This window comes from Cervus elaphus, chromosome 22 (assembly GCF_910594005.1).
Source record: "Cervus elaphus chromosome 22, mCerEla1.1, whole genome shotgun sequence".
NCBI classification, from domain to species: domain Eukaryota; kingdom Metazoa; phylum Chordata; class Mammalia; order Artiodactyla; family Cervidae; genus Cervus; species Cervus elaphus.
In genome coordinates, this window is record NC_057836.1 from 488,812 (window position 1) to 591,945 (window position 103,134).

The window sequence follows — 103,134 nt, forward strand, 5'->3', positions numbered from 1 at the left end:
CACCACCACGGAAGTCCAAAATTTTTCTTTTTTTTAAATAAAGGAAAAAGAAATCAAAATTCCCAGTCTCTACGTCAGGTGGAGAAAAGCCTCAGCAGTGTCCGTCTGCATTCTTCCTCTCAGAACACTTGCTGCCACTGAAGGCCTGGGGTACTGTTTCCCCCACAGCCCCCGGGCAGGGTGTTCTCTGGCCTCAGAGCGCATCCTGGGGGCTCATTTCACCCCATGGCTCCGGACTGGGGCAGAGACCCCTGTGATCCTACAGCCCCTGCGTGGCGCAGCTCCTGGCACTTGTGGTCTTTAACTGTCCATGTGCTGCTCCCCCAGGGGAAATCCACAGGCTTCCCCCACTGGTGCTCAGTGCAGGGCCACTTCTGGGGATGACAGGCTGGCCACGTGAGCACTGCTTGGCCATGGAAACAAACAAGAAGCAGACCAGGGAACCGCAGGAGGCGGGAGCGCTGGTGATGGTGGAGGAATGCTTTGGAGAGTTCTGCATGGGGCAGGAAAAGCCAGGGCGGCCTCTGGCTGCGTAGACGCGTCTAGTGAGGTTTTGCTTGAGTGTCTTAAGGTGGGAAAGACTGAGTTTGATCCTGATGGTGAGGATCCTACAGAGGGAAAGATGAGGCTGGGGCACCAAAAGCAAACAGCCCGAGGTGGGAAGAGGGCAGGAGGAGCAGAACTTCTGTGTAACTGTGGCGGGGCGGGGGGAGGCCGGGGAGGGGAGGGCCAGACTTGGGGTGACGCAGGTCTGTTTTCTCTGTGAAGGAGGCCAGCGGGGTCATCTCTGAGACACTGGAGGGGGCACCAGAGGTTTGAGGAAACTGCAGAGCGAAGAGCGCTGGCCAGACATCGGCTGGCTGGGCGGTGGGGAGAGCAGCCACGCACAGCTGGGGCCGCGGCGTCGCTCTGGTGTCACTCCGCACCAGCTGGTGGTACGGGCCTGGAGGAGGCAGGTGGGCAGGACTGTGCATGGCTGGGGTTTGCCAGCTGGGTACAGTGAAAACAGTCGGGGAGGCGGGGGCGACGGTGTCGGCAGGGTGACAGGCATTGGAGCCATGCTAGGTGGGGGTGAAAGGACAGAAAGGGAGCCAAGGGGCCCAAGGACTGGAGGCGAGCCTGCTGCGGGTGGGGAGGTGCAGACCCTCAGGAGGGGAGGAAGAACCCTGAGGGGGACAGGGGCAGGGTGCTAGCAAGAAACCTGAGCAGGGGTATCATGGTCCAGAAGTGACCCTAACCCTACCCTTGACCCTAAAGTGCCTCTGAGAGGGCTCAGGGAGTGAGCTCCTTCCAAACAGGGCATGAGGGTGGGGGAATACGGGGGGCAGGGTCCCCACCATCTCTGCAGGAGAGCCCGTCCTGGGCTCAGGCGCCAGGCCAGAGGGCTTGTCGGGGACACCGCCTGCCCATGCATGAGCTCAGTGGCGTGGCAGTGTGGTGGCCAGGACCTTTTGGGGTAGAAGTGAGAAAAACCAACTCCAGACAGCTGGGGCAGAAAGGAGGGGTCTCATCCCAGTACTCAACAGAAGCAGAAGAGGCTCTGACGGGGCCTGTGCCCGGGGCAGGGGTGGGGGGGCCCGGTGGTCCTCTCCTTCAGCCCTCTCTGGGTTGGGTTCTCGGGGCTCCCGCTTGCGAGCGGGGAGCAGGACCATCAGTAGTCTGCTCCTTCACAGCTTCTCAAAGCGCCACACTCATCCAGAAAAGAGCTCCCCGTCCCAGCGTGTCAGCGGCAGCCCCGAGGCTCCCCGCACCGCGTGTCGCCTCTCCTAGCCCCAGACTCTGAGTCCCTCCTGCCCATCCATGTGCCATGCGGGGCCCGAAGGTGGGCGGCACTGCCGGGACCCTCAGCGGGTCAGCCTGCTCCCTGCTCTTCACGGCAGGGTGTGCGGCGCGCTGTTTTGAAGATACGTATGTTAAGCGTTTCGCCTCACTGAGACCGGGCTCCCGAGTGGGGCCAGAGAGGGCAGGCCTGAGTGGGCCCCCTCCCTTGCCAGGCTGGCGGCCCCCGGGACGTCCCAGGGCCCCTCCCAGTCCCGGAGGCCCGTGCGCAGGGCCGCGCCTTCCAGTCTTCCTCCTTGCTGACAGCGCGGGCGGGGAGACCCTGGGAGCCGCGCGAACCCGAGACTGAGAGCTCCCGGGGCAGGGCCAGAGTCCCCCCGCCCTGCGAGGGCGCCGCGGCCGCGGGGCACGCTCCCACCCCAGCCGCGCCGGCCTGCGACTCGGAGCCGCCGCGGCTGTCACCACCTGGGGGCGGGGAGACGCGTAGCCCCGCCCCTGGAGCGCGGCCCAATGAGGGCACGCCGCTCCAGACCCCGCCCACCGGGGGGGCGGGGCGAGGGCGCGCAGGCGCGCGGCGCGGCCGGGCGGGCCGGCGGGCTGGGAAGATGGCGGCGCGAAACCTGGCGGCCGCCGCGGACCTACCCCGGAGCGTCCGGGGTGCGCGGGTCGGGGCCGGGACCGGGCCATGAGCGCGCCGCCCTCGCGTGCCCGAGCCGCGGAGCCCGCCCGCGCCCCTCGCCATGGCGCGGCTCGCGGACTACTTCGTCCTGGTGGCATTCGGGCCGCACCCGCGCGGTGAGTGCCGGCGCGCGGCCGCGGGCTGAGAGCCGGGGGCCAGGAAGGGGCGGCGGGGCGGCCCCGGGCCCGCCGGGCACTCTCTGCGCCGGGCCCGCCGCCCGGGGTCGGGGGTCACGGGGGCCGGCCTCCCCGACGTGGGCCGCGCGGCGTGACGGGGCGGGCCGAGCTCGCCGGCCGCCGTCAGGGCAGAAGCGGCCCGGCCGCGCCTCGGCGTCGCCGGGAGGCGGGAGGGCCCGGGGCGGCTCGGCCTGCGCCTCCCAGCCGGGTGGGACGGGCTCCCTCCGCGGGGGCCGACCGCCGGGCGGCCCTGCCTCCAGGGACACGGGCCGCCTAGTCAACTGCAAGCCCCTTCTCTGACCCCCGGGGCCTCTGGCCTGGAGCCTGTGGCCCCTGTGGCCCCTGTGCCGCGTCTCAGGCCCGGGAGGCTGGGGGGCGTGCAGACAGGGTTGGGGCTGAGGGGCTGCTTCTTGAAGAGGCGGCGTTTGAGCCTGAATTCGGAGGACTTCGGGAGGAACCGTGGGGAGGACAGAGGAGTGTTCTGGCAGAGGGCCTGCCCACCTCATACCTGCCCGCCAAGCCCCGGGTGGGAGCTCGGCCTGGTGACTGGTGCCCATGGCCGGGGGGGGGGGGGGGGGGGTCTGTGTCTGGGGTCACCACCTGTGTCTGAGAGCCCTTCAGTCCAGGGGGTAGGAGAAAGCCTGACGCTGACATCAGCACCGGCCCGTGGAGACGTCGCGTTGGGGAGTGCACTGTGTGCCAGGCCCTGCATTGGCCTTTGTGTGCATGAGCGAGTCTCCTCTTCCCAGCAGCCCACGAGGCTTCCCTGTGGTGGCCCCCATCTGTGCACTGGGGCAGAGAGGTTGAGTGCATGGTCTGAGCCGCTACAGAGGGAGTGGGACTCGCATTCAAGCTAACTCAGAGCCTCACTGTGGGCTCGGGCCCCAACTACAGGAGGGCAGGCATGGCTTTGGGGGTGCTGGGGACGGCTGTGTGGTCAGATTGGGGCTGAGCTTTGAGCCCGAGGGTGGGGTCAGGACCCCCAGTGTGCCCTGCTTATTGACATGCCGGCTGCCGCTGTCACCCTCCCTGCCTTGCGTCTCACTGAGCCTGTGCCTGCTGGGCCCCTCACCCTCCTCGGTGCCCTTTGGCACAGCACTCACTCCTCCACCTGTCCTGTCCGCTGGCACCCTCGGTCCTGAGCACGTCTCTCCCTTCAGGGAGGGCGCTCTTCTGGGCAGGATCAGGTGTCCTCGCCCAGCAGCCTGCACGTGGCAGGCTGTCAGTGTTGTACAGGCCCAGCAGGAGAGCCGTCTTCTTTAGGACACGTTGGGTTGGGGCAGCGAGAAGGCCGTGCGCCTGCAGCACGGGGTGCACAGAGTCTGGGGCGGCCGGGCTGGCTGAGGTGCGGCCGTAGCATGGGGGCCCCAGGACTGCATAAGCAGTGTGGGCTTGGGGGCTGAGGGCGCTGCGGGCCGTGTGGGGAGGTCTGAGGAGGCAGAAGCTGGGGGCGGCATGCTGATGGTGGCGGCAGCTGGAGTGAACGTCGGGGGGAGGAGAGGCGGCCTCAGTGGGCTCCACGACAAGCTGGCTGGAGCCACGCGGGCGGTGGGCACCCGCGGGGTATGTGGCCTCTGAGCACGACAGGGGAGAAGGCTGGTGCCACAGTGCCTGTTACCCTGAATGACAGGAAGGAGTGAGTCTCAGGATGTCCCCTGCAGTAGGGCTGGGGGCTGTGGAAGCCCCTAACCACTATCTTCCGGGATTGGAGCTGGTCAGCTGCTGGCCGGCCACCTCGCCTCAGGGCCTGCTTTGGCAGGACTGGTCCATCCTGTGAGGAACAAGCCCACGGCTGAAGCAGAGGAGCACGGCCTGAGGCTCCTGCCTTGCCTCTTGATGCCTCTGTGACCTCGGGCCAGTCTTTCGGCCTCTGCGCCTCAGTCTCCTCTTCTGGTGACGGGATGAGTCACAGAGGCCTCCCTGCCGGCCGCCGTGAGCACGAGATGGGCATGCACCCGTGACGCGTTCACACAGGAAGCTCCGGGAAGTGACGGGTGTGTTGTTAACGCTGGGCCGCACATGTGTGGACACTCGAGGTGGTGGGTGCCTTTGCTGGAGGTAGAGGACTCCTGCCTGCTGGCAGGCCTCGGACTCGAGGCCAGGGTCCCGGGGCCTTTGGGTTCAGTGGAGAGGGTAGGCGTGGTGGGTGTCTTGTCTCTGGCTGGCATCTGGACATCTTCCTTGCCTGAGGGAGCATCCTGGTTTTGTGGGACTACCTGGCAGAGGGCTGTAGGTAGCAGGGCAGGGAGGGGCTGGGTTGGGACCCTTCCATTCATCTCAGAGGTTGCAGGCTCCTCTGCTGAGTTGGGGGTGCTCCTCACTGAAGCCCTGGGTTTAGCACATTTTACACCCTGGCCCAGCTCTGGGTACGTCATGGCCAGAGAGCGCCCCCCACCCATGCCCATTTCCTGGCCAGGGTGGTCTCATCTGAGGAGAGGGCTCGCCCGCCCTGGCCTCACTTCTGACCGTGCTGAGCCGGTCACCTCTCCCCACCCATGGCCCTGCCCCATTCTGGAGCAGGTCGGAGCTGTTTGGGCTGGCCGGGGCTGGGAGCCCGAAGGGTCCAAGGCCTTGGATCAGAGCCAGGCTTGTCTGATCGGGAGGTTGGAGAGGCTGCAGCCCCTCTGCCTAGTCCTGTGCTCTGGCCTCGGGGGTGGGGGCATGGGGTGGGGGGGCCCTTGTTGAGGTCTGGGGGTGGAGCAGTGGGAGGGTGCTGTCCTTCCGATGGCTGGGCTGGTCTCCGGGCGTGGGTGCTGAGTCGGGGGCCAAGCGGGCTGCCCGCCTCCCGCTGCCTCTGCCCCCAGCACTTGCCGGCCTGGGCTGGCCCGGGCACCGGAGCCTGGCACTGGTGACGGCGTTGCTGGGGATGACAGACGCGCGCTCTGTGCTCCCCCCGCGGGGCTGACTGTGCGGAGAGTGGCTTGCTGCAGGAGGAAGCTGTCGAGCCAACTGCGTCTCAGGGGGCCTCTGCGCCCTTCCTCCAGGCCCCTAGAGGCTGGCCCTGTGAAGCCCCGCCGTGCTGGCTGGGTTAGTCCTATCACTGGCAGGGTGGGGTGGGGGGGTCCTCCCTCCTGTCCACCTGACGTGGGGCAGTTATGATGGGGCAGGGACTCAGCTGCTGGAGGTCCCCTCCATGGCCTCAGGAGCTGGGGTTGGTGGGGGTGCTGGGCGATGTGGCAGACATCCCCCTCCCCCCCCCCCCACCCAATGCAGGCCTGCAGCCTTGGTTGCAGCTGGGCCCCTGTTGGTATGCAGAGTGGAGGTGTGGCCTGGGGTCTCGGAGAAGGGGGAGGGAGTCAGGAGAGGTCCACAGTGTGCCCTGGTGTGAGTGGGGCTCTGGAAGCTGCCCGCACGTCCCCCCAGGAGCCTGTGGGGTGGGAGGGGCTGGGCGTGGAGGAGCGGTCGGTCGGTAGGTCGGAGGCTGGTTAGCCCGAGGGCTGCGGGCGCAGGTGCACAGGATGTCGCTTCCTGCTGGGGGAGCGCGTGTCTGGCCGGCAGGTGCCCCAGGGACCCCAGCAGGCGGTGGTGGGGGTGGGAGGTTCCTGGGGTCCCGCTGCAGCCCCCGTGCGTGGGCAGGGTTCGGAGAGCTGGCTTGAAGAGGTGATGCTCTTTGGGCTGAGGCCTGAGGACTGGGTTTGGGGCTGGTGGGGGTCTGCTCACTGCCTCGCCAGCGCCCCAGCCCCTGCTGCCCCTCACCTCTGTCGGTGGAGGGGAGGGCTCCGGGTCCAGGAATCCTGCTCTTTGGAGGCAGCGCCTGCTCTGGGAGTTGACGCTCGGCATGATGGGTGGGCCATGGAGGGGGCGGTGGCCCGTTCCTCTGCCTGCCTCCTGTGGGGAGGCCGTGCGGAGCAGCCCTCTGCAGTCCACCTGCCCCGGCTCTGGGTGGGTGCTGGGGGCAGAGGCTGCCGTCCTCAGCCGCGCACCCCTTCCTCCTCCCTCTGCCTGCTGCCTCGTGGCAAGAACTGGGTAAGCCCTGGGTGCGGTTTGGGGCTGCACGCAAGCTGGCCTGGGGGCGTGGACGGGGAGGAGCTTCGCGCAGGGTGCGCGAGCCTGGGCTTGTTGAGGGCGGCCCTCGGGGGGCCTGCAGGGCCCAGGGTGTGTGGGGGTGGGGGGGTGTGGCAGCAGCAGACACCTGTCCTCCCTACCCTGGCTTGTCTGCCACCTCGTTTGGTGTCAGTGGGGGGAGGGGAGGGCAGCAGGAAGCTGAGGTTTTGAGTCAGAGTCACAGCCCTTCCCCGTCCCCAGCCGGCAGCCGCCTACCTGCTGCTGGCCTTCTTCCTGGAGGGTGGTAGGCTGGAGACTGCAGCCCCGCTCGCCTGCTCGCTGGGGTCTGCCTGCCAGCGTCCTTGGGTCCAGGCCCCAGCTCTGTCTGAGGCTCCTGCGTCCGTTCAGGTTCGGGCCGGCTGGACGTGGGACGCATCTCGCAGGCCGCAGGGGCCCCGCGCTTCGGCTGTCCCGCCCCCCTCTGCCCCTGCTCCTCTGCGGGAGGCTGGTCTGAGCAGAGGGCGGGACCTGCTGGAGTGTGGGATGTGAAGGTGGAGGGGTTTTGTCTTTCCTGCTTGAGCTGCCACCTTGCTGGGTCAGAGACTCCTGTTCATCCTCCTCGAGTTCTGTGAGGGAAGTGGTTCCCCGACTGGGCCCTCATCAGGCCTCCAGATTTGGCTCCGTGGAGGGTGGGCAGGAGGGAGGGGTCTCCAGCTGGCCCTGCCCGTGTGGGCTGGACTGGAAACAGTGACTTGGGCGTGGAGGGGGTCTCTGGGGAACACATGGGAGCGAGGAGGCTGGGAGTGCGGGGACATGCCCTTCCCCTGGTCCACAGGGCCCAGGGCTGCACACAGCCACGTGGTGTGTGCGTGGTGGCCTATGTGGGCAGGGGCAGAGCTGTGCCCAGCAGCTTCAGGGCTCAGGAGAGCCTTCCTGTCCTTCCTGCCAGCCCCACCCCTCTCTGGCCTTTTTCTGGGACCTTTGCTGGTCCTGTCTGCCTCTGAGGCAGCAGGAACACGCAGCAGTCGGGGGCCATAGGCACGGGTGGTCCTTCCCCGGCACCCACACCAGTGTGAGACCTTTGTCGGGCTGGCGGGTGAGGGGAGGCAGGGCCGTGGGCCGAGGGCCTGAGTCGGGGGCTGGCCGGGGGGTCGGGAACAGCTCTCCCCTTCTGGAGCTGGCTCTCTGGGGGTGGGGGGCTGGGGGGCTCTGACTGGTGGGGCGGGTGTGGGGGGCGGGACCTGGAGCCAGGGGCTGGGGGGCTCTGACTGGGGGGGGCGGGTGTGGGGGGGCGGGACCTGGGGCTGAGGGGGGCTCTGACTGGTGGAGCGGGTGTGGGGGGCGGGACCTGGAGCCAGGGGCTGGGGGGGCGGGTGTGGGGGCGGGACCTGGGGCTGAGGGGCTGGGGGGCTCTGACTGGTGGGGCGGGTGTGGGGGGCGGGACCTGGGGCTGAGGGGCTGGGGGGCTCTGACGGGGGGGGGCGGGTGTGGGGGGCAGGACCTGGGGCTGAGGGGGGCTCTGACTGGTGGGGCGGGTGTGGGGGGCGGGACCTGGGGCCAGGGGCTGGGGGGCTCTGACGGGGGGGGGGGGCGGGTGTGGGGGCAGGACCTGGGGCTGAGGGGGGGCTCTGACGGGGGGGGGGCGGGTGTGGGGGGCGGGACCTGGGGCCAGGGGCTGGGGGGGCTCTGACTGGGGGGGGGCGGGTGTGGGGGGCGGGACCTGGAGCCAGGGGCTGGGGGGGCGGGTGTGGGGGCGGGACCTGGGGCTGAGGGGGGCTCTGACTGGTGGGGCGGGGTGTGGGGGGCGGGACCTGGGGCTGGGGGGGCTCTGACTGGTGGAGCGGGTGTGGGGGCGGGACCTGGGGCTGAGGGGGGCTCTGACTGGTGGGGCGGGTGTGGGGGCGGGACCTGGGGCTGGGGGGGGCTCTGACTGGTGGGGCGGGTGTGGGGGCGGGACCTGGGGCTGAGGGGCGTGTTGAGCCCCCCTCGCTGCTGTCCCTTGGGCCACGGCGCTTGAGCTCTTTTTTTTTTCCTTTTTCTTTTTTTGAGGCTCTCATAGTTTTACTTTTTAAAATTTCCAGGTCATTAAAAATTTTTTATTGGATTATAGTTAGTATATAATGTTGCATTAAGTTTGTGCTGTGGAGGAAAGTGAATTAACTATTCATGTATCCATTGTGACTCAGACGGTAAGGAATCCGCCTGCAGTGCAGGAGACCCCGGTTCAATCCCTGGGTCGGGAAGATCCCCCGGAGAAGGGAAAGGCAGTCACTCCAGTGTTCCTGCCTGGAGAATCCCAGGGACAGAAGAGCCTGACGGGCTACAGTCCATGGGGTCGCAAAGATTGGACAGGACTGAGCGAGTAACACTGGGACAGTTCTACAGGTTCTGTCCCCGGGAAGGTCACTGCAGAGCACCGAGTGGTTCCCTGCAGCAGGTCCCACCAGCTCTCTGTTTCTGCGTAGCGGTGAGAATGTGTCAGTCCCAGGCTCCCAGTGTGTCCATCCGTCCTTCCCCCGGCGGCCATCAGCTTGTTTTCTGCTTTCTGGGCAGGGGACCCACCCCAACCCACAGCCGGGCTCCTCTCCATGCCCCTGGTGGCCCTGGGCTCCAGGGCCCGGCAGTGTCTCCTCATGCGATCGTCTTTAGGGAAACCGTAGGTCTGGGAGCAGGGGCTGGTCTGGTGCTAGGTGAGGGCAGGTGGCTGAGAAGTCTCCGCTTGCACCCTCGAGGCTCCTGTCGCGTGGGGTTGTGGGGCTCGGGCGGTGTCCTGACCCCGACTCCTGTCTTCAGGGAGTGGGGAAGGCCAGGGCCAGATCCTGCAGCGCTTCCCGGAGAAGGACTGGGAGGACAACCCATTCCCCCAGGGCATCGAGCTGGTGAGTGGGGCGCCCCGGGGTCTGGAGCTGAGGGCTGGGGGTGCCAAGGCGGCGGGGCAGACGCGGAGGGCCCCCACAGTGCCCGGCCCTGCTGGGAACAGGGCGATGTCGCTGCCCTGGAGGGCGGGGAGCCCCCATCACGTCCCTCCTTCATGATGGGGGCCTGTCTCACGTCCCAGGGTCCTTGCCCACACGGAGCAGCCGGGGACTCTTCCTTCCTCCTGTGGGCAGGGTGCTGAGCTCCGGGAGGCAAGGCACTCGGGTTGCAGAGCCCGCTGCTCCCTGGTGCTGGGCCTGGCCTGAGGCCCCTCAAGGGCTGGGGGCCCAGGGTGCTGCCCGCTGACCCGCCCTCCCTCCCAGTTCTGCCAGCCCAGTGGGTGGCAGCTGTGTCCTGAGCGGAACCCCCCCACCTTCTTCGTCGCTGTCCTCACTGACATCAACTCCGAGCGGCACTACTGCGCCTGCCTGACCTTCTGGGAGCCTGTGGAGCCCACGCAGGTCAGCCCGCGGGCCAGCCCCTGGCTGCGGACGCCCCCCGCCGCGCGTGTCTCTCCTTGTCTGTGTCTGCTCCTGGTGCCCCCACCCCGCGGAGGCTGTACTTCCCAGCAGGCCAGGCCCATCTGCGTCACCTGGACCCCTGCCCCCTCCCCACTGGGCCTGGGGACGCGCCTGGACCCCGGCAGACAGCTTCTGTCCGCAGGAAGGGCCGTGTGCCCGGGACGCCGCTGCGCGGGAAGAGGAGGCCGATGAGGGGGGCTCGGGGGCACTGTCGCCCTCCGCACCCGGCCCACCTGACCAGCTGTTTGCTCCAAAGACGCTGGTGTTGGTGTCACGACTGGACCACGTGGAGGTGTTCAGGGTGAGGCGGGCAGCTGGCTCCCCAGGTCGGCCGTGGGGTGCTCTCGCTGGCTGGACCGTCATCCCCAGCCTGTGATCCTTGCAGAACAGCCTTGGCCTCATCTACACCATCCATGTAGAGGGTCTGAACGTGGGCCTGGAGAACGTGGTCGGGAACCTGCTGACGTGCCTCATCCCCCTGGCCGGGGGCTCACAGGTGGGTTGGGGGGCAGGCAGCCTCAGGCCCTCGTCGTGTCCGAGGCCACGGGGTGGGGCCTGAGGCCCTCAGGATCCTGCTTGGTGGAACGCCCCGCCTCGGACGCCCTCTGTCTCAGCGCCCCTGGCAGCCACCACCTCCCGTGGCCCTGCCTGCCTCGTATCCCGGCTCACGCCCAGCTCTCCACCCGCACCTGTGTGTCCTCTGCCTGCACGCTCCTCGGGCCTGCCTGTGTCTGGCTGTCGGCGTCAGCCGGTCTGTGCCCCCAGTCTGTGCCCCCCGCGTGTGGGCGTGTCTAACCGTGTCTCTCTGCCTGTGTCTGGCTGTCGGCGTCGGCCGGTCTGTGCCCCCTGCGTGTGGGCGTGTCTAACCGTGTCTCTCTGCCTGTCCTGTGCAGCTGGACTCTGGTGAGGATGGAGTGGTACGGATTCTTTGTTTCTTCTGCCCACTTAGGCCCCATCCTCACCCCCAGGTCAGAGGCCCAAAGTTTTCTCTGGAGCTCTGCTTGGGCCGGCAGAAGCCGGGCTTGGCCTTTGCCCCCGCCCATCCCTGCTGGTCCCACCTGGGGGTCTGTCTGCCTCCCAGGCCCTCCTGAGGCTATGGAGCCCGGGTCTGACCCAGGTCTGGTTGGAGCAGCTGAGCCCTGGCCCCTCTCTCTGCAGAGAACCATCTCTTTGGGCGCCGGGGACCGGCAGGTCATTCAGACCCCGCTCACCGACTCACTGCCCATCAGCCGCTGCAGCGTGGCCCTGCTGTTCCGCCAGCTGGGTGAGTCTGGCCCCCCGTGAGCCCCCCAACCCCCCCGCAGGGCGCTGCCTCTGCCCGCCTGGCCGGTGCTGAGGCTGCACTGCACGCCAGGCCGCTGAGCCTGTCTCCCCCTCAGGCATCACCAACGTGCTGTCCCTGTTCTGCGCGGCGCTCACCGAGCACAAGGTGCTCTTCCTATCCCGGAGCTACCAGCGCCTCTCCGACGCCTGCCGGGGACTCCTGGCGCTGCTGTTCCCTCTCAGATACAGGTGCCTCCCTTGGCGCTGCCCGCGGCCCTTCTGCCCGCCCGAGCCCTTGCGGGGCGGCCGCACTGAACCCTGGCCTGTTGCAGCTTCACCTACGTGCCCATCCTGCCGGCGCAGCTGCTGGAGGTGCTCAGCACGCCCACGCCCTTCATCATCGGGGTCAACGCCGCCTTCCAGGCAGAGGCCCAGGAGCTGGTGAGGCCTCCTCGGGGACTGCCTTGCTCCGGGCTGGGCCGACCCCGGGCCCTGCCGAGCGGTCCCTGGTCCCTGACCGCTTGCTCCCTTTGCTGCACAGCTGGACGTGATTGTTGCTGATCTGGATGGCGGGACGGTGACTGTCCCCGAGTGTGTGCACATTCCACCCCTGCCTGAGCCACTGCAGAGTCAGACACACAGCATCCTGAGCATGGTGAGACGGGATTGGGGCCGCATGGTGGGCAGAGGGGCCCGGGGCCTGGGGCTGGTGTGCAGCCGACCCTGGTCCTTGCTGCCTCCACAGGTCCTGGATCCAGAGCTGGAGCTGGCCGACCTTGCCTTCCCTCCACCTACGATGTCCATTTCCTCCCTGAAGATGCAGGTGGGCGTCACTGCAGCTCTGGGGGGCCCCCAGCCACTGAGTCCTGGAGGATGCACGTGGCGTGTGTGTGGGGGTGGTGGGCAGGGTGGCGGGCGGGCACTCACCGCGCGTGTGTCCCAGGACAAGGAGCTGCGTGCCGTCTTCCTGAGGCTCTTTGCTCAACTCCTGCAAGGCTACCGCTGGTGTCTGCACATGGTCCGCATCCACCCGGAGCCCGTCATCCGCTTTCATAAGGTGGGCGCCAGGCGGGGCGCGGGTGGGCAGAGAGGGGTGCCCGAGGGCTGACTTCTTTGTGCACCCCAGGCAGCTTTCCTGGGCCAGCGCGGGCTCGTGGAGGATGATTTCCTGATGAAGGTGCTGGAGGGCATGGCCTTCGCAGGCTTCGTGTCAGAGCGCGGGGTCCCCTACCGCCCTACAGACCTGTTTGATGAGGTGCACCCCCACCCCAGCTGGGAGGAGCCCCCCCCCCACCCCTATCCTGCTCCAGCCAGCCCTCCTGACTCTGCCCCGCCCCCAGCTGGTGGCCCATGAAGTCGCTCGGATGCGGGCAGACGAGAACCACCCCCAGCGAGTTCTGCGTCATGTCAAGGAACTGGCCGAGCAGCTCTACAAGAATGTAAGACAGGCGGCGCGAACCGCGGGCTGGTCTGGTGAGGCCATCATGCTGCCCCAGCGGGGCCGCTCACCCAGCCTGCCCGACCCCCCAGGAGAACCCGTACCCTGCTGTGGCTATGCACAAAGTGCAGCGGCCCGGCGAGGCCAGCCACCTGCGGCGGGCACCCCGGCCCTTCCCCCGGCTGGACGAGAGCATGGTGCAGTGGATCGTGGATCAGGCCGCGGCCAAGATGCAGGGCGCGCCCCCCGCTGTGAAGGCCGAGAAGAGGACCACTGTGCCCTCGGGGCCGCCCATGAGTGCGTAGCTGGGGGTGGGGGGCGGGGTATTGTGGCTGAGAGTGGGCGTGAGGTCAGAGGCGAGCGTGTTGTCTGCTCCCCAGCGGCCATTGTGGAGCGGAGTGGCGGGCTGCATGGTAACAGTGCGCGCCGGCTGGAGGTGGTCCGGAACTGCATCTCCTATGTGTTTGAGGGGAAGATGCTGGAGGCCAAGAAGGTGAGGGGGTGCCGGGCGCTCTGTGTGGCTGCTCTGGGCCGGGACAGCGTCTCTCAGAGGGCCTCTGGCAGGAGCCAGGCCCGCGAGAGGGCGGGCGGACGCCAGGCCTGGGTCCCCCTCCCTCCAGCTCAGAGCAGCTGGACGCGGCCTGCAGTAGGATTTCCTCCAGCGTTTAGGTATCAGAACGTCCTGAGGGTTTTAGTGGTTTTTCTTTCTCTCTCACAGAAAATAGTGCAGACCTATACACTTCTGTGTTTTTTGTTTTTTTTTAAAACACTGGGTTCCTGGTCATTTCAAAGAGAATGGCAGTAACAGAAGTCTCAGTGCAGCCCTTCTGAGCCCGCGGTGCTGAGCCGGCTGCTGGCACCTGTGTTCTGGGCGCAGGGCCTGGCCGGCCACGGGGCCGCCTCCCTCCGAGCACCTCGGCACACTGGCCATGTCGTGAGCAGCGTGTGGGCAGGGCTGGCTACACTGGAGTGCCCGTCTCTCTTGGGCAGTGAAGCGCCGTGTCTGGTGCAGACCGGACCTGAGTGGCTTCCAGCCACCTCTGAGCGGAGAGCCCGCGCTCTGGCCCCCACCTCCGGGCCGGGCCTTCCCCGTGCCTCCCTCCAGGCTCTCAGGGTATGGCTGGGGTCTCCACAGGCTGGAGCCCTCATTCCTGTGGTTCTGTCCGCAGCTGCTCCCAGCTGTGCTGAGGGCCCTGAAGGGGCGCGCGGCCCGCCGCTGCCTTGCCCAGGAGCTGCACCTGCATGTGCAGCAGAACCGGGCCGTCCTGGACCACCAGCAGTTCGACTTTGTGGTCCGCATGATGAACTGCTGCCTGCAGGTGAGGCCGGGCCTCACACTGTTGGCGAGAGGATGTCGCAGGGTGGGGGTGGGCAGGGCTTCCCCAGCCAGCCCGTGAGGGTGCCTCTTCTGGCAGTGTGACAACTGGGAGACCCTGGTCTGCTGGTGCGGGTGGCCTAGGAGAGTCCACGCGCAGAGGTCTGCTGCCCTCACCCTCCGAGCAGCCCCGGGAACGGGTGCAGACAGTTCAGGGACTGCGGGAGGTGCCGCTCTTGGCGGCGGTGCCAGTGGGGGCGCGCTGGGCAGGGCTCCGACACCCCGGCCTGCTGCAGGACTGCACCTCCTTGGATGAGCACGGCATCGCGGCTGCCCTGCTGCCCCTGGTCACTGCCTTCTGCCGGGTGAGTGCGGGGGCGGCCAGGGCCTTCCCCCGCCCACTCTGGCTGCCCCGCTGACTCCCACTTGCCTCTGCAGAAGCTGAGTCCAGGGGTGACGCAGTTTGCATACAGCTGCGTGCAGGAGCATGTGGTGTGGAGCACACCGCAGTTCTGGGAGGCCATGTTCTACGGGGACGTGCAAACCCACATCCGGGCCCTCTACCTGGAGCCTGCCGAGGACCAGGACCCCTTCTCGGTGTGTGGGGGCTCCCTGGGCCGGGGGGTGGGCAGGCCTGGCTCTCGCTCACCTGTGCCCCTGCGGCAGGTAGGGGAGGCGCCCCTGCAGGGGGACGAGCGCTCTGCCCTGGACGTGGCCTCTGAGCAGAGGCGACTGTGGCCCACGCTGAGCCGAGAGAAGCAGCAGGAGCTGGTGCAGAAGGAGGAGAGCACCGTCTTCAGCCAGGCCATCCACTACGCCAACCGCATGAGCTACCTGCTCCTGCCCCTGGACAGCAGCAAGAGTCGCCTGCTCCGGGAGCGTGCGGGGCTGGGCGAGCTGGAGAGCGCCAGCAACAGCCTCGTCACCAACAGGTGGGGCCTGGCCCGGGGCGGGGATGGGCGGCGGGGGCCTCAGGCCGGGCCGGCGCCCACTGTGCCCTCCCCGGCCAGCATGGCGGGCAGCGTGGCGGAGAGCTACGACACGGAGAGCGGCTTCGAGGACGCGGAGGCCTGTGACGTGGCCGGGGCCGTGGTCCGCTTCATCAACCGCTTCGTGGACAAGGTCTGCACAGAGAGTGGGGTCACCAGCGACCACCTCAAGGGGCTGCATGTCATGGTGCCAGGTATGGGCTCTGGGCCTGGAGACACTCCCCTTGGGTGGGCGGGTCCAGGCCAGGGCGTGAGAACTGCTCTCCCCCAGACATCGTCCAGATGCACATCGAGACCCTGGAGGCTGTGCACAGAGAGAGCAGGAGGCTGCCCCCCATCCAGAAGGTGAGGGGGTGCCACGGGGGTGGGCCCGGGGCCCAGCCGAGGCCTGAGGCACCGCTCCCCTCCCCAAACAGCCCAAGCTGCTTCGGCCGCGCCTGCTGCCCGGAGAGGAGTGTGTGCTGGACGGCCTTCGCGTCTACCTGCTGCCCGACGGGCGGGAGGAAGGCGCGGGGGGCCCCGGGGGCGGCCCTGCACTGCTGCCAGCCGAGGGCGCGGTCTTCCTCACCACGTACCGGGTCATCTTCACGGGGATGCCCACTGACCCCCTGGGTGAGCCTCGGGGCCTCTGCACCCACCCCAGCCTCAGCCCCCTCTCCTCCCAGGCCCCTGGGTGAGCGGGACTGTGCTCCTCCCTCTCCCGTCTCGGGTGGGGGCGTCTGTGGAGATCGCCCGTTGTCTGCCCCTCCCCGCCTGCCCCGGCTGCCCCACAGCTCGGGTCCCCTGGTCCCTTGAGGCTCAGCGACCCCTCCCCTCCTGTCCCTCTGACTCTGCCCCCGGCCTGTTCCAAGTGGGGGAGCAGGTGGTGGTCCGCTCCTTCCCGGTGGCCGCGCTGACCAAGGAGAAGCGCATCAGCGTCCAGACCCCGGTGGACCAGCTCCTGCAGGACGGGCTGCAGCTGCGCTCCTGCACCTTCCAGGTGGGCGGGGCCTGAGGGCCCCTCGTCCTGTTCCCACAGGCAGGAAGTTAAGCCGGCACGGAGCCCTTTGTGACCCCGACTTTGTGTGGGAGCCGCTGCGCCTTAGCTCAGGGTCCTCTGCCCGTGCCACGTGCTGGTCGTCGGGGCTGTCCGTCTCATGTGTGAGGCTGGACCCCAGGACCCGTGTCGAGGGTGCTGCGTGGGCATGCCTGACTGAAACCCGCGCGGGGGGGATGCACACCAAGATCGGGTCGTCAGTCTCTAGCTGCGTGCGGTTTGGGGAGCAGACCCTCTGTTAGCCCTGCGCCTTGGGGTGCTCCCTCAGGGGTGTCCGTCTCTGGACGCAGAGGCGAGACTGACCTTCACGGTCCCGTGGCAGACCCAGCTGCCTTCTCCAGGGCCCGTCGGCCATAGGGCTCTCACCCGTCCACCCTGTTAGAAACACTCATCTTCCAGTGATGCAGCGTGGGTGTCCCGGAGGCTTGTCTGCCTTGGTGGCTGGGCTCGGGCCCATCCAGCCTCTGAGGCCCTCCCGTCTGCCACAGCTGCTGAAGATGGCGTTTGATGAGGAGGTGGGGTCTGACAGCGCCGAGCTCTTCCGCAAGCAGCTGCACAAGCTGCGGTACCCACCAGACATCAGAGGCACGTTCGCGCTCACCCTGGGTTCTGCCCACACCCCCGGCCGGCCGCCCCGTGCCACCAAGGACAAGGGGCCTTCGTTCAGGTGGGGAACCGGGCCCAGAAGCCAGGATGCTGTGTGTGTGTCCCCTTGTTCATCTCATCTCTGTGACCGTGCTCTCCCACCTCCCCAGGACCCTGTCTAGGAACTTGGTGAAGAATGCCAAGAAGACCATCGGGCGGCAGTATGTCACTCGGAAGAAGTACAACCCCCCCAGCTGGGAGCACCGGGGCCAGCCGCCCCCCGAGGACCAAGAGGACGAGCTCTCTGGTGGGGGTGGGGGAGCCCTGGGTGGTCTGGGTGAAGACGCTCCCGTGGAGGATGGGGGACCTGGGCGGCTGTGTGTGTGACGACCCCCGTCTACCTGCTCTGCCCCAGTGTCGGAGGAGCTGGAGCCCAGCACGCTGACCCCATCCGCGGCCCTGAAGCCCTCGGACCGCATGACCATGAGCAGCCTGGTGGAGCGGGCGTGCTGCCGGGACTACCAGCGCCTGGGGCTGGGCACGCTGAGCAGCAGCCTGAGCCGAGCCAAGTCTGAGCCCTTCCGGATCTCCCCGGTGAACCGCATGTACGCCATCTGCCGCAGGTGAGCCCTGGCGCAGCCCCAGGGTGCTGGCTGCAGGTCCACGGCGGCTTTGCTGCTGCCCTCACCCGCCGCTGCCGCCTCCTTGCAGCTACCCGGGGCTGCTGATTGTGCCCCAGAGCATCCAGGACAACGCTCTGCAGCGCGTCTCCCGCTGCTACCGTCAGAACCGCTTCCCGGTGGTCTGCTGGCGCAGCGGGCGCTCCAAGGCCGTGCTGCTGCGCTCTGGAGGCCTGCACGGCAAGGGTGTTGTCGGTCTCTTCAAGGCCCAGAATGCGCCTTCTCCAGGTAGGCGCCCTGCTCCTGCTGTGGCCCTGCCCCAGCGCCTGGCCCCTCCCCATCACCCTTGCCCCGCCCCAGGGCCCTGGGCCCCGCCCCCACCTCTGCCTCCCCCGCCAGGCCAGTCCCAGGCCGACTCCAGCAGCCTGGAACAAGAGAAGTACCTGCAGGCTGTAGTCAGCTCCATGCCGCGTTACGCGGATGCATCCGGTCGCAACACGCTCAGCGGCTTCTCCTCTGCCCACATGGGCAGCCATGGTGAGTGTGCTTGGATGGGAGGACTTGGGGGCAGTGGAGGCATTTATGGAGGGCAGGCCAGTGAGGGGCCGTGTCTGGGCAGTGGGACCAGGTAAGTGTCCTGAGGCCCTGCTCTGACCACTCCTTTGGGGGTTTGCAGAGGAGGCAGCAGGCCCAGGGCATGCACCCAGGGTCCATCCTGGGCCCTGCCCCTCGCCCTCAGGGTACAGGTGCTCAGTGGTGCAGAAGAGCCTGTGATGCTGGGGAGAGGGGATGGTGTGGTGTCCTGGGGTGGGAACGCCGTTGGGGGTGGTGAGCTGCGTGAGTGCCTGGCACTGGGAGAGGATTCTAGACAGACCCCAGGAGGGCCCCAGGGCCTGCAGGCAGGGGAAGGGTGTGTGCCGGCAGGAGCAGCCTCACCCGGGGGCCTTGCTCTGAGGCAGTCACCTCTGCGTCGCGCTTACCCTCCCCCAGCCCCATCCTGCGCCCTGTCCCCCTCATCGGGGCCCTGTGGCGGCCTCCCCTGCCCTGCCCCCGCCTCCCCCCCCAGCTCCCCTCCTGGACCCTTGTGATACTCTGGCCCCTTCTGGTTTGTTCTCTCGGCCCCCTGGGCCTCCTCCAGCTGCCGTGTAACCCCTGTTGCTCCTCTGTGCTTGGGGCTTGGTCATCAGAGGCCTATCAGTCTGTGCTCGGAGGGCTTATCTGCCCTCTGGAGGCACGAGGTCTGGGAAGCTGCCCACCCTGGGCCTGCGTGTGGCCCAGATGCTGGCCTGAGCTGGCCTCTGCCTGTTCCTTAGCAGACGTGGTGACGGTGTCCACCCAGGGCCTGTGCACACCTGGAGCTGTCCTGGCGGTTGTGTGTGCAGTCGGCAGATGTCACTCGGGGGTTGTTTCTCTGTGATACGCCCCCCTTACCCTGGCTGGTGCAGGCATCACACCAGGGGTCACTTGTCACTCAGGCCTTGCTGATTCCCTCCCTCCCTTCAGACTTGTCTGTGTTTTCCTCTGCTGTGGCTCTAGCCACCAGACGCGCTAGGGTCCTCAAGTGGGCTTGGGCTGGTGGCACCACGTGTGGGCCCAGCCTTCCAGAAGCCTGAGCATCTCCCTTGATTCTTCCCGCCGCTCACTGGAGGCTTGTGAGCTCGCCGCCCACGTCTGCAGCCCTCCCTGTGGCACAGGACCTGTGTCGGCTGTGGGAACGGGCGGTCCCACTGTCCTCGTGGTGGCTAGTGGGGATGCCGACCTAGGGAGGACCAGCTTTGGCGTCCACCCTTCTGAAGGGGCACGTACCTTACCCATGTCGTTTCTGTGCTGGGAACGTCGCTTTCTCGTTTTTAGTTTTCCGTCCTTCAGCACGTGTTATGGTTGCGCTGTCTTGCCTTCTGTCTGCTCCAGAGGTTCTGAGCGGCCCCTGCGGGCAGCGAGCACCCTCTCCACGGGACCGCTCGTCTCCTCGTGCCTGTGTTTTCCCTGATGGTGCTTGTGCTGCTGCTTGGTGTCCCCCGAATTCTGGGCATGGGCCACCCCCTCATTGCCTGGGGTGTACAGGGGCTCAGCTTACCTCAGCCATACACGGTTCTGGTTCAGACTCTGTCTTGGAGACACAGTGTCCTTGCTGTGGGTGATGGTGCTTCTACCTGCAGCGTGGTAGGCTGCCTTTATGCTCACCTCCAGTGGCCTGCACCCCACTCAGAGGAGGGGCGGGACTTGGTGCTGGCTTTGGAACCCAGAGACCAGTGCAGAGCCTCATCCTGCCAGCTCCCTACACGTCCAGCCCATGAGCCTCGAGCATGCGTGTGTCCTGGATTGAACCAACCTCAAAGGTTCCAGGCTGGGGCCTCCTCCTCTCTGGGCTGCACTTCGTGGCCACCTTCTGCTCTGTGCCTGGCAGGGCGTGCTGGGTGGCCACGGCCTGAGCAGCCCTGGCAGCGTCCATGGGCTGAGGGTGCAGAGGAGGCCCAGGGTCCTGCTTGTTCCCTCCCCTCTCTACGTACTGTCGGGTCCTCTGTTCCCTGGTTTGCCCTGGGGGCCCAGAGGGCCTTGGTGCTGACCCGCACTGTCTCTGTCTCCCCGGGACCCCTTGGGGGTTTGGGGCAACTCAGCCCTGTACCCAGTCTCCTTGGGCCATAGTTTCCCCCTTGCTGGGCACACCCCCAGGCCTGGGGCCAGGCCTGAGCTTTCTCTCTGCTGTACCCCCAGTGCCCAGCCCCAGAGCCAGGGTCACCACGCTGTCCAACCCCATGGCGGCCTCGGCCTCCAGACGGACTGCGCCCCGAGGTACCGTACTGGCCACTCAGGCCGGCTCCCCCACACCTGGCCCCGATGGTCCCCATGGGACTGAGTGGTCATGGGCACTAACGTCCCCACATCTGGCACTAACGGCCCCACGTGACAGACTGGTGTAACCCAGCCCTCCCCACAGCCCTGGGCACTAACAGCCTGATGCCCCGAGTCCCGCCCTTGCCCTTCCTGGGAGCTCAGCCCTAGGTAAGTGGTGCCCCGGCCCTAGTCTGGTGCTTACCTGGTTTCTCTGTGCAGGTAAATGGGGCAGCGTCCGGGCCAGCGGGCGCAGCGGTGGGCTCAGCACTGATGTGGGTTCCCGGCTAGCAGGTGTGGGCCCCCCCCAGGCCAACGGGGCCCCTCCTGACCCAGGCTTTCTGCGGCCCCAGCGCGCAGCCCTCTATATCATTGGAGACAAAGCCCAGCTGAAGGTGACTGGGACGGGGTCCCAGGGTCAGGTGGGGTGTGAGGTCTGGGCCCGCCTTACCGTGGTTGGCCTCCTCCAGGGTGTGCGGCCAGACCCCCTGCAGCAGTGGGAGCTGGTGCCCATTGAGGTGTTTGAGGCGCGGCAGGTGAAGGCGAGCTTCAAGAAGCTGCTAAAGGCCTGTGTCCCTGGCTGTCCTGCCACCGAGCCCAGCCCAGCCTCCTTTCTGCGCTCACTGGAAGATTCAGAGTGGCTCATCCAGGTCTTTCCCCTCCCCTGACCCCACTGTGGGGGATGGCACCGGGAGGGGGGTGCAGAAGCCATGGGGAGGGACTGTCCAGTGGCCACCTGGCTGCTTGCGGGGGCCCCCCCCCGCCCCCATTACCTAGAGCCACAAGTGGGTGGGGACTGGGCTTGCTCATTGGCTTTGGGAGGAGGTGATGGGTGTTTCCCAGTGGTGGGAGGTGGACAGGGGTGGAGGCCAGGGCCCGGCCATGTGGGCACCCTCTGTTCTGTCCTTGTGGGCCTGGGCGTGTCAGGGAGGGCCACTTCTTCAGGCCCAGAAGGTGCTGACGGGTGGGCGGGACGAGGGACGCACCCCTGCACACTTTGGGCCTGTGGCACAGTCTCTCCCCTGGTGCTGGCCTGCATGACCACCTCTTTTGTGGATGTGTGGGTCCTGGGGCCCTGGGAGGTGCTGAGGGTTGCGGGTCCCTGCAGATCCACAAGCTGCTGCAGGTGTCGGTGCTCGTGGTGGAGCTCCTGGACTCGGGCTCCTCTGTCCTGGTGAGCCTGGAGGACGGCTGGGACATCACCACTCAGGTGTGCGGGGGGGCGGGGACATCCCCACTCAGGTGCGCGGGGGGCAGGGACATCACTCAGGAGCGCCGGGGGGCGGGGTCCCCACACCCTGCTGACTCTCCTTGCTGCTTTCAGGTGGTGTCCCTGGTGCAACTGCTCTCAGACCCCTTCTACCGCACCCTGGAGGGCTTCCGCCTGCTGGTGGAGAAGGAGTGGCTGTCTTTCGGCCATCGCTTCAGCCACCGCGGGGCCCACACCCTAGCTGGGCAGAGCAGTGGTTTCACTCCAGTCTTCCTGCAGTTCCTGGACTGTGTACACCAGGTGAGTGGGTGGCGGTGGCTGGGGGCTGTGCGTGCTGACCGCTCTCCGCTGACCCCTGATTGCACACAGATCCACCTGCAGTTCCCCATGGAGTTCGAGTTCAGTCCTTTCTACCTCAAGTTCCTTGGCTACCATCACGTGTCCCGCCGCTTCCGGACCTTCCTGCTGGACTCCGACTATGAACGCATTGAGCTGGGTACAGGGGCAGGGCGGGTGGGTACGGGAGGCGATGGGGGCGGTCCGCTGGTGGGGGTGTGTGGCCTGCAGGAGGGGCGTGGTCAGCAGGCCGGCGCTGTGCCCCCACCCGCCCGCAGGGCTGCTTTACGAGGAGAAGGGGGAGCGCCGGGCCCCGCAGGCCTGCCGCTCGGTGTGGGAGTACGTGGAGCGGCTGAGCAAGCGGACGCCCGTGTTTTACAACTACATGTACGCACCGGAGGACGCGGAGGTGAGCCGGGCCCCGGGCGAGGTGGCCGGGCTCCTCCACGCCCCGTGCTCACGCCAGGCCGTCCCCCAGGTCCTGCGGCCCTATAGCAACGTGTCCAACCTGAAGGTGTGGGACTTCTACACCGAGGAGACGCTGGCCGAGGGCCCCCCCTACGACTGGGAGCTGGCGCAGGGGCCCCCCGAGCCCCCGGAGGAAGAGCGGCCAGATGGGGGTGCCCCCCAGAGCAGGCGCCGGGTGGTGTGGCCCTGCTATGACAGCCGCCCCCGAGCCCAGCCCGATGCCATCTCCCGGCTGCTGGAGGTGCGTGCGGCCCCGGGGACTGGGAGTGGGGGTCCCGCGTGCGTCAGTCTGGTGGCCCCTCACCCCCCACGTTGGTCTGCAGTGCCCGCCCTGACTGCTGTCTGCAGGCAGCGGTGACCGAGGCTGTGGTGAACCCCGCAGTTTCAGGAAGGTTTGGAATCACCCCAGGGGCGAGCGGGGTTTGCAGAGCCTGTCCTTGTCCTCTCTAGACCCCTGCCCTCGCCTTCCTGGGTGTGCACACCCCCGTGTGGACGGTGCCCTGCAGGGTTCCAGCTGCCTGGCGTCCCTTCAGAGAAGCTTGGGTTGGACTCTCAGGCCGCTCTTGTCCTCTGCCTGCCAGACCTGGCGGGTGCGCCCTGGAATAGAGGGGCCTGTGCGGTGGGTGGAGCCTCCCGGCCCGGGCCTTGGCTGGGTGACTTCCGGGATGTCTCAGCGGGCGGCGTCCTGAGCTGCTGCTTCCTGTGGGGAGGGTGGGCAGCGGGGAGGAGCGAGCAGGCTGTAACGTGTGTTAAGAACCAGCACCGCCTGCCATCCAGGGTTTGGGAGAGCCTGGGTCCTGGCTCTGTGGGTGAAGGGGGCCCACAGGCGCAGAGCAGACTGTCCTCTCCCCCGTGCTACTTGCGGTCGTGGCGGTGGCATCCTGGACCAGCGTCTGTGGTGCGTGTACTGTCTGTGGTGGCTTCACTTCTGACTGGTCTGTGTCTTTACAGTTAAGAGGAGCTTCTGGTACTCATGTAGCTAGGTCTTCTTTTTACCCGTTTCTGTTTTTCATTGGACTTTTGGGTCTATTTATACTTGTTTATTTACATCTAAATTTTTCTCAAAAAAAATTTTTTTTATATCTAGTTAGAGGATAATTGCTTTACAGTGCTGTGTTAGCCTCTGCCATACAACAGTGTGAATCCGGCATAAGCATTTACACTTAGTCATTGATGTGATGGGTTTTTCTGGTGGCTCAGAGGGTAAAGAATCTGCCTGCAGTGCAGGAGACCCAGGTTTGATCCCTGAGTCAGGAAGATCCCTTGGGGAAGGAGACGGCTATCCACTCCAGTGTTCTTGTCTGCAGAATCCCATGGACAGAGAACCGCCAAGAGTGGACACAGCTGGGCAACTGACACTTTCACACTGGTGTGAAGTCTGGCTTCCTGCTTGCTGTCCTTTTTTTGCTTTTTTCTTGCTTTTGTTATTTTTCCTGATAGTTGAGCATTGTTACTCCACGTTATCAGCATTATCTGGCTTTTGAGCTGTATCTTTGCGTTACTTGTAGTGGTCGTCAGTGACTGCAGTCACAGATCTTCGGGATTGAGTTGTACCCATGCCCCTGACCCCCCCACGGAACTGCCGACTATCATTTTGCTGTCGTTGCCCATGTTACTTTCACCTGTGATGTCAGCGCTCAGCGTGGATTATGTTAATTTTAAGTGGCCAACTTTGTTTTGAAAAAATTAGATAAGGGAACAGCCTGTTTGCCATGCCCGGTATTTTTCATTCTTTCCTTGTAGGTCTGCCGTTGTGTCACTTCTCTCCAGCCTGAGCTTTTCTCCACTCAGTACTTACGCACTTGATCTATTCGGCTGTGTGGGCTTAGCTGCCCTGTGGCACGTAGTTCCCCGAGCAGCTACGTCCCCTGTGTCCCCTGCACTGCAAGGCAAGGCACTACAGAACCTGTGTCCCCTGCACTGCAAGGCAGCTTCTTAACCACTGGACCACCAGGGAAGACCCTGAAGGACCGTTAATGTTTTCTTGTAAATCAAATCTGCTAGTGATAAATTCCCCAAGCTTTTTTTTTTTCACCTGAAAATCTCTTTATTGTGCCTTTTTAGTTTTTTTATTGTCACTATTTCTTTTTTTTGAAGTACAATTAATTTACAGTGTTGTTTCGGGTGTATAGTAAAGTGATTTTGATGCATGTGAAGAAAGCTGAGTGCTGAAAAATTGATGCTTTTGAACTGTGGTGTTGGAAAAGACTCTTGAGAGTCCCTTGGACTGCAAGGAGATCCAGCCAGTTCATCCTAAAGGAGATCAGTCCTGGGTGTTCATTGGAAGGACTGATGCTGAAGCTGAAACTCCAGTACTTTGGCTACCTCATGGGAAGAGTTGACTCACTGGAAAAGACCCTGAGCTGGGAGGGATTGGGGGCAGGAGGAGAAGGGGACGACAGAGGATGAGATGGCTGGATGGCATCACCGACTCGATAGACATGAGTTTGAGGAAACTGCGGGAGTTGGTGATGGACAGGGAGGCCTGGCGTGCTGCAATTCATGGGGTCGCAAAGAGTCGGACACCACTGAGCGACTGAACTGAACTGATACGTGAAAGTGTTATTCTCTCAGTCGTGTCTGACTCTGTGCAACCCCATGGACTGTAGCCCGTCATGCTCTTCTGTCTGTGGGATTCTCCAGGCAAGAATCCTGCAGTGGGTTGTCATTCCCTTCTCCAGGGGATTTCCCCGACCCAGGGATTGAACCTGGGTCTCCTGCACTACAGACAGATTCTTGACTGTCTGAGCCACCAGGGAAGCATATATATATGTGTGTGTGTGTGCATATATTGTGGAGTCTTTTCCATTATAGGTTTTCACAAGATACTGAATATGGTTCCCTGTGCTGGGCAGGTCCTTAATTATCTACTTTATACACATAGAGTGTGTATGTTAATCCCAGAGTCCTAATTTGTCCCTTCCCCTCATCCCCTTTGGTAACCATGTTTGTTTTCTATGTCTGTGAGTCTGTTTCTGTTCTGTAAATAAGTTCACTTATTTAATTTTTTAGGTTCCACATTTAAGTGATATCAAACGGTATTTTTCCTTCTCTGACTTAACTTCACTGACTGTGGTGATCTCTAGGCCCATCCATGTTGCTGCAGGTGACATCACTTCATGCTTTTTATGGCTGAAGAATATTCCACTGTGTATATGTACCATACCTTTATCCGTTCATCTGTTGATTGATATATACGTGGTTTCCATGTCTTGGCTATTGCAAACAGTACTGAAGTGAATATTGGGGTGCATGTATCTTTTCGAATTAGAGGTTTTGTCTTTTCTGGATGTGTGCCTGGGGGTGGGATTTCAGGGTCACATGGCAGCTCTGTTTGCAGTTTTTTAAGGACCCTCCATACTGTTCTCCAAAGTGGCTGCACCAGTTTTCATTCCCGCCAGCAGTGGAGCCAGGCTCCCTTTTCCCCACACCCTCGCCAGCATTTATTAGTTGTAGACATTTTCACTGATGGCCTTTCTGACTGGTGTGAGGTGGTACCTTACTATAGTTTTGATTTGCATTTTTCTAATAATTGGTAATAGTGATATTGAGCATCTTTTCATGAGCCTATTGGTCATACATGTGTCTTTGGAGAAATATCTATTTAGGTCCTCTGTTCATTTTTTAAGTTTCGCTTTATTTTCTGGCTGCGCCGCTCGCTTGCAGCGAGTAGGGGCCACTCTTCCTTGCAGTGAGCAGGCTTCCCATTGTGGTGGCTTCTGTATGGAGCGGGGGCTCCAGGCACACGGGCTTCAGCAGTTGCAGCTTGGGGCTCAGTGGTTGTGGCTCTGAGGTTGTGGCAAGTGGGCTCTTCCCAGACTAGGGACCGAACCCATGTCCTGTGCGTTGGCAGGTGAGTTCTCAGCCACTGGACGCCAGGGAAGTTCTGCCATTCACGTTTTGCTCTGTTAGGCTTTTGTCCCAACCTTGTGTATATTATAAATGTGACATTTTCAAAACTGATGCTTTGTGAAATTTTGAGTGAAGAATTTTTCAGTGAATTTTACGCAGATACTGTCTTTGATCGTCCAAGTGGTATATGTACTTATGTCTCAGAAGAGGATAGTTCTTCAGAATATAGTTCTGTTCAGATGATGTGAATATTAGATAACGAAAGCCAAAAAAAAACTTTCGAAAAAACCTTAGTGATTGATTCTGAAATGGGAAGTGAAAATGAAACTCACGGTACTGGAGAATGCGCCTTTGCTTCTACAGAAGAGTGAATTGAAAACATTTCACGAAAATTAGAAGACTTTACCGGTGTGTCATGTGTAACTACTGAATGTTATAACCTGCAAAATGTGAATAACCAGATTGGTTTTTGGCCACAACATAAAAATCACTGGCCACAGGCATTAGTTTCTGCAACCCCCGCCCCCTCCCCCCTTCCCCGGTCAGTAATGAGTTAACAGGATTGATTCTTCAGTCCAAGAACACGGTACATCTTTCCTCGTGTCATCTTCAGTTTCTTTCATCACTGTCATAGTTTATTGCGTACAGGTCTTTTGCCTCCTCAGGCAGGTTTATTCCAAGGTGTTTTACTCTTTCTGATGCAGTGGTAAATGGTATTGTTTCCTTAATTGCTCTTTCTGTGCCTTTCTTCTTTTTGTGTGTGTAATAAAGTTTTATTGAAGTATAAAGGAGATAGAGAAAACTTCTGACATAGGCATCAGAAGGGGGCAAAAGAGTACCCCTCTTTTTTTAAAGGGTGTTTTCTTTGGATGCAGAATTCTAGGTTCAGAACTTTGAGCCCTGGCAATTAAAGGCGCTGTTCCAGTGTCTTCTGCTGGCGATGTTTCTGAGTGGTGACGCTCCTTCTTACCGTTGTAAATTGTGTGTGACGTCGCCCTCTTTCCCCGACTACCTTAAGGTTTTCTCTTCATTTTGTGTATTTTCTGTGGCCGTCCTGGGTCTTTGCTGCTGCACGTGCTTTCCTCCAGTACTGGTGTGCAGGCGTCTCGCTGCAGCGGCCCCCCTCGCTGCAGACCACGGCTCTGGAGCACAGACAGGCTCTGCAGTTGCGGCGCCCGGCCTTAGTTGCTCTGGGGTGTGTGGGGCCTTCCCGGACCAGGGGGTCAGGCCTGTGTCTGCCGTGTCGGCGGCCGGATTTTTCAGCACTGGGCCACCAGGAAGCCCCTTCTCTCCATCTCCAGTACCCGCAGCTTGGCCATCACGTCGGCTTTTGTGTGTGTGTGTATGTGTTCTGCTTAGAGCTCTTTAAGCGCCTTAGACGTTGTGTGATGATGGTTTTAGATTTTAGACCGTTATTTCTTTAAAAAGTTTTTCCCGTATAATTATTCCCTCATTTCTTCTGGGACTTTCTTGCCCCGTAGGTCATTCAGGCTCTGTGGGTTTTTCCTCTGCAGATCATGTTGTACGATTTTTATTACCCTGCTTTCAAGTCCACTGCTCTTTTCCTTATGTTTAAAATGCTCTGAAGCTTATTTAATGAATTTTCTATTTTAGATACTAGAGTTTTCAGCTCTAGAGTTTCCATTTTCTTTATGGTTTTTTTCTCTCTAGAGATTCCCCATCTTCTCAACCATTATGTTCATCTTGAAATCTTAAATGTACTTATAACTGTTTTGAACCTCTTACATGCTACTGGAGTATCTTGTTCATTTCTGGGTCTGTTTCACTTTCCTCTGAAGATGCTTCTCCTCTCCCTGCCTTCTTGCTTGTCTAAGAATTGTTGTGAGCTGGACGCTGTTGAGGATCCAGATCTGTTTTCCTCCACGGTCATGGGTTTTCTTCCCGCTGGCAGTTAGTGACCTTGTGGGTCAGCTTGGTCTTTTCAGGGGTTGCTCTTAGGCTTTGTTAGGCAGCTGTAGAAAAGCCTTTCCTCCAGGCTCCACGGACATGATCTCTCCAGGTTTCAGCGGAACGTCTGTGTCATCAGCAGGGTGTCCCCATGATTCTGTGTCTCCCTGAGCTGTGTGACCTCCAGCGTCCGGATGCAGCTCACAGCTTTGAGTGGCTGCCCTGCCAGGCCTCATGGGGTCTTGCCGCACACGTGGTGGTTGCTCTTGGCCAGAGATGCGGTTGGCGGGGGGAGCCTATAGGGGGAGGGTCGAGCTCCTGCTCACTCTCCCCGCCCCCCACAGACCTGGGTGGCCTACACCCCACCCCCTGCCTCTGCCCCGCCCCCTCGCCCCTCTCGGGCCTCAGGCCGCGGGCGGCTCCTGCACTGTCCAGCCCAGTAGCCGCTGGTGGCGGCGGCTGGAGGGCGGCTCCACGTCTGTGCGCCAGTCAGCGCCTTGTTGCTCTTTTGAAGATAGTGTGTCTTTTTTTTCTGGCTGGTTTTGGAATTCTTCTCTCTCATGTTTTTCTGATAATACCCTGAAAATGTCAATTTTCTTAATATCCTGGGGTGTGTATGCTCAGCTTATCCTGTTTGGGGTTTGTAGTGTTTTGATTACATTTTTGATGTCTTTTTTTAGCCGTTTTCTCTAAATACTGATACTGTCCAGTCCCTCACCCTTGCATATTTTCCTCGTGGATGACAGTTACACACTTGTTGCATCTTTTCACTGTCTCCTTTCTATGGTTTCTATGCTTTTGTCTTTACGAGTTCCAGTCTGGGTATTTCCTTCTGCAGAATCTTTTAGTTCACTGGTTCCCCCCGGCAGGAGATGCAGCGTTTGGAGACCGAGCTGGGCCGACCCCCCGAGCGCTGGAAGGACGCCTGGGATCGGGTGAAGGCAGCGCAGCGCCTCGAGGGCCGGCCAGACGGACGTGTGAGCGGGGCGGGGGTGGGGGGCGGGCAGGCCTGCGGCCTGAAGGTGGGGAAGCCCCCCTGACACGGGCCCCTCCTGCCCGCAGGGCACCCCCAGCTCCCTGCTGGTGTCCAGCGTGCCCCACCACCGCCGCTCGCTGGGTGTGTACCTGCAGGAGGGCCCCGTGGGCTCCACGCTGAGCCTCAGCCTGGACAGCGACCAGAGCAGTGGCTCCACAGCATCCAGCTCGCGGCAGGCAGCCCGCCGCAGCACCAGCACCCTCTACAGCCAGTTCCAGACGGCAGAGAGTGAGAACAGGTCTGCGGCAGCTCCCAGATGGGCGCGGCGGGTGCCTTTGGGGGGCTTCCTGGGATTTTTCAGGCAGAGGGATTGGTGGGTGAGGCCCTGCCGGTGGCCTCAGCGTGAGCTGACCAGTGCAGGGAAGAAGCAAGTGGGCTTAGCCTTCGGGATGTGGAGCTGGTGACCTCGGCCAGAGAGGGAAGGGACTGCGGGGTTTGACGCGGGCTCTCGGGGGCGGGGGCCCCGCAGGCTGCACCCCACTTCTGGGCCCAAGGGCCGCTTGGCCACAGTCGTCTTGAGACTTGCCGGCTCGTCAGGCCCTGCCCTGAGGGGGCCCCTACGTTGTTGCCGAGGCCCTGGTGGGGGTCATCACAAATGTCTGTCTTGGGGACCCAGGGCTCTGGGCTCGGGTTGGCTTGGGGCGGACTCCTGGGTCTTGCTGCCGGGCCTGGCGGGGGTGGAGAGCAGGCATCGGTGCCGGGCCCTGAGGTGGTCTGGCCGGTCCTGCTGCAAACACAGGTCCTATGAGGGCACCCTGTACAAGAAGGGCGCCTTCATGAAGCCCTGGAAGGCCCGCTGGTTTGTGCTGGACAAGACGAAGCACCAGGTGAGTGTTAGGTGCCCTGGCGGGGCGGGGAGTTGAGGGCGCCCTGCCCTGACTCCTGCCCCCCTCAGCTGCGCTACTATGACCACCGCGTGGACACGGAGTGCAAGGGCGTCATCGACCTGGCCGAGGTGGAGGCTGTGGCACCCGGCGCGCCCACCATGGGTGCCCCCAAGACTGTGGATGAGAAAGCTTTTTTTGACGTGAGCTGCGGTGGGGGCGGGAGGGGCGGCGTGGCTGTCCCTGGGGGAGCCGTGGAGTCAGCGTCCTGTGTCCCCAGGTGAAGACGACGCGTCGTGTTTACAACTTCTGTGCCCAGGACGTGCCGTCGGCCCAGCAGTGGGTGGACCAGATCCAGAGCTGCCTGTCGGACGCCTGAGTGCGGCCCTGCCCCGCAGCCCTGTGTCGTTACCGACCACTAGGGGTGGGCAGGGCCCCCCGGCCATGTTTACAGCCCCCGCCCTCGACAGTATTGAGGCCCCTCCCACCCCCCCGCGTGTACAGCCCCCCGCCCCGCCCCGCCCCGCCCCGCCAGCTCCTGCTCACTGGAGGCCTGGCTGAGTGCCCGCCGGGAGCAGCACGGTACAGCCCTCGCGGTGGGCCTGTAAATAGTTCCCCCGCCCGTCTGTGCGCTGGCCCCGGCCGGCCGGCCCCAGGCGCCCTCTTCCTAGAATGAGAGTCTATAAAGAGCTAACGACACCGAGTGCCTGCGTCTGCTCCGCCCGCCCGCTCCCCCGGTACCCCGGCCACTGCGTGGGGGGCGGGGGTGGGGTGGCATCGTCAGGGCCTTGTTTGGGGCCTGCTCCCCCGGGCCTCAGGCAACCCTGGGGCTGGTAGAGAGGGTGGGCGCCACCTGGGGTGTGTTGTGGAGGGGTACAGAGGGGGACCCCACCCCCCGAAGCCGTCCTGCATCCAGAGGGGTGGGGCTGGCTAGGACAGGGTGCAGACTCACTGGCCCCTGGTCAGGTGAGAGTCCACGGGCCTGGGGGCGATGCCAGGAGGGTGGGCTCTCTGGGGCTCGGCGGGGAACGTGGGGTGGCAGGGCATGGCACCCTGACTGCATCTGCACTGGGAGCTCTGCTCCAAATGCCCGTCTGTCTCTTCCTCTCCGAGTCCTGCCCTTTGCCCTGACCGTCCCCACTGCCCTATTCTTGGGTGTAATGGGGGTCACCTGGACGGGGCCTCACTCGCAGTGGGTGCCAACCAGGTGTGGGGCGGCAGCAGGTCGGAGGTGGGGTGTGGCACTGCGGAGGCCAGAGGTCCGGGGTGGACACCACAGCACGGGATCGGCAGGGCCGCTGGCAGCACCCACTGTGGGAGGGCTGCTCCCAGCCCGGGGACCGCCGCTGGGCTGAGGTCCTTGCCCCATGCTCAACTCCAGGCAGAGCTGCTCTCAGCCGACTCAGGCGGGCCCCTGCCTGCAGCTCCAGGGCCTGCAGCTGAACAACAAACGAGACACACTGGTCTGTAGGTGAGAATAACCACCTTTATTGGAGTCGAGGGTCTGAGTGCCATCAGAACATCACGTGAGCTGACCCCGCAGGCCCCCCGGACAGCTCGGCGCCCCCAGCACTGCTGGGCCCTCTGCACCCCGCCCACGGCCAGCGCCTGCCTGGCACCCCTGGTGCACTGTGGGAGGCCCAGGACACCCTGCCAGGCCGCAGGGGGCTTGTTTTTTAAGGCAGTCGTTTGCAGCCTGGCACGGCCCGCTCCCAGGACCTCTGGGCAGCTAGGACCCCATCTGGTCAGCCCCACTCCAGACCCACATCTGACCCCAGAGCCTCGGAAACCCTCTCCTGCGCCAGATAAAAAGTGCAAACACATGGCTCTTCCTGCATCTGTTAAAAAAAAAAAACTGGTAAAAAACAGGCAAGGAGTCCGGCCCGGCCCTCAGGCCTCTGGGGCTGTGGCCCTGGGCTCCTCACAGGCAGAGCCACGGCTGAGGCCTTATTGCTGTGTGCGGGGCTGGACCCCCGTGGCCCGCTCGGTCGGGGTCAGGCAGGAGAAATGCAGGCGGGGCTGTCCGGCTGGTTCCAACTGCCAGCTTTACCAATGCAGCATTTATTTTAAAATTAAATTAAATTAAATTAAAAAAGACAAACTGTGTCACCAGGTAGTTTTCTGGGTTGGGCGCCAAGACTGCGCAGCAGCAGCGTCACATGGGGCCATTGAGGGTGGCTCCTGAGGGCGACGGCCTGTCAGCCTGTCTGCAGGAAGGGGGGGGTTCACTCAGGGCTGGGGTCCCCCCTATTCTGGTTCCCCCAGCCCTCCCCTGGCCTGACTGGCTCACCTGTGTCTCGTCACTGTCCCCAGGGCAGCCGCCATGGAAACGGCTGGGCTGGCAGGGGCTGCGGTGGTGACGGCCACCATGGGCCCTGGGGGGGCGGCCACGGCCAGCACGGGGGAGACGGCCCAGGGTTCGGGGCCCATGACGCCCAGTGCTACGGGGGCCGTCACAGTGGCCTCGGGTAGGGTAGCCACGGCGGAGGCAGCAGGCGCCTCGGCAGGGTCTAGGGGCACGAGGCCTGGCGGTGAGCTGGGGGCACAGTCAGTCCTGCGCGGCAGATGGGCTCTGGTTACCCGGGCCCCCGCTCTGCCGCCCCAAGTTCCAAACACTCCAGAGACACCCCCCCCCCATCCCGTGCGGCCCTCCAGGCGGCCGCCTCCTGCCGGGAGCGCTCACTGGGGGCTGCCCATCCCACTGTGCTCACCACGGGCCCCATCTGCTCCTGGATGCCCCTCAGGGGCCCCCAGCAGCCCACACTCCTCTGTGGACCACGTGACCTAGGGCCATTTCCTGGACAGCTGCAGGCCACGTCTGCCCAGAAGGCACCCACCCACCCACCCCTGGGGAGAGCGAGCGCAGGAGGGCAGCCTGGGTCCCAGGAGCGCCCACAGCATCCACTGGCTGCACCCGCTTCCACTACGCCGCATCACCTGCTGCCTCACGAGGACTCCAGGGAGGCAGTGAGGGGTGGGGGGAGCCTGCAGACAAGCCTGGCTCGTTACCCACAACGGCCCAAAGTGCACCCCCCAAACCAAAGGACGTGCTTTCAGAACATCGCCGAGCAGGTTTTGGGGGAGACGGGGGTCAGGAAGGGAAGAAGCTGAGCCGCGGGTCTCCCCGGGTGGCTCAGCGAGAACCAGCCCCTCCTGACAGGGGTGACTGCTCCCTCCCGGCTGTGCCCGTGACCACGGGCCCAACACCACGCCGGCCGGGATCTGCGTGCCCTGGGTCCCAGGAGCCAGTGTGTGCTGAGCCAGAGCTGGGCCCCCATGGACAGGCTGAGCCCCAGAAGCAAGAGAGAGGCTCCAAGGTGGCTGGGGGGAGCCGGGAGCAGCCCTGTCCTCCCTGCCCACCTGGCGCCCCTCACACCGACTCAGCTCCGCCGCTCCCCCAGCCCAGAGCCCTGCCGCCCACGTCCCGTCTCTCATGCCGTGCCCAGCCCGGAGCCTCTGTCCACAGTGGGTCCCACAGGCCGTGGGCCCGCCCTGCACATGGAGTGGGTGCAGGGCTGAGCTTGAGGGGGGAACGCCCCAGTCAGGGCCTGGGCCTAAGCATTAGAGCCCCAAACACCCTCGTCCTACCGGTCCAGCGAGACAGACGTATGTGTGTGTGTGTGTGTGTGTGTGTGTGTGTGTGAGAGAGGCACCTGGCAATGGGTGTGACTCTGGACTGGGCACCCACCCCAGGACGGCAGCAGCTCCAGAGCCACACCCCCCCTGCCCCGGGACCCCCAAAGCCTGGCCATCCCCTCCAGAGAGGCCCGGGGTGGGCTGGCCTCTTGCTACCTCAGTGACCACCTGTGGCTTCCCCTTGGAGGAAGGGGCATCCCCCCTGTCCAGAGTTGGCCTCTGAGGAGTCACAGGGCCGCCAGGACGAGAGGGAGCCCCCTGCTGCCCACCCTCCGTGCTCACCTGGGGCCCGACACCGACAGCGGGGAGGCCTGGCTGGGACCCACACCAACAGCCCCCGAGGCAGCAGCTGCCTCCTGCTCATCCTCACGGCTGCTGGCGGCCACCAGGGGCGCCTTGCTGGGGACACACGCGCTCCAGGCACCAACTGCAAGATGGGGCCAGCGATGCCAGGTGAGGACAGAGGGCCGGTGTGGAGTGTGCGGGAACTTTGGCCCACACCCCGGGGACACACCTGTCCCCCACATCCAGTACTGTGTCTGTAAATTCACAGGAACTGCAGAGAACTGTCCTCCCCACAGGCAGGGCCACCACTCAGCCTGGTGGCTTCCAAGTCTGTCTGAGGGGGCTCAGGGCCAGACTCCCCAGGACGAGCACAGGGCGGCATGGTGCCCACGCCATCCGCTCCGGGAGGCGGCGGGCCAGCCCAGGGGCCTCGCCTGGAAGTGGGCCCTCCCCCGGCGACAGGCCCGCTCCAGGCCCCACCATCACCCTGGGGATGCGGCCGCCCCGCCTTCTCTGCCCGAGGCGGCCCCCACTCACGGGCTCTCTCTGGGCCCTGGTTCAGGCCAGCCTGGGAGTCGCCATGACCAGTGTCCACTGGGGAGCTGCACCTTGGCCCCGCCTCAGAGCTGTGGACAAAGCCGACGCTGAGCCCAAGCCAGGAGGCCTGGCCTCAGGCAGCTGGGCCCGCCCCACTCCCCCCAGCGCCCACCTCACCAACAGAAAGGCTGGAAGTCGGTGAACTTGGCCCAGCCCTTCTCCTCTGGAGCAGAAGTGCTGGGGGAGCCGGCTGCCCACACACTGGAACCCACGTCCAGCGCCACTGCTGGGGCCGGGCCTGTGGCCATGGGAGTCGCTGGCCCATCAAACACGACCCACGGGGAACCTGCTAGGGGAGACAGGATGTCCATGTCCCTCGTCCAGCAGGCAGACCGGCCCTGCCCTGGGGTCCAGGCGTGACTGACAGAGGCAGCCCTGTCTGTAAGCAGGGGAGTCAGCGTGCCTCCCCCATTGAGTCCTGGGAACACCCACCCCAGCCAGGAAGGCGTGGCCGGAGGATGGCTCCGGGCTCCACCCAGAGACTGTCAGGGGCTGAAGGCGTCTGCTGCAGGGGTGGGGGCACCAGACCCTCTGTCTCTGGGTCTCCACCAAACCCCCTGCTGCCCTATCACCTACCTTCTGAGCCGCCCTCGACGCGGGTGCCTTCTTGCCGGCCGGCAGCTTGCGGGGAGCCTGCCGGAGCTGCGTCCGCACCCTCGCCCGCACCCTGGCCTCGGCGCTCCGGGCCGTCCTTCCGGCAGCGCTCTGAGGCGTGGGGGCCCCCGAACCTGGAAGGAGAGGAGTCAGTAGCCCTCCCCACGCACTGGGGCGGGGCGGGGCCGGCGCGTCCGGGGTCCCACCTGGCCCTGGTCACGCGGGCCGCACGGTGTGTCTCCTCGTCCTCCCAGAGGTCGTCGTCCTCGTCGAAGGGCTGGATGTGGTCGCTGCAGCAGGCCTCAAACAGCGCGGTGCCAGGCTACGGGAGAGTGCACGTGGGCCCCATGGCCTCGCGCCCGCAAAGCGTGGCCGCCCCCGAGAGCCCCCGCGGACTCACGCTGTCATCATCGGCGTCGACGCTGAAGCTGATCTCTGCGATCCTGTCAAACGGGGCGCTGCGGGGACAGCAGGGACACCGTCACCTCCACCAGGAGGAGCGGGAGGCGGCCCCGTCCGGACCGGAGGGACGGGGGCAGGGGCGCCACACTGCAGGCTCACAGCCGGGGCGACCCGCCCAGCTGCCCTCCCCTGAGGGCACCTCCAGACCCTGGGGTCACCCGTGGCATCCAGCTGAGGAGGTGGTGTGACAGCCTGAACAGGGCGGACCGCAGGCCGGGGACCTGGTCGGGCCAAGCGGCACCTGGCCCACAGGCATGAGGGAGGCGGGCACAGGCCACTGGCTCACTTGACACTGTCATCCTGCTCAGCAAACTCCTCGTCACTGAAGCCAAACTGGTCCACGAAGGTGGCCGTCATCTGCTGGACCTGGTACTCAGAGAACGCCTGGACGACAGGGCCGGCTGCTCTCAGGAGACGCCCTCAGCGGCCTCTCCCAGCTCCTGCCCCCTCGGGTGGGCGCCCAAGGCGGCCACATCCACACAGCCAACCATGTCCCCAAGGGTCTCATGGAGGCAGAGTGCCCGGGGCCCCTGCGAGAGGTGGTGAGGCTGCAGAGCCTTCGGGTGGTGGGGGGACCTCCCCTGGCCCCACCCGCGGCTCTGGTGACACTCAGGGCGCGGCGCCGTGGAGACAAGGAGGCCTGGTCACACATACCTGCTGCAGGGACAGCTCGTTGGGGAAAACGCCCTCCATGTCTTCGTCCTCACTCGAGGGGTGAAGGTGGTGTGTGCTCACCTGCAACGGCCAGGGCGGGCAGGCGTAAGCAGGTGCCTCGCCGCCCCCAGCCCTCTGCACAGGCAGCCCCGTGAGCCCAGGCCAGGCGGGACCACGGGGCCCGCAGCGCTCTGCCCGGAGGCCAGGCCTGCTCACCAGGTCCACCGCGTTCCTGCGGTTGGCCTCCGACAGCGTCTCCTCCACGAAGCTCTCCCAGCGCCCACGGCAGTCCCCCGGGAGCCCTGCAGAGAAGGCCGCACACTGAGCCCCTAGGCCTCTAGAACCCTACGGCAGCACACGCCCCTCCTGGCCTCACAGGCCCGAGCCCGTGGGCATGTATTCCCCGGGAGCACGGGGCCCTGACGCCTGCCCCCCACATAGGGCCACTGCGGGCGTGCACCTCCGTCAGAGGCGCTGACCCAGCCCACCAGGGACTGAGCGCCTCGCTTGTATCGGTGGGCCCCCCCAGCTGCTTAGCTCACAGCTGTCCCTGGGCTGTGGGGGCCACGGCGGAGACCACTGAGGAGGCGACCTGGCGAGGGCATGGTAGGGGGCACGCCAAGGCCATACTCACGTGCCCGGCCAACTGGACGTCAGCAAGGCAGCTTCCCACGCCCCGGCGGGCTCAGGGCCCCCAGGTGGCACGCGGACCACCCCACCCAACAGCACGCACACCCAGCCAGGCTCCCAGACGGTGCGCACTCCTGTTCAGCGTTCACCAGCGCCCCCCTCACCCCAGGCCAGCCCTGTCCTCAGCCTCCACGCCACAGCCCCTCAGCGCCCTGCCCTCTGGGCTGTCCCTCTCCCGCCCTCGGGCCTCGAGCCTGGCTCGTGTGCACTTGCCCCCAGTCCCCGAGTGCATGCCCCCGCTGGCACCCACTGCTCAGGAGGTGCTGTCCTCCTCCCCAAGAGGCCAAGCTGCCGGCCTTCTCCCATCTGAACCCCCTCAGGCCCTCCCAGCTCAGCCCAGGACGTGTGGTGCTGGGAGGGGCAGAGCAGTGTCTGGGACACGCAAGGGGCACGCGGCAGCCCCAGGTGGAGAGGCCATAGACCGCGATGAAGGGGGGCCCCACAGGGCTCCAGGCTGCTCTTAGGAACAGCACAAGCCGGGGTGCAGGGCTCGGCAGGGAACAGACTCAGGCCCAGGCCACTGGGCAGGTCAGCCCGTAGGAGGCAAGCTGACCGTCCAGCAGCAGGGCCAGTCCCACCCGCTGAAGGCCACACTGCAGGGGGCACCGTGGGCAGCGACACCCGGGCCTGGAGGCGCTCACCTTGGAAGATCTCGCTGACCTGGCTCTGCAGGGGGCCCCCCTCCAGGTTCTGCACCACTGCGTTGGCGATCCGGGTGAGGTGGCCCATGTTCCCGCGCCTCATGCCACCCGCTGCCCTAGGAGAGGGAGCATCAGGTCAGCGGGGTCCACCCGGCTCAGCCTTGCCCCGCCCCCTCCCACAGGCCGCCTCCCCGTGGAGCTCGTTGAGCAGCACAGGCTTGGCACCGGCGCCCCTCCACTCTCAACTCTGAGAGGCACGCGCCGTTCCCCGCGCAGGTGGAGGCCCTGCAGACCAGCGTCGGGTCGGTGCTACGAGAGCCGCCCGAGGGCGTCCCGGGACCTGGGGGAACCGAGGACCATCCAGGGACCCAGCGGTGGGCAGCAGCAGGGGTGGCTGTCCCCGCCAGCACGTCTACACAGCCCCGAACACACGGCTCTTCTCAACCTCTTACCCACCCCCAGGCGGCCCACAGCAGAGGACGGGAAGACGCCAGGCTTTCCGCGTTCAGAAACGCAGCCTTCACGTCCCAGGGGCACGGCTCCTCTTTCCACCGTGCTCTCTCTGCTCAGTTCGGTGACAGCCAGAGAGGACACCAAGGGTCCCGATTCGGTGGGCCCCCCCCGGCAGGCACAGGGGGCCAGGAGACTGGGAGGAACTGGCCCAGAGGTGGAGCCGGACAAAGGTGGAGGCCTGTGAGCAAGCTGCTCAGGACGCGGGAGAGCTGGGTTGAGGCGTCACACACCTGTCCACTGCTTCCTGGGGCTCAGAGGCCCCTCGGCTAACAGCACTGAGCCATTTCTCGACACAGGTACACACCTGTGCAGCGACATGCAAAACCCAGGAGGAGAGCCAGCAAGGCCTCCCGAGCTACCACACCCGGGCCCAGCAAAGGCGGGGCGGCCCCACCGTGCCTGGGGCTCCGTGAGGATGGACTCAGGTCGGTGGGTCCAGCACAGCAGGACAGGAAGGATGAACCAGGTGAGGTCACAGAGACCCCCACCCAGAGCAGCCCCTAGGAGGGCAGAGTGGGAGCAGGGGGGGACTGGGGCGGCTCACTGGACCCTGCAGCCACACCAGGTACCCTGGCAGTCAAGACCTTCAAGCGGTGGGTGACACCACCTGCTAGTTTCAGAAAGGCCCCAGCCGATCAAAGGGACCAGAGGCCAGGAGGGGCAGGAAGGAGGCAGGAAGTGGCCTGGACGCGCTGTCAAGGGTTTGAGGCTTCCGTGAGCGCCATGGCTGGAGGCCAGGATGGGGAGGGTGTGGGACACAGGACTGGAGTCTCTGCTGCTGAGCAGGCGAGGGAAGCAGCGGGTGAAGGGCCCTGAAGCTGGGCGAGCAGGCCTCAAGGAGCAGGACCCCGAGCGCGGCCCAGCTGTGCCACCACCAGCCCGGCGCCTCAGCCCCGCCAGCACAACAGCTGCTCCCACGGTAGTGGGACCTGTCCTGGGAAACAAACCCTCCGCGGGAGCCTGAGCCCCACACGGGCCCCAGGTTCTTACTGAGTGTGGTCGTTGGCTTCCCAGGCCTCCAGGATCCTCTGGACCAGGCAACACTTCTGGAACAACTGGGGACAGGCGGCAGCGGTCAGCTCAGCGGGCGGCACGCCCCATCCGCCCACCCCCGGGCTGAGTTGGCTCAGCAGGCAGCACGCGGACATGTCAGCCCCGAGCTCCCTGTGGGCACACCCAGCATCAGAGCCCAGCCCTGTGGTCCCCACCACGGCCCCAGGCAGGTGCCGCCCAGCGCCATCCACGAGGGCACACACGTTCTGCCCAGCCCCCCTCCTCCCCGCTGCCTCCCGCTGGCCACCCCCTGCTTTCCCTGTTCAGGACGGAGGCCGCTGGCCCGGGGCTGCCCTGCCGCCAGCACTTCACAGCTTCCCCCGCCTGGAGAGTCTGTGCTGGGTCTCAGTCGCACCCATACCCACATGCAGCCTCACCATCTGGAAGGGCCCGAGCATCCACCCCGCCCCGTGACGCTCTCCCCACTGAAGCTGTCTTTCCTGTCGTCCAGGTCAGGCCTGCAGACGTGGCCCCTCAGGACTCTCTCCCAGGCCTCTGACCACAGACCCAGGGGCCCCTTGCCCAGCCCCTCCTGTCCTAGCCTTGCATCACCCGGGGGAGGGGCGGCTCGGCAGACTCCCAGGGCCCAGCGTGCTCCGCTGGGCTCCTTGGCTTGGGGACCACGTGTGCCACGTTCTGCTTTTCCCTCCCTTCCTTAGTGAGCAACAAGGAGTGCTTAGACCAACTCCCTGCAGGCCTGGCACTGGCCACGCAGGGCTTGCAGCCCCCAGAAGGCCGGCTGGGCTATTGGGAAAGACGGGAGAGCCGTGCAGAGCAGCCACTCTTTCCAGAGGCTCTAGTCCCAGGAAGTCTTCTCATGACAATCGAGACACGTTTGCTCTCCCCAGGCACTCCTGCCATGGCAGACATACCATCTGGGGGCCGCTCGTCCCCCACAGCCTGGATGAGCCAGCTCAGGCAGCATCAGGGCTCCTCGACGCCCCTCCCAGACCCTCCACCCACGAGCTCTGGGGTCTGGCAAGTGTGGATGCTCTCTTTGTGGCCTCCCGTCTCGTGGTTTAAAAGCAGAGCAGCCCACCCATGTCACGTGAGCTTAAGCAGAGAACGCAAGGCGCACAGCACGGCGCGTGCACACGGCCTGGCTGAACCTCAGGGCACACAGGACGCGTGGAGACCGGCGGGACACGGCAACTCGCGTGACCCTGCTGGACTTACGTGGGCCACCATGGTGCTCTCGGGGCGGCTGCTGGCAGGCTGGGGGGTTGCTGGGTCCCCGCTGGAGGGTGGAGGCTCCAGCCCACCCTCAGGTCCACTGGCTGCGGCCCTGTCCTCCCGGGCAGTGTGGGACAGGATGGCGGCTATGCAGAGCTCCACTTGGAGGTGCAGGAAGTTATTCCAGGTGTACTTAAAAAACAGGTCCTGCAGAGACAGGAGACGAGGGATGCACCCAATCTGTCTCCTGCGGGCGGAACCTGAGGGGACCCTGCTGTCCAGCCGCCTCTCACAGTTCCCCTCCCACTCCGCCCTGACATCTGGATGCAGGGCTTCTAGCAACTTCTGCGAAGAAGCACCTGCATCCCTCCCCATCCAGCCCAAGGCTGTGCTTCTGTCCCTAACCTCTGCTCCTGTCTGACTGCTTCCTGTGGGTTTGTTTCCGCCTGCCCCCCACCCCCGCCCTAAGTCAGAGGCATGGCCCACGGCCCACAGCGGCTCAGCCTTGCTCCCTCTCGGGTGCGTCTCCATGAGGCTGCAAGTTTCCTGTAAAATCACCTTTGCTACATGATACACGCTTTGCTATGTCATATTTTTATCATCCTTCTTTTATAACTTTATCTTTGACCCACAAATCACTGGGAGTGTGAGCAACTCTCCACTCCCTGGGGGCCATGAATAGGCGCACGTGTGGACATTCCCCAAGGGGCCTGGGTTGCAGCCCCAAGGGGCTGAATGGGCAGCAGCTTCCCTCGAGGGGCCTCCTCCAGACCTGCCTGAGGTCAGCAGGCTGCACCCTTACCCACGCCCCATGCCACCTCACATCCAGCAGGACCTATAGCAGCCCGCACCCAGACCCCCTGCTGCCCCCAAGAAAGGAAGCCAGGTGCGCAGGGTGGGGAGATGGGGCGGGGGGACGGGGTGCACACCACCCCAGGGTGTGGGTTTGGGGCCTCCTTCCAGGCCGGGGGGTGGGGGGGAGCTGGATAAAAGGAGGCGGCCTGTGGGCCTGCACGCGCTGCCCCAGAGATGCAGTCTCCAGGCTTCATGTCCTCTGCCTGTGTGACCTTGGGTGACAGGGAGGTTGCTTCATCTTCAACAGAGTCAGAACCACCTCCCCACACAGACCACACGACTTCACTGGTGAGTTCCACCAAACATTTAAAGAGGAAAGAACACCACCAATCTGCTTAAAGCTTCCCAAAGAACTGAAGAGGAGGGGGCACATCCTACCTGTTCCATCCTGAGGCCAGCATGCCTACACCAGCCACCACAGGCAAGAAGACTACAGCCCACATCCCTGATGAGCACCGAGGCGGAAACCTCCATGGGATAAGCAACACAGCGGCAGAACAAAGGCAGGCCGTGACCGGGGCAGGTAAATCCCCCAATCCCCCAACAACGGGTGCAGCAACATATGAAAGGCAGTGTGACATGCCACAGGAAAAGAACAAAGGGACTAAACCTACACAACCAGCTCAACTGACACTGAAGAAGCATCTGACAAAATTCAACGCATTTTCTTGGGAAAAATACTTAATAAGCTGCACGGTGACAGACAAAAACAGTCTCTGGTGGTGGAGGTGCACAGGAGCACAGAATTAAAAGCGCACACACGACGCTGACACTGAAGGGCGAGACGGTCGCTGCTGGGACGGCCACGCGTAGGAGAGGGAAGCTGGACTCCTACCTCACACTGCACACACAGACAAACTCAAAATGGATCAAAGACCCACAAAAACTTAAATTTTAAAGCTCTTAGAAGAAAACATAGGGGGAAAGATGCAGAACAGTGGATTTGGCCAGGCTTTCTTAGGTACAGGTGTGACACCAAATGCTCAAGCAACAAAAGAAAAAAAAGATAAACCAAACTTCATCAAAATGAAAAACTTATGTGTGTCAAAGAACACTATCAAGAGACTAAAAAGACAACTCACATGATAGGAGAAAATAACTGCAACTGATACATCTAAGAGATTAGTATCAGAAAACATAAAGAACTTCAATTCAACAACAATAAAAAAATAAACATCTCAATTCAAAATGGGCAGAGGACTTGAACAGACATTTCTCCAAAGAAGATACTCAAATGGCCAGCAAAAGCACATGAAAAGATGCTCAACATCACCAACTACTGTGTGTGAGTGCATGCTTAGTTGCTCAGTTATGACCAACTCTTTGTGACCCCATGGACTGTATAGTCCACTAGGCTCCTCTGTCCATGGGATTTTCCAGGTAAGAATACTGGAGTAGGTTGCCATTTCCTACTCCAGGGATCTTCCCAACTCAGGGATTGAACTTGTGTCTCTGGCGTCTCCTGGACTGGCAGGTGGATTCTTTACCACTGCATCACCGAGAAACACAAACCAAAACACAGTGAAGACTTCCCTGGTGGTGCAGTGGTTAGGAACCTGTCTTCCAATGTAGGAGCCATGGGTTCGATCCCTGCTCGGGGAACTAGGAATGACGTCCCATATGCCCCTGGGCAGCTGAGTCCGCCCCGCAACTGCTGAGCCCTCGCACCACAGTGGGCGTCTCTGCCTTCTGTAACTGAGACCTGACGCAACCAAACAAACAGGAAGGAAAGGGGAGGCGGGGCTTCCCTGGGGACAGTGGTAAAGAGTCCACCTGCCAACGCACAAGACGCAGGTTCAGCCCCCGATCCAGGAACATCCCACAGGCTGCGGGGCAAGTCAGCCTGAGCTCTGCAACGAGACGACACCGCGATGAAAAGCCCATGCGCCACAACTAGAGGGCAGCCCTCCACGGCAATGAAGACCCAGTGTAGCCAAAAATAGAAATAAGCTTACTAAAAAAAAAACAAAATAGTGGGATACCACCTGAAACCCATCAGGATGGCTATTATCAAAAAAACAGAAAGCACGTGTAAGTGAGGCTGCGAAGAAATTGCCGATGCGAATGTAAAACAGTGTCCCACTGTCTCCAACAGCTGAATACAGAATGACTACATGCTCCATCAACTCCACCTCTGGGGATGCAGTGAGAACAAGCGACAGCAGGGACTGAGCTTTCTTACATACCCACGTTCACGGGAGCGTTTCCATGGGTTCTCAAGGCAAGGATGCTGAAGTGGTTTGCCATTCCCTTCTCTAGTGAACCACGTCTTGTCAGACCTCTCCACCATGACCCGTCCATCTTGGGTGGCCCTACATGGCATGTCTCATAGTTTCATTGACTTAGACAAGGCTGTGGTCCATGTGATCAGACTGGTTAGTTTTCTGCGACTGTGGTTTTCAGTCTCTCTGCCCTCTGATGGAGAAGGGTAAGAGGCTTATGGAAGCTTCCTGATGGGAGAGACTGACTGAGGGGGAAACTGGGTCTTGTTCTGATGGGCAGGGCCATGCTCACTAAAACTTTAACCCAATTTTCTGTTGATGGGCAGGGCTGTGTTCCTTCCCTGGTATTTGACCTGGGGCCAAACTATGGTGGAGGTGATGAAGATCATGACAACTTCCTTCAAAAGGCCCCAGGCACACACTGCTGCACTCAGCGCCCCCACCCCTGCAGAGGCCAGCGTCGACCCACGCCTCCACCGGAGACGCCTGGACATTCACAGGCTAATCCGGGTCAGTCTCTTGTGGGGTCACTGCTCCCTTCTCCTGGGTCCTGATGTGCACCTCGTTCTATTTGTGCCTCCCAGAGCTGTTTCCCCAGTCCTGTGTAACTTCTGGAGGCTCTATGGTGGGGTTAAGGGCAACCTCTTCTAAGAGAGCTTATGCCATACCCAGGTCTGCTGCACCCAGAGACCCTGTCCCTGCAGCAGTCCACTGCTGACCGTACCTTGTTGTGGATCACAACAAACTGTGGAAAATTCTTAAAGAGATGAAAATACCAGACCACCTGACTTGCCTCTTGAGAAACCTGTATGCAGGTCAGGAAACAACAGTTAGAACTGGACATGGAACAACAGACTGGTTCCAAATCAAGAAAAGAGTACAATATACAAAAGGCTGTAAATTGTCACCCTGCTTGTTTAACTTATATGCAGAGTACATCATGAGAAACACTGGGCTGGATAAAGCACAAGCTGTAATCAAGATTGCCGGGAGAAATGTAAACAACCTCAGATATGCAGATGACACCACCTTATGGGAGAAAGTGAAGAGGAACTGAAGAGCCTCCTGATGAAAGTGAAAGAGGAGAGTAAAGAGGTGGCTTAAAACTCAACATTCAGAAAACTAAGATCATGGCATCTGGTCCCATCACTTCATAGCAAATAGATGGGGAAACAGTGGAAACAGTGACTGACTTTATTTTTGGGGGGCTCCAAAATCACTGCAGATGGTGGACTGCAGCCATGAAATTAAAAGACACTTGCTCCTTGGAAGCAACGTTAGGAACAACCTAGACAGCACATTAAAAAGCAAAGACATTACTTTACCAACAAAGGTCCGTCTAGTCAAAGCTAAGGTTTTTCCAGTGGTCATGTATGGATGTGAGAGTTGGACCATAAAGAAAGCTGAGGGCTGAAGAATCGATGCTTTTGAACTGTGGTGTTGGAGAAGACTCTTGAGAGTCCCTTGGACTGCAAGGAGATCCAACCAGTCTATCCTAAAGGAGATCAGTCCTGAATATTCATTGGAAGGACTGATGCTGAAGCTGCAACTCCAATACTTTGGCCACCTGATGTGAAGAACTGACTCGCTGGAAAAGACCCTGATGCTGGGAAAGATTGAAGGTGGGAGGAGAAGGGGATGACAGAGGATGAGATGGTTGGATGGCATCACTGATTCAATGGATATGAGTTTGAGTAAACTCTGGGAGTTGCTGATGGACAGGGAGGCCTGGTAAGCTGCAGTCCATGCAGTCGCAAAGAGTCGGACACGACTGAGCGACTGAACTGAACTGAATGGCAGCATTATTAAAAATGGTCATAATGAGGACTTCTGCGGCAGTCTGGGTGTTAGGGCTCTGCACTTGCAGGGGGCACAGGTTTGATCCCTGGTCAGGGAACTAAGGCCCTACATGCCATGCCTCATGGCCAAATGAAAAGTAAGTATACAAATTTTTTTTTTTTAAATGGCCAAAATGTGGAAGCAACCCCACTGTCCATCAATGTATGAACGGATAAACAAAACGCAGTATATCCACACAATGAAATATCTATCATTCAGTCTTAAAAAGGAAAGAAACTGTGACACATGCTACAGCACGGGTGAGCATCATTCTAAGTGAAACAAGCCAAACGCAAAAGGAGCACAAAGGCCACAGACCCCACTTACGCAGGCCAGTGGGCTAGTCAGACCCTCAGACAGGAAGCACAAGGGCGGGGCCGGGGAGTGTGGGAGGATGAGGACTGAGTGAGTAAGAGTCAGTCTGAGAAGACGAGAAAGGCCTGGAAATGGTGGTGATGGCTGTAGAACAATGTGAACAATGAACCACATGAGTGACAATTATTACAATGGTGTAGCTCACGTTATATATGTATGTTCTGCCAGAATCAAAGAAAAGTGAAAAGTGGGAGTGGGAGAGAGAATCTGCTTTGGAGGAGGGGAGCAGAAATGAGGCCTTTCCCTGCTGCCCTCTGACCCACATCTGGGCTCCACTGTCACAGCAAAGCCCAGGAATTTCCCCTAGGGCAGGCGGTCCTTGAGGCCCAGTTCCAAGGCGGTCCTTGTGGGAGGACGAGGAGTGGCTCTTCAGGCTGTTTTAGGCTGAAGAGCTATAACATTCTGAGGCAGAAACGAGAAAGGGGAGGCCCGTTTCCCCAACGCCTCTGCTTTCAGGGCCGCCCTGTGTGAGCCGACACTGAGGCGGGCCTGGCCTGGGGCTGCGGGCCGGCCCCGTTCCTGACCGACGCCCGCAGGCCCACTCACCAGCAGCAGCCCCATCGTGTTGAGCCGGCAGAGCTCCTGGTTGATGCTGGGAGTGCCCGTGTGCAGCAGGGCGGCCACGAGGCGGGCGCTGTGCAGGCGTGCGTTGCCCAGGGGCTCCTCCAGCACGCCGACGGTGGTCAGGATGGCTGCTTTCTGCAAACACAGAAGCACCGCCAGTTAAAGCCTGTGCCCACCTGTCTCAGGAGCCAACTGTCAAAGGGCCAGGGCCACAGCTATGTGACATGGCCTAGTCGGGGAGGAGCCCTCAAGGTGGTCTGTAGGAGGAGACCGGGAGTCAGTCAGGTGAAGGGCCTCAGCGCTTCCCTCAGGGCTCAGAGCGTAAGCCCTGGCGGGCTGCTGCTGCTCGGAGCCCGGAGCACCCTGGTCTCAGCCAGCCAGCCACATGGGTGTGACCTGAGCGCGAAAGACAGAGGAGACTGATGACGAAGCTGGCCTCGTGACAGGGGCATCCTGCATGCAGTCCACCTTTTCATTAGTAGAATGTTCCAGAATCCCTGCCTGCACAGGCCCCCCTTTCCAGTGGGAAGCAGCCCACAAGTGGCTGGTAAACAATGAGCAGCACAGGAGAGCACAGACGGTGCGGAGGAGGAGGCCTACGAGAGGCTGGGCGGGCGGGCCGCCCTGGCTACGCTGCAGGACCGAGGGGGTGAGGAAGTGGGCCTTCCTCAGTGTGACCAACTCTGCCCAGAACTGCTCAGCAGAGCTAAGGGTCTCCCTTGGGACCCCCTGACCCTTGGCTGGGTATCCCCAACACAGAGGCTGGGCCTACAGTGCACCTGGGCCTTGGGCAACCCCTTATCAGAAGACAGGAGTCATCTGGGGGACAGTGAACCGCTCTACTCTCAGGCCTCCCGTAAGGGAAGACGGACACTCAGCAGATGGGGCTTGAGTGTGCCCGCCATTGCGGGCAACGCATGAAGTCCTCGCCTCACCAGCAACCCCACCCACAAGGTCACCTCTGCTCAGGACGCCTACCTTGGGCGGGCTGAGCAGAAGCTGGTGGAAGTCCTTCAGTCGTGGCTCAACGCCGCGCAGGACGCCGGGGCTGACGGTGCACGACCTGTCCAGTCCCTGACAGCAGGAGTCCAGCAAGCCCTCTGACCTGTGGACCAGAAGTGGCTGGACACAGGGATGCCCCACCACCCCCTCCCCGCCCCGCCGTCATCCTGCAGCCCTCCAGGCCGTGTCCGCTTGTCTCCGGGGGCGCTGCTGACTGTCCGGGAGGCAGGCCGGGCAGGCCGCGGGCGTCACAGCCCGGATGAGCTTGGTTCCCTCCCGCCACCTTGAAAACCTTCCTGCTGACCCCTCCTCGCCTGAGACACAGACAGGACTGGCCACACCACCCCTTTGGCTTTTTCATATAAACTGTTTCCAGTTATAAAAGTAATACATCGTCATTATAGAACACAATGTTTAAATACATGAAAGGATAAAAATACCAAAGAAAGCTAGCTGCCTGTCTCTTCCCAATGGTCCTGCTGTCCCTGCTCTGCAGGCGACCAGAGGCCCCACTTCCTGCGCGAAGGGCCCAGCCTCCCTGGGCTCATGCAGATACAACGTGAATATTCTGGTTGCTGAACCAGATAAAACGATGATAACATCATAATTCTAGTTTTAGGTAATAAATATGTACTGGGTACCAGAGTGACAAAGAGAAACTGCTAACAATCTCACCACTGAAATTAAGTCAATTTCTTGTCATTTTCTGGTTTTCTCTTTCTTCAAAAAAAAAAAAAAAACGAAAGAAAACGAGCACAGGCTGCAGTGAAGCCCCTCCAGAACAGGGACACGAGACGACTGCAGTCTCCTTGGGGGTCAGACCACCAGCAGCGCATGTGACAGGACAGCAGAGAAGCGCGCCCACGCCACACGCACACCCGCACACGCTGCAGGGATGCATCCGGACGGGCCCTGGGGAAGCCCACAGCCACGCCCATTCCACGCACATGCGCACAAACACTCTGCAGACTAGAGACAGGGTTCCTTCGGGCTGAGGCGGGAATGAGACTGATGGCGAAAGGTGAAAGGAGGCTTGGCCACTGCCATAAGGTTATCTTTCAACAAGGAAGTATCCCCAGAATTACTTTCGTAACTAAAAATGTTAAAAACGCAGACAGCACACCCCAGCCGCTGCCCTGGGCATCAGGCCACTGAAGGGGCAGCTCTTCCCTCTTGGGGGACACTCACCCTGCCCGCCTGGGTTCCAGCAAGGTAAGTAACACCTGTGTCCCGCTGACGAGGCAGAGTTCGGTCTGCACTCCATCAAACATGTTCCTCAGCAGCTGCTCCACGCACTCCTGCCTGTAGGACATGCACGAGGTCATGGCCTGGCAGGCAGACACACAGACCCCACCCCCATCAAAGGAGCAGCACCCCGAACCCCAGAGGGGCCCTACTTGGGGCTCAGGCTGGGCACCCAGGGTCCTCAGGACACAGCTGCCCCAGGGCCCGTATTCTCTGGACCTACCAGGAGACCCCCAGAGACCCCTCCCCTGAGGAAGAGGTCCATCGAGGTAACCCTGGGTCAGGGCGAGCTCCTGACAAGTGATCAGAAGTGGCGGCGTCCCCGGACCCCCGCCCCCAGGCCCACAGCGCCACGGCCCACACTCACGACTCCAGCACCGTGAGGAGGGGGTCTGGCTGCGGAGCCTCCAGCAGCTGGCCGCCCTGCTCCCTGCCCAGCCGGATGATGTCACAGAGCGTCTGCGAAGCATTGGATTGCCTCTGCAAGATAGGCACACAGAGCCCGCCCTCAGGGCCAGCCTCTGCCCACAGGGTGCAGACCTGGCCGCCCCCCAAGAGCACCCACTGGGCCTTGGTAGGCAAGTGCGCCCCGCAGATCCTGCTCCAGGTCTCTGCTTTAGATCAGTAAGTAGCTATTAACACATAGGGTGAGTCCTGTGAGCTAATGAAAACAGGCAAGTTGCTACAGGGAACACAAAGGACTCAGCTTTTCTATGGAAACGTGAAGCCCCTGAAAATGCAGATTCTCTGACTCGGGGCACTTGACAACTGCGTGGGATTAGGCTACGGAGCAGGTGAATAGGATCAGAGGAAGACTCAACTGCCGGCTCCGAGCAGGCAGCATCACATGCCCAGCCCTGACGTGCGTGGCACAGGGGATGGGGCTGGAGGAAGTGTTCTACGGCTCTTTCAGGGCAAATGAGAGCAGCCGGGTGCCCCCAGGCCTGGGGAGTGGCCAGTCAGCACCCAGCACTCACCCCAATCTGGAGCCCAGCAACCCTTGCCCGCTGCCTGGTCACCCCCTGGGCAACACAGCCCCACACAGCACAGCCAGGCAGCAGCCAAAGGCAAGACACAAGTCAGCATCGCGTTCCCGAAGCCCCGAGAATTGGGCGCAGCTGTCCCGAGTGGAAGATGCCTCTCGGGCCACACCTGATGCCCACAGTGACGCCCCAGGAGAGGGGGCCGCCCCACAGGCTTCCTCCAGGGCTCACGCCCTGGGACTCCCCCCTTGGGAGCAAGGCGTGGCCAGTGAGGACCGTCCCCGAGAGGGGTGCCTGGGCCAGAGGAGCAGCAGCAGCTCTGAGCTGCCTGCAGAGCGGGGGTGGGGGGGTGGGGGTGGGGAGGCGGGGCGCAGAGCTGAGGGCAGCCTCGGCCAGCAGCCCTCAAGAAACTGAGTCTTGCCAAGCCCCCAGGGGTGGATCCTGAGATGATCACAGTCTTGTGACAGACCCTGGGCAGATGACCTGTGACCCTGGCCCATAAAAACTGAGATAAAAAAGACTGTTACAAACAACTAACGTTTGGGGTAATCTGTTACTCAGCCACAGATAACTAATACATTTCTATTCAAATTGATTTTTTATAATATGTATGTTTTATGTTTTAGAAAAAAACTGTCCAGAAGTCAGTGCCTGATTAGAGGAAGAGGAAAACTCGTCAGTCCACGTCTGAGGAGGAGTGGCCTGCCCTCAGACAGCGCCCACGGCCGCCCTGAGCTGGATTCCTGCCCCAAGGTGGCTCCGTGAGCCCCTACTCACGTCTTCATCCTGACTTGGATGGATCAGCTCCACGAGTCTCTGGATGGTCTTCTCTTCATTAAGCCACTGAAAAGGAAATGGAGGCCTGTCAGTGACCACTCACATCTGACTGAATGGAAGGGAAGTCCTTCAGGGCAGCAGAAATCTACAGCCAAGCTCTAGCAGAGACACCTCACCGCACCAGCGTGCACCCAGGCCCAGCAAGCACAGGCAGTGGCCGAATTCTGGAATGACCTGAAGACACCAAGAGGAAGGAGGCCCCGTCCACATGAGCCCATGGTTCACTTGAGCACACGCGACTCTGCTCACAGGACACCCCCGCGGCAGAGCCAGGAGCACCCCTGCCGGGGCCTGGGGGTGCACTCCGCACACAGCCCAGCTGCTCCTGGCCGCACTCGGGCCTTCCTGGCTCTTCCACATACTTCCTTATCCAAAACAGGCTCAGCGTGTCCAGAGCAGGGTTCCCACCAGCTTCTAACAACGCTGATGTTCACGCTGTGCTAACCAAGCCACAACAGCTACTACAGTTCATTCTTGGTGGGCGGCTCCTCCGTAATGAAATGAGGTTACGAACCTAAGAGTGACAACTGTCAATGCCAGGAGCTGGAAACTGGCCACAAGGACCAATCTTCTCACTCATCTTACTTTAAATTACAAACAAAACCTGCCCATCAACAGCTGACAGTGACCCAGCAGAGATCTCCCGGGCTCCCTAGCTGAGCACCGTCTCTTTTCTGGGAAGCCCGGGGAGCTGTGGGGGGCACCTCGCTGCGAGAGTGTCAGGACCGACAGCAGGCCAACTCCAGGGTGCGAAACCGCTCTCCATGGGGCCCTGAAGGCAAGTGCTTCCTCGCAGGCAGGCGCCCGGGGGCACAGGACGAGTGCCCCACAGAGCCCCGGCAGCCCCCCGGGGGAAGGCGCAAGCAAGGCGTCCCCTTCTCTCTGCTCGGGAACGGACCGCGGCAAGACAAGGGAAAAGGTGCAGAGGACAGATCCCACCTCAAACACAAGCCGCCATGAGAACCCCTGAGGGCCCAGCCAGGAGGGAAGATCCTGCTGGGTGGAAAGCCGGGTGCTGGGCACCCCAGCGCTGCTCTGCCAGCTCCCGCCTCCCTACGCCAGGCGCTTAGTCCACACTCAGAGAAGCTGCAGAGCCGTGCAGACAGGGAGGAGGGGCCCACACACTCACGTGCAGGACTTCCTCCCGGAGTCCAGCAGGTTCCACGCAGCTGACCAGGCGCAGCAGCAGGTCCATGAGGGCTGACGTTCCAATGTGCTTCAACACCAGGCTGATGAACTTGTCCTTCTTCCTCAGGAACGCAATCACCTGCAACCAGATGGGGTCTGAGAGGCGAGTAGGGCTAGGAAACACTGTCTTCCCCCGAGAACTGCCATAGAAAGATTCATTTTCAGCAACACTGAGCAGAAATAATGGAAAGACATGGAAAGAGTTGTAAGAAAGACGCCCTCAGTGACAGGCAGAGACCTGAACACAGACAAGTCCAGGAGGCAGTGGGGAGCCTGAGAGGGCCCTGGGCTGGCAGAATTTCCCCCACACTGAGCCTGGGCACCGATGGGGCCCAGAAACCTGAGTGAGACGGCGCAGTGACCACTCCATACGCACTGCCTCAAGTCTTCCCAGCAAGAATGACCAGTGCAGACAAGAGCTGACAGTCCCTGGACACGAGTCACAAATCTGGAAAGCTGACAGGCCCTGTAGATGGCGGAAGGGACAGGACTGAGGTTTTGGAAAAGGAGGGTGGAGAGGCGGCTGAGCATGAGTCATGGGCGCAGTGGCTGAGCACAGATGGCTGGGAGAGGCCCACGCAGAGGCATCCTTGGCCACCGGAAGAAGGGGCCTGCGAGTTCAGGCCACTGCACTGAGGCAGACCCAGGGCTCTACCGGGGCCATGGGACACGCAGGAGGCAGGGGGTCCCAACTGTCCTCATTCTGGAAGTGAAGCGGGGAGGAGAGGCAGGAGGAGGAGGAGAGGGAAGAGAGGCAATGGGGAGCAGGGGGACTGGTATTTGAACAGAGCGGTTAAACTCGTAGAGAGAAACGGGAGACAGCAGAGAAGGCTCCGGGAACATCCCCCATACACCCAACAGATACAGACCCTGTTACAAGAGCGCATCAGGAACAAGTTATGCCAAATTCTGTATGTCTGAAAAATTAAGTTTCTTTGAGAAACATACTTATGTAAACTGAGAAAAAGGAAAAAAAAATGGAGTTTGAGCGTCAAAAGAAATAAAATCTATAATTAAAAGCCTCCCCATACAGAAAACTCCAGCCTGCAATAGCTTTACTAGAGAATTCTGTCAAACATTTGAAGAAAAATATCCCAATCTTATGCAGGACTCCCCTGGGAAACATAAAATGAAAGCATATGCCCCATATCATTGTATGAGGACATAAAATCTTGATTCCAAAACTTCCTGTGGGCACTTTAAGAAAAGGCAACGATGGAAGGACCTGCTGCAGGGCGCAGAGAACTCCGCTCAGCAAGCTGTCAGGCCTGTGAGGCCAGAGTCTGCGAGCGGGCACACGCAAACGCAAACTGCCGCGCTGTGCGCCTAGAACCAATGCAACACGACACCCAACAGAGGGAAGAGAGGCAATGGGGAGCAGTGGGACTGGTATTTGAACAGAGCGGTTCAAATACCAGAGCTGGTACACCAGCTACACCCAAAAGAAGTCCTTTTTAAAGGAAACCATAAGCCAATCTCACTGATGACAACAGACAAAAAAGTAGAAAAAAAAAAGCAATATGAAAAAAAGCATAATGTATCACTTGAAGTTGAAAGTATTCCAGGAAATCGACAATTATCTCAGTAAAGTTTCTCAATAAAAAAGATACTGTTTGGAACAACATGAAAATATAAAGCACCTAAGAATAAACATAACGAAAAATATGTAAGACTGCTACCCTGAGAACAAGGTTACTGAGAGAAATTAAAGAAGCCCCAACTTCTCAGCTTTTCACTAGAGTACAAAAAGCAGCCAAATGGGGGCAGCTGTGCTTCAGAAAATTGGTTTTTTTTTACAAAAACAGTTGGCAGGTTGGTTTTGGCCTATGGGCTGTAATTAGCCAACCCCAATCTACAGGTAGTGCAAGCCTAATAAAAATTTCAGGAGGTTTCTCTGGGGAACAGGGTAGAATGTGTAAAGCGACAAACTCATTCTAAAACTCTGCTCATCCTAAAATAATGCAAAGGCAAAGAATCGTAAAAACAACCTTGAAGAAAACAAAGTGAGAAGACTGATTCTATAAAATATCAAAACTTATACAGTAATTAAGATAGTGTTGGGCTCATAATTACAAACAGGACTGACCGCAGAACAGAAACAGACATACCGTGTGACTGCAAGAGGAACGTATAGTGCTGAGCCCACTGGATGCCACAGTAAAAAGCACCTCAACCTTACACCATTTATAAGAATCAATTTCAGGTGGACTGTAGGTAGAAATATCAAAAGTAAAACAATAAAAATAAATTAATTTTCTGGGCTCCAAAATCACTGCAGATGGTGACGGTAGCCATGAAATTAAAAGACGCTTACTCCTTGGAAGGAAAGCTATGACCAACCTAGACAGCATATTAAAAAACAGAGACATTACTCTGTCAACAAAAGTCCATCTAGTCAAGGCTACGGTTTTTCCACTAGTCATGTATGGATGTGAGAGCTGGACTATAAAGAAAGCTGAGCACTGAAGAATTGATGCTTTTGAACTTTGGTGTTAGAGAAGACTTTTGAGAGTCCCTTGGACTGCAAGGAGATCCAACCAGTCCATCCTAAAGCAGATCAGTCCTGGCTGTTCATTGGAAGGACTGATGCTGAAGCTGAAACTCCAATACTTTGGCCACCTGATGTGAAGAGCTGACTCGTTGGAAAAGACCCTGACGCTGGGAAAGATTGAAGGCAGGAGGAGAAGGGGACGGCAGAGGATGAGATGGTTGGATGGCAGCACTGACTCAAAGGACATGGGTTTGGGTGGACTCCCAGGAGTTGGTGATGGACAGGGAGGCCTGGCGTGCTGTGGTTCATGGGGTCGCAAAGAGTCGGACACCACTGAGCGACTGAACTGAAAACAATAAAGCTTCTAAAAAATAATACAGAGTATCTCTATGATTTTGAAGTAGATAAAAGTTTAACGGACAAAACAAACAAAAAAATAAATAAAGACTTATGACTTGCACTACATGAAAATCAGAACCTCTGTTCATTAAAAAAATACAATTAGGAGAGTAAAAACCAAAAAAAACAAACAAAAACAAAAAAACCAGCAGACAGAGTAGAAAAAGATGTTTGTAACACAAAACCAACAAAGGGAGAATTCCCTAGCAGTCCAGTGATTTGAACTTGAGCTCCCACTGCCGAGGGCATAGGTTCAATCTCTGGTAGGGGAATAAAGATCTGGTAAGCTGTGTGGCACAACCAAAAAAAATCAGGGGACTTGTATCCACAAAATAGACAATTCTACAAAAGAAAACAAAACAGAGAGGCTGAAAGAAAATGGGCAAGAGACTTCACACAAAAAATATCCAAATGGCCGATTAATATACAAAAAGATGCTCATCCTCACTAGTTACCAAAGTGATGCAAAGTAAAACCACAATGCTGTTATCTACATCTATCAGAAAAGCGGAAGTAAACCGAGGGATCGCATTAAAGGCTGGAGAGGAAGCACAGCAGCAGGGACTGTCCTCTCCCGCCGGGACTGCAAGCAGCCTCAAGCACCTTCACTTCAGCCACTCACGTTGCCCACAGGACCTACCAACAGGAGAAAGGAAGTCCTCAAGCGTCAGAGACTCACACCGCACTGCTTACAAAACCGACACGCTGTCTGGGGTTTGTTCTGAAACTGCGCACTGGGGACGGTGAGCAGGGGCAGGAGTCCTGAAGTGGGCGCCGGGCACAGGTGCCAGCACACCGCACGGCCGCCCCGGGACGTGTGCGGCAGGCGCACGCGTTGTCCCCAGAAGAGCCGTGCCCCAGCTGCATGAGGCGAGTTCGCCCGTGCTTCACAGAAACCTGTGAACGCTGGGCGTGCCTTTTGTTCTTTGGCTGCACCATGTGGCTTGCAGGATCTTAGCTCACCGACCATGCCACCTACAGTGGACATGCAGAGTCCTATCCACTGGACAGAGGAGAGCTTCCATTTATTTGCTTTGAAATAGTAAGTGCCCTAGACTCAAAGGAGTCTTTCCCAGGTGGCGCCAGTGGTAAAAAGTCCGCCTGTCAATGCAGGAGACACAGATTCCATCCTGAAGTCAGAAGATTCCCCAGAGAAGGAGATGACTACCACTCCAGTATTCTCGCCTGGAAAATCCCATGAACAGAGGAAGCTTGCTATAGTCCATGGGGTTGCAAAGAGCTGGGCACGACTGAGCACACAGGCATGGTATAAACACAGACACCCGCCACCCACCGAGATGCAACAGAAGGAGCCCTACGGCCCTAGCATCACGCAGGCACACCCGAGACCTCACGCCGGGACCGGTGAGGGAGAGGACAAGCCGGCCGAGCCTGGGGCCCAGTGCACTCCCGAACAGGGCACGTGCTGCTCGTGCAGAGCGGGCCAGTGGCCCTCTCTCTTGGGAAGACCGCTTCTTCATCCGTCCCAGCTCCCACGGCAGCAGCCATGCGGCTCCAGGCGTGTCCCTCAGAGCAGTCAGAACCCGCCCCCCACAGCGACGGCTGACCGCATGATCGGCATCAGCCAAGACTCCCTCCCAAATCATGCGGGCTGGGTGGATGATTACCTGTTCAGTTTTTCTTGCGATGAGATTGCCAATGGTCTTGCTGAAGAAACTGGCGAGCAGAGGATTGAGGGGCGGCTCACGGTCCAGGAAGTTGTAAAGAACGTTCAGCAAAGTCTCATCCCCTCCCAGCCTGTCGTTGATTTGTGGCACGTCGCACGTAAGTAGCTCGCAGGCTGTGTTCGGGTATCTGCAGGGGCACAGAGCAACGGCTGGGTGTGAACTGGACTTCTCCACTGCTCAGGAAGCCGCTCAACAGTCTTCTCTTCGGAAGCAGCTCCACAGGCAAAAACCAAAATGACTACACCTCTCAATAGAATAAAAACGTGATTATTCTGTGACCAACCGGCATTTTTTACTAGAAGCTCAGCGTTGAGTCATCCTCTCTGCTGGCTCCTTATACCCTAGACCTGACGCCCTACACTCTCGGACTCCGTTCCTGTTTTCTGTGGACCCTCTTCTAATCGTCCGGCCTCTCCTCCGCCCTCCACTCTCTTGCCAGGCCTGCCACGTGCGTCAGGTCGTCCTTCCCGCTCCACACCCTGCTCACCCCCACACCCCAACAAGCACAGACCTGGCCGTTCCCAGACTGAAGCAACCCTGCGTCACAGCTGATGACGAAGCACCAAGCCACGTGTTATGCGAATTATTATTAAGAAATGCTGTCTTGGGAATTCCCTTGTGGTCCAGTGGCTAAGACTCTGTGCTCCTGATACAGGGGGGCTGGGTTCGATCCCTGGTTAGGGAACTAGATCCCACATGCCACAACTAAGACTCTATGCAGCCAAATAAATAAAAATAAATGTTTTAAAATAAAAAAAAAAAAGAAATGCTGTCTCGCTATCCATACTGTTTGCTGAACCCAGGGTAGGCAAGGCACGAGTGGGAAAGCTGGAAGAAAGCTCGAGGAGCCGTAGGAAAGGCAGACGTGTTTTATTCCTTCCTGACTGGCACAGCCGCCACGGCAGCAGACACACGGCGGTCTCTCCTCTTGCTGCTGACCCAGTGGGCAGTCCTAACGCAGCCGTGAGGTAGCCATAACCCGGAGGCCAGGGCTTTTCAGGTGGAGCTTACATATGTTTACAGAATAAAAGTGGCCCGTGGCCGAGTGGGCACACTGTGTGCAGTAAGTGACCTCAGCTGCTATATAACCATGCATTTACAAAACGTGGGGGACAGGGCTGCGGTCAGAGAGCCTGACCACCGCCATTTTGGCTAATGGGCTATTTCCCTACAAATATCAATATATGTAAAAATGTATTATTCCTTTGATAAAAATGATCAGACACAACACAGTCCTGATCCCAGCATGTATAACCTCATACCACTGTGCTCCCTGCCTGACCCTCTCACAGACATGGGCCACAGACATGGGTCTCATGGGTCACGAGACACCACATGGGTCTCACAGACATGTGGCGCCAGACAGGCCTGCGGCACCCAGAGCCCACCACAGCAGTGCAGAGACAGGCCTGGGGCCACACACGGCACGCCGGGGAACATCGGTGAGGGTGCCCAGGGCCAGGACAGCTGGAGCCTGCCAGAAGCCCTGGGGGCTGCCTGCCCTGTGGCACAAGGGGCACATGCCACACAGGGCCTGCTGTGTAGCCTCAGGCACACGAGTGAGCCTCTCTGAGTCTGAGCCGCAGCATCCAAACATGGGGGGCTGAGCATCCCCCCCAGGCTGTGCACAGGGCGGAGCGGACCCTGGCACATGGCCAGCCCCGGGTCAAGGTCGGCCGCAGCGACCCTCCAGCTCTGGGAAGCCACCCAGAGGGCCCCAAACTAAGGCGCTCACTGTGGGTCAGCTAGAGGGGCCTAGGGTTCAGAGGCTCCAGAGGAAACAGCTGACGGCGCACATGGCCCACCAGGCGCAGCAGGGGTGGGAGCAGGGCCGTCAGTGTGGCTGTGGGGTGTGGGGCGAGCCCAGGGAGCAGAGGCCCCACGGGGGCCCCAGAGGACGCTTTCCAACTGCGGTGCTGGAGAAGACTCTAGAGAGTCCCTTGGAGAGCAAGGAGATCAAACCAGTGAATCCTAAAGGATATCAATCCTGAATATTCATTGGAAGGACTGATGATGGAAAAGTCCCTGATGCTGGGAAAGACTGAAGCAGCAGGAGAAGGGGATGATAAGAGGATGAGATGGTTGGATGGCATCACTGACTTGACATGAGTTTGAGCAAACTCCTGGAGATAGTGAAGGACAAGGAAGCCTAGCGTGCTGCTGTCCATGGGGTCGCAAAGAGTCGGACACCACTGAGGGAGTGAATAAACAAACACACACCTCCCCCAAGTTACAAAGGGCAGGTTCAAACAAGTAGCTGATCAGAGAAGGGAGAGGCTGAAGAAACAAGGGAGGGGCAGTCAAGAAACAATCGTACAGCTCTGGGGCAGGGTCCTTGCTGTAGCTCAGTCGTGTCTGACTCTTTGCGACCCCAAGGACTGCAGCACGCCATGCTTCCCTGTCCTTCGTCAACTCCTGGAGTTAGCTCAAATTCATGTCCACTGAGTTGGTGATGCCATTGAACCATCTCGTCCTCTGTCATCCCCGTCTCCTCCCACCTTCAATCTTTTCCGGCATCAGGGACTTTTCCAGTTGGTTGGCTCTTCCCATCAGGTGGCCAAAGTATTGAAGCTTCGGCTTCAGTGTCAGTCCTTCCAATGAATATTCAGGGTTCATTTCCTCTAAGATTGACTGGTTGGCTCTCCTTGAAGTCCAAGGGACACTCAAGAGTCTTCTCCAGCACCACAGTTCAAAGACATCAATTGTGCAGCACTCAGCCTTTTTTATTGTCCAGCTCACACAACTATACATGACTACTGGGGAAAACCATAGCTTTGACTAGATGGACCTTTGCAGGCAAAGTAATGTCTCTGCTTTCTAATATGCTGTCTAGGGTGGTCACTGCTTCTCTTCCAAGGAGCATGCATCTCCTGCTAAAGGGATACACACAACAATACCTTTGAGCTCTTCAGTAGAACTAACCCCCCCCCACCGCCCCCACGGATGACAGTAACTTCAGGCTGAGCCCAAGATTCCTGGAGCTCTGCCCTGTTACCTCACCACCAACCAAAGAGAAGAAAGCACCACATCGCGCAGCCCTCACCTCAAATTTGCCTCTAAGCTTCTCCCCTAAAACTACTGAGGAGTTCAGGCTTTTGGGCACTGATGCCAAGCAAGGCCCTCTAGGTCTCCCAGGCAAGGAGGCCTTTTTGTCCCCCATTTCCTTTAGACAAAGCATCAATTCTTGGCTCAGTGGTAAAGAATTTGCCTGCTAACACAAAAGACACAGGTTCAATTCCTGGGTTGGAATGATCCCCTGGAGAAGGAAATGGCAACCCACTCCAGTATTCTTGCCTGGAAACTTCCATGGACAGAGGAACCTGGTGGGTTCTAGTCCATGGGGTCACGAGTCTGACATGACTGAGGGCGCGCACACAGCCTTCTTTTTTTTTTCACAGCCTTATTCTTATAGACAAGACTGCAGCTTCCATGCCCTTCTTTTGAGTTCCAAAAGGCAGAACAGTCACTAATCAAAGGAGGAGCAGCCAGGAAACTACGTGAAGCAAGATTAAAGGGCCCAGAGAGGCCCATAAAAGATTAGGAGATGACCACCAGAGACCCTGCACACAAGACCCTCATTTTGTCAGCAACCCCACTCCTAAGAAAGTGTGCAGAAGAAAGAATGCAAGAGTTACTGCTTTGGTCCTTATCACACACCCCTGCCTAATTTTATAATCTCTCCCGACTCACCAGGAAGCGGGGGCACAGTCCTTGAGGCATTGGCCTATTTAGTGTTCCCCTTTTGCCTGGCAAAGTAATAAAGCCATTTCCCTGGTGGCTTAGATGGTAAAGAATCTGCCTGTAATGCAGGAGACTGGGTTTGATCCCTGGGTTGGGCAGATCCCCTGGAGAAGGGAATGGCAGCCCACTCAAGTAGAATCCCACTGACAGAGAAGCCTGGTGGGCTACAGTCCATGCGGTCGCAAAGAGTCAGACAACTGAACAAGTAACACTTTCACTTTCTTTTCCTTCTCCTCCACAACTCTGTCCTCATGTTTCTGTTTGGCAATGGTGCACAGAGAGCCAACATTTGGCAACAGCACAAGCCACCTCTTCTTGCTCAGCCCCACAGTGAACAGCATTGCTCTGCTCCCACCTCGGACGTTCCCGTTTGGCCTCGCAGCGCTCCGCGCACAGGAGCCTGTGCCCCGTGGCTCAGCGAGGCCTGCAGGCACACAGTGGCCCCCAGGCGGGGGGGGGGGGGGCTCGCTGCAATGAGCCTCCCTGGTTTTGTTCGCTTTGTTTTGTACTTTTTTATTACTAATTTCTCCCAAACTCTCTGACTATAAAGTGCCACTTCTGAGATCCCCCTGTCCTGACCCAGAGGATAAAGTCCTGGGAAACTGCAGAGCACCAGAGTTAAAGGCTCTGGGATGCCCCTGAGGAAAACTGGGGGCTTGTGGCATCAGACCTGTCAGCAGCAGGGCCAGAGTCAGCAAGAGAAGGTGTGAACGAGCCGCGTGGACGTGTCAGTGAACACAGGCTGCCCCCAGCCCTGGGAGCCCCGCGGGGACCCTCCGTAGAGCCGCCACCCTCAACGGCGTGCCGTGAGGGGACTCAGGACGGGAGTGCACAGGATGCGGCCAAGACAGCTGCAGGGCAGGCCAGAGGAGTGGTGCCCTGAGCCCAGACCCCACACCTTCCCAGGCCCAGAAAGGCGCTCAATCCGGAACGTGAGTCGTCTGGTCTTCTTTAATGAACAGTAATCTTCTGAAGTTCTGACTACCTGGTCTTTGTTGCAAAACCTCCTACACATTTTGGCTCCTCACTAGCCTCTTCAGAGGCGTCCCTGAGTGATCTGGGAGTCCTGTCCCCAGGGTTTAAAGTCTTCAGAGAGTCCGCCAAGTAAAACGTAATTCTCAGCTTTTAAGTTGTGCTTTTTTTTTTCCAGTTGACAAAGACAACCCTGGAGTCTTCACAACTACAGGAGAACCATGTTCAGTCTGGTCGTGACCCATCAAGGCCAGCCAGAGGGAAAAGGATGCACTCAGACTGCGCCCCAGCGGTGCCAGCCACGCAGCCCTTCTCAGGAGGCTGTCAGAGAACAGAATTCGCCAGGGGCAGCAGGCAAAAAGAGAGAAGGACAAAACCCGGGAACACAGGAGGTGGCTGCAGGATTACCGGGTGAGGAAGGGGAGTCCAGGGCCGTCAGGGCGGAGGCTCCCAGGGCCTCCGCACACCTCTCTGTGGCCTGCCCAGCTGCTCCCCAGGCGCTCAGCGTCCCCCTCTGCTCTGCCCCACAGGATGGGGTGGGGGTGCGGGAAGCCCTCCCTGGGCTGCCAGACCCAGCCCTGCTCCCCACAGGCACGCAGGTCTCACTGACTCTGGAAGAGGAAGCCCTCCTCCACCCACTGCCACACCACCGCATCAGAAACAACAGTGGGAGCTTGGCATCCACCTGCGGACTCTTGTCTCATTTCTCAAATGGTCAAAGCTCAGCAGACAAACTGCATGGGAACCTTAAGAAAGAGCCAGAAGCATCCTCAGGAATCTTGGGCCAGCTCCCGGCCCCAGGCTGCTGCAAAGGGCCTCACCTGCACGGAGCTCCTCTGGCATTAGCAGAGCAGAGCCAACCACTTAGGGTGGCCCCCAGGCCCCGCTCTCAGGGGCACCCCTACTTCCCGGACAGGTCTCTGCATAATCCAGCCTGCAGCCAACGGGCTGATGCGGCCGTCAGGGCGGCCACGGGGGCAGCCGTCTGGAGGCTAAGACGAGTGGGCTCCTGCCCACCACGCTCACGCCCAGCACCCGGAGGGCCGCGGGGAGTGGCTCAACAGAGACCCATGGCTCAGAGCCTGAAACAGTCCAAGCTGTGCCCTCGGCACCTCTGAAGAATAATCCTGACCCCACATCCTCCTCCAGCTACTACTCATCCATCCACCCAGCCTATTTCTCTTTTCAAAAAGGACGTTTAATTTTAACTAAAAGCAAACTAATCTTTAATAAGCAAGTTAATTTTAAAATTAACTTTTAAATTAAAAAGGTTCTACTTTTTTTAACAGGCGACACGTACACATGTTTTAACAACTCAGTATGACCAGGCTCGTGAGGAAGAGCCCCCATCCCCAACTGCAGGCCATACTGCTGAGACAGTCACCACAGCCTCTTGGCACCTTCTCTATTATTCACCTCCATGTTTCCAAATAAAACACAAACAAACATCTTCAGCAATTGCAGACACTACAAACCGACCTCCTGTGTGACGCTGGGGCTCTCACATCATCCGGCCCGTCCGCCCCATTGCCCTCTCCCCACCTCCATAAAATTATACCACAATTCTTAATTAAATCCCTATCTGGGGCTACCCTTTTTGTATAAACAGGCAAACACTGTTCCATCTGCTTACTTTTATGTGTCCCTGCCCAGAGAAGCAGGTTTCCTTGTTCCCTTGTTTGTGCTCGCTGACTGCCGATCTCCCCAGACTCTGACTGTAAAGCTCTCCCGATCTCTACTGCCGCACTGGGACCCTCTGCCCAGAAGCACAACCAGCCCCCCAGCCCTCCTCCCCATCCCACTGCTGCCAGTATCTCAGACAGGAGACCCTCACTCGGGCAGCAACAGGACCCCTTTGGGAACAAAAGAATTAAAGGAATGGGGTCACTAATGGTGATGCGGAGGTAAGACCAGGCACATCTCAAGAGATGGTCTGACAGCCTCTGGCCCCCCACAGGTGGCGGCCCCGAGCCCCGGCTCCTCCACAAGCAAGTCCCTGCCTCTCTCTGGAGCACTCCAGTCAGATGGGTGTGCAGACCACAGCCTTGACGCCCACCCCCTGCCCCTGTCGGCTCATCTTGCTTTATTTGTCTCCTGAGTCACCAAAGACATTCTATAGATGGTCAGAGAGTAACTATTTTAGAAGGTCTATGTTGTCACGGCCAACAGGTCATGGGTATATCCAACAAGGCTTTACTGATGGACAATGAAATGTGAATTTTGCCATTTTCAGGCAAATAAACACTATTTTTTCATTTTTTTCCCAACCATTTAAAAATGTAAAACCATTTTCAGTTGGCAGATCCTCCAAAAAGAAAAAATCTGACCACAGGCTGAACCTCCCTAGCCTGTTCTAAGACGTGACCACACACGCCGACCCCAGTGGGACACATGAGGAGCTGAGGGCACCCTGTCTGCCCTGACTCCCTGTGCCACCAAGCCCTGCTCCTGCACGTCCCAGGGTCTGAGTGCGACCCGAGCGGCACCCTCAGAGTCAGAGGCCAGTGCTGGGTCCCCCCCACCACCTGAGGCCCTGCCGTTCACACTCCTCTGTCCGCACCCAGCCCTGGCCCCTTCTGTCATCCCCTAACGTCACAGCTCTGAGGCCAGTTGGGACAACTAAGGACACAGCACATTTCCTTCAGGCAGAAGACCCCATGGTCAAGCAGTCACATGCGCCTGTCGCCGGGGACTGGCCGTTTCACCAGGCTAAGTGCATGTATCGGCCTCTGTCAGGGCTCAGCCTTTTTCCAGTACACATTCACCCAGAACGCTTCAAAGCACGAAATTGCTGCTCACTGCAACCTAGGGTGAGGAATCACACACGGGGATCCCCAGACCTTAAACATCACAGCAGCAAAGCCCACTGGGCCCTTCTCACACGTCAGGTGGGGTCAATGTCCAGGGTCAGTCGCTCCCTTCGAAAGCTCGGCCCCAGCCGTCCTCAAGCCCTGCCCACTGCCCCCGGAGTGCAGTCCGGCCCGGTACCCACTTGAAGCGGGCCCTCTCCTCCAGGTCCAGGGCCGGGTCCTGGGTCACAAGGCCCACCAGCTCCTCCATGCTCTGCCGCCGGCACAGGAAGTCCAGCAGCTTCCGGTTCTGGGCCTTGCACTCCTGCAGGATGTCTTCCCCATCCATCAGCTCCCGCAGCGTCACGCCCTCCTTATCCAGCAGCTTGTCAACGTGCGACGTGGTGCTCAAGTCAAACTTCCAGAACATGGTGCCGGCCACAGAGCTGCAAGCAGACAAGAGGGTCACTTCCCCCAGCCTGCGCATGCCAGCCTCAGCCACCCTGCACCCAAGTCCCAAGTCCACGCTGGCCGGCCCGGGCTGCAGGGGGTGGCCCCGTGGGCCGCCCCCGCCTCCTCCCCTCTCACCGGAGCGCCTGCTCACGGCCCCGGGCCCCAGGCCACACATGCCTGTCTCCCCGTGTCAGACAGCAAATACCCCTCCACCCAGAGAGTTCACGACTCACAAACCTCCTCCCAGTGTCCACCTCCCTCTTCAATCAACACTGCCCACCTCTTCCCAGATGTCTCCAAATCATGTACATTTTTAACTTTCTGTACATTATCTTTGAAAAAACTTTCTGATTGAGGAGAGACGGCCCCTCCTGTGCAGCCAACTCTGAGAGCAGCAAAGCATTTCCGTGAGCGCATTTCCAGCCTGCAGGCTGAACCCTCACCCCACCCCACCCCCGCGGGCCCACACGCCAGGAGACCCGTTCCTCTGCTTTCATCATCCCAGCACCAGGGACCCGGGGCCAGGCAACCAGAAGCCACCCACATAGCTTAAAGCCTGCCAAAATTATCCAAGCAAGCCGACCCTAAGCAACTCCCCTGCCCGGCCTCGCCTTTCATGTGGAAACCCCACAGAGGCCACAGCCTCAGCTACCCACCCTCCCCCGCTCCTGCCTCCTGAGCCCCCCGCTTCCCTACTCGGCCCCGCTGAGGTCGGGGCTGCCCGTCTCCAGGACCCAGGAGGGCAACAAGCTTTGCTCTCCTGTCTCTCCTCTGCCTCCTCCCGAAGCCACACCTGCCCGGCCATCTCATAGGAAGCACAGAACAGTTCACAGAACAAACCCAGCAGGCCAAACTCACGACAGCTCCTTCCGCTCCATCTGTGCTCCTCTGCCACCCCCACCTCCCTGCCCCCATTCCCCGTGACCTTGCTGGGTGAGCAGGGCTGCCCCTGAAGCCACCACTCCTCCGCCGGCACACTGAGGCACTAGACTCCCCACCGAGGGCCCCTCACCCAGCAGCCCTTGGGCCGCAGCCCCAGCCCGTCCCAGCCCCGGCTCTCTGGGTCCGGACTACACAGGGTCTGACCATTCAGCCAGTCCCCATGGCAGTCTGTGAGCCTAGGGTGGTCTGCAACAAAGTTTTCAGTGTTGGATACAAAATGAAAAACATAAGCCTGTATTTTTTTAAAATTAATCAATTATTTATTTCTGCATTGTTGCACTGGGTCTGTGTTGCCTTTCTCTAGTTGCAGGGAGCAGGCACTATGCTTCCTTCCAACCTCATGCCTCTTCGATCTGCGGTGGCTTCTCTTGCTGCGGAGCATGGGCTCTGGATACTCGGGCATTAGCAGCCGCCGCGCGCAGGGTCCAGAGTGTGGGCTCAGCAGTTGTGTTAGGTTCAGCTGCTCCGCCACATGTGGGATATTCCTGGACCAGGGATCAAACCTGTGTCCTCTGCATTGGCAGGCGGATACTTAGCCACTGTACCACTAGGGAAGTCCTCAAAGTCTGTATCTTTAACAAAGTCAAACCTGTATTTTGAGATTATGAATCTTTTCAGTGTTAAATCACTACTTACAAAATCACGATGATAACAGACGGGGGATTTATCTGATCTAATATTTTTTATTGAGAGGAGTAAAGGACTCCCCACACGACAGGAAGCCCTAGTTTGTCTGTGTGAAGCCCACCTCTCAGGAGCCCATGGCACAGGCCCCCCAGCTGTCCAGCCATGCCCTCCACAGCCTCTTGTCTTTGCTGCATTGAACTCCCTTTTCCAAAACACAGTCTTCATGTTCCTCTCACATTGGCGTTAAAGCCTATCTGGCCACAAATGCCCACGACTCACGAGGGTTCTTTTCCCAATGTGCCTCCAGGTCCTCTGGGGACTTCTTGCTGCCTCCCCAACTCCACCCTTGCCACGAGTATGTTATCTCTCTCCCAACACAAACCGCACTCTGCCTTTACCCTTCTGCACATGCTCCTGTGTTCGGGCCCTTCACTGACAAAAATCCCACTTGCCAGCAAGACTCAGATGTAAGGCCACTTGAACATTCAGTGCAGGGACTCCACAAGTCAACCTGCACTCAATGTCCATCTAGGCCCTAACATCTTCCTTATTTCTCTTGTAAGGAGTGCAGATGGGTATTTGTGTTGCTAGTCACAGACACTAGGGGACCAGAAAAAAAGATTACTAGACAGACCTTCAGGAAAAGATGGCTGTCCCCACACACATCAGGTGACCTCTCTCCTAAAGCCCTACAGAATGACTTGTGCACTTGGATAACATACAATCCAGGGAGGGAGACCCCCACCTAACCAGGGCTGTTTTTCCAAACAAGAACTTGCCAGACAGGGAAGCTAGAGGTGGTCTCTTTGTGTCCTGTTTTCAGCCAGAGTGGGCAAGTGTCCTGAAGTCAGCTTGTCCCACACTAACACAGTATACCATTCTTCTAGTTCATATTTGCTACACCCTGCAACATCCTTTTACTGTCAACATATCTGTATCTTCATATTTAAAGTGTTTCTTTTCTAAACAGCACACAATTGATATGGTCTTGCTTTGTTATTCTGTTATTCTTTGCCTTTTAATTAAAGTACTTAGATTATTTAATGTAACATGGTTGAGTTTAAGTAATTTGAAAAAAAGTAACACATTTATGACAAAAAAAAAAAAAGACTCAATAAATTAGGAAGAAGGGAACTTCCTGAACCTGATAAAGAGCATCTGCTAAAAACCCACAGCTACCAGCACACTTAACATGCTGGAAAGACTGAACGCTTTTCTCCCAAGATTGGAATAAGAAACTAAGCACGTCTATTCAAGATTCTATTCAAGATCTACTTCTATCCAAGGTAGTACAATAAGACAAGAAAAAAAAAACACATACAGATTTTAAAAGGATGAGTAAAACTGTCCTTACTCACAGATGACATGACTGTGTAAGCAGAAATGCCTAAGAAATCTTTATGGAAAAGAGCTACTAGAATTAATGAGAGTGAACCTAGCTAGCTTACCAGTTACAAGGTCAATATCCAAAAAGGAACTGTATCTCAATATATTAGCAATAAAAAATTTTTAACTTCTGCTGTGCTGTGCTTAGTCGCTCAGTCGTATCCGACTCTTTGCAACCCCGCGGACTACACCCTGCCAGGCTCCTCTGTCCATGGGATTCTCCAGGCAAGAGTACTGGAGTGGGTTGCCGCACCCTCCTCCAGGGGATCTTCCCAGCCCAGGGATGGAGCCCAAGTCTCCTGCACTGCTGACAGATTCTTCACCAGCTGAGCCACCAGGGAAGACCATGTTAAGACTAGGTTTTTTTTAACTGGTTTACTGACTCAATGCAAACCCAAGTAAATTCTAGCAGATTTTTAAAAATAGAAATTGACAAATTGATACTAAAATGTATATGGGAAAAAACCCAGGAGAACCAAAGCAATTCTGAAAAGAAAGAACAAAGTTGGAGTGTTACCACGACCTGATTTTAAAACTTCCTATAAAGGGAGATTACTCAAGAGAGTGTGGTTCCAGTGGTTCAGCAGAACAAAACAAAAAGACCAGATGCAGACCAACGCACACGGTCAACTGACTTTCACTAAGTGTACCACAGCAATTTAATGGGGGAAGTATAATCCTTTTTAACAAATAGCTCTGGAAAGTTGAGTATCTATATATAAATCAGACCTCAACTCTTACCTCACATCATACACGGATCACAGACTTAACCATAAACACTAACACTAAAATCTTTAGAAGAAAACGTAAGAAAAAAATATTTGCAAACTTGCGATAGATAAGACACAAGGAAAAACAAACTATTATTATTATTGGCTCAAAAAGCAGGAGAAGACACGCTTATAGAAGGAAACGAAATGGCTGGCTACAATTGCCCTGGCATCTTCAGACAGACCTTTAGGAAAAGATGGCTGTCCCCATACACGCTACTCCAGAGCAGCGTGAGCAGACAAGTGAAAGACCCGAAAAGAAGCAAAAGCCCCAGGAAGCTCCTCAGGAGAATGGAATGGAAGACCCATAAGTCTCCTCTCCAAACCCAAGAAAAAGAAATCTTTTTCCAAGAAGGAGCTGGTTAGTAGTGATCTTGAAGAGACAGCTAGCACTGTAAGTCTTCCCAAAAGGAAGAACTCTTTCCCCAAAGGGGAACCAGACAGTGACCCTGAAGAGTCAGGAAACAAGAGTGATCCCAAGAAAACGAGGAAGTTCTCTTCCAAGGAGAAGCCTCAGCAGTGGACCTGAAGAGGCTGTTACAGCAAGAGCTGTGGCTGTAAGAAAAAGAAAAAGCTCTGAAAGCCATCCCCGGAAAATCAGAGCAGACATTTCTCTAGTGGGCCATAACTTGTAGAGACAGTTTCCAACCCACCCCCTACAGCCCAATTTAAAAAAAAAAAAAAAAAAAAAACACCTGATAAACAGGACTTTATCAAAATTGAAAACTTCTGCTCTTTAAATGATATCATTAAGAAAATACACAGATAAATGACAGAAAGGAAGAAAATATTTGCTCTCTATATGTGATAAAGCATTCTTTTTTAAAAAGATGATTTTGTTTATTTTATTTTTGGCTGTGCTGGGTCTTCATTGCTATGCAGCTTTTCTCTACTTGTGGAGAGCAAGGGGTGTGCAGGCTTCTCCCCAGGGGGGCCCCTCTTGTTGCGGAGCAGCACTGCGGCTCCAGGGCTCTGGAGTCTGGCGCAACAGTTGTGGTGCACTGGCTGAGTTACCCCACAGCAGTGGCCTCTTCCCGGACCAGGGATCGAACCCATGTCTCCTGCAGTGGCAAGCAAATTCTCTATCACCGAGCCACAAGTCTCTGACAAAGCATTTTTACTGAGATAACACAAAGAACTTTTATAAAGCAATAATATGAAAAAATACTCAACTAAAAAAATGGACAGGGACTTCCCTGGTGGTCCAGTGGTTAAGACTCTGTGCTCACAATGCAGGGGGCCTGGATTTGATCCCTGAACAGGGAGCTAGATCCCACATACTGCAACTAAGGGTTCATATGCTACAACTAAGACTAATAAAAATATATATTTTTTAAATGGACAGAAGCTCTAGACACTGCAAAAGAAGATACAAAAATAGCCAATAAGCACACGGAAAACGATCACCATTGTTATCAGGAAACGCACGCTAAAGGGCACCACTGGAACAGCTGAGATTAAAACGCTGTCAACACCGTGTGTCCATGAGGATGCAGGGCAGGAACGCCCACACATGGGGAGCGGGACTAACACGGCATGGCCGCGCGGGAGAACTCTTTGCCAGTTTCTTATAAAGTTGAGCATATACTTACCATGTGACCCAGGAATTCCAATCCCAGGTATTACTTTAAAGAAATGCAGTCATAAATCCAAACAAAGACTCCTTGTAAATGAAGGTTCACAAATGCCTTATTCATAATAGCCAAACACCAGAAGCAGCCCAAATATCCGCCAACAGGTGAGAGATAAATGACGCCATTCCTACAAGGGAAGACCACTCAGCAGAGAGGAGCAAGCACCTCTATAAGGACAGACGAAGCTAAAAACCCTGGTGAGTAAAGAAGCTAGGCACAAAAAAGTAAAGCTAAATGATTCCATTTATATGTAACTTTAAACAAAGCAAACTGAACCCATGACAACAAGAAGACAAGTGGCTGCTTAGGGTCAAGGGCTACAGGAGAGAGTGACAAGACAGAGCTCTGGGGGTGATGTAAAAATACTCTGTATCTTGATCGTGGTGGTATATTTATTAAAATTCACAGAATTACAAACATAAAATGGGCCCATTTACTGTATGCAAATTATACCTCATATAATATTATTATCATTCTTTTTTTTTTTTTTTAGCTGCACAGCACGGCACGCAGAATCTTAGTTTCTGGACCAAGGATCGAACCAGCGTCCCCTACAGTAGAAGTATGGAGTCCTAACCAATGGAGCACCAAGGAAGTCCCTCAATATTATGTTTTTGTAATATTATTACAAAATATTTTTTAATTTTATTATGTAATGTTTTTGTAATATTCTTTTTTTGGCAGTATTCTTAACAGTGGTTAAGAACCTGCCTGACAATGCAGAAAATATAGGTTCAATCCCTGACCCAGGAAGATCCCACATGTTGCGGGGCAACTCAGCCGGTGCACCAACGACCAAGCCCACGTGCTGCCGTGACTGAAGCCCCCGCGCCTAGAGCCCACATCACACGGCAGGAGCAGCCCCCGCTCACACTGACGAGAAAAAGGCCAGGCACAGCCACAAACAGACAAGACACCGTACACAACAGTCAAAGAGAGGTCAAGAAATAGTTAAAACAAAGACTTAAGGCTAAATAGTTACTGACAAAACAGTTATAAAGCTAAGTGCAAGATTTAGAAAGGATTCATAAATTGGAGAGGCTTACTATAAAATAACCTGCAATTTACAAAGACATCTACAGGATTTCAGTAACAACAACAAAACAGAAGACAGTCTCACCCAGGGCCCCTTCCCCTCTCTGTCAGCAGCCTGACCTCAGTCTTCACACATATCCCACCAGTCTTCTTCATGGAGGCAGCAAACCACCACCTACCACTCCCACCTAGAATCGCTACAAAACTGCTACTAAAACAAGCTTTGCATTATCCAGTAACAGGATAAGGAATCATAACATATCCTTTTTCCAAAAAATTGTGTATTCACTTTGGGCTGTGCTGGGTCTTGCTTGCTGCATGGGTTCTTCTCCACTTGCAGCGAGCAGGGGCTGCTCCTCAGCATATGTGCAGGCCCCTCACTGTGGTGGCTTCTCTGGCTGCAGCGAGCAGGGGCTACCAGGCACGAGGGCTTCAGCAGGTGCAGCTCTCAGGCTTTAGAGCAGAGGCCTAGGAGGGCAGTGCACGATCTTAGCTGTTCCAAGGCACATGGGATCTTCCCAGATCAGGGATCGAAACTGTGTCTCCTGCATTGGCAGGCAGATTCTTTACCACTGAGCCACCAGGGAAGCCCAAGAATCCTAATATATCCTTCAATCACTGCTCACATTTTTAAATAAAATAGAGCAGAGGTCAGAATTTGGGGCCATGTCAATCAGGAGAGGAGCATGTTAACACAGTTGTCTTACTTAAGGAAAGCAAAGATCCTATGAAGCTCGAAAAGTCAAACACCCATAACAAAAGGTCTTAAGTTCAAGGTCACACACACACACACACACACAAAATAGAATGTGCAATTTAATCAGGAGTAAAACAATCTATCCAACAGAAAATAGAAAAGGAGATATAAAAAAGGGAAGTACTAATAAAGGAAAACGTGAAACAAAATGGTAGAAATTAACACTAACATACAGCACTGTAAATCAACTATACTTCAATAAAAATGAATTTTAAAAAATAAATTAGTACTACTAATAATTTTAATAGTTGTATAATATATGGAATAAACTAATCAATGCAAAAGAGTTTTCTCAGATTTAATTTTTAAAAAACAATCTCCAACAAAAGACACACTTTAGGGGGACTTCCCTGGTGGTCCAGTGGTTAAAAGATCTGCCTGCAAATTCCGGAGACACAGGTTCGATCCCTGGTCCAAGATCCCACATGCCACACGGCAACTAAGCCCATGCACCACAATTTCTGAGCCTGTGCTCACAATAAGGAGAGCACTGCAACGAGAAGACGGCCCACCCCAACCAGAGAGGAGTCCCTCCTCGTCACAAATAGAGGAAGCCCATGAGCAGCAACGAAGACCCAATGCAGCCAAAAATAAATAAATTTAAAAAACAATTTTTTTAAAGAAAAGCTCACACACAAAAAAAATAAAGAAAAGCTCACCTTTGCTCAACTCACCTATTACACATAAACCAGCACTGTGACTAGAAATAAAACTAAGGTACTCTCACAGTCATTCACTTAGACTGACTATTACCTCACTGGCCCACATCAGTACAGTTCTGGGTCTTTCAACCAAAAATCTCTGTGTAATAACATTCCTGAGCTTTGGTGGCCAGCCATGCACCTTAAGAAACAGGTATTCTCATCAGCGGCATCCCTGAAGAGTTCACAGTGACAGCACCGGTTTAGGTGACCTCATCTCACCACCCAAGGAAGTGGTATAAACTGGTTCTGGAACTATCATTCACGTAACAGCTGCATACTGCTTTTCCAAATGCTTCTTGTATCCCAACAACTCTGTGCTACCCTCCAAAGAGATGCCAGCATCCTCTTACTGGGCCCTCGTCTACCAGAAGGCTAACTTTCCTTCCCAAAATGACCCACCACTGACAGTTCATCTTTACAGTGGAAGTGACAGATGGATTCAAGGGATAAGATCTCATTGACAGAGTGCCTGAAGAACCACGTACGGAAGTTCGTAACATGGTACAGGAGGCAGTGACCAAAACCATCCGCAAGAAAAAGAAATGCAACAAGGCAAGATGGAGGCCTTACAAACAGCTGAGGAAAGAAGAGAAGTGAAAGGCAAGGGAGAAAAACAAAGATATGCCCATCTGAACACAGAATTCCAATAACAGAGAGAGAAGAAAGCCTTCTCTTCCCTGATGGCTCAAACAGTAAAGTATCTGCCTGAGATGCGGGAGACCTGGGTTTGATCCCTGGGTCAGGAAGATCCCCTGGAGAAGGTGGCTACCCACTCCAGGGGAGAATTCCATGGACAGAGGAACCTAGTGGGCTACAGTTCATGAGGTCGCAAAGAGTCGGACACAACTGAGAGACCAGACTAACACTTTCACTTTTACTTTCAGTGAACAGTGCAAAAAAACAGAGAAAAACAACAGAATGCGAAAGACTAGAGAGCTTTTCAAGGGAATTAGAGATACCAAGGGAACATTTCAGCAAAAATGGGCACAATAAAGGACAGAAACGATACAGACCTAACAGAAGCAGAAGATATTAAGCAGAGGTGAAGAAAACACACAGAAGAACTCTACAAAAAAGATTTTAATGACCTGGATAACCAGGATGGTGTGATCACTCACCTAGAGCCAGACATTCTGGAGTGTAAAGTCAAGTAGGCCTTAGGAAGCATTACTACCAACAAAACTAGCAGAGGTGACAAAATTCCAGCTGAGTTATTTCAAATCCTAAAAGATGATGCTATTAAAGTGCTGCACTCAATATGCCAGCAAATTCAGAAAAGTCAGCAGGGGCCACAAGGCTAGAAAAGGTCAGCTTTCATTCCAATCCCAAAGAAGGGCAATGCCAAAGAATGCTCAACTACTGCACAACTACACTCATTTCACATGCTAGCAAAGTAATGCCCAATATCCTTCAAGAGAGGCTTCAACAGCACATGAACTGAGAACTTTCAGAAGTACAAGCTGAATTTAAAAAAGGCAGAGGAACCAGAGATGAAATTGCCAACATCTGCTGGATCACAGAAAAAGCAAAAGAATTCCAGAAAAACATCTACTTCTGATTCATTGACTATACTAAAGCCTTTGACTGTGTTGATCACCACCAACTATGGAAAATTCTTAAAAAGATGGGAATACCAGACCACCTTACCTGCCTTCTGAGAAACCCATAGAAGCAAAGAAACCAAGAAGCAAAACTTAGAACCAGACATGGAACATTGGACTGGTTCAAAATTTGAAAGGAGTACATCAAGACTGTATACTGTCACCCTGCTTATTTAATTTATATGCAGAGTACACCATGCAAAATGCCTGGCTGGCTGAAGCACAAGCTGGAATCAACATTGCCGGGAGAAATATCAATAACCTCAGATACGCAGATGACAACACCCTTATGGCAGAAAGTGAAGAGGAACTGAAGAGCCTCTTGATGAAAATGAAAGAGGAGAGTGAAAAAGCTGGCTTAAAACTCAACATTCAAAAAACTAAGATCATGACATCCGGTCCCATCACTTCATGGCAAATAGATGGGGAAAAAAATGCAAACAGTGACAGACTTTATTTTCTTGAGCTCCAAAATCACTGCAGATGGTGACTGCAGCCATGAAATTAAAAGTTATGCTTGCACCCTGGAAGAAAAGCTGTGACAAACCTAGACAGCGTATTAAAAAGCAGAAACATTACTTTGCCAACAAAGGTCTGTAAAGTCAAAGCTATGGTTTTTCCAGTAGTCACGTATGGATGTGAAAGCTGGACTATAAAGAAGGTGGGGCACCAGAGAATTGATGCTTTTGAACTGCTGCTGGAGAAGATTCCAGAGAGTCCCTTGGACAGCAAGATCAAACCAGTCAATCCTAAAGGAAATCAACCCTGAATATTAATTGGAAGGACTGATGCTGAAGCTCCAATACTTTGGCCACCTGATGGGAAGAGCTGACTCACTAGGAAAAACTCTGATGCTGGGAAAGATTGAGGACAGGAGAATAAAGGGGTGAAAGAGGATGAGATGGTTGGATGGCATCACCAACTCGATGGACATGAGTTTGAGCAAACTGGGAGATAGTAAAGGGCAAGGAAGCCTGGCGTGTTGCCATTCATGGAGTCGCAAGGAGTAGGACATGACTGAGCAACCGAACAACAACTGGCTCGTAAACTGGCGTGGTGAACCGAGATATCTCTGGTTATACCTGAGCTCCAATACACTATAAGCGTTCCTGTCATATCCTGACAACGCCCTCCAGTCTCCCTGGAATGCCAAGCAAAGTATTACCATTATCTTCCAGACTTTTATCCAATAGCCAAATAAAGAAACTTCAAGTGCTGCTGCTTCTTTGACTTTTTCTGGTTAGTACAACCATCAGAGAGAAGGCAGCTTCCAAAGAGAAACGCTGCCCATACGACCACGCAGTTCCATGAACAGAGCCCTTCAGAAACAGACATTCTGTGGTAGAGACTGTTGCTAAGAGAAAAGGAGAATCTGACCACAGGTCCGTTTCAAGTGCTGGCTCTGCTGGGTGACCTGACCTCCGGTGCCTTTTGTGTCCTCGCCTGAAAACTGGGACAAAGAGCACCTCCCAGGAGAGCTGCTGTGAGGATGATTCAAGCTGCCCTGTGTGTGAGGAGCCCGGAACAGGACTGGCACAACCTCTCCTCAGAGGTACCGATGGCAGAGAGGAGGAAACAGAGACAGGGCCAGCGTGCCGCCAAGGGGCTCAGCAGGGGCCGGGGGCAGGCACAGCTTGCTCAGGGAGCAGACCAGAGGCTCTCCAGAGCCAGCTTCAGTGGCGTCACACTGGCAGCTAAAGCTGGACACGAGGGGAGTTCTCACTGCAGAATCAACAGACGCTGTAAGCAAGGAGGATTCTGACTCTCCCAGAGAGTCAGTAGTTAAACACTTATCAACACACCACTGAAACCTCACTGGTCTGGGGAAAAAATGACAACGCGAGTCCATGGAGAGCAGTGGATACCTGGACAATCAATCAATCCACAAACAAGATCATGTCTATACTGGTCACAGTCCACCGGGGGCGGCAGGAGGGAGACCCAGAGAAAGGGGGTGGCTGGCAGGAACAGATGAATAAAAATCTAAAATCAGAAGTGAAAAGAAGAAATTACCACAAACATAAAGGTAAGTTTAAATGATTACCAAAAAATAGTTTACCTAAGACTACGCTGAACCATCTGGACTCTGGAAACCCACAGTCAAAGCCCTGTCAGATGCAGAACTGGCCAGAACCGGCCTCCAGAAGAGGGTGGACATGAGTCTGAGCAAACTCCAGGAGATAGTGAAGGACAGGGAAGCCCCGTGTGCTGCAGTCCATGGCGTCGAAGAGTCAGACATGACTTAGAGACTGAAGAACAAGTGTCTTTCGACTTTTGAAGAGATGGCTTCTTTTTTTTTTTTTTAAGTTTTACTTATTTACTTAGCTGGTTGCAATGGCTCGCTCTTGCGGCACTCAGGATCTTCGCTGCACCATGAGGGATCTTTCATCACAATGCTCGGATTCCAATGTAGCGCGCGGATTCTCAGTGCAATAAGCAGACTCTCAATGCAGTGCATGGATTCTCAACGCAGTGCACGGATTCTCAACACAGTGCATGGATTCTCAATGCAGTGCACGGGCTTAGTTGCTCCACAGCATGTGGAATCTTAGTTCCCAGACCAAGGATTCTTGCCCACTGGACAAGCAGGGAAGTCCTCTTAGCTTAATTTTTAAAGCACTGAAGCACTCACAATAAGTTATAACTATCGTAATTTATCCAGCGTCTAATTGGATTGCAATGGGAGAGCCTCTCAGGAGCTTCTACTACTGCTGGAGGCACAAGTCCTTCCCTCCCTGCCCACCGCCTGTACAGACTATGCTCTGACGGTGTCCATGCTCACATCTAAGCCTGTGCCACCCGCTCCACACAAGTCACACAGAGCACTTACCGCACAACACACACACGACCGTCTCTGCTTTATCTGGATTATACTTTGGCTTAGAGAGACCAAGTCATCTTTCCACAACACAGCACCTCAAAACCAGACACACAAGGGCCAAAGAAAACCCAAAAGTCAGGAGACCATATACACATCTTTCAAAACTAAAATTTTTGTTGTCATTCATCCTTGAATGTTTCCTCATACCGTGTATTTGTATATACCACACAATTAACAAGAATCAAAAACAATTCTTACCTGCTGTGCAAACTCCTTGTTTAAATTTTATATTTAGGCAAAATATAAAAACATTTGGGATTTTTTCTTGGAGTATATGCAACTTTAAGAAAAAATTTTTCATTCAGTAGATGTATAATCTCTTCACCTGAAAAATAAGAGAGGAAAAAAAACTTAAGTTCTATGTCTTTAAAGTCAACTCACCAAAATGATACAGAAAACCAAAGTTATTACCTTTACTAAGAATTCAGATTATCAGAACAATTTGTGACCAAGGATCTAAAAACTCCCTTGTCCTTGCTTGTTTTACAGGGACTGGTACCAGTGATACACACCCATCCTCTGGCTGGTTAACCAGCTCAATAGCTGGAATTCAAGGACATGAGAAGGATCTCTGTGAAGCTGTCCAGTTTCACGCCTACACACTATCAACATCAACAAACACCCATCCTGATCACAAGATGACAGGACAACTTCCCCCACGGCTTTCAGAAAAAAAGTACTCCAAAGTGCTCCAGGTGGGATTGCTAAACATCATTTCCAAACAACATGACTAGCACTCGGTGAAAATCCTGACTTCAAGGCGTGCAGCAAAAACGTGGACCAAGAAAGCCCCCAGCTGTTCACTCTTTATTTGTATAAAAGTCATGATTTTACCATTTGAAAGTCATACTTCAGCAATAAGGAGGGATGACGGTTCTAGAATACAAGAGCCTTAAGAGACTGAATCATCAAATACAGTATTTAAATCTTGTTTGGGTCCAATTAAAATGAATCAACTTGAAGAGTGTATTTTTGATACTATTGGGGAAATCTAAATACAGACTGGTATTAGTACTAAGGAATTAATGTAAATCTCTTAGTTGTAAAAATAACATGGTCACTATGTTTTTAAAAACAAAAACCTCCCTTATCTGGCAGAAAAAATGAAGTATTCATGAGTGAAATGATATTATTTTTTGGATTTACTTTTAAAACACTTTACCAAAACACAAGAGCCAAACAAATTTTAAAGGTGTGAGAGACCACCACCACCAACAAAAAAAAAACTGGCCAAGTGCTGATCACTGATAAAGCTGGGAAATGAGCACAAGGGTATTCAGTGTTTTCTGGTGTATTTTTAAATTTCATATAAAAAAAAAGCACTTGGAACTGTGCTAGTAAGCCAGCAGTAAGTCCATGTCACACCCTCAGACAGGGAAACAGCTTTTAAAACCGAAACAGAACAAAGGACCCTTCCTTTAACAGAGTCAGGAGGTCCAAGGGGGGCCTCAGCCGGCATTACTGGGTGAGTCATAGACCCCCGTGGAGGAAGGCTTCCCATTTGCCCAGCAAATCAGTCAGTAACAAACCGTCAGCACCCTGAACTCTCATTTCCTCCAAGGGACTTTTGTTCAAGAGTCCCTCCCAACCTTCTCCTTTTTCTCTGCATAGTAACCTTCGTCTTCTTTGTCTGGGAGACTTGCCTATGGCTTTTGCTATTGCTTGGTTGTCCCGAACTGCTATTCTCAAGCTCCCACCCAATTCAAAATTGGCTTTTCAGCACTTTATACAGTTTCAAAATAAAGAAGTATCTCTATAAGGGCTCTTAGACCTGTTTATTCTGACTCTGAACAGGGTACTTTTATAACTTTGCATCTTCTTGACACATTCTCCTCAGTGTGAGCTGGAGGAAGCCCAACAGCCGGGACATGGTGGGGTGCGGCCAGGGGACGGGGGTGGGGGGTGGGGGGTGTAGAGCCAGGGAACTGGGGAACTGAGGGGAGTGCAGTCAGAGAATGGTGGGGGGGGTGTGCAGGATATGGGGTGTGCAGCCAGGACATGGGGTTGCAGCCGGGGAATGGGGGGGTGCAGCCGGGGAATGGGGGGTGCAGCCAGGGAATGGGGTTGCAGCCGGGGAATGGGGGGGTGCAGCCGGGGAATGGGGGGTGCAGTCGGGGAATGGTGGGGGGGTGTGTAGCCAGGACAAGGGGGATGTGGCCAGGACACGGGGGGGGGGGGGGGGGTGCAGCCAGGGAACAGGGGGGGGGGGGGGGGGGGGGGGTATAGCAGGGACATGGCGAGTGCGGCCGGGGAATTGGGGGGGGGGGTGCAGCTGGGACATGGGAGTGCAGTTGGGGAATGGTAGGGGGTGTGCAGCCAGGACATGGCGGGGTGCAGCCAGGGAACGGGGGGTGCAGCCGGGGAACGGGGCAGGGGGGAGGGTGTGCAGCCGGGGAACAGGAGATGAGGTTCCTCAGCAGGCAGGGACCCTGAGCACGCACCCCATGCTCGCACTGCCTGGCAGCGCCACCCTCTCCCGCGCCCTCCCTCCCAAGGCAAGCACCCTGTCCTCCTGCCCAGACCGCAGCAGGCTCTCGGATCTGGTCAGCAGCCTGCTTTTCCTGTGACCCCTTTCTCCCAAGCTCTACCCCACCTCCTTCCCTAAACACGCACATTCCCTGAGGTCCACACAGGCACCCCGAACTGGACAAGGGGCAGGCAGCACTCTCACAGGCCCAGCACCCGCTTCTGTGCCTCCTAATGCCTTCATTCAAGGATCTGTTTTTTGATACTTTTGCTTCTAGCTGAGATGAAATAACAGGGACCAGATTTACAAATGAAATGGTTCTCAGGACACTGGCTACCTGGCAGTGGAAACAGTGATCTCTCAAGGAGGGAACAAGAGGAGCCCATCAACTGCCCAGCCTCCTGCCTGACAAGAGTTCTGGGTCACAGCAGAGGAACCAGGTGGGTCCAGCAGTCCCCGAGGGGAAGAAAGAGAGCAGGAGTCCGGGGGCAAGGCGCGAGCGTCCCCAGGCAGAGCGCAGGGTGACAGAGGCGCAGACTGCGCCGAGGCTGCACCTGCTCCGGCCAGGCACTGCTCAGCCCAAGTGTGTGAGAGCAGCAGCCAAGCCCAGGATTAGTGGGAACGATCCTCCAAGTTCACATGGGGTCAAGGAGAGTTACTCCTCCTCCCAGTCACAGTGGTTATTTTCCTAACTTCAGGGCACTGCACAAAGTATTCAGAAGCCTCAGTGATGGGGCAAGATGAGACCTGGACCCCACCTGACAAAGCCTAAAAGCCAGACCCACAGAATCTAGCTCAGTTGGTAAAGAATCCCCCTGCAATGTAGGAGACCCTGGTTCGATTCCTGGGTTGGGAAGATCCGCTGGAGAAGGGAACAGCTACCCACTCCAGTATTCTGGCCTGGAGAATTCCATGGACAGAGGAGCCTGGCAGGTTACCTACCATCCATGGGGTCACAAAGAGTCGGACACAACTGAGTGACTTTCAGTTCACTTCATTTCACAGAATTAAACTCCTTCCAAGTAATTTAACAACATTCCAGAACAAAGGTCAAGAAAACAAATGTATAGAAAACAAAAATACCCAGCATCCAACAAGATAAAAGTCACACTATCTTGGCATCCAATCAAAAATGACCAGATATGCAAGGAAGCAGGAAAACACAAACCATAATCCACCCAGAAATGACACAGACAGTAAAATTAATAGGCAAGCACATTAAGCAGTTGTTGTAACTGTATTCCATATGTTCAAAAACATAGAGGGAAGATGAGACATGTTAGAGACACGAAAGACACACAAAGACCCAAAGAGAATCACAAACATGCTCTCAATCCAACAAAAGCCAGAAAGAGAGGACAAGGGCCCCGAGAGCACACGGTGAGCCCCGACTCCAGGACGCCGGGGCGCCAGGCACCGCCTCACTTTCAGCACACCCCTACTCCCCCTACCTGCCCCGCACCCCTACTTCCTGACTCACTGCCAGCCTCTGCAGCGGACACCTCGGCACATGAGCCTCTGCCTGAAACACCCTTCCTCCACCTTCCTTACCTGGCAAATTCCTATCTGCCCCTCAAGCCCAAAATTCAAAGACAACCACTTTTATCAGGCTTTCTTGAATCCTTCCTCAGCCCTATTACATGAGAATCAACACACCATAATCTAGTTTTAAGTATTTTTTATTTATCTTCAATCATGAAAAAAATATTTAAAACATTAAAAAGTCCAGAGAAAAATATTACAATATTCATGTATTGAGATCTAATAAATGTTAACTATTTGCTTACATATGGAGATGGTATTAGTCGCTCACTCATGCCTGACCCTGTGCGACTCCATGGACTGTAGCCCGCCAGGCTCCTCTGTCCATGGGATTCTCCAGGCAAGAACACTGGAGTGGGCTGCCATTCCCTTCTCCAGGGGATCGTCCCAACCCAGGGATCAAACCTGGGTCTCCCGCATTGTGGGTAGATCCTTTACTGCCTAAGACACCACAGAAGACCACTGACATATGCCACCTACTTAAAAAAAATGTTTCTAGGAGTTCCCTGGTGGCATGGTGGGTAAGAATCTGCACCACAGAGACCCACCACAGCAAGGCCCTGGGGGGCACCCACCCCAGCACACAGATAAGACCAGCAGGCAGTGCCTGCCTGGACCTGTTCTCAGCACCACACTCCTGGGAGAACCAAAACCAAAGGCGGCAGGGCAGGGCATGCTCTAGGTGGAGACTGTTCACTCTGGCTACACTGGGTCCTCGTTGCTGTGAATGGGCCCTGTCAAGCAGGGGTGAGTGGGCGCTGCCCTCCAAGCGCGGTGTGCAGGCTTTTCGGTGCGGTGGGGTTGCTCATCAAGGAGTGCAGGCTCTAGGGTGCAGGAGTGTCAGGAGTTGTGGCACACGGGCTTAGCTGCCCCAAGGCATGTGGGATCTTAGTTCCCGGACCAGGAATTGAACCCGTGTCCTCTGCATAGGCAGGTGGATTCTTAACCACTGGACCACCAGGAAAGCCTCTAGGCTGAGACTCTGGAAGGAAAAGTAATGTTAAACAGGCAGCTAAAAAGCAGTGCCAAATAGGCAGAAAAACTCAACAGCACGAGGGTGGAAACCAGGGCAATGAACAGAGCTGAGTCCAAACAAGAACACAAAAGGACTAATTTAAGGAACACTGATGCAGGGTGACGCCTATCCTAAGAAAAGCAGCAACAGGAGCCACTCTCACGGGGACCTTATTAAAGGGCCGGTACCCGTGAGCCAAGTACAGCTCAGTGCAGGAGGCAACCTGCCACCAACTGCAGGTCACAAGTGAACCTGCAGAGGCCGCGATCATGACAGGACCAGCCCCAGGCCCCGAGGTTACTGTCACCTTTATAACTGGAACCCAGGCTGTCTGACAGCAAAGTCCATGTTCTCAATCTCTACACGATACCAGATTCTGGCCCAGATTCTAGTCGATACAGGGAGAAAGGAAGGCATCAAAGAAGATGCAGTAGGGCTGACTGAGACAGACGGAATGGAAGCAAAGGCACAACCCAGGGCTGGATGGTCCAGGGTGTCACCCAGCGAGCCCTCCAAGTAGAGTGCCCAGGGGCTCCACTGTGACGAGCTGGGGTCAGGCAGTGGCCACGGAGCACGACTTTCTGAGTGTGCTCAACGCCAATGAACCACATCCTTTAAAAGAGTGGGTCTCGGATTCCTTATAGACCGGAAGCCGGGACCTTAGTTCTCTTTCCCATCTTGCAAGATGGCGGGTGAAAAGGCTGAGAAGCCAGATACTAAGGAGAAAAAACCTGAAGCCAAGAAGGCTGATGCTGTCAACAAGGCTAAAAAGGTGAAAGTGGTGAAGAAAGTTAAGAAGGGGAAGCCCCACTGCAGCCGAAACCCTGTCCTGGTCAGAGGAATTGGCAGATATTCCCGATCAGCCATGTTCTCCAGAAAGGCCCTGTACAAGAGAAAGTATTCAGCAGCTAAATCCAAGGTCGAAAAGAAAAAGAAGGTTCGGGTTCTTGCTACCGTCACAAAACCAGTTGGTGGCGACAAGAATGGTGGTCCCCGGGTGGTCAAACTCCGCAAAATGCCTGGGTATCACCCTGCTGAAGACGTGCCTCGGAAACTGTTGAGTCACGGCAAGAAACCGTTCAGTAAGCATGTGAGGAAGCTGCGCGCCAGCATCACTCCTGGGACCGTTCTCATCATCCTCACAGGGCGCCACAGAGGCAAGAGGGTCGTTTTCCTGAAGCAGCTGGGCAGTGGCTTGCTACTTGTGACTGGGCCTCTATCCCTCAATCGAGTTCCTCTGCGTAGAACACACCAGAAATTTGTCATTGCCACCTCCACCAAAATCGATATCAGTGGTGTGAAAATCCCAGAACATCTCATTGACACTTACTTCAAGAAGAAGCAGCTGCGTAAGCCGAGACACCAAGAGGGTGAGATCTTCGACACAGAGAGAGAGAAATACGTGATCACAGAGCAGCGCAAGGTTGATCAGAAAGCTGTGGACTCACAAATTCTGCGAAGAATCAAAGCTGTCCCTCAGCTCCAGGGCTACCTCCGCTCTGTGTTTGCTCTCACAAATGGAATTTACCCTCACAAAGTAGTATTCTGAACTTCTTGCAAAGAACCTAATTAAATAACTTGTCCATTTAAAAAAAAAAAAAAAAAAGAGTGGGTCTCACAGGACAGGAAGTACATCTTAATGAAGAAACAGGCGCGCTCAGTGGGCTGACAGGTAGGAGTCAAGTTCCCAGAGGAGAGCAGACCAGAGGCGCTAAGGCCCCAGGAGCCACAGCTCGCCCCACACAGAGAAGGCAGCTCTGCGGTACCCGCCGAGGAGAGGCTGGGGAAGCTGGGAGAGACCCCACAGGACTGTCCTCAGGACTCAGGACAGGGCTGTGCCCAGCGACAGCTTCCATGGGGAAACCTGTTGGAGCTTTACTCCTCACGTGAACGCAGAACACAGCCCGGCGAGCCGGCTTCCTCTTGGAAGCGAGCTTGCCTCTTCTGAGATGACCAGGACAGATGTTGGACAGACATGAACTCTTCACAACTCCTCGCATCAAAAAGCAAGTGTCCCTGCCCAGGACCCACAGTCACCACAGGTGGGGAGGGATGCAGCGGCTCCAAGTGTCAGCTCTGAAAGGCCCCCCGGCCTCTGCTCTCGCCCCCGAGGAGCCCTGTGGCCAGTGCAAAGAAGCCCTTCCAGCCTCCCTAAGGATGACTGAACCCTGGAGAGCGTCGTCTAGCGAGGAGGCCCAGCTCCACACACAGAGCAGACAGGAGCCAGCGCCACCCAAACTGGGCTCAACCCACCAACTCAGGAAAAACAGTCATTTGGTTCCTTCTGTTCCCTCCCAACCCTTCAATATCCTTATCCCCTAATACACAGAAAAAGCACACGGTCTCAAGTGGGAACCCTCTAGTCTTCAGCTCACCAAATCTGCAACCCAAATCACAGTCCCTGCCTCCCGTCATTACAGAACAGAAAAGGCCTTGCTCCCGCCAAGACAAACCACTGCACCCACGTACTCAACCCTGCCCTTCACACCTTCTGGTCTGCCAGTCTCTCCTCCCTCACTGTGTACACACACAGGCGTGCACACTCCCGCCCCATAGACGGTTCTCCAATCCTGCTCACAGGAATGCTTCCCCAAGGGATGCCGGCTTGCGCCATCCCCTCCCATCCAGCTCCTGCACCCACCATGCCACCAGACTGTTTCTATTAAGGAAGTCAGTGCCCACCCAGGACCACCCCCCTCAGCATCTCCCAGCCTGACACGGTGGAAGTAACAGCATGTCTTAGCTTCCTTGACACCACACCCTCCAGAGTCCTGCGGCCCCCAGAGCTACTCTCTGTCAGCTTCCACTTCCTCTGCTCAGTCCATCAGTGGCACCTCCCAGCGTCAGTCCTGTCTCCCTCCTTGCCCTCTGCTGCACAGGTATTAACGCAGGGTTTAGAAGTGCAGCTCTCGGTTCTGGTTCTAGAAAAACTGGAGCAGCTATATCACACTAATCTCCCTGCTGATAATAAGTACAAACTCTAAACAAAACATAAAAGCAGCTATTTGAAGATACCAGACACCCCTCAAAAACATGCATTAAGTGGAGGGAACACAGTCACTGAAAGAAGAACAAACCCCACAAGCTCTGCACTGAAGAGCTCCTGACGTAGTGTCGACCACAGGAGGAGAGAGTTCTGACCAATTTCAGGGCTACCAGGAGAGCTGAAACTGAATGGGAAAATCAAAAAGAGAAGTGCATGTGTGTGCTCAGGCATGTCCAACTCTATGAGAGTGAAAGTGAAAGTCAGTCGTGTCCGACTCTGTGTGACCCCATGGACTATATGGTCCATGGAATTCTCCAAGCCAGAATACTAGAGTGGATAGCCTATCCCTCCTCCAGGCGATCTTTCCAACCCAGGAACTGAGCCCAGATCTTCCACATTTGCAAGCGGATTCCTTACCAGTTGAGCCACCAGGGAAGCCCAAGAATACTGGAGTGGGTAGCCTATCCCTTCTCCAGGGGATCTTCCCAACCCAGGCATCAAACCCAGGTCTCCCGCATTGAAGGTGGATTCTTTTAACAGCTAAGTCCAGCTCTATGCGACCCCACAGACCTCAGCCCACTAGGTTTCTCTGTCTGTGGGATTTCCCAGGCAAGAATACTAGAGTGGGTTGCCACTCTCTTCCCCAGGGATCTTCCCAACCCAGGGATCAAACCCACATGTCCTGCACTTGCAGGCCAATTCTTTACCACTGAGCCACCAGGGAAGCCCAAGACGAATAAGGTCTGAGAACTAGATCTAAGACATGGTGATTACAGTTAATAACAAGGCACTGAAATCTGCTAAAACAAAACTTAAATGTTCTTACCATATACATGTATATGTGTGTATATATTAAGACAGTGATAGCTGTGATTAACTAGATAGGAAGAATTCCTTCACAATGTACACATTTATCAAATCATCACAATGTACTTTTAATATATTAAATTTTTATTTGTCAATTACACCTTGATAAAGCTTAGGGGGAAAAAAACTGAGCAGAAAACAGCTGTTGTGAGATGAAAGAGCTAAGCCAAGATTTGGCAGCTGTCCAGCACTGTGGAGACAGAATTCAGAGGTTAAATTTTGCTAAACTAGATGGGTTTTCTATTAAAACCTCAGAAGGGCCATGCCTTAGGAGCTAAAGGCTATGCCCTAAAACTTAAAACAAAACCAAAACAGATCTACTCTAGAAAAGCTTTGACAGGATTAAGATCATCTTCCAGTCATTTAACAGCCTGCCCTAACAAAACTCAACACTCTTTAAGGAAAGATAACCTAAAACAGAGTTTCTAGCATACACTACCCACAATGTCCATTTTGCAATTAAAAAAAAAATTATTACACATGCTGAAAAGAAAAATATTACCCATGATCAAGAGAAAAAACAATCTACGGGAAGCAAAAATGACCATATATTGAAACTGGCAGATGAAAACTTCACAACAGTCATTATTAATATGTTAAAGGACTTTAGGAAAAGGGAACAGAAGAAATGACAGGTGGAGAATATTAGCAGAGAAATGCAAACTTTTTTTTTTTTGGTCCCCCACCCCCACCCCCGCCCCCGCTCAAGCTGGATTAACTCCAGAGAAATGCAAACTTGAAAGGAGAACCAAAAGGAAATTCTGGAACTGAAAAACTCAGTGAAAGTCGCTCAGTCATGTCCGATTCTTTGCAACCCCACAGACTGTAGCCTCCCAGGGTCCTCTGTCCACGGGATTCACCAGATCAGAATACTGGAGTGGGTAGCCATTCCCTTCTCCACAGGATCTTCCCAACCCAGGGATCAAACCCTGGGTTTGATCTTCCACACTGCAGGCAGATTCTTTACTGTCTGAGCCACTAAGGAAATCTGAAAAACAGCAACTGAAATTAAAATGTCACTGGATAGAATTAACAACAGAATGGGCACAAAGAAGAAAAGCTGTGAACTTGATGACAGATGAAAAGAAAATATACAAATGTAAACAAAGAGAGAAAAACGAATTTGAAAATACCAACACATTCAAAACCTGTGGGACAATATCAGACAGTCCAAAATAGATACCACCAGAGTTCCAAGAGAAGAAAGATTAGGAGGTAAAAGAAATATTTAAGAGGCAGTGGCCAAAAAGTTTCCAAAGGTGATTAAATACATCAACCCACAGATCCAAGAAGGATAAATACAGAAACACCACACCTAGAAAATTATACCCAAATGGAAAAAGTTTTTAAGAATTTATTTAATAAAAATAAATACGTATCTTAAACACAGAAGGAAAAAGGATATCGGGTAAACAAAAGTAAGAATGACAGCTGACTCCTCATCAGAAACAACAGAGGCTAGAAGACAATGAAGTGAGGACTTCCCTGGCGGTCCAGTGGTTAAAGCTTCACATTCCAACGCCAGGGTCAGGTTTGATCCCTGGTCAGGGGTGCTAAGATCCCACATGCTTTGTGGATAAAAAACAAAACAAAAACCCATAAAACAGAAACAATATTGTAACAAATTCAATAAAGACTTTAAAAATGGTCCACATTAAAAAAAGTATCTTAGAAAAAAACCACAATGCAATAATTTTTTCAAAGCACTTAAAGAAGAAAGCTATCAACCTGGAATTCTATATTCAGGAAAAATACCTTTCAAAACTGAAGGGTAAGTAAACACTTCTTCAGACCAACAAAAATGGAGTGATTCTGTCCCCAGCATACCCACAACATAAGAAATACTAAAAAAAGTACTTTAAGCCAAAGGAAAATGATGCCTTATAGAAATTCAATCCACAAAAAGCAATGAAAAACTTCCCAACTCATTCTTTTTTTTTTTTTAAACATTTATTTTTATTTATTTGGCTGCATAGAGTCTTAGTTGTGGCATGTGGGATCTAGTTCCCTAACCAGGGATCAAACCCAGCCCCCCTGTATAAGGAGCACAGAGTCTTAGCCACTGGACCACCAGGGAATTCCCCCAACTCATTCTTTGGGACCAGTATTACATAGATACCAAAGCAAAAAATATCATATGGGGAAAAAAAATCATACACAAATATCTCTTATGAACATATATATGATCTATGCAAAAAAATCCTTAACACAACACTAGCAAACAAAAATCCAGCCACCGTTTTTGGGTGGTTTTTTTTTGGCCAGCAGAGGCGGGTGGGCCGGGGGCGGGGGTGGCATGCCTGGAGGCGTGCAGGATCTTAGTTTCTTAGTTCCTCAACCAGGGAATTCCCCCCATACCCCCACACTAAGGGCATTTATCCAAAAATGCAAAGTTACTTTAACATCTGAAAATTAATTAATATAACACACTACACTGATGGGGCTTCCCTGGGGGCTCAGATGGTAAAAGAATCTGCCTGCAATGTGGGAAACCCAGGTTTGATCCCTGCGTTGGAAAGATTCCCTGGAAAAGGGAATGGTGACCCGATCCAGTATTCTTGCCTAGAGATTCCATGGATAGAGGAGCCTGGCAGGGTATGGTCCATAGGATCACAAAGAGTGGGACTTGACTGAGCAACTAACACTAACACTTTCACTTTCACTACACTGATAAAGGACAGACACCAAATAATCATCCCAACAAATGGAGAAAAGGCATTGGACAAAATCCAACACCCTTTCATGGTAAAAACATCCCCTGAAACAAACTAGAGGGCAACCTCCTCAACCACTGAAGACCCACTATCACCACTTCTATTCCACATTATATTAGAGGTCCTAGATGGTACTACAAAGAAAAACAAACAAAAGGCATAACAATTGGAAAGGAAAAGTAAAACTGTCTTTATTCACAGATGATATGATTATGCAGATAGAATACAAACCTACCATGAGAATTGATAAGTAAACTGAGCAAAGTTGCAGGATACATGATTAGTATACATAAACCAATGGTGGTTTTGCACGTGAACAAGTAACTGAAAAAATAATATAAAAATACTTTAAATAACATCAAAACTATCAAATACTTACAAACATACTGAATGAAAAAAGTGATCTTTCACACCAAAAAATTACAAAATGTTGCTGAGAAAAATTAAGGAAAACTTAAAATAAATGGAGAGATGTACCATTTGCACAGAAGACTCAGTTAATAACTCAATTCTAAAATTGATGTGGACTTCCCCAGTGGCTCAGTGGTGAAGAATTCTCCTGAAATGCAGACTTGGGTTTGATTCCTCGGTTGGGAAGATCCCCTGGAGAAGCAAATGGCATCCCACTCCAGTATTCTTGCCTGGAGAAGCCCATGGACAGAGAAGCCTGGCAGGCTATAGTCCATGGGGTTGCAAAAGAGCTGGACAAGCCTTAGACTAAACACCACCACCACCGATCTAGAGATTCCATGTGATCCCAACCAAACTCCCAGCAAAAATTCATGTCCAAATTGAAGCGCTTATTCTAAAACTGGCAGGACAATTTTGTAGAGGAATAAAAGTGAAAGTCTTATACTACCTGAGTTCCAAACTGATGGTAAAATCACAGCCATTAAGACAGCATGGTGTTGGCATAGGATAAAAAAATAGACCAATGGAACATAATAGAAAGCCCAGAAATAAACCTGCATACACATGTTCAATTAATTCACAACAAAGGTTCCAATGCAATTTAACGAAGACAGTTTTTTCAACAAAGGATGCTAGAATGATTATATAATTCATATGGGGGGAAAAAATGTACCCTTTTCCACTTCACACAAAAAAGACCCAAGATGGATGGATCATTCATAAAGGAGATCAGTATTTGCCTGGAGGTGGAGGGGCAAAAAAGGGTTGGCAGGAGGGATTCCAAAGGGACGTGAGGAAATTTGGGAAATGATGGATACATTCACTATCTTGACTGTGGTGATGATTTCACAGGTACGTGCATATGTCAGAAGTTATCAAATTTTACACTTTAAACATGTGCAGTTTAGGGACTTCCCTGGTGGTCCAGGGGCTAAGACTCAGTGCTCCCAATGCAGGGGGGCTGGGTTCAATCCCTGGTCAGGGAACTAGATCCCACATGCCACAACTAAAAATTTTGCATGCCACAAGATCCCATTTGCTGCAACTAAGACCTGGCACAAAAAAAAAAAAAAAAAAAGACCTGGCACAGCTAAATAAATAAAATGAACATTTTTTAAAATGTGTAGTTTATTGTATGTCATTTGTATCTCAAGATAACTGTTTAAAAGAAAAAGAGTACTCATAAATACAAAATACAAAAAACTAAAATACAAAAGCTACCACTATAAAGCTTCTATGAAAACAAAAAAGTGGACAGTGTCTTCACAATTCTCATGCAGGCACAAGTTTCTTACAACATATGATAAACATAAAAAGAAAATACTGACAAATTTACTTCACCCAAATTAAAATTCTCTCCTCATAAAAAGATACCATTAAGAAATAAATAGGCTGAGACTTCCCCGGTGGTTGAGAATCTGCCTGGCAATGCAGGGGACACGGGCTCCATCCCTGTGGAGGAACTAGGATCCCACGTACCACAGGGTAAGTAGGCCCACTCACAGCACAACCACTGAGCCCGCACACGCTGGGACCCACGGGGCGACCACCAGAGAGCCCAGGTGCCACACTGAGTCCTGTCGCAGCCAAATAAACAATTGTTTTCAGAAAAAAAAGAATCAGGCAAACTACAAAATAGGAAAAAACGTTAAGCCCTCACTTCCTGTCCTCCTCCCACTCCTTCACTGTATATGTATCCACATCATAAAAGACTCATAACCAGAATTTTTTTTTTCAATTGCTAAAACTGAATAATAAAGACAATCCAACAAAAAGCGGACATAAGACTGGACACTTCACAAGAGATACACAAATGGTTGAAAAGCACATGAAGAGTCACTCACCATTGTTTTATTTTATTTATTTATTTATTTATTTATGGCACTCACCATTGTTTTATTTTATTTATTTATTTATTTATGGCTGTGCTGGGTCTTCCTTGCTATGTGGGCTTTTCTCTAGTTGCAGTAAGCAGGGAATACCCTAGCGTCTCACTGCAGTGGCTGATCCTGTTGCAGAGCACAGGCTCTATAGAGCACGTGGGCTCAGAAGTTGTAGCTCCCAGGCTCCAGAGCACAGGCTCAACAGTTGTAGTGCACAGGTTTAGTTTGCTCCACAGCATGTGGGATCTTCCCTGATCAGGGATCGAACCTGTGTCTCCTGCATTGGCAGGGAGATTCTTTATCACTGACCCACCAGGGAAACCCCACCGTTGTCATTAAAACCATAATGAAACACCACTACCACCAGAATTAAAATTAAAGACTGATAATATCAACTGTTGGTATGGATGTGGAGAAACTAGAACTCTCATACATTACTGACGGGAGTATAAGGTGATACCAGTTTGGAAAACTCACAGTTTCTAAAAAGATTAAACATAAATCTATTCTATGATCTAGCAATTCCCTTCCCACACATTTACCCCAAAGAAATAACACATATCCACAAAAGAATGTACAATAAACTTAGTGACTAGTTACAACAGCCAAAAGGTGAAAGCAACCCAAATATCAGTAAGAAAAACATTTTCACACAAAGGAATATTATTCAAATGAAAAGCACAACTATAGATACAGGAATCAAAATCATTATATTTCAAAAATATACTGAGCAAAAGAAGACAGACACAGAGATTTCCCTGGTGGTCCAACGGCTAAGACTCCACGCTCCCAATGCGGGTAGCCTGGGTTCCATCCCTGGTCAGGGAACTGGAGCACATGTGCCACAGCTGAGAGTCTGCATGCTGCAACTAAAGATCTTGCATACCTCAACTAAGACCCAGCACAGCCAAATAAATAAATAGAGATGTAAAAGACCATATATTGTACTTTCTGGCTCCATTTATATGATGCTGAAGGACCTGCAAAATTAGTCTAAAAAATAGAGATCAGAATCAGAAACTGTTACCTTTCAATTTTGAAGAATGGCTTTAACAACTAAAAAGGGACACAAAGAAACTGCACTCAAAAAATAGAAAAAAAAAAGGAAACAAAAAAAAAAAAAGAAAGAAAGAAAGAAACTGCACTCACTCCCAACATCCTGTCTCTCCCTCTGTTATTCATATGTTGATGGCACTCCCCAACTCAATCTTCAAGCCTGGGTCCCCTCACAATCCAGAGTCAACAGCCTACAAGGAACAGACGACTGGAAGGCCAATGTTTTAACCAAGGCTCTGAGTGTCTCCGAGTGTCTCCCCTTTACCCTGGCCACCTATCGGTCTTATCCAGGTTCCTGGAGGAGGTCCAGCATCTTTTCATCTGCTGCCGCCTTACCCCAGAAGGCTCTTCTTGCCTTCCAGGGTTTAGCTGACATTAGAGAAGCCAAAAGGGAAGGCAAGCCAAAAAGGAAGGGACATGAAGAAGAGGGGAACAGCTGAGAGTACCGGTGAGGACTCAGGCCCTGAGACGCCAAGGGCAAGGCAGGAAGAGGCCACGAGGGGAGGGGAGTGAGTGAGTGAAAGTCGCTCAGTGGTGTCCGACTCTTTGCGACCCCATGGACTGTACAGTCCACGGAATTCTCCAGGCCAGAATATTGGAAGGGGTAGCCTTCCCCTTCTCCAGGGGATCTTCCCAACCCAGGGATCGAACCCAGGTGTCCCACATTGCAGGCAGATTCTCTACCAGCTAAGCCACAAGGGCAGCGGGGAGGTGACAGGTGGATAAGAGTAGCAGGCTGGAGAAGGCCCTACGGACAAGGCAGGTGGCTACAGGGACAGAACAGCGCGGGGCAAAGTGAAATGCAGGAACTAAGTGTAAGTGACAGACTGGACGAGCTGGTGGCGACAGACCAGGGGGTCAGCATCGAAGTGGGAGCAGTCAGTAACAAGTCTGTGGACACTCCAGGGAGTTAGGCTGTGAAGACACAAAGTGGAAGGGGGGTTGTGTGGAGGACCTCCCAGTGATGGTGCGAGGACATTCACGAGGCCTGTACAGTGCATAAGGGAAAGCGACACGTGTGACGGAGAGGTGATGGAGGAGGAAACGGGGCAGTGAATGGGCACTAGGAGAGGTCGCTGCGTCGCGTCCCACACTGCGACCCGTAGACTGTAGCCTACCAGGCTCCTCCGTCCATAGCATTTTCCAGGCAAGAGTGCCGGAGTGGGCTGCCATGGAAGAAGTAAGGAGATGACAGATGGAGATAGGTGACCAGAGACACAGGAGCCCTAACAGTGACGGAAAGGGGACAGTGAGGGGAGAGGAGGCAGTGAGTGGCAGAGCGCCACACGGCCAGGCAGGAGACGCGGTGGCGGGCACCGAGGCGGTGGCACTGAGGGGGAAATCTCACCAGCAAGTGGGATACTGACTGTGGGGGCCCTGGCAGCACAGGGGAAGGAAGGACAGAAATGCGAAACTTACAGGGAGGAGAGTCTTTCGGGGGTCACTGACGGTGGGGACTCCGACTGGGAGGGCACCACAGGTGGGGGGTGGCCGCTGCTTTGGGGGACGCTGCTTTGGGGTCAAGGTGGGAGGGCACTGACGTGGGGGTCACTGGTGGGAAGGACATTAGGGAGCGAAGACTACTGCCCTGGGGGCGCTAAGAAAGTGGAGGGGTGGACACCGGCGGGAGGTCACCGGTGGGCGGACGTTGACAAAATGTCAGTCAGCGGTGGACACGTGTAGAGGACATGGACGGGGCGGGCGCTAAAGGGGGAGGGCTGACCTGGTGGGCACTGAGCTGGGGGACGCTGACAAGGGTGGGCACTGACACGGTGAGCTTCACGGCGGCAGCGACGAGCGAGGGGCGGACGCTGACATGGGGACCCTGAGGCGCGGGCCCCGCCGGCTCCCGCAGGCCAGCACCGCCGGCTCTGAGCCGCGGCCGCACTCACCTGCCCCGCGGGCCGGGCGTCGCGGCGGCTCCTCGGAGGCCCGAGTGGAGGCCAGGGACCGGGCGGAGGCGAAGCCCGGGCGGCCTGAGATAGGCCGCGCGCACATGGGCCCGGCCGGGCTAGGCGCCCACAGACACTGCGCCCACAGATCCGGCGCGGCCTGCCGGCTCCTGAGGACCGGCTCGGGCCGCGGGCCGCGCTCTGGTGGCTCCAAAATGGCGGTGGCGGCGGCCGTCCGCGCGCACGCCGGGGGCGGGGCCGCGGGTCGGGATGGGGCGGGGCCTCTGTGTGGGTGGAGCGCGTGTGGGCGGGGCCGCGCCGGGGGCGGGACCGCATTTGGTGGGCGTGACCGCGGGGGTCGTAAGGGCCTCGAGAGGTAGGGGCGGGCGTGTCTTCCTCCTCCTTTGGTCTCTCTACGTAAACATCTTCTCCTCTGTCGTCCCCTTTCTCCTCCTGCCTTCAATCTTTCCCAGCATCAGGGTCTTTTCAAAAGAGTCAGTTCTTCGCATCATGTGGCCAAAGTATTGGAGTTTCAGCTTCAGCATCAGTCCTTCCAATGAACATTCCAATGAACATCCAATGAACATCCTTTAGGATGGACTGGTTGGATCTCCTTGCAGTCCAAGGGACTCTCAAGAGTCTTCTCCAACACCACAGTTCAAAAGGTTCAAAAGCATCAATTCTTTGGCCCTCAGCCTTTTTTATAGTCCAACTCTCACACCCATACATGACTACTGGAAAAACCATAGCTTTGACTAGACAGACCTTTGTCAGTAAAGTGATTTCTCTGTTTTTTAATATGTTGTCTAAGTTTGTCATAGCTTTCTTTCGAAGGAGCAAGTTTCTTTTAACTTCAAAATGGATCTGATCCCTGGCTTTGCCGAGCCTTGTCAGCAGAGGGTGCTGCAGAGGTTGCCAGAGAAGGTTTGCTACAGGGCCGCTCCGCTGGCCTCAGGCGCCTCTTCCCCATGGTCCCACATTTGCCTAGACAGCTCCCCCCAGACATCTTTCCCAGGAAGACCGCAGGGTGGATTTCTGGCAAGTTCTGTAGGGTGATCGTTCAGGAAATGGGGGTTAAAAGCGTCCATCTTACGGCCGAGAATAGAGCACAAGCCTGCCAGCAAGGACCTGCCCCCCGGCTCCGAGGCTGGAGGCGCAGGAGGCGGGGCTTCAGAACGGGGGCCGGAGCTTGCGGCGCTCAGGCTGGCGGTCCTGCTGCGAGAGCCGGCAACCCTCAGCCTGATCATGACGCTCTTCTGGGGTCAGCTAGGGCCCCTCTCCTCTCCCACCCACCCTGAGTTCCAGTCCCTCCACTTCTAACTGGAGCCCCTCTCCCCGCAGCCCTAGTCTTAGAACAGTCTCTCCCACCAAACTCAGCAGCAGCCTCCGGGCGGGCTCCCTGCTGCTACCCTGCCGTACTTGTTGGAGGCCAGCTTGTCGTAGCCAGCACAGCACCCAGTGGAAACAAGTCCAACCGCACCCCTCCCCCGGGGGCTCCCGTCTCACACAGCGTGAAAGCCGGTCGTCCTGCCACCCACAGCTCCTACGCAGTCGGGTCTCATTTGTGTTCTGCCCGTGTTCATTTAGCTCCAAATCATGGCACCCTCCTGCCACAGGTCATTGTCTGTGCAACACGTCACACCCTCCAACTGTCCCCGTGCTAGCTGACCTCCTACATCTTACTCCATCATCCCCTTCTCCCTGAGGACTTCCCTGGCCTCCCTACTTAAGATCTCAAGCCTCCGTACACACACGCACATGTACAGACGTGCACATGTACACATCTGCACATACACACACGTGCACATGTACAGACGTGCATGCACACGGGCACACTCACAGCCCCTTTGCCTGCTTGGTTTTTCCTCCTTGTATCAGAAGTCGGGGTTCAATAGGGAGACAGAGGCCACACAGTGACGTCAGGGAAAGTTTGACATAAAAACTCCTGACAGTGAGATTAATTATAAAGAATGCTATACTCAAGAAAGGACAGAACACTCCCTGCTCAGTGCTCCCAGGACCCAGCTCCATTACTGCAGAGCAACAGGGAAAACTGGATCTGGATCTGAGGCAGTAAGTGGAAAGTGGACAAGTCTGACCTTCTGGAAAGTCAGCTTCTGTTTGCAGCCTTTGAAACATACCTGAACTTCCTATCAACAAAAACAATGCCATATTTTCACCTAACAAGGTACATCTATTCTTACTGTAAGTGAAGAAGTCTCACTTTCCCCCGAGGGAGAGCATCTGTGCAGTCCCAGCAGCCACTGCATCACCACTGACTCCATTTGTCACTCCTCAGGTTGTCACTCCCCCACTGAGTATTCTCTTATGCTCTCAAAACTAAATAGTAAAGTTAACTTTTGACAACTTGTGTATTTTTTAACTAAATTTATTATTCAGTTCAGTTCAGTCTCTCAGCCGTGTCCGACTCTTTGTGACCCGTGGGCTGCAGCTGCCAGGCCTCCCGGTCCATCACCGACTCCCTGAGCTTGCTCAGACTCAAGTCCATGGAGTCAGTGATGGCATCTCGTCCTCTGTCGTCCCCGTCTCCTCCTGCCCTCAATCTTTCCCACCATCAGGGTCTTTTCTAATGAGTCAGTTCTTCACATCAGGTGGCCAAGTATTGGAGCTTCACCTTCAGCATCAGTCCTTCCAATGAATATTCAGGACTGACTTCCTTTAGAATTGACTGGTCCCTTGCAATGCAAGGGACTCTCAAGAGTCTTCTCCAACACCACAGTTCAAAACCATCAGTTCTTCAGCACTCAGCTTTCTTTATGATCCAACTCTCACATCTGTACATGACTACTGGAAAAACCATAGCTTTGACTAGATGGACCTTTGTTGGCAAAGTAATGTCTCTGCTTTTTAATATGCTGTCTAGGTTTGTCACAGCTTTCCTTCCAAGGAGATTTTTTTAATTTCATGGCTGCAGTCACCATCTGCAGTGATTTTGGAGCCCCCAAAAATAAAATCTCTCACTGTTTAAGTTGTTTCCCGATCTACTTGCCATGAAGTGATAGGAACGGATGCCATGATCTTAGTTTTCTGAATGTTGAGCTTTAAGCCAAATTTTTCACCCTCCTCTTTCACTTTCATCAAGAGGCTCTTTAGTTCTTCACTTTCTGCCATAAGGGTGGTGTCATCTGCATATCTGAGGTTACTGATATTTCTCCCAGCAATCTTCATTCCAGTTTGTGGTTCATCCAGCCCAGCATTTCACATGATGTACTCTGCATAGAAGTTAAATAAGCAGGGTGACAACATATAGCCTTGATGTACTCCTTTCCTAATTTGGAACCAGTCTGTTGTTCCATGTCTGGTTCTAACTGTTGCTTCTTGACCTGAATACAGATTTCTCAGGAGGCAGGTAAGGTGGTCTGGTATTCCCATCTCTTGAAGAATTTTCCAGATTGTTGTGATCCACACAGTAAAGGCTTTAGCATAGTCAATGAAGCAGATGTTTTTCTGGAATTCTCTTGCTTTTTCTACGATCAAACGGATGTTGGCAATTTGATCTCTGGTTCCTCTGCCTTTTCTAAATCCAGCTTGAACATCTGGAAGATATCAGTGTGAGGCGAGCAGAAGTAACGCAGTTTAGATTAGGAGTAGGCCTTCCTACTTGGTAAGATTATCAGGCCACCTGGATACAACCAATTAGCCAATTAGGACCAATTAGCTTTCACTTAATACTGAACGCTGTTTGCCAATTAGGAAGTTAGGAACGGGTTGGAAACCCCCAGGAAAGTCCCGCGCGCGAAAGTATTGACCAATGAAATTGCTTTGCAAACGTGTAACCAATCCGCTTCTCACCCTATAAATTTGTGTAACAGCTTGGGCTCAGGGCTCTCTGACCCGCACCACTGGCTTGGTTGCTGGCGGAGAGTCCTGGCTCGAGTCAGTAATAAACTTCCCTTCCTGCAAGTTGCATTGTCTTGGAGGCCTTCTCTCTTCCCGCTCGGGGATTCGGACATCGGGCATAACAATCAGTTCACATACTGTTGAAGCCTAACTTGAAGAATTTTGAGTATTACTTTGCTAGTGTGTGAAATGAGTGCAATTGTACCGTAGTTTGAACATTCTTTGGCATTGCCTTTCTTTGGGATTGGAATGAAAACTGACCTTCTCCAGTCCTGCAGCCACTGCTGAGTTTTCCAAATCTGCTGGCATACTGAGTGAAGCACTTTAACAGCATCATCTTTCAGGATTTGAAATAGCTCAGCTGGAATTCCATCACCTCCACTAGCTTTGTTCACAGTGATGCTTCCTAAGGCCCACTTGACTTTGCACTCCAGGATGTCTGGCTCTAGGTGAGTGATCACACCATCATGGTTATCTGGGTCATTAAGATTTTTTTGTGTAGTTCTTCTGTGTATTTTTGCCACCCCTTCTTAATAACTTCTGCTTTTGTTAGGTTCATATCGTTTCTGTTCTTTATTGTGCCCATCTTTGCATGAAATGTTCCCTTGGTATTTCTAATTTTCTTGAAGAGATCTATAGTCTTTTCCATTCTACTGTTTTCCTTATTTCTTTGCATCGATCACCTAGGAAGGCTTTCTTATCTCTCCTTGCTGTTCTTTGGAAGTCTGCATTCAGACGGGTATATCTTTCCTTTTCTCCTTTGCCTTTTGCTTCTCTTCTTTTCTCAGCTATTTGTAAGGCCTCCTCAGACAACCATTTTGCCTTTTTGCAAAATGTGTATGTATTATTCCAACTCATTTAACATTTCTAATTGAAGTATAGTTGATTTACAATATTGTGTTAATTTTCTGCTGTATAGCAAAGTAAATCAGTTACACGTACACATTCACCCACTCTTTTTTAGATTTCCTTCCCATTTAGGTCACCGCAAAGCACTGAGTAAAGTTCCTTGTGCTATACAGTAGGCTCTCGTTAGTTATCTATTTTATATATGGTATCAATACTGTGTATATGTCAATTCCAACATTGTGTATTTCTTAAAAATGGAAAATGGAGAAAAGACAACAGTTAGTTTATATATATTATACATGCAAAAAGAAAACATGCTAAGCTACTACAATTCTGGTTTCTGAAATTGGTCACAAGATGTAGTTGATAGTTATAGCTTTTCCATAGAATTCTCTTCCCATAGTGTACACAGAACAGTTAGTACAAAGCCAGGCTGAACCCACAATTTCTGGACAGAAGGACCAAATAAAATAAACTCTATCACTATAAATACCAAAAGCAAAATTATTCACCAATCAGTTAGAAAAAGTAAAACTGTGATATAAAATAAATGTGCCTCTGGAGCACGGTCAGAACAGGAAGAACCATGGCCTGTCCCTTTCTTCTCTCCAAGAGCTCAGCGGTGCAGCAGTTCACAGATTGGGGTAACAGAAAACTGCACACACGCATACTCAGTCGCTCAGTCGTGTCTGACTCTCTGCAAGCCCATGTACTGCAGCCTGCCAGGCTCCTTTGTCCATGGGATTATCCCAGCAAGAGTACTGGAGTGGGTTGCCATTTCCTCCTCCAGGGGGATCCTCCGGACCCAGGGATCCAACCTGAGTCTCCTGCATTGCAGACAGATCCTTTACCACCGAGACACCTGGGACTCCCCAGATCGAAGACTACGCCTCCATAAACCAAGCAGGATCAACACAGAGAAACCCACACCTGTATACGCCGTAACCAAATGTCCGGATGTCAAAGACAAAGAAATCCATGAAAACCACAAGAGGAAAATGACCCCCATCACACCCACGGGAAGGATGACGCAGTTAAATAGCTGAGTTCTCACAAGAAATGACGGAGGCCACAGGCAGTGAAATGACGTGCTCAGAGTGCCGAAAGAAAAACGAAACAAAAAAGAAAAAGCGTCAAAGGAAAGACAAACCTGCCAATGAATAAATTTTATGCTCAGCAATACTATCCTTCAAAAATGAAAGTTGGAGAAAAAAATGAAAATGAGATAAAGATATTCCCAGCAAACAAAACAGAAAATTTATTGGGAAGAGATTTGCCTTATCAGAAACACTAAAGAAAGTTCATCAAACTGAAAGAAAATGAAAAGAAAAAGAAAGTTCTTCAAACTGTTCTCTCAAATCAATAGGAGTGAAGAAAAAATATTTAGGACAGAAAAAAAAAAACCAGGAGTGAAGAACCAAATTCAACGACTTATAAAAAGACTTATCTACCAAGATCACTGGGATTTATTGCAAGAATGCAAAGTTGGTTTAGCATCCAAAATTCAATTAATGTAAAACACTATATTAATAGAAAAGAGGATAAAACTCACAAGATTGTCACAATAGCTGCAGGGAAAGGCATTTTACTAAATTTAACACATATTCATGATAAATATTCTCAACAAACTAGGACCAGATGGGAAATTCATCAACTTCATTAAAGGAAAAATCTATAGCTAACATCAAACTTAATGGTGAAAGATGTTATGCTTTTTAAAGACTGGAAACGAGCCAAGGATGTCTGCACTCACCACCTCAGTTCTACACTGTAGGATTCTGCAAGCAGCTTGGTAGTCGCCAATCTATGCTGACAAGCAAAGGGCTAAACAGACTGAAAAATTAGCAGCTCTTCTTGGATCTGGAAGAGAAGGCAGGACACAGCAAACCACTCTTCCCAAGATAGGAGAGACAGGCAGGTAATACAGGTCGTCACAGTCAGCAAACATGCATGAGAGAAACTGACTTGAGACTCTGTGTGGGGAGGTGGGACTGAACTGTAATTAATGAATTTCTGGAGGCTCACCACAGGCCAGTCTGAGAGTTAAAAACACCATGGGGAAAAAAAAACAAAACACCATGGGGACTTAGTCCTAAGGGAGTCCATACAACACTGTGAGATTTACCCCTGGAGCATGACCAGGTTCCCAAGTAAATATCGCAGCAAAGTCCCCTCAAGCTTTCGCCGGGGGAGGGAAGGAACCATTCCCAACATCCAGAACACTCTGATTTTCCTAACAAGGCTGCCTTCAAGGAAATCTCATTAGCCAGAGCCTGACCTGCTGGGGCATTATCAGAGCCTAACTGACCTGGGAGAGGGAAATGATCAGCTCCAGCTTCCCCTGGACATCCTGCCCCAACCAAGGGGAGATAAAAAATGGAGAAACCCTTGTGAAGTTCCCATCCAGAGGCACAGACTCAGTAAGAGACTGGGGCCTCATCCCAAGATGGATCCAGGCCTGGGCTCTAGTCCCAGGGAAGAAGGCTTCCCCTCCCCCTACCCGTCCCCACCCCCTCACCTGACATTACTAAGGCTTGCTTTTAGCAGGTCCTTTCACCCAGTAAATCATATCCAGCTGTCACGAAATAATTACAAGGCAAATCACACAATTAAATGGCAAAAGACACAATCGGAAGGGACAAAGCACAGTTCAGAGCCAGACATGGCAGAGAGATTGGGATTATCAGACCTGCCATGATTTTTCACAGGAAAAGGATACAAGGTAAAATCAACAAAGGGAAAAGGCTCATGGGGCCAAGCTTGGGGAAGACCATGTGCCAGCTTCCAGGGTCCTCCTGGAGTTACAGTGGAGAAGCTTAATTGTCCCAGGGAGTCATGACAGAGGGTGTGAAATGTTGCCAAACAGGGAAGCTCATTAGAAACTCATGGTTTTAGCAGGAGCTTATATTTGTTTGCTAAGGCTGCTGTAACAGATACAAACCTGGAGATCTGAACAACAGAAATCTGTTCTCTCACCGTGTAGGAGGCCAGGAGTCTGAAATCAAGGTGTCAGCAGGCTTGGTTCCTTCCAGAGGTTCTGAGGGACAAACCATTTCACACCTCTGCTAACTTCTGGTTGCTGCCAGCAATCCATGCAGGTGTATCACTCCAGTCCCCATCTCTGTCTACGTTTATTTATGACGCCCTGGGTCTTCACTGCTGCATGTGGGCTTTCTCCACTTGCGGGGAGCAGGGGCTACTCTTCCTGGTGGTCCAGGGGTTAAGAATCCTACTGCGCTCCACAACAACGGAGCTGCTCCTACTCGCCGCAACTCGAGAGATGGCCTAGACAGCAACAAAGACCGAGGGCAGCCAAAAAACAACGGAAAAGAATTTAAATAAAAAAAATAATGAAAAGGCTGACAACATCAAATGCTGGTAAGGATGTGGAAAAACTGGAACCTGCATACATTGCTAGTGGTAACATCAAATGGTAAAGCCTCTTTGGAAAATAGTTTGACAGTTTCTTATATACTGAACATACAGCCCAGAAAAGGGGGAGAAGGAGGAGCTGTGATAATGTGATAATTGGAGCCCACTGGAGGAGTTTGGAGGCTTCTCAAAGGTTGGGCTGTGACAGTCTTTGATTGGCTTGGATGTCCTTGGTGGAGGGAAGTTTTCTGCTTCCTGTTAGAGAAAAAGTAGAGACACCTGTCTTCCTGTTTCTGATAACTGACGATGAACGGTGAGCATGGGAATGCTCCCTACCAGAGTGTTCTGGCTATCCTGGCTCCAACTTCCACTGAAATTTCTTTAAATAACTCCACTGAGAGTGGATTATGAAAATGTCATGTATCCAGACAATGAACTACTAGTCATATAAGGGAACAAATTACTGATATTCATAAGAACATGAATGTACTTCAAAAATACTATGCTAAGTTATGACCAACCTAGACAGCATATTAAAAAGCAGAGACATTACTTTACCAACAAAGGTCCATCTACTCAAGGCTATGGTTTTTCCAGTAGTCATGTATGGGTGTGAGAGTTGGACTATAAAGAAAGCTGAGCACAGAAGAATTGATGCTTTTGAACTGTGGTGTTGGAGAAGATTCTTGAGAGTCCCTTGGACTGCAAGGTGATCCAACCAGTCCATCCTGAAGGAGATCAGTCCTGGCTGTTCATTGGAAGGGCTGATGCTGAAGCTGAAACTCCAATACTTTGGCCACCTGATGTGAAGAGCTGACTCATTTGAAAAGACCCTGATGCTGGGAAAGATTGAAGGCAGGAGGAGAAGGGGACAACAGAAGATGAGATGGTTGGATGGCATCACTGACTCAATGGACATGAATATGGGTAAACTCCGGGAGTTGGTGATGGACAGGGAGGCCTGGCGTGCTGTGGTCCATAGGGTTGCAAAGAGTCGGACACGACTGAGCGACTGAACTGAACTGAACTGAAGTGCAGAAACCAAACAGAAAGGCTGCATATTGTATGTAGTTGTTTCCTGCATGCCTAAGTCGCTTCAGTCTTGTCTGATTCTTTGCGACCCTATGGACTGTAGCCCACCAGGTTCCTCTGTCCATGGGATTCTTCAGGCAAAAATACAGGGGTGGGTTGCCATGCCCTTCTCCTGGGGATCTTCCCAATCCAGGGATCAAACCCAAGTCTCTTATGTCTCCTGCACTGGCAATTGGGTTTTTTTTGTTTGTTTTACCACTAGCACCAGCTGGAAAGCTATAGGGCTGCTGTAACAAATTACGACAAATTTAGTGGCTTAAAACAATGCACACTTACAGTTCTGGAAGTCAGAAACCTGAATTGCGTCTTATGGGGCTTAAATCAAGGTGTCGCGCAGAACTGCATTCCTTCTGGAGGCTCGAGGGGAGAATCATTCCCTTGCCTGTTCTAGTGTCTGGAGGCTGCCTGCATTCCTTGGTTCATGATCCCTTCCTCCATCTTCAAAGCCAGCAGTGTGGCAACTACCAATTTCTCTTTCTGATTCCCTTATCACATTGCCTTTTCTGCCTCATTCTGGCCCATGGACTCTAGGCAGAAGTGTTATATCACTTGTTGTTGTTGTTTAGTCTCTAAGCTGTGTCCAAGTCTTTTGCAACCTCATGAACTCAAGCCTTCCACGGCTCCTCTATCCACAAGATTTTCCAGGCAAGAATGCTGGAGTGGGTTGTCATTTCCTTCTCCAGGGGATCTTCCTGATCACTTGTAGGCCAAGGTAATTAATAGCTAGCAGGTCTCCACTAATCTCTTTTCTACTGCCAGTGCCGCAGGAGACTGTGTTCCAGAAGTAAGTCAAGAAGAGCCACCTGACTCTCCCATTGGTCTATGGACAGTGAAAAATCTACTGAAGACTTGGGAGTTGTTACTCCGACCTAGTCTATCCTAGGCTAATTGCGGAACTTTCCTTAAAAAAAAATAAAATATATAGCGTGTCAGTTAAATTATTGTCTCAACTCCAAAGTTGCCCTTCCATGATCCTCTGTGCGATGGGCGGGGTTGGGGGGGGCACATTTTGAGGGGCAAGGGCTGGTGATGCCATAGAGGAAGAGGGGGCTTGCTATCTGCCCCCAGCCACACTTCCCCAC

The 103,134-nt window shown here is 55.2% G+C and overlaps 3 protein-coding genes across 16 annotated transcripts; 2 read left to right on the forward strand and 1 right to left on the reverse strand.

Moving 5' to 3' along the window:
* The first annotated feature begins 2,345 nt into the window (after positions 1–2,345).
* On the forward strand, positions 2,346–30,470 carry SBF1 (SET binding factor 1). 6 transcript variants are annotated; one of them, XM_043882520.1, is made up of 42 exons: positions 2,346–2,574; positions 9,412–9,497; positions 9,858–9,995; positions 10,198–10,356; positions 10,441–10,551; positions 10,949–10,972; positions 11,214–11,319; positions 11,435–11,567; positions 11,651–11,759; positions 11,860–11,973; positions 12,064–12,141; positions 12,262–12,375; positions 12,445–12,573; positions 12,659–12,757; positions 12,849–13,053; positions 13,137–13,249; positions 13,926–14,075; positions 14,368–14,436; positions 14,510–14,668; positions 14,738–15,003; positions 15,082–15,254; positions 15,332–15,405; positions 15,477–15,672; positions 15,912–16,039; positions 16,585–16,763; positions 16,852–16,988; positions 17,097–17,304; positions 17,393–17,589; positions 17,701–17,838; positions 20,017–20,094; positions 20,356–20,528; positions 20,604–20,783; positions 21,242–21,343; positions 21,458–21,643; positions 21,713–21,839; positions 21,958–22,088; positions 22,158–22,388; positions 28,777–28,884; positions 28,970–29,181; positions 29,683–29,770; positions 29,839–29,970; positions 30,048–30,470. In XM_043882520.1, the coding sequence occupies exons 1-42, from the start codon at positions 2,520–2,522 to the stop codon at positions 30,144–30,146; spliced, it is 5,694 nt and encodes a 1,897-aa protein (XP_043738455.1). In that variant the 5' UTR covers positions 2,346–2,519; the 3' UTR covers positions 30,147–30,470. The 6 variants fall into 6 exon arrangements, with proteins under 6 accessions (XP_043738455.1, XP_043738456.1, XP_043738454.1 ...); XM_043882521.1 differs by lacking the exon at positions 10,949–10,972; XM_043882519.1 differs by lacking the exon at positions 10,949–10,972 and having other exon boundaries at positions 14,510–15,003.
* Positions 30,471–31,233: 763 nt separating this feature from the next.
* On the reverse strand, positions 31,234–93,122 carry PPP6R2 (protein phosphatase 6 regulatory subunit 2). 9 transcript variants are annotated; one of them, XM_043882529.1, is made up of 24 exons: positions 92,879–93,122; positions 76,244–76,370; positions 75,030–75,147; positions 63,459–63,701; positions 55,694–55,880; positions 51,117–51,254; positions 49,928–49,993; positions 48,535–48,647; positions 48,111–48,224; positions 46,899–47,025; positions 45,903–46,055; positions 40,069–40,272; positions 38,830–38,894; positions 37,327–37,442; positions 36,212–36,297; positions 35,996–36,076; positions 35,628–35,725; positions 35,280–35,337; positions 34,862–35,201; positions 34,403–34,574; positions 34,226–34,314; positions 33,686–33,830; positions 32,058–32,321; positions 31,234–31,970 (listed from the first exon to the last, which is right to left on the reverse strand). In XM_043882529.1, exons 4-24 carry the CDS (start codon positions 63,683–63,685, stop codon positions 31,874–31,876), a joined length of 2,940 nt encoding a protein of 979 aa, XP_043738464.1. In that variant the 5' UTR covers positions 63,686–63,701; positions 75,030–75,147; positions 76,244–76,370; positions 92,879–93,122; the 3' UTR covers positions 31,234–31,873. The 9 variants fall into 9 exon arrangements, with proteins under 9 accessions (XP_043738464.1, XP_043738463.1, XP_043738467.1 ...); XM_043882528.1 differs by lacking the exon at positions 75,030–75,147; XM_043882532.1 differs by lacking the exons at positions 75,030–75,147; positions 76,244–76,370; positions 92,879–93,122 and adding an exon at positions 75,224–75,432 and having other exon boundaries at positions 34,403–34,571; positions 34,862–35,013; positions 35,086–35,201.
* On the forward strand, positions 81,709–82,677 carry LOC122680819 (60S ribosomal protein L6-like). Its single transcript, XM_043882537.1, has one exon. It carries the CDS (start codon positions 81,755–81,757, stop codon positions 82,616–82,618), a length of 864 nt encoding a protein of 287 aa, XP_043738472.1. The 5' UTR covers positions 81,709–81,754; the 3' UTR covers positions 82,619–82,677.
* Positions 93,123–103,134: the final 10,012 nt, after the last annotated feature.

What these genes read in the sequence shown, in the direction of transcription:
- PPP6R2 (XM_043882526.1), bottom strand. Translation starts at nt 75,243, where the DNA reads ATGGTTCAGCGTAGTCTTAG. An exon ending in TCGCAAGAAAAACTGAACAG is followed by an intron (nt 51,255 to 55,693) that starts GTAATCATCCAC and finishes ATCTGGTTGCAG; the next exon opens with GTGATTGCGTTCCTGAGGAA. An exon ending in CTGTCGGTGTCGGGCCCCAG is followed by an intron (nt 32,322 to 33,685) that starts GTGAGCACGGAG and finishes TCTGCCGCGCAG; the next exon opens with GACTGACTGTGCCCCCAGCT.
- LOC122680819 (XM_043882537.1), top strand. Translation starts at nt 81,755, where the DNA reads ATGGCGGGTGAAAAGGCTGAGAAGCCAGATACTAAGGAGAAAAAACCT.
- SBF1 (XM_043882519.1), top strand. Translation starts at nt 2,520, where the DNA reads ATGGCGCGGCTCGCGGACTACTTCGTCCTGGTGGCATTCGGGCCGCAC. An exon ending in AGGCAGAGGCCCAGGAGCTG is followed by an intron (nt 11,760 to 11,859) that starts GTGAGGCCTCCT and finishes TTTGCTGCACAG; the next exon opens with CTGGACGTGATTGTTGCTGA. An exon ending in CAGACGGACTGCGCCCCGAG is followed by an intron (nt 20,095 to 20,355) that starts GTACCGTACTGG and finishes TTCTCTGTGCAG; the next exon opens with GTAAATGGGGCAGCGTCCGG.